The sequence below is a fragment of the Amborella trichopoda genome, chromosome 1, assembly GCF_054954075.1.
Source record: "Amborella trichopoda isolate Santa Cruz 75 chromosome 1, AtrichopodaSantaCruz75HAP2 v2.0, whole genome shotgun sequence".
Lineage (NCBI taxonomy): Eukaryota > Viridiplantae > Streptophyta > Magnoliopsida > Amborellales > Amborellaceae > Amborella > Amborella trichopoda.
This window is the reverse complement of record NC_142336.1, coordinates 20,352,065-20,496,243: the sequence shown is the minus strand read 5'-3', so window position 1 is coordinate 20,496,243 and position 144,179 is coordinate 20,352,065. Positions and strand designations below refer to the sequence as shown.

At 35.0% G+C, this 144,179-nt stretch overlaps 2 protein-coding genes and 1 non-coding gene across 8 annotated transcripts; 1 reads left to right on the top strand and 2 right to left on the bottom strand.

Annotated features, from left to right (window-relative positions):
* Positions 1–54,300: 54,300 nt before the first annotated feature.
* On the bottom strand, positions 54,301–54,403 carry LOC148783738 (U6 spliceosomal RNA). The gene has a single exon (XR_016047807.1). It is a non-coding gene; the product is annotated as a U6 spliceosomal RNA (small nuclear RNA).
* A 4,474-nt stretch (positions 54,404–58,877) lies between these two features.
* LOC18429850 (uncharacterized) lies at positions 58,878–64,286 on the top strand. The gene is made up of 2 exons (XM_020664663.2): positions 58,878–61,233; positions 63,565–64,286. The coding sequence occupies exons 1-2, from the start codon at positions 59,334–59,336 to the stop codon at positions 63,714–63,716; spliced, it is 2,052 nt and encodes a 683-aa protein (XP_020520322.2). The 5' UTR covers positions 58,878–59,333; the 3' UTR covers positions 63,717–64,286.
* On the bottom strand, positions 62,380–110,057 carry LOC18429848 (protein SPA1-RELATED 2). 6 transcript variants are annotated; one of them, XR_966521.3, is made up of 9 exons: positions 109,536–110,057; positions 105,938–107,616; positions 105,094–105,251; positions 91,728–92,634; positions 71,151–71,297; positions 70,049–70,366; positions 69,862–69,921; positions 67,544–67,944; positions 67,002–67,433 (listed from the first exon to the last, which is right to left on the bottom strand). XR_966521.3 is itself a non-coding variant. In XM_020664662.2 (8 exons), exons 2-8 carry the CDS (start codon positions 107,573–107,575, stop codon positions 62,556–62,558), a joined length of 3,294 nt encoding a protein of 1,097 aa, XP_020520321.2. In that variant the 5' UTR covers positions 107,576–107,616; positions 109,536–110,057; the 3' UTR covers positions 62,380–62,555. The 6 variants fall into 6 exon arrangements, 4 of the variants coding, with proteins under 4 accessions (XP_020520321.2, XP_006839186.2, XP_088709408.1 ...); XR_016045545.1 differs by having other exon boundaries at positions 105,938–107,633; positions 109,536–110,043; XM_020664662.2 differs by lacking the exons at positions 67,002–67,433; positions 67,544–67,944 and adding an exon at positions 62,380–62,621.
* Between the last annotated feature and the right edge of the window lie 34,122 nt (positions 110,058–144,179).

Below are 144,179 nucleotides of genomic sequence, written 5' to 3'. Positions count from 1 at the left end.
ATAATACTAGTCAAATATTACTTGAAAAATCCTAAACAAGATGCAAAATTAAGAAAAAAAATTTAAAAATTTGGGTGCAGGCTTACCTTGTCTGCTTCAATCTCAAAATCGAGCCCCAAATCTCTCCATTTCAAAGAAATCAGGAGTCTTGAAATATATGTATCTCTGTGATCATCAAAATCCCCAACTTTTGATAAAAAAAAACTGAAAAACCAAGCCAAAATCAAAGGAATGGCAGTTTTTTCATAAAAAAATGAAGAACACAAAAAAATGCACCAACAATTCGCCAAAATCGATCTAATCTTGGAGTTTTTGATTCAATATTTATGGATTTATAAAAGATTTGAAGGTGTAGTACAATAATTACGCTAAAAAAAACCAAAAAACGGCAGAAAAAAGCATAAAAAAGGTGCAAAAAATGGCGGATCATGGGTTCTGCCAAAATAATGGGCACTGTTACAAATAACAGTCGTTATTTTCTGCGCCTTTATTTTGTTATGTCACCCGATATAACGCCAAACAGGACTGATTTTTACAAAACCGACCGGTTTGGTAAAAAATTCGCCTGTTCAAGGACAAACCAGTCGGTTGTCTAGCCGATTTTTTTCAGGACACTATTTTTTCACTAGTACACTAAAATCGGAGCTAACCAGAATCGCCACCTCACCGGTAGCGAGCTAACCGGCGGGTTCCGGTTTCGACCGGCCGATTTTTCGAACAATGTCTATAATGTCGCAGTTGTGTCCCCTCGCCTGTCATGAATATTTCCTGTGGTACCCCCTTGGCCAAAGTCTCCTAGACTCGTCCAGCTTTCATGCTCTCCCCCACTCAGTTCTGTGTTACCCACCCAGTTCTGTGTTATGGCCTTCAACATCTTCAATATTATTATCATAATGAATAACTAGGTTATGGTGATGGCTACGGCTTCGTCTCTCCCTTATTGAGTAACTGCTACGCCTAGATGTTTGGACTTCCTCTGGAGCGAATCTCATTAAATCCTCCATTTCATCAAGCACCGTATCATGTTGCGCAATTCCACATTCTTGGATGACTGGATCTTGCCAATTGTTTTCCATTGTCCCATCTGTTTCATCATCCAGTGCCTCATCTTCATCTTGTGTATAATCGTCATCCATGTCCATTGCCATGCCTCCTTCATTGGATGCTGCAACATTCATAGTATCATCCATATCAGCAATTACCCCACTAAGAAAATCTTGATCTAGTAGTGGGGTCCTTAGTGAAACCCACTCATCAGAGAGGTCCCTCGGGAAGATCTAATCAAGGTTGATCGGCGTGTAGTCTGTGGGGGTCCTCTTTATATGTTTCTCTCTCAATTTCAAATTATAATGAATGTACACCAACTTGTGCAACGTCTGTATCTTTAACCTATTCCACCTTGGGGCGTGTATCCACTGAAATGTACTGCAGTTTCTCTCACAACCCGAGGCAGCACAGGTTTGACTCAAAATTCTAACGGCAATCTTTTGCAATTGTTTTGTTCGATTTTAGTGTATCGTCCACCATTGTGCTGACACAAACAAATATAGAAATACTTAACAATATACAATAAATTGATTTTAAAAAAACCACAAATAGTATTGTACTAAACTATTGCAAGTTTTAACTTAAAACTAACCTGGGTACAATTTTGCAGCTGCTTTTTTGGCAATGTTGTGTGCAAATTCCCTATTTTTTTCCATATATATGATAAGCTAGAAATAACAAGATGCATATACAAGAAATTAGTACTACATAGAAATGTAATTCATTATTCTAAAATGAAAATTTATTACATACACGTTTTGATTAAGGTTTACCTGTTGCATACACTCTATCTGAGTTTCAAGATCAGTTTCAAGCCTGTAGATGCAGTTTCTTACCCCCTCCATGATATTGCATCATCTAAAGTGGCAGCGGAGTACAAGTTTTGTAGATTAAGAAAGAACCCTGCACATGGTTTGTTATATTATTAATTACGGTAACTTTTTGTCGGAGTTGAGAAAAAATCATGAGCTGCGACAATGAATCATAAATTACCTGTTGTATGGATAGCCTGGTGCAGTTGGTCTCTCTACCTACAATCAACAGTCTCCAATATCTCTTCAGTCCATATGTTATTCTCAAATTTAGCTTCCCTTGCACGTCTCATTGCATTGAACAGAAAACCCATTGCGGGTTTATCATCAGAGTCACTTAGCCTCAACACTCGTACTAGAGGTTCAATTACAGAAACAACATGGTTACATCGAGCTCAGAACCTCCGATTGAGTTGGATGGTTTCAACCTGCCTTCCAAGTTGACTCATTGCTGCCCTATCAGTGTGCCATTAGAGTGTATCATTGACCTCAATCCTGTCTTGTTTACCAATATCGATTGTATCGTAAGGAACATTGTAGCGAATCTAGTAGTGGACTCCCTGACAATCTCTCGCATGCAATGCTCCCTCATGAAATCATGAAGATACGTGTGATTGTATATAAACCTTCTAATCAACTTGCTATTCAAAATACAAGTTTTAACCCTCTTCAGCTTCCCTATTTCTTTGAGCATCAAATTAATACAATGGGCAGCACAAGGAGTCCAATAAAGATTGGGTCTTTTCTCCATTAGCGACAAGCGTACTTTTTTGTAATTCGCAACATTATTAGTCAGTACTTGGACCATATTTTCAGGCCCAACTTCATCTACAATTTTGTCCAGGTATGCGCATATCTGTATACCAATATGTCTCTTTCTCGATAAATCAATGCTAGAGTGGTAAACAATGCCCCTAGGGCAACCTATTAAAAAATTAACAAGATACGTATGAGACTTGTCCTTCCAACTATCAGTCATGATGGTCACTGATGTACCTAGCCAACAGACATTGAATTGTGCAATATGCTTACCAACATCATGAACAATAGCTTCTAAACATGGCCCTGCAAGCTCCTTCGCAGTTGGATCTCTAACACCCGGCCCTGCTTCATCTATAAAAGTTATCATCTGTGGGTAGAAGTATGAGCTTGCAGGATTAAATGGCAGTGCATTAGCATACCAGAACATGCTAATCATCTTTCTCGCTTGATATCATTCATGATATAAAGAAATACTCTTTCCTTTGCCATAAATATATATTCAAGGAAAAAAGTATTCCTCAAAAGGTTCTAAATGGATGCATCAGAAGGGAAAAATACATCCACTTTCTAAAAGTGGAATTTAATACATTCCTTACTATAAGTTTAAACTATAAAGCATGCATTGCTCCAAGGAGTTCTACAAGCTAGTACAATAGATCAATTCTGTATGTTGATCAAAACTGAAGATCTGATAAGATATGCTGCCATAACTGAAACCTCTATAAAAATGGGCTTTAAGCACAATTAAAGTTGAACAACTAAATATATCCAGTTTTTATAACATTGATGCATACATAAAGATATAAAATCTTAATTGCTGCATACATAAAGATATAAAATCTTAAGGCTTTCTGACACAATTGCATAATGAAGTATAACCAACAAGTAGTCCGATACTAAAATCCCCAAAATCGACCCTCAAAATTTTTTTTTAGTTCTAAAATTTGTTCATTTATTTTATACAAATCAATAATCTCACACAAATATTGTTTGAATAATTATAAAATGAGGAAACACATAAAAAAAACGTGGATTGGAACTGACCTTCTTTGATTCAAACTCGAAATGGAGCCTCAAATCTCTCAGTTTGAATGAAATCAACACTCTAGAAATGTAGATATCTCTTTGATGATTAAAAGTCCCTAATTTGTATTGAAAAAAAATGAAAAACAACGCCAAAATCGTTAGAATGGCGGATTTTTGGTTGAAAAATGAAGAACATACAAAAATGCCAAATAAACGAATTAATCTTCTATTTTTTATTCAATCATATTGATTTATAGAACATTTACATTGTTTACAGGCAATTATTGACAAAAAAAACAAAAAAACGCAGAAAAAGGAATAAAAAAAGTCTGCTTAAAGGGGATCACGGGCTGTGTTTAATATAACGGCCTTTGTTCTATTTAATATAACGGCCTATGTAAAATATAACAACCGTTATATACACAATATCATTATATTGGGTATATATAATGGTTAACCGGACCGATTTTGAAAAACCGGCCTGTTTTTTGGGAAAATCACCGGTTAGGCAATAAACCGGCTAGTTTTGGACCTGATTTTTTTTGGAGAGTATTGTCTCATGATGTGTACCATAAAACCGGACCTAACTGGAATCGCCACCTTACTGGTAGCGAGTTGCGAACACTGGTATGAAGACTTCCGAAACATCAGCAAGGAATTTTGAAATTGATGGCAAACTCTTTCCTAATGTCATGGGGAGCACCAACACTCTAAAATGGATCCACGTGGAGGTATCGACCCATGCACACTTTTGTAAAAAAATTTGCAGATTTTGTAAAAAAATTTGCAGATGAGATAGAGATGTTAGTTTTACTGACACACTAGTCCTGAGAAAAATCATCTGAACCTCCCCTTAAATGGGGTCAGATTCAATACAGGTGTGTCCAGTAAACTCTTAGTCCTAGTTAAATTTTCGTACGAATTAAATCAGGTTTCAAAGCTAATATATGGCAACAAAAAGTACTCTTAGTACTAGTTAAAATCCCCATAGGAATTAAAACAAGTTTTGAAGGTTAAATAAAGTGACAATGGATGTTCGAGATTTGGAGGTACGAGAGGAGCTCACTTTTTTTGATGTGTATAACGCCTTGATAGGGTTAAAAACCAAGATGTAAACGGTACTAGCGAGAACACTCTTAGGATACATCCAGACCAGGAAGTAGTTCCTGAATCTCTAAGTTGCACGCTTAAAGACTCACTCAAAATCATAACAAAATCGTATTGATATGTTTTTAAATATCACCAAAATATGTGATCGTCAATTTCAACGGATTGCTTCTAAAATTATTCAAGCTTTGCAGAGCCCGTATGACCTCTGTGGATTCACATGAAGTCTCCCTTAAGAGTACAAATTAATATAAAAAACTCTATGATGGGTGTATAGATTTCAAGGAGAAGGTGGCATATTCAATATGGTCATAATAAGCTTATATATATATATATATATAATGATCATATAGGACCCTCCCCCACTCGTGTAGGACCCTAAATGATCACCATTAAAGTTGACACAGATCTCTAGAAAAGTTATCACATGGGTGTGGGACTTGACTTTTTTATAGATCCGTGCCAAATTTAATAATGATCTTTTAGGGTTCTACACACATGGGTGGGGGAGGGTCCTATATATATATATATATATATATAAAATACGATCTCTTAATTTTTCGTATATATTCTTCTCTTTCCTCTAGAGCCAAAACTTACTTATAAAGGAGGATTGCATGATGGGTCATAGTGATAATGAACCACATGATCACAAAAAGAATTACTCTCATGTAATGTCAAAACTTCACTAATCATGTGTCAACTAATAAGTGAATTAAATAAGGAGAGAGAAAATATGACGCCACTTGTCGCCCCACACAATATGCGGTTGTTTGGGTACCTTGAAAACTAATATAGGGAAATAAATTACAAGAAAATTTGTTATTTACAGGATTTGGGTACTTCAGAGTAGGCACAAAATGAAATTAATATTACCTAAGACTTCTCCAAAAAGCTTGTAATCCATTTCACGATGGGAGGGTGGGGAAATGGATTACACCGCATGAAGGGTAATCCTACCTCACGCAAGACTTCCGCAAAATATTCTATATATAAAACACGATGAGTTCTTCCTTGATGTGGCAATTAGAATCACACATTCAATAGCTAAGTTGGTGTTGAACTTTACCCTTTTGAGCATCACCAATATGTTCCCTCAAGGTCTATTCTAACATCTAAACCTTGAAATTTAGTATTTTCAATTTGAAATATTATCTCTCGTCTTCTTTTTTTAAATAATCTAGATATTATCAAATGAAACCCAATGTTTAGATAAAAATATTTTTAAAATAAAATTATTTCATAAGAGCGTAAATATACAATATGGTAATGCAGACCATCTCCTCACAAATTCACCCGTCAAATAAAGTGGCTTGGCCTTGGCCTTAATGTCTCACATGTTGCAGCACCATTTACTTTACATTAAATGTTGTAAAGAACTAATTTTATATCATTTTTATTTGAAATTACTTTTATTTCAAAGACAATAAATGTTTTGTAATTTTGAAAGAAGCTTTTTTATCATTTTGTAACTTCCTAAAAGAAACTTCTTGAATAAATTTAAATTTTATAATCAAATAATTATATTTTAGTACCAATTTGGATGTACTCAAAATTGGAATATTTTTGCATTGCAATCCAAAATTCTTGTGAAACCAACTTTGAACCGTTTGGATAACGGCATGATTTTGCTACATTTTTAGATTGAAAGAAAAAATACTGCCGTGTCAAGGTAAAAGTTATCGTCCAAAAAATTCAAGTTAGGCTTGACTTTTTTTGGACGAAAGTGCGGCTTTCTCTCATCCCGTGCAAACCCCACACCCAGCTTTCTCGCTATTTACCCATTACCCAACTCTCTTTCTTTCTCTCTCTCTAATTGCAAACCAAAAACCCAACTCTCTCTAGCACCTTGCTACCCAACTCTCTCGCTCTCTCTATCTCTCTAAGCTACTCTCGCTCTCTCTATCTCCCTAAGCTACTCTGGTGTTGCTAATGGTTTAGTGGCACCAAGCATCTGTATCGATTGGAGTCCATGATTGAGGGTTACCATATCTGATCCCTAGTTGTAGTTCTCTCTCTCTTGTCTCCTGTAAAAGGAAGGAGGGGAAGTTGGTCATGGTGAGGCCTACATGTATCATTGATTTGAGCCCAACACTTTCTCTCTCTAGGATCAACTTTCTCTCTCAAAGTTGTAGTGAGTGAAAATAGGGATTTGGGATGAGATTTGTGGGTCATGACTTCAGAAAGCAAGGGGAATGCTTCATCAAAGGTGAAGCTTATAAATCCAGTAAAAGATAGTTCTTCTTCTTCTGCTAATAGATCGAATAAGGAAACTTTGATTGTGAATAAAAAGAAAATTGAGAGCTCAAATAGATGGGCTGGAGATTTGAAGCAAAACTCTATGGCCACCGTAACAAAACAAGAGGTACCCATTTTGGATTTAGGTTTCTCTCTATTTCTTGCTTGATTTGATGGCTTTTTCGAGAGAGAGAGAGAGAGAGAGAGAGAGAGAGAGAGAGAGAGAGAGAGAGAGAGAGAGAGAGAGAGAGAGAGAGAGAACCCCATGTTCATAAAAAACAACACAAACCCTACATTTATAGAGACGGACAAGTTCTTGCAAAAAAATCTAGGGTTCATCAGAATCAACAGAAACCCTACATTTAGAGCGAGGGTAAGCTTAATACACTGAACCAAAATGTGTAGAGAGAGAAAAGAGATCAAGAGAGGTAAGAGGGAGGAGGGAGAGACCATTTGGTGAGGCGAGGGATTTATGACAAGTAATACAAATCCATAGTGGGGCCTAAAATAAAATCTTTGCGTAACACCCAAACGACTTTGTAAGAATATAAAAAAAGCTTTGTATTTTTTTCAATTGCTTTTTGAAAAATTTGCAATTTTTATGAATAACAAATTCTTTTTATTGGACATCTAAACTGACCATTAAGTAATTTTTTTTATGTAGTATTTCTAACTCAAAATGACAGTAATGCATTTCCCAAATTTCTGCCAAGCATAGCCAAACAGTAGCAAAACATTTCCAGGTTGCATCCAGATGCTACCCAAACAAAAACATTGTTGAAAATGTGGCCTATCAAACCCATTTCTCTTGTAAATATTTTTTTTCAATAATGGTACAAAAGCCATATTGAAGTACATGTGAAATCCCATGTGGTTAACATGAGGCAATGCCATATACTTGGATCCATTTTTTGAACTTTAATAGGATGTTGTACAAGAGGGAAAACTAAGTGATGCGTTTGGATTTCTTGTAAGAATTTGTTTTCATATTATAGATAAACCAAGTTTATTTAATTTCTATATATCATTTATCAAATTGTGGGAATGTAAGGATGACATCTTATTATTTGAGTCATTAGTGGACTAATGACAGGTTTAGCTCATTACATAGGATTAACAGTTTTGTGACAACTTGTTAATCCTAATTAGCTGCACTTAAAGGAATTAAAGCAAGAGTTACACTTGGATTTCAAATCCTATAGACCATGAATGTGAGAATTACAAAATAAATGTGTTCTATACAAAAGAAGGTTAATCCCTCTAGAAAAAATAGAGAAAATGATAAAAAAAGGGAGATAGAAGGTGAATGAGATTCACCAAAGATGACTTTCAAGGTTGTCTATCACCGGATGGCTTGGTCTATAAGTTTTGATATAAAACCTCAAATCCTTTATATTTTTATTTATTTATTTATTAGAACTAACAAAATGGTATCAATGAGGTTATGAGATAGGAGGGCTCGACTTTTTTTTTTCCTGACGCTTCAATCCTCATTCTCGCATCTGGAGATGCACTCTGGGTTCCTATTTCAATTATTTTATGGCTTCATGGGAGAGAGAGATGAATAAGATGGAGGTATTAATGTTGGAAGTGGAGAATTACATATTGTTGCTATGTGTCCTTCGGGCATGCGAGCTGCTACAATTTGTTACATCAATTTGAGGGATAAAAGCATAAGAAACATCAACAACATTCGAATCTTCATATGTATACGAAAACTAAAGTTTGTGATTTAGGGAGAAAATAAAATTAGAAAAATAATAATAAAAAAAAAAAGATTGAAAAAATATACCCTCTTTCAAAAATCTGCGAGATAATCCTCCTTAAAATAATCTCTTCACGATTAACTCATTCACCAATTTATAATGAATAGACATATCTCTTTAAATAGACTAAAAAAATTAAGAAAGAAGATAAATAATAGACTTTCTTAATTTATCTCTCCCACTATTATCTCTCTCTTAACCTACTTTCTCTCATCTCTATCTTTTTTCTCTTTAATTCACGTGCCACCAAGTTTTACAATTCACGTGCCACCCACGTTTTACCCAAAACTATTGTTGAAAAGATAAAACTCCCTTTAGATTTAACCTTATCATAAACTCCCTTTATATTTAACCTTATCATATTTACATTCATAAACTAACTAATCCAATCCATATATATCAACTCCTACCTATCCTGTGCACCTCCTAAACCTATCCCTGTGCACCTCTTAAATTAAAAGATAAACTCAAAAACTAATAATAATAAAATTAATTTTTTTTTTCTCTGCATCAGTTTGCCTCATAGAAAACTATTTTTCTGTTTTTTTCGTGAGATTAATGCAGATGTTGAATGCTAAAAAATAAGAGGCTTATTTGATCAATGCATTTTTCTTATTTTGTGGTTCCATTGTTGAAGAAGATAGTTCACCATACTACTAGGTTAACTTAGGCATCATTAAAGAGGTTCCTTTAAACAATTTGAGATCCAAAAAATTCGAAAAACTTAGGTTTTACACGGGGAGCAAATGGACGGTATGCCCGTGCAAGAGTAGCATATCTTTTGACTTACAATTCAAGCAAGATGTATGTAGTATCTCCCCTTGTATTAAGAATTACATCATTTACCATTGTATTAAGAATTACATCATTTACCATTGAACTTATCACGATCCAATTTTTTTTTGGAAAAGTATTATAAAAAGACTATTCACTTTTGGTACAATATTACAATCATACTTAGCCATTAGATACGAAACTGGGAAGCTATGAGTGATCCATTGACTTCATTTAAAGTCCATATTTCTCAAGTTTTATGACAAACCCTAAGTGTCAGATTTTGCTTTGACCGCTAAAAATGATTGTGACATTCTTATACAAGATGATGGTCGCCTCATGATATACAATTTCTCTCTTTCTTTTTTTGCTTTTTTTTTAACATTCACATTGTGCTATTTCATTCCATCAATAATTGCACTACATCATATGGTTTCCAATAAAGCAACCAAATCATATTATTACGACCTTACCTCATAACCAATTCGACCAGACAAATGCTTCCTTTATTCCACTCTGCATAATAAAAAACTGGCATAGAGCTCCTTGTTTTGCCAAATTAAATGCTTATTAATTAACCTCCCTGATTACATAATAAAATTAATATCCCTTTGTATGCATAAACCATGAATTCATTAACCAATGATCTCAGTTTCCAAGGGATGCACAACACTCTTTGACACAATTTAGTTGTATTATTCACCTTCAATCATTACATTCCAACATTCTTGATCCAATAACTTTATCCCCATGTAGAATTGCTCGCACTTCAGCTTCCTTATGGCAGTTGTACCATTGGGTCTTGAAAATTACTTCCCCATTTTGTCCTAGAAGCAACCCACCTGCCCCTGATAAACCCTAACTTACCCTTCAAAGTTCAAACCATCATCAAAGTTTACTTTCATAACTTATTTGGCAGTAAAACCAAGTTCAAAGTTTAGTTTCATAATTATGTGGCAGTAAAACCAAGTTCACATATTCCTTTTTTCCTTTACAGATTGCATGTGGTTCACTTCCAACAGATTATTAGCATACCATTTCTTGGAAAGCCCCAAAATTGTTTCCTTGCTGACATCCATTCTAACCTTGTGCCCATCATTCCCTCTTTGATTCTTTCAGTATCCAATACATAATTATTCTTCTATTCATTTCTTTGCATCTCCCCCAAAACACAACTACCTTCATTGTGTCCCAAGTGATTCTTCCTGCGATTTGCATCATTGGCACAATTAGCTGATTCAAAATCTATTGAGCACTTTCTCAAAACACTGACTGAATTTCAAGTTTTTGCAATATCCATTCCCACATATGAATAAATAAAAAGACACAAAAGAAAAATGTGATCTATTATCTCTTCATCTTGTTTACAAAGGATGCATAAATTTGTTATTATCGTACCCCTTATCACTAAGTCTACATGCATAAACATATAATCAAATGGTCCTTCTAAATTATCACTTTTTATTGGTGAAAATGTATATAATAATAATAAATTATAAATGGCAAAATCTTAAATAAAAGAATTGGCATTAAGATTATAAAGGGAATAAGGTTTTTTGGTTTCACAAAGCCAAACATTAGTACAAGACACCCATGAGATTCTCAAACTATCTATATGACTATTATTTTTTTAATATTTTATTTTGGTTCGACTTAGTCGCACGTACACACATCCCAAATTTTAGATAAATCTGATTAGTATAATAATTATAAAAATTCAAACACTACTAGACAACTGTGACCGTGTGATGAACTTTAGACAATGCTGAGGTGTAGGTGAAGTACTGTAGAACTTCACCTATAGCGATTTTGTAGATGCTTCTTTATTATCTCAAGAAAAATACTACAAAATGCCCATAAGTGAAGTTTTACAGTACTTCACCTACAACTTTATTACCGTTCAAAGTTTATTACACGGTCATAGATATCTGACAGTGTTTGAATTTTAATATTTGTTTTACAAATCATAATGATATGAAATTTTGTACGTATGTGCGCCTTAGTAAGATTCACATGAATAAAATATAAAACAAATAATTTGAATGATAAAAATTATGCAAAATACTTCTATAAAGTTTCAGGATAATTTTATCATTTTATTTTATGACTATTATTTTTTGTAATATTTTATTTTGGTGAGACTTGGTCACATGTATATACGGCCTAAATTTTAGATAAATCTAAATAGTATAATAATTATAAAAATTTAAATACTACCAGATAACTGTGACTGTGTGATAAACTTTAGACGATAATGAGGTGTAATTAGAATAAAGTAGAACTTGACGTTTTATATATGCTTCCTTACCTCAAATATCAATCTTTAAAAAAACATACAATAAATACATCAAGTTAATGCTATGAATCAATGCCGACTGCAAAATTCTCTAAAATAAAGAGTTCTAAGGGCTCACAAACCGTTTATTCTTTTCTCTTTTCTAAATGATTAGAAGGTGAATATAAGGTGATTTGCAATATTCCAACCTTCCCGTGAGACCAGATTATTGGTTATGGTGGGGGAGAACAGGGGAAAAATTATTAACCGGGAATAAAAAATTTTTGAAATGGTGGATGAGTACTTCTTTTTTGGTGTTCACTAAATGGTGAAGTCCCGCTTCTCAACTTGTGATGAGTTTTGGGTCCCATCGATACTCTGATGTGACGCTTGAAGACCAAGGGTGGACCATGGTGACCAAACTTTCCTCAAAACTTTAAAGCAGTGTTTAAAAAAAACTCCGAGTCGAACCGGACTCGGGAATCGCCATGAACGGATCGGATCGGCAAAAAAACGGGAATCGTCCGGTTCCAGAGAGAACCGGACGATTCTATACAGTGACTCGCCGATTCAGTGTACGGAATCGGCGAGTCACGTACAGTTTTTTTTTTTGTAAGTAATCCATGATAGATTTTTTTGTAATACTTGATCGATTTTTTTGTAATCCATGATCGAATTATTTTTTTTTTTTTTTTGTAATCCATGATCGAAATTTTTGTTTTTTTTTTGTTTTTGTTAACCCATGATAGAATTTTTTGTAATCCATGATCGAATTTTTTGTAATCCATGATCGAAATGTTTGTTTTTTTTTCTTTTAATCCATGATCGAATTTTTTGTTTTTTTTTTTTTTTTTGTAACCCATGATAGAATTTTTTGTAATCCATGATCGAATGTTTTGTAATCCATGATCGAAATGTTTGTTTTTTTTTTGTAATCCATGATCGAAATGTTTGTTTTTTTTTTTGTAATCCATGATCGAATTTTTTGTTTTTTGTTTTTTTTGTAACCCATGATAGAGTTTTTTGTAATCCATGATTGAATTTTTTGTAATCCATGATCGAATTGTTTTTTTCTTTTTTTGTAATCCACGATTGAATTTTTTGTTTTTTTTTGTTTGTTTTGTTTGTAATCCATGATCGAATTTTATGTAATCCATGATCGAATTTTATGTAATCCATGATCGAATTTTTTGTAATCCATGATAGAATTTTTTGAAAATTTGTGATTTTTTTTTTTAATCCATGATTGAATTTTTTTTTGTAATCCATGGTAGAATTTTTTGAAAATTTGTGATTTTTTGTTTTTAATCCATGATCGATTTTTTTGAAAATTTGTTTTTTTTTTTTTAAATCCATATTATTTAAAGAGAAAATGAGAGAGATGATGATTCTGAGGCTACCCTATCCCAGCCATATTATTCACATATCGAGTCCCAACAGCAACAGTGTAGAGATGAGCACGACAGTGCAGGTGAGCATGAAGGATGGACAATCTTCGGGGATTTTAGATTGGGAACACAACAAAACACTAACACTTAGGGATTTGGGAATAGTCAGACGCCTGCTAATATCGATGATTCGTTTTTAGATCGAATTAATGAATTGTTAAACGAATTCAATCAATGGCACCAGCGTGACCAAGAAGAACAATAACGTCGTCTATCATTTTATTTTTAGATCATATGTTACTAATTTTATGCTTTATTGTAGTCCATGTATGTTGATATACTTATTCCATGATAGTTCTATGTTTATCCTTTTGTGTGCTGTAAATTAAATGCTGAATGGCTGTTCATGCAGGGAAAGAACATATCAATATTCGCATATTCATTCAAAAACATGAAAATTCTTAATGGAGTACCCTCATTTCTTATTGAATTCCTAAAAAACAATATTTATAATGAATTTTAATAATTTTTTCGGATTTTTTTTAAGCTTTATTCTGACCGATTCACCCGATTCCCGATCCGGATCGCCGATTCGCCGATCCGGATCGATTTTTTGGGAGCCCGAACCGGGTCACCGATCCATTTTTTAAACCATTGCTTTAAAGCAATGTTTTAAAAAAAAAGGGTCGGCAATTTGGATTGGTCATACCAAAAATTAAATCAGGTAGATCGACGATTCGAATTAGATAATTGGTTGGATCGGCAAGATCCAGAATCAAATAAAAACAAAATAAAAATACCAAAAAATTTTAAATTTTTAGTTTTTTAGGTTTCCCAAAAACATTAGTTGTATTGTATTTTTGTTTCATTTTATTGAAAGTACATAAACACATAAAATCTATGTCATATTTAAGAAGGTTAAAGATTCTTTAGAATAGTCATAGATATAATAGACCTCTTAATGGATTAAGACGTATCCCTTTTAAAAGGTTATGATGTAACCCATATTTTTAACTCGTAGAATTAGTAAATCCCTTAGGGCCAGTTTGGCTCATTGGATACAATTTTCACGCATCATTTTTCCAATAAAAGTTAGGCCAATTGTGTTTGATTCGCTTAGAATTGAGATTTCTGTGGGATTCCTTAATGATTATTTTAGGTATAAATTTTGGAAATCTCAATTCCAACAAAATAGGTGGAATTGACATTTCATAGAAATGATCCATTTTGTAATTGAAGAACAAAAAAATATTAAAATTTTAGAGAGGCAAACTATATCAAATTTTAAAGAGAGAAAATATATAAAATTTTTAGAGAGAAACCAAAATTTAGAGAGAAAAAGTATACCAAATTTTTTAGAGAGAGAAAATATACAAAAAAATTAGAGAGATAAACTATCTCAAAATTTTAGAGAGAAAAACTAACTCAAATTTAAAGTTTTAAGGATACCGTATTAAAATTTTAGAGGGAAAACTATATCAATCTTAGATAGAGAGTGTACCTGAAATATTTAGAGAGATAAGCTATTTAAAAAAACTTAGGTAAAGAAACTATCTCAAATTTCAAGTTTTAAAGAGAGAAAGTATATTAAAATTTTAGAGAGAGAAACTAACTAAAACTTTTCGAGAGAAACTATCTCAAAATTTAAGTTTTAAAGAGAGAAAGTATCTTAAAATATTAGAGAGAGTAATTATATCAAATTTTAGAGTGAGAAAGTACCTAAATATTCTTAGAGAGAGAAACTATCTATTTTGTTTTAGAAAAAAACTATCTCAAATTTTAAGTTTTAGATAGAGAAAGTCCCTTAAAATTTTAGAGACAGAAACAGTATCATATTTTAGAGAGAGAAACTACATGAAATTGTTTATAGAGAAACTATATCAAATTTTAAGTTTTAGAGAGTGAAAGTATCTCAAAATTTTAGAGAGTGAAACTATATCAAATTTTAGAGAGAGAAAGTGTTTAAAATTTATAGAGAGATAAACTATCTCAAAATTTTTAGAGAGAGACTATTTCAAATTTTAAGATAATGAAAGAGAGTGTATTAAAATTTTAGAGAAAAATTTTAGATAGAGAAATTATCTCAAAATTTTAGAGCGAGAGAGAGAAAGGATTTTTATTTCCAAGAAAAGATATTCCAGGCAATCCAAATATAGAATTTAAATTTCTTTGATTTCTACCGAATGCGATCCAAACAGCATACACAATATTTCAAGAAATATCAATTCCAGTAAACCTCAATTTCAAAATTGATTTTTCATTGAAAAATCCAAGGATTAAAACGGGCACTTAAAGGTTTAAAGCATATCCTACACCTTAAAAGATAAGGTCAAGTAGTAACCTTTATCTTTTATCCCATATGAGCAAATCAGGTGTTAAGGATTGATGTCTTATATTATGAAGAAATAGATCTGTCAAGGTGGAATCAAAAAGACAACTCGGGAAGGCTGTTAAAAGCTTGAGACTATATATATTGTTGTATCCGTACATGGGGTATTTTAATAATTTGTGCCATTTGCCTGAGACTATATATATTGTTGCGATGTGCGTTCTTTTAGGGTTAAAGAAAAAATGAGATTTCTTTGTAATACGAAAACAGAGAGATGTGCGAAGAAGAAAGACATTGTAACCCTATTCTCCATTGCCATTAAAGAAGCTCTCATCTCCCGTAGACGTAGGCACATTGTCGAACCACGTATATCTTTTACGTTGTGGTTGGTTGTCTCTTTCTTTTATGTTTGGTTTTTCTTTTTTGTTTCGTGGGTTACTTTTCGTTTCAACAGCAGGTGGGAGAGATTAAGGTGGTACCTTAGGCATCCAATTTGAGTGGTGGGCCACCCTTTTTTATAAGAAAATTTAAAATACAAATTTCAATGAAAGAATACAAAAGACAAATAAGTTAAAGGACCCCGCCCAAATGTTAAAGGGTGTGGGCCTGATAAAAAAAAATTCAATTTTTTTTTTTGAAAGCAACAAAAAGGTGGGAGTTGGGCGGTTTGCCTGATCCGGAAAATAACCGGCAGGCCCAAGATCCCTATTGGCCAATCCGATTCTCAATTTAGATCAATCCGATTCTCAATTTAGATCAATTTAGATCGGCCAGTTCCGATCTAGATCACCAACTTTTACTTTTAAAACACTGCTTTAAAGTGACGTCCAAACCATCTTGGGGCTTATGCGAACCTCTAGGTCCTTTAAATTGGTGCTTGAGAACCAAGGATGCCGAAAGTCGTGTGTTGTGATTGCCGAAATGAGCCCAAGGCGACATTGGAGGCCCTCAAGTTTAAATGAGGGATAGAGGCTTTTTTAGCATAAAGAAATGTCTATTAGAATATATGATACATAACAAGAACATGAAATCTTGTTTTTTTCTAATTTCAATTTTCAATTTTCAATTTTCAAATTTCAATTTTCAATTTTCAAATTTCAATTTTCAATTTTCAATTTTTAATTTTCAATTTTCAATTTTCAATTTTCAATTTTCAATTTTCGATTTTCAATTTTCGATTTTCAATTTTCAATTTTCAATTTTTAATTTTCAATTTTCAATTTTCAATTTTCAATTTTCTATTTTCAATTTTCAATTTTCAATTTTCAATTTTCAATTTTCAATTTTCAATTTTCAATTTTCAATTTTCAATTTTACAGAACGAAAATCTTATCCTGTTGATAGAGGGTTTCTGATTATCAAGGTGAAAAATCTTGAGCCATCCAACTAATTAAGAAATGAGGTCGATGATGGAATGCATGGTTGGGCACCACAACTAGTTAAGGACTATATGTTATCTATCACTGCACACTTTTTAAAGTCTAGATTACTTGTTGAGTGGAAGCTTTTGGTATCATAAATGAAATGAATTGTGACGATTTCACATTATTCATAATGCATGTTTTTAAAATTTATTTAAGAATGAATGCATATTAAGAAGGAGATGTTAGTAGAGGAAAGTGTACGTTAGGGTTCTAGAAAGTAAATCATAGACCAAAAGCCACTTTAATATATTATTTTATGAAAATTCGTTTCATCATGGACGAGCAAGATGCCCTCTGAGTCTAGTGGAATCATTTCGAAAAAAAATAATTAATAAATTTTATCATGTAAGTTATTGAAAATAAATTATGCCAAATGTTTTGGTTTCGATATTGCATGATAAGTGCTCAACGCAAGTTTGGAGTGTATCCTTGCATGTGCTTGCTCAATGGTCCTAAGGACAGCGCGTCCTAATAAAGAGATTTTAAAAATAAAAATTAAATAAATACTTTGGATATGGAGGGTTTTTTTAGATAAATTATTGGAAAAATTGTAGATACCCCCAAGTTTAAACTTTATAGGCAACTTCTCTCCAACAAAGGTTTTTATTGCAACTTTTACCTCAAATCATATTTTTTTAGCAAATACACCTCCAAGTAAAAAAAGACTAAAATACCCTCCTTTAAGTTAAAAGGCCTCTCTCTTTTCCAATCGTGGTCTCGGTCCAGCAACAGGATAAGAGGTCCGACACTAGCTGCACGTGGTCTAGCACATCCAACATTCGGTCCGACAATTATTTATTTGTCTAGGCTGTTGGTCCGGCAAAAATGCGGTCCAACACTAGGTGACCTCGATCCGACAAATTTTTGATGGGGTATGGCAGTTGTTCTACACAGTTCGACAGGTGATGACTTCGGTCCAGTGCGTCTTTACCTCGGTCTCGCACGTCTTTACGTCAGTCTTGCAATTGCTTACTACAGTCCGGCAGTCAATGTTTGGTTGCGTATTTTATGAGGAAGTGACACGAGCTTGTACGACCAAGAGCATTTTGGTCTAAATAAATATAACTTTTTGACTTGGGGGGTATTTGCTAGAAAAGTGTTTTTTAGAGTAAAAGTTGCGAAAATAAAGTTAGTTGGGAGGAGGTTGTATAGAAAGTCCAAGGTTGATGGATATATGCAATTTTTCCTAAATTTTTTCACAAAATTTCTAAGGCTAATTTATTAGACGAACATATAAAACTCACTCTCTCTCTCAAAATTTTGTAAGGGTTTCAGTTTTGTATTTACCTTTTTGAATTTAAGTCTAGATTCATTGAGGAAATGAAAGAGTACAAGTAAGAAACACAACAAAATGAAAGAAAGAGTACATCCAAAGAAACAAATTAAAAAATAAAAAAATAAAACATAAAAGAAAAGAAATAGGCAAAAGACAAGGGTCAACAGCATTGCAAGTTAAAGGAGTGTGGTTGACTTAGCCAAGGAATCTACTTGATGGTTCTGTGCTCTGTTTACGTGGCTAAAAATTACAACCCTCTTATTGAGTAGAAATTGAATCTCATCCATTATGTTGCTCCACATCCAATGGGTTCGATGGGGGGCTTTAGACCATTTTATGGCTTATCCGAGTCTCCTTCAATTATCACTCTATTATGGTCTTGATGTGAGTTAGATACTCTATATTTGAGGGCCCATAGCTCAGCTTTCTATATAGGGCCCATAGCTCAGCTTCATTGTCCCCCCAAGAATGTAAAACACCATGGTAGGACCACAATGTCAAACTAGTACTGCCCTGCAATAGGCCCCCATAACCAGTCCTCTACATTATTCCTCACACTCCCATCGAAGTTAAATTTTACCCAGTCTTCCGGTGGAGGCTGCCATCCAAAATGCCTCATAATCTTCACCCCCTTGAGAAAAGGTTGTTCTTAGTAGTTACCTAAGAAGAACTCCTTAAATATCTCTTTGAATTCTTTCTATGCTTTTGTCCATAATATGGTATAGGTCATGATGGTTGATAGAAGTTGTTGGTTATCTCTGCTTCTTAAATCAATAGTCTTAAGGTTCTTTTCCTTCCAGAGGTGCCAGCATATAGCTGAAAGGGAGATTTTCCATAACATTCTTCCTATCTTACATAGACATGGACACGTGCCTGATTATGGTACAATGCGAGTGTAAAAAACATGAACCCAAAAAAATATCATCTAGACACAACACATCTACACACTACCTGGGTATCTATGTATATGAATACATATATATACATATGTTGAAATTAATATACTTCACATGTGTATTTACTTATACATGAAAGTTTATTCCTTGAAAAATGAAAGCTTATTCCATGATTTTTATTCCCTAAATAATAAAATAATTTCTAAACCACAGTAAATACCATTGCATCCACAAGGAAGAAAATGATGTAAAATTTAAAAGGGTTAGCAATATAAATAATTGTATTCAAATTAAGCTAAGTAATCCCATAGGCCGAACAAACAACAACCACGAGAGATGTAGTACCTAATTGGTTTGTTCACCATAAAGGGAATCAAGAGCATTAGAGAAGAGGAAGATGAATATCCTTGGGTCCAAGACTATGAAGAGGGGGAAATGTAGAAGTTTTGTTGGTACTTGAAAGTTGAAATGAAAGTACGCTTTTATTTATGATAATACTAATTTATGGTAAGGAAATAAAACATGTTTTATTCTAAACTACTTTTTTATTCTAAAATATTTTTATTTTTAAAATAAAATATTATTTACTGAAGAATGGTTTTTCTAAATAAATAAAAATGCCACATTCCAAAATCGAAGCGTGTCCAAAATTTGATATACCATTGGACACCCTATAGAGTATCGTACGTGTTTCTAGAAGTGTTGACCGACTCTTAGTACCTACCAAGTGTCAACACGTGGTCAAACCCTTGGACTCGCATGTCCATATTTTATAGCATTCTACCAAATGCTGAGAAGGGTGGTGTTGTACTGATAGCGGCATCACCCAATTCCATTGAAACTTACCCATAAACCATTCCTAAATTTTTTTGGATAAAGGGAAATGCAAAAATAGGTGGGAGTATGTTTTTCATACAAATAGACAAGTATTCGTCAAAATCATTGACCTTTTCCTTAGTTGTTCAATTGGTAGTGTACAATCTGGCCCAAGAAACCACAAGAAAGATCTAACGTGATGTGGAACCTTAAATGATCAGATTCTAGTAAGATAAGCTTGGTATTGAAGTATATGTCCCTGCTTATATGAGTATAAAATGATCTAACCAAGAACTCCCTATCAAGGTTCAACTCTCACAAATATTTATCTTCCCTTCTAGGCTATTAGGAACGATCATAAAGTATCTGTATAAGAGAAAGATATTGTGCCTCTACCTCAACATCTACCCTTCAATATCATAACCTTTAGTCCTAGATTACATTATTATTGCTCCTCCCGCCCCACCCCTCCCCCCTCGGGCACTATATCGACAATATAGCTTCGCTTATCTATTTCTTGCCTATATAACTAGGGAATTGGAGTATGAGGGGACAGTTTCTAATCTACTTTGAGGTTCATAATTTAGTTGTGACTCTATTTTCAATAGAAATCTTATAAAAAGGGATGAATAGGTTTCTAACATAGTTAGTACCTTTCCACACCATTGGGGTTGATGCTCCATTAGGAATCTTCTTAGGTAGTAGACCTAAATCATCTTTCTCATATTGACTCTAAATCACAGACTTCTAAAATGGTTAGGTCCTCGGCTAATCCTACACCACCATTTAGTTAGTCGAGCCTCACTAAAAAATTTCAATCTAGTAATACTAAGGCCTCCATTTTTTACAAATAGGTAAACTGAATTCCAATTGAGTAAATGGCACTTCTTGGAGGCCATAGAACTACTCTAAAGGAGGTTCCTCATTGGGGACTCAAGTCGCTTCAAAACACCTACAGGTGCACAATATAGGGAGAATGTCACAATCCTAAAATTTCAAAAAAAAAAAAAAAAAAAAAAAAAAGGAGAAAATATGCTTATAAATAGGTGATGTTCTGTTTGAGTATGATGATCCTTGGGGACCATCACTGTTTTCAAAAACTTTTACTTCGTTTAACTTTTGCTTGCCTGTTTTGCTTGCCTGCTTTTGCCTCCTGCTGCTTGCAGCTGGCAACGTCCTTTAGCGGACGTGGTTTTCGTACAATAAAAATCTGCTTTTAACGCGACACCTCAGGTATGAGGTAGAGCGTAAAAAAATAATATAATAATACGTTATAAGAATTTAAATAGGGGATGTGAGCACTCCCACCCTAAAACAAAATTTTGAGATCTCTCTCTCTGGTCGAAACACAGTGAACTTCTCTCTCGAATCGAAATTTTTTATCGGAAGCTCCCTCTCAAATAATTGTGGGTAAGTGACATCGTCTTTCTGAAAAATAATCTATTTTTAATAAATAGTGATATTTCCGTCTAGGATCTTTATTTTATCAGTTTTATGTGTAAGTGACCTCATTGTCTCGAAAAATAATCCATTTTTTTTAAGAATAAAATGAAATAATTATTTCTGCTTAGTATCATGAATTTTAGGCGCGATAAATTTTATGCTCACGTGACCTCATTATCTTGAAAAATAATCTTTTTAATAAAAATTGTGATATTTTATCTATGTTAGAAATTTTGAATGCTGTAAATTAGAAAAATAAATTTATTTATTTTTCTTGTCTATTGTTAGAAATAAATGTGATATTTCTGCTTTTAGTAAAATTGTGATATTTCTTTCTATTGTTTTGAATATTTAGACATTGTAAAATTCATGTGCAAATGACTGCCTTATTATTTAAAAATTGACATTTTTTGCAATTGATTATAGTATTGTTGTGAAATGTTTATTTGTGAATTGATATTCCATAATTTGTGATAATTTCGTATTCTTGAATTTTTATAAGAGTTTTTCTATACATATTAAATTGGCAATTATGCTAGAATGCCTTTACAAACTGCTACCTTTCTAAATTTGAGCCCAAAATATTTGATTGATTATTTTTGAAATGTTATAAAGAGTGACTGTTATTAATGGTTTTGTCCGTCACATCTCAGGAATAATAGTATTGTAAATTCTTGGGGTGTGACAATTATGGTATCAGAGCAATAGGTTTAAGATCCTTAGGAAATTTAAAAAGAATGTACTTAAAATCACATTTATTGTGTGTACAGACCGAGATAAAGTCAAGATCCAGAATGGCTGAAGCCAATATGGAAGGAATTCACAAAGCCTTGGAAAATATGGTTGCTCTAATGCAACATCAGATGGAAAACAACAATCCACCCAGGCAGTCAGTTACAGGAAATGGTGGGAGTAATATCGAACAATTTAAGAAATTAAACCCACCTTCTTTTAAGGGTGCTGTAAACCCACTGGAAGCCGAGGGATGGATTATGCAATTGGAAAAAATAATCGAGGTTATAGAATGCCCTGATGATAGGAAGGTGGCCTTGGCAGTTTTTATGTTAGAAGGTGAGGCACAACACTGATGGCGAATGGCAAAAGGAATATTGGTCAAAGAAAATAAAACCTTGACTTGGGAAGTATTTCTAGAGGCATTTAATGAAAAATATTTCCCAGATTTTATTCGAGACCAAAAAGAAATGGAATTTCTAGAATTAATCCAAGGAAATAGGACAGTAGCACAGTACGAGGCCAAGTTTACTGAATTGGCCAGGTTTGCACCACATATGATTAACAATGAGGCAAGAAAGGTGAAGAAATTTGAAAGGGGTCTCAGGCCAGCTATTAGAAGCAGAATATCAGTCTTGAAGTTAAGAACTTATACTGAAATAGTGGATCGTGCCCAAATTGTCGAAAAAGATTTTGAAGATTACCAAAAGACGAAAAATCAGAATAGTCATGTTAGACCTACATCATCTAATCGACAACAGTTTGAAAGGCCAAACAAGAAGCCAAGGCCCTCGCCATTTCAAAGCCCAATAGAAACATGTAGAAAATGTGGGAAAAATCATGGATCAAGCCCTTGTTATTGGAATACCGGAGCCTGTTTTAAATGTGAAAAATTGGGACACCAGATTAAACAATGTCCTAGCTTACAGACACAACAGCTTCCAAAGCAGGGAGAGATAGCTCCAAAGCCTCAGATGAAGGGAAGAGTATTTGCGATTACCTAGCAAGATGCTCAGGCCTCAAAATCAGTGATCCAAGGTACTCTTACTATCTTCCAAAAAGTAGCTCATGTTTTGATTGATCCTGGATCTACTCATTCATTTGTGTCACAACACTTTGCATGCCACTTAAAGGTATAACCAGAACAATTAGAATACATTCTAGAGGTAGCCACACCGATGGGAGATTCAATTAACACCAATATAGTGTACAAATCATGTGTAATAAAGATAGAAGAAAAAGAACTGTTGGTTGATTTAATACTCCTGGAAATTCAAGATTTTGATGTAATCTTAGGCATGGATTGGCTTTCTGCATACCATGCAAGTATTGATTGTTATAAGAAAATTGTTACCTTTAGTATTCCGAATCAACCAGTATTTTACTTCAATGGTGTCAAAGAAGACTCCCCATCATATTTAATCTCTTGTATTCGAGCTAATCGCCTCCTTCGAAAAGGGTGTCAAGGCTTTCTTGCCTATATCAAAGAAGATAGGAAGGAAGAAATAAATTTGGATACCACTACGGTTATCCGAGAATTTCCCGACGTTTTTCCTGAAGAATTGCCAGGATTACCGCCTGACAGGGAAATTGAATTCTCCATTGAATTATTGCCAGGGGTAGCACCAATTTCTAAGGCACCTTACAGAATGGCTCCTGCAGAACTTAAAGAACTGAAACAACAATTGGAAGAATTATTAGATAAAGGTTTTATCAGGCCCAGTGTGTCACCTTGGGGTGCTCTAGTACTGTTTGTCAAAAAGAGAGATGGGACTATGAGATTGTGTATTGATTATAGACAGTTGAACCAAGTGACAGTGAAAAATAAGTATCCATTACCTAGAATTGATGATTTATTTGATCAATTACAAGGATCACAAGTGTTTTCAAAAATTGATCTTAGATCTGGATACCATCAGCTTAAGATTAAAGGTGAAGATATACTCAAGACAGCTTTCAGAACAAGGTATGGCCATTATGAATTTTTAGTTATGCCTTTTGGATTAACTAATGCACCGGCTGCATTTATGGATTTGATGAATCGAATCTTTAGGCCCTTTTTGGATAAATTTATTGTGGTATTCATCGATGATATTTTAATTTATTCCAAGAATCAGAAGGAACATGAGCAGCATGTAAGAATGGTATTGCAAATATTAAGAGAAAATAAATTGTATGCCAAACTTAGTAAATGTGAATTTTGGCTTGAACAAGTGACATTTTTAAGACATGTCATATCAAAAGAAGGTCTATCAGTTGATCCTTCAAAGGTTGAAGCCGTTGTTAATTGGAAACAACCAAGTAATGTGACTGAAGTTCGAAGCTTTTTGGGATTAGCAGGATATTACAGAAAATTTGTAGAAGGATTTTCTGGAATCGCAATCCCATTGACTCGATTGACACAGAAAAATATCAAATTTGAGTGGACAAGTGAATGTGAGGAGAGTTTTCAAGAACTAAAAGTTCGATTAACTTCAGCACCTATTTTAACTATTCCTGAGGGGAGTGGGGGATTTGTGATTTATAGTGATGCTTCACATAAAGGTTTGGGCTGTGTATTAATGCAATATGGGAAAGTAGTGGCATATGCATCCAGACAGTTGAAAGAATATGAGAAAAAATATCCAACTCATGATTTGGAGCTAGCTGCAATAGTATTCGCTTTGAAAATATGGAGGCATTATCTATATGGTGAGCAATTCGTAATATACACGGATCATAAGAGTTTGAAATACCATTTCTCTCAGAAGGATTTAAATATGCGGCAGATAAGATGGATGGATTTATTAAAAGATTATGATTGTACAATCCATTATCATTCAGGAAAAGCTAACGTTGTGGCCGACGCTCTAAGTAGAAAATCTACGGGAGTCTTAGCTCATCTAATGATCCAAGAAATGCGATTGTTAGAAGAAATAGTGGATTGACATCCAACTCCGTCCATTAATAGTGTGGTAAGTATGATTGCCAATATTAAGGCGGAACCCCAACTAATCCAACAGATTCGATTGGCACAAAAGAAAGACCCTCAGCTTATAACAATTATAGAAGAGGTGAAGCAAGGAAAGAGAGATGAATTCTCTATATGTAGTGAGGATTTGCTAAGATTCAAAAGTCGGGTTTGTGTCCCGAATGATGAGAGTGTAAAGAAAGCTATCTTAGAAGAAGCACATCATTCTCGTTATACGATACATCCCGAAAGTATTAAATGTATCAGGACCTGAAGAAAACCTTTTGGTGGAATAATATGAAAAAAGAGGTAGCACTATTTGTGTCTAAATGCCTAACATGCCAGCAAGTAAAAGCTGAACATCAAAGGCCCGCTGGGTTGTTGCAGCCTTTACCGGTGCCAGAATGGAAATGGGAGCACATCTCTATGGATTTTGTCTCTGGCTTGCCTAGAACAAATTCAGGACATGATAGCATTTGGGTCATTGTGGACCGGTTAACCAAAGCTGCCCACTTTCTACCGATTCGCACTACGTACACTTTGGATCGACTGGCTCAGCTGTACATTAAGAAAATAGTGCGGTTGCATCGAGTTCCTGTCAGTATTGTATCGGACAGAGATACTCGGTTTACTTCTAAATTTTGGGCTAGACTACAGTCAGCCATGGGGACGAGACTCGCCTTTAGTATTGCCTTTCACCCCCAAACTGATGGACAATCGGAGAGGACCATCCAAACCTTGGAAGATATGCTGAGGGCCTGTGTTATTGACCTTACAGGAAGCTGGGATGACCATTTACCCCTGATTGAGTTTGCTTATAATAATAGCTTCCAAGCCAGTATTCAAATGGCACCATATGAAGCCCTGTATGGAAGAAAATGCAGGTCACCCATATGTTGGGACGAGGTTGGTGAAAGAAAGCTTTTGGGGCCCGAAATTGTCCAGGTAACCACAGATAAAATAACATTAATTCGTGAAAGGCTCAAGACAGCTCAGTGTCGGCAAAAGAGTTATGCCGATAATCGAAAGAGAGATCTTGAATTTGAAGAAGGTGATCGAGTTTTCCTAAAAATCTCACCAATAAAGGGTATTATGAGATTCGGCAAGAAAGAAAAGTTGAGCCCACGTTACATCGGACCATTTGAAATCCTGGAAAGAATTGGAGGTGTCGCTTATAGACTTGCCTTACCACCTGAATTGGCAAATGTCCATAATGTCTTTCATGTATCTTCACTACGAAAATATCAGCCCGATCCATCCCATATATTAAAATATGAACCTTTACCGATCAGGAAGGACCTATCCTTCATTGAGCAGCCAATTTTGATACTGGATAGAAGGATGCAAGTGTTGCTTAACAAGGAGATTCCTTTAGTCCGTGTATTATGGCAGTACCATTCAAGAGAAGAGTCGACTTGGGAACGAGAAGATGAAATCAGAGAAAAATACCCCTATCTTTTTCAGTAATCAGATACACAAATTTAGAGGACTAAATTTCTTTAAGGAGGGAAGAATGTAACAATCCTAAAATTTCAAAAAAAAAAAAAAAAAAAAAAGAAGGAGAAAATATGCTTATAAATAGGTGATGTTCTGTTTGAGTATGATGGTCCTTGGGGACCATCACTGTTTTCAAAAACTTTTGCTTCGTTTAACTTTTGCTTGCCTGTTTTGCTTGCCTGCTTTTGCCTCCTGCTGCTTGCAGTTGGCAACGTCCTTTAGCGGACGTGGTTTTCGTATGATAAAAGTCTGCTTTTAACGCGACACCTCTGGTATGAGGCAGAGCGTAAGAAAATAATATATTAATACGTTATAAGGGGATGTGAGCACTCCCACCCTAAAACAAAATTTTGAGATCTCTCTCTCTGGTCGAAACACAGTGAACTTCTCTCTTGAACCGAAATTTTTTATCGAAAGCTCCCTTTCAAATAATTGTGGGTAAGTGACATCGTCTTTCTGAAAAATAGTCTATTTTTAATAAATAGTGATATTTCCGTCTAGGATCTTTATTTTATCAGTTTTATGTGTAAGTGACCTCATTGTCTTGAAAAATAATCCATTCTTTTTAAAAATAAAATGAAATAATTATTTCTGCTTATTATCATGAATTTTAGGCGCGATAAATTTTATGCACACGTGACCTCATTATCTTGAAAAATAATCTTTTTAATAAAAATTGTGATATTTTATCTATGTTAGAAATTTTGAATGCTGTAAATTAAAAAAATAAATTTATTTATTTTTCTTGTCTATTGTTAGAAATAAATGTGATATTTTTGCTTTTAGTAAAATTGTGATATTTCTTTCTACTGTTTTGAATATTTAGACATTGTAAAATTCATGTGCAAATGACTGCCTTATTATTTAAAAATTGACATTTTTGCAATTGATTATAGTATTGTTGTGAAATGTTTATTTGTGAATTGATATTCTATAAATTGTGATAATTCCGTATTCTTGAATTTTTATAAGAGTTTTTCTATACATATTAAATTGGCAATTATGCTAGAATGCCTTTACAAACTGCTACCTTTCTAAATTTGAGCCCAAAATATTTGATTGGTTATTTTTGAAATGTTATAGAGAGTGACTGTTATTAATGGTTTAAGTGAAATTCATATTAATGGTTTCAGTGATATGTTGAGTACATGATATTGCTGCTTTCGAATGTTTAAAGAGATTTAGAAATAATTTAAGTATGAAAGTGGACTCATCCGGTTCGCCGGTGAGGTATAAGTGGACCTATCTGGGACGCCGGTAGGGTTTAAGTGGACTCATCCGGTACGCCGGTGAGGTATAAGTGGACCTGCAGGGATTAAGTGGACCTATCTGGGACGTCGATAGGGATTAAGTGGACCCATTAGGACGCTGATGGGGTATATATGTGACCTACTTGGGACGCCAGTAGGGTATTTTGTGAAATCCTTTGAATTATGTACTACCGTTAAAAGTGTTATAAGCATTTCAATTACTCGGATTAGACTTAATTATGCATTTAATTAAAGTGAAACTGTTGATGCATTTCTGTTAATAGATCTCATTTTGGAAAATATTGATATCTTTCAATCATGATTATTTTTAGGATTATGATGATCACTTACTGAGTAGCCAAACTCATCAAACTATGGTAAACATTTTTTCAGGATAACTGCAGATTCATTTTGAGTGATAGTCAAGATCAACCTTGGAAGATACTGTTGTTGTACTAGCTTTCTTTATTTACTTTGTAAGACCTCGCCACTGTAAATTTGTCCTATCAATAGATGTATATATGTTTTGTCCGTCACATCTCAGGAATAATAGTATTGTAAATTCTTGGGGTGTGACAGAGAAGTAGTTCACAAGAAGGTTGAACATCACCACCTTGATCAAAATAATTCTACCCTCCTGGAGAAAGATATATGCTTTGTCATCCTTCCATTCTATGTGGAACATATTAACTAGTGGCGCCCAAGTAATTCTAGATAAACTTACATCAGCCAAAGGAACCCCTAAGTACATGGTTGGAAGTTTATTAGTGGTACAACCTATCCATGGTGCCCAATCGTGGATTTCCTCATCCCCATAATTAACTCCCATTAGCTTAGTCTTTTCCATGTTAATGTTGGCACTTAAGATAAGAGCATAGCATGTCAAGAATAACTATAATGTTGAACTTGCTACATGCTTATACAAAAAGTAGAGTGTCCTCTGCATATTGTAGGTGTGAGATAGTAGGATTGTGTAATAAAGAGGGCAAACCCATAATCAATATTACACCATCAAGCATTAGAATAAAAGACTAAACTGCTATGGTGTAAAGGAATGGGGATAGATGATCTCATTATCTCATATCGATGCCTCAAAATCGCAATAAGCCTTGCCATTGATCAATATAAAGAAGTGAGCTAGTGACAAGCGTCCTCGGATCTAGTGTCTACACCTTATACCAAAGCCCATGAGCTTCATAATTTCATCTAGATACTATTATTCCTCTCTATCATACGATTTCTCATAATAAATTTTGCATAAGACACTTTTTCTTCCCTCCAATCTGTTAAAATGGATTGCCTCTTGTACTACCAGTATGCCATCCATAATCTATTTATCCTTAATGAAGGCAGTCTAGGGACCACTTACCACCTTCTCAATCACTCTCTTCAATCTATTAGTCAGGACCTTGGTTAATATTTTGTAGGTCGTTGAGAGAAGGATACTGGGTCTAATGTCCTGAAGTGATTTAAGAAGTTGTTTCTTAGGGACCAGAGCTATGAAGTTTGATTTTAAAGCCTTACTAACAACCATATCCTAGAAAAATTCTTTAATGAAATCCATGTAATCCTCTTTAATTGCATCCCAAAACTCCTAGAGGAAAGCAATTGGAAGCCATCCGGCCCCTATAGCCTTATTCTTGGATAGACTAAACACTGCCTCCTTTATTTTTCTAAAGATATTGTTAGACCTCCTCCTTGAGTTAACAATAGTGTAGAAATATTTGGTGTTATTATCCCCTTCTTTAATCCATTGCAAGCGAGATCTCTGAAATCAGAAGATTTCTTCCAGTCCTGAATACAAGTGTTTTGCCACATAAAGAGTACCTCAGTTCTCAAGCTTTTTTCTCTTAGCCACATCAATTTGAATCTAAATGGTCATGGGCCAAAACTATTTCCTTTTGTATCCATGAGTAGAGGCATATGATCTGACGCTGGGGCGAAGCTTTACTTATAAATAACTTTAGCATGTATAGCTTCTCATGTTGCTGGGACCAAGAATCTATCAATTTTTGACATCTAGGTGGTTACTACCAAATTATTTGGCCATGTATAATCTATGCCAATTATGTTTAAGGTCTAATAGTGTATTAGAATGAATGGAATCATTAAACGCAGGCACCTTTGACAATATATGAATAACATAAATAGATTCAAAAGGTGATCTAATTTGATTATAATCACCAGCACCACACCAAGGCAACTTGGACCGGTGTAAAACATTGGCCAGATCAATAAAAAAAAAAAAGACTTTTTCATTGTTATTGTCTAGGCCATAGAGCTTTGATAAGCACCGATAGAGTCAAGCCTATGGCTTGAGAAAACAACAGACAAAATTCTATTAATTTCAAAAATAGACCCTACTAAAACAAAGGAGTCCCAAATAGTCAAGAGGTCCCCAGACAATGCTATAGATTCTAAAACACCAAAATTAAATTGGCCATATTCCCAAAAAGCTCTAATGAAAAAGGCATCAGGTGTGGGTATTTTAGTTCTTTGGAGGAGTAAAATATACTGTTTTAAAATCCTGCCTCAACACCCTTCATTTCCTGATGTCCAGCCGCTCCCTTGATGTTCTAAGAAAGGACTTTCATATGGGACAAAAGTTTTGCCCCCTCTGGTGACCCCACCTGCGCCAGCATGAGGAGGGTCAAAAAGCATATTGGCTGCTAACAACTTCACCTCTCTTAACATCTCCATCTTGCAACATCATTTTCTTGGAGTATCCAACCCCTAGTTCTCCTGTTGAACACTAACCTCTTCAACAATCTTTATAGTGCCCTAGAACCTGACCTTCATAGCCTTGATCATCTTCTCTGATGTGCCTCAAACTTCCAGCAATCTACATACATTTCTGGTTTACAGTTCCAGGACTGTTAGATTCGAAAAAGCGGGTCTGAGTCTTCCTTTCCTCAGCCCCCTCCTCCTTTTTCTTCTTTCTGGGGGAAAGGATGAGACGGACTAGTGTGTCATTTTGGAACCACACGATTGTATGAGCGAAAAAGTCTTGAGAATTGGGCTGAAGACACCTATCTAGTCGAAATCAAAATACTTCTAGAGCTAGTAGTTATTTTTTATTTGATAATATTTATGGGCATATTTCACATTTTTATGACAATCAATCCTACTATTTTAGGTTATGGAGCATTTACACTTGCAAAAAAAAGCATGGTACATTTCGCACAAATAATTGATCCAGTACTGGATGTTAGCGCAATGGCTTTCATGCTAGTTGGTGCTTCTTGCTTTCGAGCCAATGAAGATAAGCAAGAAAACAAATGCGCATTAGCACAACAGCTTTCGCTTTAGCCGTTGCTTGTTGTCTTTTGAGCCAGCGAAGACATGTTATAAAATGGATGCATGTTAGCGCAATGGCTTTCATGCTAGCCTTTGTTTCTTGCTTTCGAGCCAACGCAGACAAGCACGAAAATGGATGCTAACAAGTACGTTCTTTTCCCGTTATAAAAAATTCAATCTTTTAAAATGAAGAGGGGAGTCGGTTTATCAATAGCGAGAAGGTAAGGGGCACATGCAGATAATCAAATCTTTCCTTTGTCATGATTCTCGGATCACTTCACTTACAACGCAGGTCCAAACTGATAGAACTATCACTTTTAGTAGCAAAACCAGAAGAGAAACCAATCGAACACGATAAAAACGAACACATATGAAATCAAAGAACCATCGTCGCAACGGAACCATCAAGGTAAAAAAAAGCTATGGCTATAGAAGGGCTTCACTATAGAAGGCTATAGAATAGAAGTGTTACTCTCACCCATTACGTGTACATCCAGATATGGATAAAATTGCTTCTTACCCTTGTTTTTATGTAAAGGATCTAGTAGGTTGGGTAGCTTCTTCTATCTTTTTTTCCATTTGAAATTTTTATACTCCTAATGTCTAGTAGATTGGAATCCCAGTCCACCAATTTCTATACTATAGTACATTATAGTATAATAGTGGCCCTCCTTTAGTGTAGTTGACCCTATTGACTCAAGGTTAGACCTTCCTTGAGGTTCCTAGGAATTGGGTAGCAGGGATGTAGGTTGAATTAGTGCGTATGAACAAGGACGAGGTAACTTTACTCTCATAACATTTCATTTATTATCAATGTGAAACGCCTTTAGTGGAGTTTCTTAACATGGAGTCTTAGGAACAAAACAACAGAGGAATCAAAGGACTTTGTGACTAGCATTAGTAGGGCATTGGGGAAACTAACCAGGAACAAGGCACTATGAAGGTGGTTCTTAAAAAAGCCACCATATTGGGGACTTCAGTACGAATGTGGCACCAAGAGAAACCCCTCTTCTACTCACTGATGCAAAGTTTAACTACATTATTTGGAACAACCAGAATGTTGGAGGAGTCATCAATCTATATAGTTTTATTAGCAGGTTTTATGATCATGATCCTTTTAGAAGCCATAGGGGATTTGGGCGGCTCCATGAAAGTTTAAGCTCTTGATGAAGAGACAGAGAGCCAGACTGGACAAAAGCTGGAGGATGTCTTTGTCGACATAAGCTATAGGATGTCCTTGTCGATGAATCTGTGTATATTTAAGTTAGGGGCACTTCGATAACATAAAATCTTTCTTCTGGAACGAAATGGAAGGAAAGCAAATACTTACCTTTACCGTGGCCCAACTCTTCAAATCTACGGCTAGCTTATCCAATATCATTACCCTACTTGGTACTTCTTGGGTTGGAAAGGCGGAATGTTTCATATGTTGAGGCTCCTCGGTTGGCACATATATGGCCTGTTTGGCAGCCACCATGGTTTTCTTGATTGTCGTTTCATACCAAGGTCATTGATGGGTTTGGTTGTTCATATGAGGAGAGAACACTTTGGTTGACCACGGGTCTACAATTGTTGTGCCAATGATGCCGTTTCCTTGTTTCAATTGGTCATAGGGTTTGACCCACCATTTGGCTCCCCTAGCCTTATCAGCATCGGGTCAGATGGGGAGTCCTAAGAGGATTTAAATTTTGGTGTAAAGCCGTCAAAGCTTGAGTTAGAGCTCGAACTAAAGCCTGTACTTTGAAGCATGTCTAAGCAAGAGGTTGTCCATCAAATTTCCTTCACCATTCCTTTTTTTGTCTAAAAGAATTTGAAATTATTTTGGCTGGTCTAGGGTGAAGGTTTTTTTAGTTTTTTGGATATCACAGTTTATCAGTGCACATTTGGGAACTTCGGAAGAGAACATAGCAAGGTCTCGTTAGCATAGGGTTTCCAATTGAGGATAAGGATGCATGTTGGGATCCAGTAACCATTGAAGAATGGCCTTTGAAGTAGTCTCCTGCCACCTTTAGAATAATTGAGGCTGGAACCTCTTTCTCTAGAAGTTTTGAACTTTATTTTTTAGTAGACCCGAAGTTGTTCCAAACAAGGTGAACTTGTCCACTTGCACCAATCTTCCACATTCATCAGTTAGGATCTTGAAAACCTATTTGGACCAAGCATGAATAAGAATTACCTCAGTCCTGAGCCATATTTGTGGGAGTGGAAGATAAGATCGACTAGCCTTTGGATTCCACCATTCCAATATCATTAAAGTCCCTTTGAATCTCTAGAATCGTTGTTTATCGGCCCTTCTAGAATCATCTTCCTTATTAAAAATAATGAGTGATATGTCCCCAGCACCCCCCAAACTCCCATGTCTTAAAGAGTTTGGAATTCTTTTGACTGGTCTAAGGTGAAGGCCTTTTTAGTTTTTTGGATATCACAGTTCATGTCTGTACATTTGGGAACTTCGAAAGAAAACATGACAACGTCTCGTTAGCATAGGGATTTCCAACTGAGGATAAGGATGCATGCTAGGATCACATAACCATTGAAAAGCAACGACTTTGAAGTAGTCTCCCACCACCTTTAGAATAATTGACCCTGGGACCTCTTTCTCTAGATGTTTTGAACTTTATTTTTTAGTAGACCTACAGTTGTTCCAAACAAGGTGAACCAGTCCACTTGCACCAATCTTCCACATTCATCAGTTAGGATCTTGAAAACTTGTTTGGACCAAGCATGAATAGGAATTACCTCAATCTTGAGCCATACTTGTGGGAGTGGAAAATAAAATAGACTAGCCTTTGGATTCCACCATTCCAATATCATTAAAGCCTCTTTGAATCTCCAGAATCATTGTTTATCGACCCTTCTAGCATCATCTTCCTTACTAAAAATAATAAGTGATATGTCCCCAGGAATACTTTCGCAAATAAACTCACAGACCAAATCATGCTTAAGAAACTCCTTCCAAGGTTTCATAGCCTTATCATCAAAACTAACCACCTTGATACTATGGGCAAGGTTGGCTTGCGTCAAAGTTGCGACATTGCATCCTTGAAGATCCTCTTGCTACCTGTCAAGAATTCACTATTACCTAACTTTTACTATATTTCATTCTTCCCATTGATTCTCAAAATTCCATAGTGTCCTTTAGAAATTGCTCAGAGGCTCACAGTTACTCACACACTTTTGAACACTCTACAAACTAGCTAACTAGAGAATATATATTGATATTACGATAGTCACCCTTGGGAGAGGCCAAGGTAGCTACAATTATGCTTATACAAATTGAAAAACTTGTACAAAAATAAGAAATGAAAAGGAATAAGCAAAATATATGGTTTTCATTTCAAACAATAAGTTTCAGCCGATAGGAAGTTCCTAAGGGGCCAAATTCATAGCACTTGGTCAGTGATCCAATGCTTATTACTATGAACTCTGAGATTTTCATTAGAAAAAACCCTACTCTATCTTCTTTTGAAAAAACGAATAAATATGAAAAGCTTTTGAATAACTCAATAATAAGTATGAAAATTTTACCTTTTAGGAGACTATACAGAAACTCACATGTTTAAAAAGAAATGGCAAGATATGGGGTAAGCTCTTTTGATTATCGATAGCAAGAAGATATGAGAGGTTGGGACAAAGGAGGGAGATATAGATAAAAAAAGACTGGATGCTCATGTGGCTCTCGAGGCAGAAAGAATAAAAAGCTGATGAAGCAAAATCTAATCTCAGAGTAAAAATAAAAGTAGCAAGAAAACAACTGGACTAATATATTTCCACAAATCGAACTAAAACAAGGGAGATTTTGGCAAATATGATAATATTCTAGTTAAACTTTAGTCATCATGTACTTCCAAGCAATTTCATATCTGAACTCTCAATTGGACCATTCAAGCACAACAAGATGATATAAATTGTTGTGCATAGAAGTTTTAAAACCTAACAAGTTTAATTTTTTTTAAAAGAAAGAAAAACACAAACACAAGCAAGCAACGAGCACAAAAAGAAACACAAATATGAAAAGAGAAAGAACACAAACATTTATGTAGCTCATCATATATCTGATTACATGCATGGCAAAGACAATCGACATTTTTTCTCTAGAGAACACAAATTCAATTTCTTGATAAGCCTCTATCTACAATTTCTCTCTCTGAATCCGAAATCTCTCTACCTTCCACATGTTACCCAAAGGAATCATTCTGCCTTCACCTTTTTCCTCTACATAACACCCCTTCTATAATGAGAAACAAAATAGGAAGAGTCGCTTGGAGCTCTCTCTATGTTTCCATATAAGAGATAAACATAATCCCTCGTATCATACCCTGTAGTTAGCAAGATATCGATGATACTATGGGAAAAAAAAAAGGTCCCTGAAACTAAATATGTATCCTTCAAATAGGAAACTTAATCGCTACAAGACAAGGAATTAAGTCCACAATAAGAAATTAATCCTGGAAACTAGGAAACCAAAAGAAAGGATCCCTCATTATTTTTCTTTCAGATCCAAGACATCCCAACCACAAAAAACACCATTGGAGTGTTGGCAAGTGTTGCCTTGTCTATATTAGTGGGTTTTTTATATTTTTATGAGAGGTATTCCATGTATTTATGCTTATCTAGTTGTAAATGAATTTGTTAAATGTAATATATAAATAATTAATCATTTTCTAAAAGTTTTTTAACATTCATGTGATGTAGATAAGTATCCCTGAGATTAAAAAATCAGTTTTTCAGATGCCCATTGAGAAAAAAAAAAACGTTGGGCCCCATCTTTTTCCTATAAGTATAGAAAGTCAGAGAGAGGAAGATATATATATATATATATATATATATATATATAAAAGGCAAAATTTACAAAGCCTCCATAATGCTTATCTTTCTCTAAAAGGATTCTTAATAAAAAATCCAGACTTTACGATCACCACCCTCACGGTATACCCCTCTATGATCTTGGCTTGGTGGTCATTCTCGCTCCATTAATTTTACTTTCACTGATATCAGAGCGACATCCAGGTTGTATCTTACTCAAATCCTGAGAAATTTTTTTTTAGTATCTACCATCTCCCACTAACGGATATATTTTCACCATCTATGCTTGGATTTTGTTTTTTTGTGCATACACCACGCTTTATTATTTTTTGATACATGCATGACAACTTCTTGTCTTCTGTAAATATACCATTGCCCCTTTTCGCTGTGATTCACCACGTTAATTAAATAATGAGGGTCTACTTTATAAAATTGTCCCTTTTGAATTCTTCTACCAATTGGAGGTGATACATTACCCTTTGAAGTGGTTTTCTCTCCCTCAATCTAATCTTACTTTTGTTTACTTTTTTTTTTTTTTTGTTATAAGCTGTTTTTTACTTCTCTTCCCAAATCAGTATGCAATACTACTCATCTCTTTTCTCTCTCTAACCCGAACAAATAAAAAGGGATCACTTGTAAGTTTTTGAAGATCACCACGTCGATACATCTTTGATGGCAAAATATATTTCTCCATTGTCCCTATTTTTTAGTAGTTCACTTTTAATGATATACGCAAGGAGATAATACAATAGGATCTTTTTTTTTAGTGAGGTATTTTATTGGATGCTTTTAATAAAATTCTATCCGTAGTTTATTTATTCACATAATAGGTTCCAAGTTTATCTACCTTTTCTCTCTCCAAACGTTTCCCTTGATCAAACTAAATACAAAAGGGGTTTCTTATTCCTTTGGAAATTATTTCCTCCGGACTAGAAAACTATATACATAGCAAAATTGATCCACAATAATAAAGGGGGAAACAAAGGGGATTATTCTTTTTTGCTATGCTTATGTTAAGAGTTACTCGTTAGGTTTTTTGTTTTTTTCTTTTTATTTTTTTTGAGATAAAGATATGTGTTAAGCTTTATTTATTGTTCCTAGACGTTGAGTCTAATGGGTTTCCATTTATATTTATTATCTTCTCACTATCTGGTGGTCCCTCATGGTGACTGGTCACTCTCTTGCACATTGTCTCAATAAATGCATTATCTTTGATTATTCATATTATTTCTTTTGCCATGTCCTAAAAAAATTAATTTTGATAGTTCCCAGGCACATGTAAGTTTTTACAATCTTAAATAGCCTTTCATCTTCATGGAGGATGGTAACAATAGCACTTAGATTGAATATCAAATGTCTTATATTAGTGTAGCTACCTATGCAACTAGCATTAGAGCAATAACACATAAACAAAGATAAAAAGAGTGAGCTCGTGCTTGCTTAAGGACCTCCTAAATCTAGCCAACCCAAGCCTAACAACCAGAAATTTTAAAAAAAGTTTAATAAGATGAATAATAGATTCAAAAAACAAAGTATCCAAGCCCTACAACCAAGAAACTAAACAATGACCGCCAAAATACTTCTTATGTGATCAGCTAGATAACTTCAAAAATCGTTGCCCACTGAACAAAAACCTATAAATTTTAAAACATAGTGAAAATAGAAGCAAGACGCATGAAGGTATTAACGTGATCTCTGAGTGTCGGCTTGCAGACCACGAGATCAAAGGATGGTGGTAGATTCAAGTGTCAATCATCATATTGCAAGCTCAAAAATATCTTTTCGAGGATTTCAAAGATATGAAAACTGGGGAGAAGCACATTTACATGGGGAGCAACATTTATTTTGATATATTAGGTGTAGACACAGATAGGTTGTATGTAGGGGAAATCGACTTTGTATTAATTGATGTATATTTTGTTCCTAGTATAAGGCGAAATACTGTATATGCTCCCTTGCAAATTGGAAAGGGCTTTGAAGTTCGCTTTTGATCATTGAAAGTATCAATCGGAAAGCATGGATAAATTTATGCTTGGAGATGCTTAGTTGATGACCACAATTTGTTTTTTCTTCATGTAAATGAGCAAGTTGATAATAAAATTTCTAATTTCTATTTATGTTGATTATGTAATAGTTGTTGATGCTTACACTTGGCATCTTAAGCTTTGTAATAAAGGAAAAGACAAAATAAATAGGTTAATAAAGAAAATTCTTAGTTCAAATATTAATAATATGGAATTTCCAACTTGTCAACACTGCTTTTCAGAAAAAAAGACTAGAAAACCATTGAATAAAGGGAAGAAAGCTAATGAGTTATTGAATCTGGTACTCTCAAACATTTATGGGCATCTCAATGTTAAAACTCATAGAGGGATGTGTTATAGTGCAAAATCAGAGAGATCTTTAAAGGACGATCTCATATCTGAACACGACAAACTGATTTTAAAAAAAGATAATATAGAATGTGGGGAAAATCGAATTCTGATATGAGGCCAGATCTACTGAGAAACGAGTGGATCTATTCTCCTATCAGTGGCAGCGCCAGCATTGATCCGAATATGAAACACAAAATAAAAAACAATAAAAACTAATCTAATCTAATTAAAATGAAATAAAAACAGACAATAAATAATAAAAGAGTAAGAAACGATACCAAACCGAACCAGATGGTTCGAGACTCCCGAGCCTTACGGGGCTTGCCCGTATCAGAACCGATCCTCTTTTGTCTCTCTGAGTCAGATGTTCACCAGAAAGTCTCTGGTTGAAGAAGGGTGGTTGTGCCCTAAGGGTAGATCCTAGGGTGGTTGTTCCCTAGGTCTAGGTTTTCTCAAAGTTAGGTTTTCTCTCAGGAGGCTTGAGTTCCTAAAGCAGTTTCTAGGGTTTTCTCTTCTCTCGTTTAACTATCTCTGGTTTTTTTTCTCTGATCTCTATCTGTTCTCTTCCATAAGGTTTTAGTCTCTCAGATTTTTGATCTCTATCTGCTTTCTCCTAGGGTTTGGTCTCTCTCTTCCCCTTCCAAATAACCACGAAAAGAGGGTTTATAGGGTCAAAATCCGCTGGGGAGGATATATTCAGATAACCTACATGTACTTATCCAAAAATATAGGTTTACTAAGTTAAATGTGATCCTAAGGGTTCAGAAAACTACATAATTTGTCAGATTTAAAATGGGGCGTCTACAGTTGCCCCTCTTTGGCACTCCTTATCCTTCGAGGGACAAGTGAGTAACAAAGAAGTAGACACTCTGGGGTTCCTTATCCTTTGAGGGGTAGGTGAACGTCAAAGATTTCTTCCTGAGGTCACGTGGTCCCCATCCCTCCAAGTCATTGCGTTCATCTAGCTCACCCACCTAGGGCATTTTTCCTCTTAGGGTTTTCGACGTGACATGTCGATGAGTTACACAAGCTTGAAACTCGAGTTGGATTTTCTGACCATGCTACTTAACTTCAGGGGTTTTGCAGTTCAAAATTTTTTAACCCTGACATCTTCTTTGATCTTCTTAGGGTTTCCTAAGGCTATCTATAGAAAAGGCTTTCTATAGGAAGAGACTTGTTTGGCCAAATCCGAAGAGACAGACGAAGCAGCAACATGGTAATCGTGGCAATGCGGTGATCATCATATACGGGTGTCCAAGCTCCTTCGTTTTAAAAGTCTTTTTAGAAATTTTGAAAGTAGGGGGAGATTTGAAATAGAACTTGAAGCAGGGACAGGCTACGATTTTAACAAAGAAATTAAAGTTTTTGAAAACACAAGACATATAGTGAAAATTTTGAAGAGATAAAGATATTTTAAAAAACAAGGTTGGTTAGCAGTTTTAATTCCTGCAACCATAGAGCCCTCTAAGCAGTTTAACGTCATGTAGCGAGGGACGGTGTAGTAGACCGTAAGACTTACCTTAAAAGACTTACCTTAAAAGAAAAACTTACCTTAAAAGAAAAATGTCATATGAGCGTATCAGGTCCTTGCTTGAATCTTCGAGACGAGGAATCATCAAGTATTTCTTTATCTTCCAACCTCAGCTCTTGTGTTGCAATTCAAGGAGAGTTATCTGGAGTTTCGAGCGAAACAGAGTCTTAAAAATATAGGATACTGCTCCCAGGTGTTCAAAATCTCTTTGGATTTCCGATTTCGCTCCTCCACCACCTGCCTTTCGAAGTTTTAGACGATCTAGATCCTTAATAACATTCTGTCAGGCTAATGCTTATTTATTTTCTTTTAACACCACTTTGACTGAGAGGAGGAAAAGAAGATGCTTAGAGAGAAAGACTTTGGAGATTAGAAGGAAGGAGATAACTTCTTCTTTTTTCGTCGCCTCAGGGTCTCTTTCGGGTGTTCATCCCGGTAGCCTTTTATCCAACGCTTGGGGTTCCTTTCGAATTTTTAGCCCAGCAGATTATATATATATATATATATATATATATATATATATATATATATATATTCATTGCTCCGAGGTTCCTAAACGTTTTCAGCCTGGTAGCCTTTTTTCCAACGCTTGCGGTTCCTTTCGGATTTTCAGCCCAGCGAATTTTTTTTTTTTTTTTGAAGAAGAGAACAATGACAAAGGAAGAGGAGGAGGAGGAGGAAGAAGAGTCAAAGGTGTTCCCTTTTTTTTTTTTAGCAATTCGCCTTAAGATCATATAAGAATTCGATCATCTTTCCCTTCTTCAAGTGGCAGGGAAGTTCTAATATCGGTCTTCCTTCGATTTCCCTTGACCCAGGTTGGCATCCAAACTCTCTTTGACAATGGTTGTTGAATTTCTGTTGAACTTTTCTTTTAAACTGCTCTACTTGAACCTTGATTTTGGGACTAAAAAGCACTCTCAGTTTCCAAATCCCTTAGCCTTCTGTATGGACGGATAGGCTTATCAGGGTTTTCCTATTAATGGAGTACTTCATGTTACACATTAGGCATTAATGCCTTTTGAAGTGTAAGGTATGAATGCCTCATTTGGTTATTTGCAAGGGGTGAGTGATCACCCAACTCCTTTTTGATAATCTTTTTCATTGCAAATTTCGAATTGTTTTTCGGATGTCAACTCCATGATAGGCTCCTTCTCAGTGCTCAAGCTTAGGTGAGACTCTCGCATAAGAGGAGTAGTTGAGTTTATACTAGATGGCCTTTCGACATGTTGGGAGTCAACAAAGAAGAGTTCAATCTCATTAGTTGCTCCCGTTGTATTAAACGACCTTATGACATGTTGGGAATCAACAAACAAGGGTTCAATCTCTTTAATTGTCCCTATTGTATCCTCTTCATGAGAGGAGTTTGCCCCTATTGAATATTCTGATGGAGTTGCCCCCTGTAGGGCTTTCTGTTCCGTTGGAAACTTGTTCTTCACAGGATGCATTCTTTTGACATGGTGGTGCTCCGGTTATCGAAGTTGTGCTCATGTCATTAATGACTTTTAAAGAGCCTGCCTCTTGAGGAGGTAACATAGTCGAATTTTCAATATCCAATTCTTGATCCCAGATTCGTGGATCATTCAAGAAATCTTGTAAACTGACCCAAGTGGGCCCCTTAGAATTTTCAAAGGTTCGAGCTCTATCAACTCTAGTAAAGATGCCAAATCTTTGGGAATAGTCAAATTTGGGTTCTTTGTTTTTCCATCATCTATAACTGGGTTCACCTCGAGAGATGACTCGGTTAAATATTCTGAGTTTGGCTCCTTATCCCATATAGGTGGGTTGGTCAAGAAGTCTGGTGAAGGTGGCCCAGGTGGGCCCCTTAGAATTTCTAAAGGTTTATCTTCTTTTGATATTTGAGGTGTTGGCCCTTTATTTGAAAGTGTAATGGGAGACTTTGGGGTGTTGACCCTTTGTTTGGAAGATGATCCCTTCTCGTTAATCACATCAATTTCTAACACGTTGTCCTCATCATATTGATCCTACTTAGGTGGGTCGTCAAGGTTTTGGGGTGAAGAGTTTCCTTTTAGCACTTGCTTATTTGCCCACTCAAGAGTTGTTGTCCAAGAATTAAGGTTTTTCTTGCGATCATGAGCTTCGGAGTCCATTGCTTCAAGACCTTAGTTGAACTTACACTCGAGTTCATATTGCTCTTGCGAGTTTGATTCATTACCACACATGTCTGAACCATTTATTCTATTAACTTGGAAGTAAGGGTTGAAGGGTTCATATGTTGTAGTGTGACTCTTGATGATAGGGATTTCTTGTGCCACTTTTGGGGGTGTATTAGAGTGGAATTCCATATGCGATACCCCTTTCTTTTCCCCTCTCTTTGGTTATGGACTTGTAGCTAAGATCATCCTCACTACTTTGATCTTGAGTATCTCTAGTCATTAACTACTGGGTGAAGTTATGCTCGCTTTGTTCTTCATCTACTAAACTTTCCAACTTATTTCTTCTTGTGCTCCAAGTCCTTTGTGGACGTTCTTTGGGTTTGGGCACAGCTAATAATTTTCCTAAGTTAATCAGGTTGACACCAATATTCTTTGTCGAGACATCTAGAGTTTTTTATTCTTCAGCATCTTCCTTTTCGACACTTATCATGCCGTTATCGATGAGACCCTGAACTCTATGTCTGAAAGCTTGACATTTCTCAGTGCTATGGGCATAGTTTTGATGCCAATCGCACCATCAAGATGTATCGCCTCCATGGAAAGGAGGAATCTTGGCTGTCGTCGGTAATTCTATGAACCTTGGCTTAAGAAACTTCTTCATGACATCGATCATAGGCTCATCAATGGGAATGAATTCCCATTGATGAGATCTTGAACTCTATGTATAAAAGCTCGACATTTCTCAGTGCTATGGGCATAGTTTTGATGCCAATCGCACCGTCAAGATGTATCGCCTCCATGAAAAGGAGGAATCTTGGCTGTCGTCGATAATTCTATGAGCCTTGGCTTAAGAAACTTCGTCATGACATCGATCATAGGCTCATCAATGGGAATGAATTCCCTTGGTGTGGAAGTCTGCATTCTCCATGTGGTAGAATGAATTTTGGTCTTTTCTTGTGAATGGTTTACATAAGGGTTGCTTTTCTTGATCATGTTCACCTCTCCCTCTTGAGAAGGTTTTTCAACTGTGGTTTTATCTTCCTAGGCTCGCTCATATCGCAATACTCTTCCAAGAATAACATCAAATGAGTAATGAACCATCCCCATACTGAAGAACGTGACATATTCTGGAGTTATGTTATCTAATGCCAAGCTTACCCTCGCAGCTTCAGGGAGTGGAGTTTCAATGACGCGCATAGCGGCCTCTCTGAATCTAGTTATAAATAGGGAAGGAGATTCGCCCGATTTCCATTTGATGGAAGTTAACTCACCAAGGGTGGTGGGTCTTAGCCTTCCTCCACTATAGCAGAAGGAAAATTGCCTGAACATTTCGTCAGGAGTTGCTTGAGGGTTGTCGTTCATGAATCTTCGGTGCCACATCAAGAGTTCTTCTGATAAGCTATGCGAGAACATGACCTTAAGTTGGTTGGGTCAGTCTCGCAGTGTGTGGACATCAATAAGTAGGAGTTGATGTGTAGTTGATGTGTGCCTCAAGATTCCCTTTCCTTGAAAATCTGTTTCTGAACTGTAGCATCAAAAACCCCACTGGTAGATCTTCTAAGTATCCAAGAATTTATTGTACATAAGCTTTAGGAGTTGAGAAATCTCATATTCCCATTTTCTATAAAGAGTCTTGGAGGTATTTCATACTAGCGACTTGAGTCGTCGTTATAACTGTGAGCTGGCTCGATTGTATATTCTGTTGAACTTGACTTTGTGGAATGTGGCTCATATAAACTGGCTGTGTAGCGGGTTGACCCAAGGACTGAGCTTGAGGAATGTGTTGAACTTGATGTATCGATTGTCGACTTGTAGACTCACCCGAGTTGAATTGGGTCAGAGTATACCCATTCGGAGGTTACACAACTTGGCCATGCAAGGAGGCCTGCAGGATAGGATCACCACTTAATTGAGATGGACGATTCAAGTTGCTATGATGGCTAGACCTCTGACATTAGGCGATTTGATCTACCTGACCCTGACCTTGATTGGATGATCTATCCCTAGGGTTAGGGTATTCTCTTGCCCTAACACTAGACTGAAAGAGTGAAGGAATGTCATAACTACTGTCAGAGGGAGTCTGCCCTCTAGGTAGTCTTGGGCTCGAGTGATGATTAGAACTAGACCCCTAGCCCGTAGTGGGTTGGATTGGCAAGCTAACAATCCTAGGATTATTCTGGTTTGAGCCAAAATGTTGGACTTGGCCCATGGCTTGAGCTTCCGACCTAACTTTCCCAAATTGACTATATTAGATGGTGTACCCTCTATTCAGCAGATCTTGAAAGTAAGCATGCACCTTAGAATTGTCTTTATATCGAGTTAGTTCAAAACCCTGATCTTTACTGGTGATGGGTTGCTGGGGTAGACTTTCCCTAATTGTATGAGAACCCACTCGCCCACTAACTGGCTGATTGTCAAGACTGGAATGTTGGGCAGCTAATTGACCATCAGAGTACATACAGCTGAGATCAGCTGACTCAGAGATTTGTGTCGGGGCCTTATTCTTGTCGTGCCGACTATATTTGAGGTTAACCCCTATGTCTTGGAGGATTGCACCCAGCCTGACCCATTGACTATTCAAGATGTTACAAACCTTATCAACATATTGGCTTGTGACTTCTAAATGGTAGCCTTGAAGGCGACTTGGATGGCTAAGTTTAGTTCCATGTGGGTCGAGAGTCGGCTTATTGACACGAGTGCTATGTATGATTTGTGAGGGAGCACTGTGACGGTGCATCTTGGATTGACTAGGTTCTCTGGATCTAAACTGAGCTAGGGCCACAGGGTTGGACTTTGCTATATTATGATCATGGGTCATGATTCGTAGACTCAGTGAGATCTAGACTCGACACCTCAAGGTAGACCTAGTCTGACTCTAGGGGCAAAACCCTAAATAAGATATAGGCTAAGACTAGACTGGCTGAAACCTGCTAGACCCAATGGGTTTTAGTTCAAACTCTGAACTAAGGTAAGCCTAGTCTAGCTCTAGAGGCAACTCTAAGCTTAGAACTATACTAGAACCTAGACTAAGATATAGACTAGGTAGGTACGAGTCTCGGCTTGGACCAAGAGTGGGTCTAGGTTCGGGCCTAGGTGTGAGCCTCCTTCGGACCTGGACTGAGCTGGGTGCAAGCCTAGGCTTGGACCTAGAGGGTTTTGAAGATCAGACTTGGTGTGGATCCGAACTGGATCAAGGTTGAGACAGGCACAAGCCCTAGGCTTGGACCAAAAAGGGGCCTAGGTTTAGACCTAGGTGTGAACCTGGTTCGGACCTAAGCTAGGCTAGGCATAAGCCTGAACTTGGACCCAAAGAGTTTGATGATCAAACCAGGTATGGACCCGGACTAGATCAAAGATGAACTGCGAACGTGCCCTCGGCTCGGACCCAAAGGGGCCTAAGTTCGGACCAAGGCGAAACCTGATTCGGACTGGACTTGGACCCAGAGGGTTCAGCTTGGACTAAAAGCGGGCCTGGTTTGAGATCTAAGATTAACCAACAAAAATAAGCAAGCACAACATACAAAAACTTTTGACCTAGATTATAGGTAGGCTTGGCTTGAGAGTGGGTTCCTAACTATTGAAATGAGGCTGGGCTGATATAGGTTCCCACGTAGGTCCTAGCCTCATGTTATAGGATGTTCATCAGGTCTTACTATACGCGGAGTTGCTTTGAGGCAAAGCATTAAGGAGGGGCGCTCACAGTTAAAGTTACGTGAATCCCAACCGCCTCGACTCTCAAAGCTAGATTCCCCTCATGCCGTTAATGAGAATTTTAGGGGTTTTCGAAATATATTTTTTGCTGGTTTCCCGGGCATTCCTGGTCCAGTGTGTGCAAGAGTGTGTAAAGAAGCACGCAAGCAAAAATAAAGTACCAAGAAAGAAGGCACACAATGCAAGAAAAATGTGAGCACTTGGCGCAAATCGTGACAAGTGAGGTGCACTTCAGGTCGTGTTTTTTGTGAAAACGAAATGACTTACAAAAAGAAACTTTTGTAGACAAAGTGATTTTTTTTTTCTTTTTCGCAAAGCAAATTTTTATTTTCCAAAAATGAGAAATGCCTCAAAAAAAATTTTATTTTTTTTTAAAACAAGATTACCTACAAAAGATTTTGATTTTTTTTTTTTTAGACAAAGATGCCTAAAACATTTGCTGATATTCTTTTTTTTAGGAAATTTATTTTTTAAATTTTTTTAAAAAAAGCTAAAGATACCTTTTTTTTTTTTTTTTTAGTGGATAAGAAAGATGGCGTCAAACACCCACTCTTTTTTATTTTTTCTTTTTTCTTTTTTTTTTCTTTTTTTTATTTATTTTTTGAAATAAAATGACCTGAAAAAAGACAAAATATTTTTTCAAAAAAATGATCTTTTTTTTTCTTTTCTTTTTTTTTGAAACAAAGAGACCTTATGAAGTTTTTTTTATTATTAGTGCAAAGGAATTTTTCTTTTTTCTTTTTTTTTTTTTTCAAAAATGGGAAAAGGATTTTTTTTTTTTTTTTTTTTTTGGTAAAAAAAGCAAGATGGCCTTAAAAGAAATTTTATTTTTTTGAAAGACTAGTGGCTTTTTCTTTTTTTTTTTTCTCTCTCCCACCCACTTCCTATTTTCTCTCAATCTCCTTTCCCTGTTTCTTATCCCTATTTTCTCTCAATCTCCCTTCCTTATTTTCTCTCCCTATTTTCTCTCAATCTCCCTTTCCTATCCATCTCTATCTAAATTTCCATAAACTTCTTCTGAATGGATTTGTTGCTATCTAAGTAAATCTCTTCTCAAGGGAATAGTTTCTATCTATTCCCTGAAATCCTCTTAACAACTCACACACCTCATCCCACTTAACTTAAAGTCACGTATTATTGATATGAAAAACTATCCCATAAATACCAATGAAGAAAAAATTATTCCATGTAGATCAAAAATGATTAAGGAAGTAGAGACCAAAGAATGCTTTGAACGTGAATACCAGCAGAGACTACTAACAATTAACCCAAAGTGTTAACTACAGAATAACTCCAAAAAGAAAGCTCTATCTCCAAATCAAAAACTCTACTTCTTTTAACAAGATAGAGGAAAATGAATAAACAACAAGGAAACTTTATAAGAAAAGAAAAGAAGACAACAACGAACTAAATAAAATAAGGAAACTAAAGTCAGAATCCCAACAGAAAATATTTACGCCCTTCTTTCTCTTTCTCTCCATCTAAAACTCACAGAAGTTCAAGGAGATAAAAATAAAATAGAAAACATTGAGACCTGAAAATTTATAGCCATAAACAAAGACATGCAAGTTCCCTGAAACACAAGAAAATTATTTGGAATGGATCCAAGCCCTTAACAAGTTAGAGTACCTGGAGAGAGAAGAAAATAGAAAGTTGAGTAGCCTTTTTGAATAGAGATAAGCACGAACCCAAAACAACCTTTTAGAAGTAGAAAAGAAATAGACATATAAACATAAACATGCTCTTATCATAAAAGTCCAATGAGTGATCATTTTTGTTCTTTTTTTCCTACTTACAAACAAAAATAATAATAAATAAATAAAATGAAAAGAAATACTAAGGGAAAAAGGTAACAAAAAAAAGATTTTCCTACGAAAAATAAATTTTTTTGTTTTTGTTTCTTTTGGAATTTTTATTTTATTTTTAAAAAGACCCTAAAAAGGAGATCGGGGGCTGCTTTTATTTTATTTTTTCCTTCACGGATCTAGCTTGAAATGCCCCACAGTGGGCATCAAACTATTTATAGTGCAAAATCAGAGAGATCTTCAGAGGAAGATCCCTCAGATCTGAATACCACAAACTGATTTTAAAATAAGATGATAGAGAATGTAGGGAAAATCGAATTCTGATCTGAGGCCAGATCTGCCGACAAACGCGCGGATCTGTTCTCAGATCAGTGGCAACGCCAGCATTGATCCGAATATGAAACACGAAATAAAAACAATAAAAACTAATCTAATCTAATTAAAATGAAATAAAAGCAGATAATAAATAATAAAAGAGGAAGAAACGATACAAAACGGGCCATATGGCCCGGGACTCCCGAGCCTTCTAAGGCTCGCTCGTATTAGAATCGGCCATCTTTTGTCTCTCTGAGTCTGATGTTCACCAGAAAATCTCTGGTTGAAGAAGGGTGGTTGTGCCCTAAGGGTAGATCTAGGGTGATTGTGCCCTAGGTCTAGGTTTTCTCAAACTTAGGTTTTCTATCAGGAGGCTTGGGTTCCTGAAGCAGTTTTTAGGGTTTTCTCTTCTCTCGTGTAACTCTCTCTAGTTTTTTCTCTCTGATCTCTATTTGTTCTCTTCCCTAGGGTTCTGGTCTCTCAGATTTTTTATCCCTATTTGCTCTCTCCTAAGGTTTGGTCTCTCTCTTTCCCTTCCAAATGACCACGAAAAGAGGGTTTTTTATAGGGGTCAAATCCGCTAAGGAGGATATACTCAAATAACCTATACGTACTTATCTAAAAAAATGGATTTGCTAGGTTAAGTGTTATCCTAAGGGTTCAGGAAACCACAGAATTTGCCAAATTTAAAATGGGGTATCTATAGGATATCATACTTTCTCACTTTTATTGATGACTTTTCTACGTTTTAATATATTTATTTAATCCGCCATAAATTAGAAGCCTTATAAATATTTAAAATATATAAAAAAGAAGTAGAAAACCAATTGGGTAGGAATATAAAAGTTCTTAGAACTGATAGAGGAGATGAATACATATCTGAAGCTTTTACTACATATTGCCAAGAAAATGGTATTAAAAAATATATCACTACGTCTTATACGCCACAACAAAATGGCATAGCTGAAAGGCATAATAGAACCCTCTTAGAAATGAATTAATTCATGATGATTTATGCTAATCTACCCAAGACCTTTTAGGGAAAAACAATAAGTACATCTATGTATATTCTTAATAGGGTTTCAACTAAGACAATAGATTCTACCCTTTATGAATTATGAACAAGTAGAAGACTTAATCTAAGCAACTTAAAGAAGTAGGGGTCACAAACATATGTTCTAATTTCATATTAACATAGAAATAAGTTAGAAAATAAAATTTTAGTTTGCAATTTTATAGGATACCCCGGAAGCTCAAAGGGCTATAGACTTTATCAGAAAGATAAGGGACTCGTTGAAAGTAAAGATGTTGAGTTCGTAAAAGATGTTAATGAAGAAAACCTACTTGCAATGGCAATGATGATCCACTTAAAATCATAGGTGACTTAGAACGACCACCTACAGTGGATATGGATCACATGATAATGTTGAAGTACCCACACACCCTAATGTTAAGTGGTCAAAAGAGGTCTAAAGCTCATCCATTACACCCCCTAAATCATCTTCAAACCTTGATGATTTCGATGTTTGCATGAGTGAGGAGTACTGTTTGTAAAATTGAACCAGAACGGTTAGCCGAAGGACATGGGGCGAGGAGTGGTTTGAACCGGAACCGGACTAACCGAGCCTATTAACCGGACTAACTAGCCAAATAGATTTTTTTGAAAAAAATGGGTCAAAAACCCTTAAAAAAAAAAAAAATAGAAAAAATTAGATTAAGTGCATAATATCTTATTGCATACGTTTATCTTAGAAAAAACAATTGAAACAACTTTTTATAAATTAATATTTGAATACTATGGTCCTGTATATGATCCCAAGCAGGTCACATAAATCATTTTGTTTCCTAGATCGGGATATTCTTTGAAGATATTTTTGTTATGTAACATCTTCTTCCAAGAATTACATATTCATCCCAAACCTTACATGAAAAACTTTCTAGTTTCTTTTGTACAAAAAGCGCTCACATTAGGTATGAAAGTTTATGCACTTTTTTGCAAGTCACAAAAGTAGCTTGATGTTATTAAATCAAATTAAAATGCCAACTAATTAAGATAGGAAACAGAAATGACATCTTCCATATAATTAGATAAAGCATAATTCATTCAATACTTTTTCGATGAAGTTAAATAAGGCATATTTCACAAAAAGTGCATCTCATGATATGCAACAAAACAAAAAATCAATGCACAACACACTGATATGTTCTACTGTTCTTATATGTATCTACCATATCCATATCAGTGTGTTGCGCATTGATTTTATAAAAAAATAAGAAAAGTAGAACAAATAATTTTATAAAAAAATAATTTTATTAAGCAAAATAAAAAAACACTTCCCATGTTTATCATAAAACATAATTTTATTAAAAATCATAATTTTATTAAAAACTAATTTTATTAAGGAAAAAAGAAAAACACTTTCCATATTCATCGTAAAACATAATTTTATTAAAAAAACCATGATTTTATCAACAATAATAATGTTGTTATGGAAAATAGAAAAACACCTCCTATATTTATCAAAAAACATATTTTTATTAAAAAACATAATTTTATTAAAAAGATAATTTTATTAAGACATATAGAAGAAAACTTCCCATATTGATCAAAAAACATAATTTTATAAAGCAAAATAATTTTTTTTAGAAAAATCAATTTCTCAAAATCTCTAAAATCAAGCAACATTTTGAGCAAGAAACGACCCTCAATGTTCTGATAATCGAACAAATCAATACAAATGCATTATAAAGGCTTTGATCGTCTTTCAAATATACCAAATCTCATAAAAACTTATTCGATATTTTTGATTTGATTGATAAAAATGGCAGAAATTTTAGATCTATGCAATTTTCATGACCTCTTGCAAAAACAATTCATATAAAAAAACTTACTCAATCATAAATAAATGTACCAATTTTATTTGAGATATGAAGCCTCAATGATCGAAATTCATAACTCAATTTGATGAAAAAGAACCAATAAATAGATAAAAAATTTGTGTTTTTGGATCAAACACAAATTCTCTAAGCATTAACGCTTTTCAGGCAAAAATCAATCCTTGATATTTGGTTTTCTGAACAAATTAAAACTTGAATCTAGTAAATACTTCAAGAGTAATGATCGTATAGGACCCTCCCCCACCCATGTGTGTAAAACCCCAAAGGATCACCATTAAAGTTGGCACGGATCTTTATAAAAGTTATCACATGGGTGTAAGAGTTATCACATGGGTGTGAGACTTGACTTTTCTATAGATCCGTGTCAAATTTAATAGTGATCCTTTGGGGTCCTACATACATGGGTGGGAGAGGGTCCTATAGGATCATTTCTCATACTTCAAATAGCAATCAAACCCCTCAAATTTCTTCAAGAGCCATTAGGTATTGAGGAGATTACTTGTTTTGAATTCATTATATAGTGATTTTAAACTTTAAAACATGAAAAAAAAAAACAAAAAATGGCTGCAAAATGAATAAAAAAGGTGAAAATTTGGATTCACAGTTTTCCTGCTACATATAACGGCCCCTATTTCAAAAGAACGCTATTATTTATACATTACCGCTATTTACTAAAAATGTCGTTATATCGATGAGCCGATCTGGTTAGCTGAAAACCGATCAGTTTGATAAAAACATGGCCGGTTCAACCCCTAAATGCCCAGTTTGGGGTCGAAAACTTTTTGAGGTTCTCACCTAGGCTAATAGACACACGAAACCGGCCCTAACTGGAATCAGAACCCTAGTGGTTCCGATCTAACCAGCCGGTTCTGGTTCTAACCGAACGATTTTTCTAGCACTGGTGATGAGATATACAACCTTATTGACCTAGATAAAATCAATGATCCCTTTGACTTTAATGCTGCAATAGAGTCACAAGAATTTCAAGAATTACTTAATGCCATAAGAGAAGAATTATATTCTATTAAAAAAAATAAAGTTTGGGATCTATATGATTTACCATCAGATAGAAGACCTATAGGATCCAAATGGGTACTTAAAAAGAAGCTAAAATCTGATGGATCAATCTAAAGCTAGGTTAGTAACAAAGAGTTTTACTCAAAAAAAGGGATCAACTATGTTGATACTTATTCTTATATTGCAACGTTTATATCAATAAGAATAATTTTGACAATCATTGCATATTATAGCCTAAAATTTTACCAAATGGATTTAAAGATGACATTATTGAATGTTGAATTAAAAGAAATCATCTATATGAAACAACCTGAGGGCTTCATAATGAAAGGCCAAGAAAATAATATATATAAATTAAATAAGTTTTTACATGGTTTAAAACAATTTTCAAGACAGTGGTACTTAACATTTTATGAAGTCCTCCTACCAATGGGATATGAAGTAAATAGATTGGATCATTGTGTATATGTCTTAAAGAGTGAGAGTAAATTCACAATTCTCTCATTATATGTAGATGATATCCTATCCGCTGGAAATGACTTGGAAATAATTGATAAGATTAAGTCATAACTTTCTTCTCGGTTTGAGATAAAAGATATGGGAGAATTATCTTACGTCCTAAGAATAAAAATAACTAGAGATAAGAAAATCTAGAATGCTATGTTTGAGCCAAGAGAGATACCTTAACTCTATTCTTAAAATATTTAATATAGAAAATAGTAAATCATTGTCTACTCTTCTATTAAAAAGGAAGCAAAGCTGTCTAGGAAGGATTGTCCAGTAGAAGGATAAGAAAAAACTAATGTACTCTAAGCACAAACTATTGGAAGCTTAGTATATGCAGTATGATATACAAAATCATATTTGAACTATGTTGTAGGTCTTGTTAGTCGATATCAAAGTAATCCAGGCATAACTCATTGAAAAGCAATTAAAAGAATTCTAAGGTACATTAAGGGAGCAAGGCATTTTAAATTATATTTTCGAGCAGATAAGCTTGAAGTTCTAGGATATTCAAATGCAATTTTACTGCGGATAAGGATGATAGAACGTCCACCTCAGAATATGATTTTATCTTTAGAGGTACAGTTGTTTCTTAATCTAGCCAGAAACAAGGGTGTGGTACTAGGTATCTACAGGAAGCAAAGTACATTGCATCTACTTTTGTCATCTAAATAAAGCACTTCATAGATGACTTGAAGTTGCAAATAATCGACGTACCGATTCAAATGTTTTGTGATAATCAAGCTGCACTTAAATTATTAATTCAAAGTGGAGCAAATAGCTCCAAAGGGAGACAATAGATGTAAATTATCACTACATTCAATGTAGTTGAGAAAAATGAAATAACTATTAGTTACTTGCCCTCATCAGATATAATCGCAGACCCATTGACAAAGGGTCTAAGCATTGAACTATTTTTTAAGCATACTAGCTTAATGGGACTTAAAAATGTCTAAGTCATTGGGTTTCCATGAGTAACAAATCCACATTAGTGTGAAAATCCTCATGATGGATATTATGGACATTTGTTATGAGAAGCATGTATGTCAAAGTGTGAGAAAAACCTCATGGCAAAATATTGTCTTAAAGGTCACACTCAAGAGTGGGAGTGTACCTGTGACTTTTATTATTGTGCTCGGCTATCATGACCAAGTGGGAGATATTGGCACGTGTAGCCATGAAGCCTCACGTTGCCTTGACTATATTAGTGGGCTTCTTCTATTTTTATGGGAGGTACTCCATGTGTTTAAGTTTATCCATTTGTAAATGAATTTGTTAAATATATATATATATATATATATATATATATATATATATATATAACACTAATTATTTTCTAAAAGCTTTCTAACGTTCATGTGATGTGAATAAGTATCCTTTAGATCTAAGAATCAATTTCTCAGAGAGAGGAAGATACAAAAGAAAAAAGGGTAAAAATTACAGAGTCTCCAGAAAATTTCTCTCTAAAGGATTCCTATTAAAAAATTCGGGCTCTGCGATCACCAGCCACGACACACCCCTCTTAGATCTTGGCTTGGTGCTCATCTTCACTCCATTAATTTTGCTTTCATGGAGAAGGGTAATTCCTCATAGAGTATAGCAAATGAACATTTTGCTTTAGATTTATGCTTCTAAAGGGATACATGTAGCATATAAACAGCACAATATGATCCGACTTGGTACCTAAATAAGAGGTTCCAATGACAGAAAACAACTACAATTGACCTTTTTTATCTTGAATAAGAATGAACAATAAAAAGGAAAATATTTTGATAGAGCTGCAACCCTAGTAAAAGTATTTTGATAGAGCAGCTTCAACTCAAAACTCATCGAATATTGTAGTTTCATGTCGAAAAATCTTCAAATCAATCATATCGGCCTTGACCATATTGTAGTGAAAAAAAAAAGGATTTCAAGCTTTAAAAGTAGTGTATAAAATAACACATTTCATTTTTTTTAAAAAATAAGTGTTCACAAATCCACAAAATCTATACCATTTGTTGAGCTGCAAATTTCATAGTTGGTATTGAAAATTGATTTTAGAGCCATCATAAATATTTTTGATGCCTAAGTGCTTTCCAGATGAGGATTTTAGATGAGGCTTCGTTTTTTGAGAAACAAAAATTTGGACAATTTCTCAATTTGTGTGTCATCCTTGTGCAGGGGGGACACTTATCTTCTCTATATCATACCAATTTTATTTGATGCTTAAGTAGATGAGGATTCGAGGTGAGACTTTTCTTTATTTTCTTATACTCTAGGCCTTACATAAAATGACACTACCAGGAAAAACTAATAATTAAGAAATGAAACGTAAATGAGAATCGTAACAAGAATTATTGTACTTGTACTTACAACAGGACTATAAGCCATAAAATTTATTGTCCTGAAATACTCACACTCTTTGGTTTTAATATAACATGTGAGTTCCCACAAAAATAAATAAAATAAATAAATAAATAAATAAAAGAAGAGAAAAGAAAAAGAAAGAAAGAAAGAAGAAGAAGATAAATATTTCTCATGTAATAATAGGGCAATTCATCACTTCAAATCATGGTAGGTGTGTATGTAAGGGTAGTGCAAATGCATTAAACATCTGACCTGAATCCATTGGGCCACATCAACAAACTTAGTTGCCATCGTGCTCCAATTTTAGGGCTAGGGTTTGTTAGTGGAGGGCCCAATCTTTTGCCTAGTCTAGAGACATGTACTCAACTACTAAAATAAAGTAGTGAAATGGTTTGCATGCTCACCGCACGTTGTCTATCAGCTACTTTCTTGCGTGCCATATTTAACCAACATTTTTTTTGAGTAAAAAAAAACGAAATTATGTAAGAATCTTTATTTTTGAATTGAAAGATTTGTCCAAAATTATATTTTTTTTTCATATTGTGGAAGGTCTTTTATTTACTTATTTATTTATTTTTCTTTGCCAATTTTTCTTTGCCTAAGGTACCCCTAAACTAGCACTTGAAGTATCCAACTGCGTCGAAATTTTATTTTTTTTAGAAGTTGGTCTGATACTTAGAAGTACCAATCTGACTTCTCTATAATAATGTTATGATTAATCTCTATTATAATAATGCTACGATTAATCTCTACCAAGAATGCAGTTTCCATAGGGTTGACCAATGTAAAAATATGAAAATCTTTAACTTATTGTTTATTCCAAAATAAAATGATATTTTAACATTAATTCGAGTGTGATTTTTTAGAAAAATGGGCATTACTATACAATGGCCATGCATAGAAGTAATTGTTAAAAGAAAAAAGTTTATATAGACCTGAGGCACTAAACAATCAAATTCGAACCCACCTCAAAAATTTCACTAGAAGAGGTTGTTTTGATGCCCAAATATCCTCAAATTGATCATCTCGACATCAAGATGCATGGATATGAGAAAAAAAATGGATTTTAAGTTTTGAAAATAGTGCATCTTGTAACGCATTTTTGGACTGTCAATTTTCAAGATTTTCATATTTCATAGATCTGTTCGATCTACACTATTTTTTAACCTTTAAATTTTACAATTAAAAGATGAAAATACATTTAAGGCTATCACAAAGATTTTTAGTATTGAAATCATATTTCTCGATGCTATTTGAAGGTAGGCTCTAATTTAATTGTTTTGAGCCTGGGCTCCATACAAACCGCACCCATTGTTAAATACCCCTTCATTCCCTCCAACCCTCCCTGGAGTCTCTTTGCATGGATTTTCTTTGGGGTCGATATTGAACATGGTACGGGCTCCAAACCTCCATTACTAAAAGCGAAAAGTGAACTCAGGCCGACCACTCGTTCGAGTCCAGAGTAACTCGGCCAGAGTAAGGCCGAGTACTATAACAAATGCAGAATTATTACAAATAAATAAAAACAATACAAAATACCAAAAATCGGAAAGTATACTCAAAGTAAATTTTAACAAAATACAACTAATTATGGTTAAAAAATTAGCAAAAAAATAAATTTTAGAACATGAGTTTGTGATTGGGGGTATTTTTGAAACTTTTCAAAAAATGGGAAAAATTTAAAAATATGTATTAATGGCCAAAATACTTTCCAATCTTTGCCAAAATAATAGACAACCTAAATAAATGAGAAATGACACTATGAAACCCTCTCACACTCATGTGAGTAAGACCACCCTAAATGATCATCATTAAATTTGGTACAGATATCTAGAAAAGTTATCACATGGGTGTGGGACTTGATTTTTCTAGATATCTGTGCCAAATTTAATGATGCTTATTTGGAATCCTTACTCACATGAGTGTAGAAAGGTCTCATATGATCATTACTCCAAATAAATATATTCTTATCTTTTGAGATATTTTATATTTTTTAAAAAAAATTAAGATCCCCAAGTTCGACCTTCAACTTGAGACAACTTAGGCTCAGACCTGAGCCTGAGTAACTTGGCCTGGTCGAAAAGACTCAGACGACTTCTCCAACACTGCTAAAAATAAACGCAAGGACCATAGTTACTTTCCACCAGTGTTCACAAAATCGAATCGGAACGGTTAACCGGACATGAGCCCGACAGTGATTTAACCTGCCTAACCAGTCAACCGGCCGATTCAACCACTCCAACAGGGCAAGTCTCAGGCGGTCAAACAAATGTTGAAAAAAATTAAATAAAAAACAAAAAAAATCTACTAAAATATGAAAAACATATAAAGAATGATTAAAACAAACCACAATCAAATGAAGTTGAAAATTAATTAAAAAAATGGATTTTAACCTATTTAATATTTTCCAATGGCTATTTTTTAAAATTTCTAAAAAAGATGGGAAAATATAAAAGTGAGTATTAATGATCAAAACAATTTTTAATCTTTTCCATAATGTAAACAAAATTTAAAAATGCATTACAAATCAAATTCCTTATTTTTGATAATTTATATACATTGTTTTGAATATATTTTTAAAAAAATATCAGTTAATCACCTTAACCGCCCAAAACCAGAATCGGCCACTACCCGGTTTCGATATAACCGGGTGGTTAGCAGTTAGAGTGGGCGACTTTGCAAACAATGCTTTCCACACTTTGATCGATAAACACATATAATATGAGTTACTTTCCACACTTTGATCGATAAGCATGTATAATATGCTCATGCGGGAGCCTACTATACACTTACTCACTCAGGCAAAAGATTAACTTGGAAAACTAATTTGATTCAAAATTTTGGGAACCACATAAAATCACTAAATGATTATAGTTAAAAGAATAAAAACTGAATTTTAAATTTTTAATACTTAGATTAACTGAATTTTAAATTTTTTAATACTTAGATTCACATTTAAAAAATTGAAAAATTTTTATTCAATCTTGAGGTATTATGTCTTTCAAGCCAAAAGAAAATACAATTTAAATTTTTTTTTGTTCGTTATAACACATGGTTTGAAGAGGTCACGTGTGCAAAATTTGAAGTCCTAAAAGTACTCCTAGATTGGGTTTTTCTGACGGAGTAAACGGACAATATGGAGAATGATATCTTTTGGCTTGATCGATTGGATTTGTTTATAGGGGTGTTATGCGTTCATATCTTGTTTACCAAAAAAAGGGGGAAAAATTATTAAGAAGAATGTAGTGCCGTAAAATTATTGAGGGGACTCGCAAATATTATAGCTAGGTAGGGGAAATGGAGAGTCTAGGTTCCTTTGGAGGTTAACATCAATCTTCATGGAGATTAGAGAGCTTTTAGTGTCTAAATCTGTTGTGTTGCGCCACACTTTCATGGAGTCCAACACCGAGGCAAACTCTCTTGCTAATGGTATTCACCAAGATTCGTTAGTGATCACTAACTTTTGCCTAATTGGCATGTACCTCTTTGTTTTCTTCTTCTTCTCTTGTACTATTTCTCGAAAGTTAGTAAAATGTTATCAGGCAACAAAATCATGTCCTTTACTTCCTAGATCTAGATTTTAGACTGAAATTTGCATTAGATGGAATACATCGCATAACTGGCTATGGATTCTAATTTCCAAAATATCGGAGGAAACAAAATTGGAAATTCAAATCAAATATCAATCGAAACTTCAAACTAACATGTTCCAGCTCTAAATGAAAATAAAAGGAAACCTTGTGAAATTATGAGATCAGCAAGCTTGAGATTTGGACATGAAAAGACAATACAAACTTAAAAATCTAGACTCATTAGGACATTGGGAGGCCTTGACAACCCGATAACAAGGAAAACTAGGGCATTTTGGTCATTTCAAAAAAAGGAAAATATCTCATTGGGGAGAAGAGCACATATACCATGCTCCCTCAGGAGCATTGTTTATTTCTACTCCCTCAGGAGCATTGTTTATTTCTACAATTTGTATAAAAAAAACTAAAAAAAAAATACTTTAAGATGTTGGATCTAAGATCAAACAGTGAGTCGCTCGCTTGATCAAAATTAGACGGCTAGATGGTAGGGGAGCATAGATCTTAACCTTTTCCTAAAAAATAAACAGGGTATCTTTGTCAATTTCATGAGATTCCCGTTTGTTGGTAAATGGCAAGGCAAAGCCTGTTTAGAAATTTGAGAGAAAAGACAAGGGTATATATTGGGGAAATGTTTCTGTCAGGACCCAATCAAAGCTTCTTCCCCAAACGTGTCACCCTGTCATTCCGTTAGGAACGGTTTAGCTTTGCTCACCGTTACATTGACAAGCTAAATATGAAAATTCAATTCCCTTATTCTCTCTCTCTCTCCATCAATTGTTCCCTCTCTCTCTGTTTCCAAGAAAAACAACAATTGTTCCCTCTCTCTCTCTCCATGAAAAACAACAATTGTTCTCTCTCTCTCTGATACCGGTTTTCCATCAACCAACCCCACCTCTTGGACTTGTCCAAAAACTTGGTGACAAGTGTTGGGTCATCTCACCCACAGCTGGTTTAAGGAAAGAAAGTACAAAGCATTTTGCACTCGCGGAAGATCCAAATTAAGGCCTCGGCCTCATCGCTTTTTATTTGTTTCTGAACTCTGCCACAGGTGAAGCCTCCTTTAATTTTTAATTAATGGAGCTTTCAGGGCCTTAAGATAACCCCTTCTCTCCTGCAATTCCATCTCTTCCCATGAGAATTTGGTCATCCAGTACATTTGCGTGTTGATTAATTTCAATCGCCATTCCTCCATTGTTCCTCTCCTCTCTTGTCTATGATGGAACAACTCAGACAGATTGGAGAAGTTTTGGGAAGTCTCAAAGTCTTAATGGTTTTCAAGGATGATATTCGGATCAATAGGCACCAGTGCTCTCTCTTATATGAGATTTTCAAGCTTGGGCTCCAAGGAATTGCGGAAGAAATCAGAGACAACCTAAAATTCAATGAGAGATTGAAGAAATGGAAGGCTTTGGAACAGCCACTGAAGGAACTCTTTAGGACTGTAAAAGAAGGCGAAAGCTACATCAAACATTGCTTAGAACCCAAGGATTCATTGGGTAAGGCAATATCTCTGCCTCAAAACAACGACTGCGTCGAATTCCACCTACACAATTTCATATGGTGCGTTTTTGTGGTGTTTGAGTCCATAGAAATTGCAGGAGAGATAGCAGGCTATGATCAAGAGGAAACCCAAAAGAAAAAGCTCCTCTTTTCTAAGAGGTATGAAAGAGAATGGCTTGACAAAAGTCTTTTCCAATGGAATTTTGGAAAGAAATACTTGGTTTCAAGAGAAATATGCAACAGATTGAATACTGTATGGAAAGAAGACAGGAAAATGTTTCTAGAGATATTGGAAGAGAAGCGAAGAACCAAATCAGAAAGTCGAATCCTTGACCTCTTGCATAAGAATTTCGAGGGCTCTGAGGTTTCAAAGGGAGACTTATTCCCTTGCTCCATATTAACGGATCCAAAAGACTATCAGGTGAGGAGGAGACTAGGGAATGGTGGCCAGCACAAAGAGATCCATTGGATGGGAGAAAGTTTTGCAGTGCGCCATTTTCACGCAGAGGTCGAACCCCTGATCCCTGAAATATCTTTATTATCTTCACTCATGCATCCAAACATTATGCATATCCTTTGTGGGTTTGTTGACAAGGAGAGAAAGGAATGCTTCCTTGTAATGGAATTAATGAACAGGGACCTTTCCAACTACTTAAAGGAAACATGTGGTCCTAGAAAGAGGGTCCCTTTCACTCTACCAGTGACTGTTGATGTCATGCTTCAAATAGCCAGAGGAATGGAGTACCTTCACTCTCGAAAGATATATCATGGGAATCTCAATCCTTCAAACATTCTAGTTAGAGTGAGAAACCCATCGTCAGAGGGACATCTGCATGTGAAAATCACCGGTTTTGGGCTCACCTCTGTAAAGAATTCAACCTCTAAGAACTCTGCAAATCAACCCACAACAGATCCAGTTATCTGGTATGCACCTGAAGTTCTTCAGGAGCAAGAACAAGGGAACCCTACGAGTCCATCAAAGTACACAGAGAAAGCAGACGTTTATAGCTTTTCAATGATATGCTTTGAGTTGTTGACTGGTAAGTTGCCTTTTGAAGAGGGGCACTTACAAGGAGACAAGATGAGCCGAAATCTAAGAGCAGGTGAGAGACCATTGTTTCCTTTTCCTTCTCCAAAGTATCTCACTGCCTTAACCAAGAAATGCTGGCAAGACGACCCAAACCAGAGGCCAAACTTCTCATCAATATGCAGGACTCTTCGATACATAAAGAGATTCTTGGTTATGAACCAAGATCATGATCAGCCTGATGCCCCTCTTCCCCTGATCGATTATATGGACTTGGAGGCAAACTTCTCAAAACGCTTATTGGGTTGTGGTGAAGAATTTACAGAGTCAGTTTCTCTCATCCCATTTCAAATGTTCGCTTATCGGGTTATAGAGAGACAGAAAACCATGGTGAATTTGAAGGAAAAGAACTCAGAATCAGGGAGTGATGGAGCATCTGTCGGGGGGGACGAGAACCAGGGGAATGTGGAAGAGACATTCTCCAATCTCAAGCCTACATCTCGGTCCTCTCAGAGTAGTTCAGAGTCCACCAAGAAACCAGCCTTTGCAAAGAAGACCACAAATGGAAAATCAAGAAAATCATCAGGTCATCACTTATCTTTGTGGACGTTTTTTTTCTTTGGTGTGATTGTCACTTCTTTTTTAAACTGGTTGTCTTTAGGTAAATCTCTATATGAAAACTTGATGTGGAATAATCCAAGAGAAATTTCTGCACTAGGGTTTCTTTTAGCTTAATCTTGGTTGTATAGTAATCTTTTGATAAGCAGAGCAGGGCAACTTGCTATGCAAATCTTTTCAGTTAGAGTCGAATCAAATGTTTACAGATTTCTTGTTTCTTTTTCCTGTGATGTCGTCCTGTTTCTTGCATTCAACCAGACAAAAGTACAACCAAGGGGAATGACTTTTTTCTTATAAAGATATTTCGAGAATAATAAAATAAAAGCATGAAAAAACATGAACTAACCAAAAAAGCAATGAAGAAAATAAGGATATAAAAAGGAAAAGCGTTTCAGAGTACTGAATCATATTACGAAACTGAGGATCAACTGAATCTCATTCATCGTTCACAGTAATTGTGAACATTATATTTAACAGATCAAATTGTTCAGTACAATGAAAACAGAGGCCAAGTGTGGTTATAATCACTACAGCATCAGTATATAGATGGTTGCTACTATGATTTTCTCTACCCAAAATTTCTCACAGGACTAAGACTGATGTGAATTAATCTGGAACTATTGTGTAAGCCTGGGTGAAGTTTGCATAAGGTGCCCACCTTATACTATATAAGTAAGGCACACCTCAAAATTCCATAAGAGACAGTTCCGGTGTTGGAAACCTTATGATGGTTTGAAAAATCTATCTTCAACTTAATTATGAAATTTCAAATTCCAAAAACTCTGCAGACCGAACATATCTATAAATACTTAAAAATCTTAAAAATAGACAATCCAAATAACTTGCTACAAGAAGTACAAGTTTTAGGCCTTGAAATTCTTTTTTTTTTAATAAACATACATCTTGAAGTCGAGATGATCAATTGGAAGGTTTTCCAACTTCGGAAGGCTCTTTCCTACTGGAATTTTTTTTTTTTTTTTAATAATGTTAACTATTGTATTGAAAGGGGAAAGGAGGGACTCCAAGAGTCATACAGGGCAACCCACAAGCCGGGTTCCTCAGCAAAAAATGTAGGGGGCGGCCCACAAGCCGAGTCCCTCCACAAAAAAATTGGCTAACATAGAAAGGGCCCTGTACAAAAAATGGTTGGGGCTCATAAGATCTGCCCATTACGGTCATATACAAAAAAGAGACAGAGAAATCTAAAGTAGTACAAAACATCTGCGAGACATGAAGCCCTACTGAGTAATGACTGCTGATATCTTTCATGTGCCCAAGAGTGCTCCCTCCTTAGCCAAATGGTCTACCAAGGAGTTTGATGTCCTCCAAGTATGGATCCATGAGACGACTGTATCCCTGCAAATATACGATATCTTATCAAAAATTAAAGCGAGATACCATGGAGGAGGTGCAATTCCAACAACCCAAGATATAGCATAAGGTTGCAACCTTATATAAACTTTTCCCCATAAAAACTATATGAGGCTAGAATTTCGGATTTAGAGATAATAAGAGATCCCAGTTTGAGATCATCTTGCTTGCAAATGGGCCATGAAGTTTTTCTTATCAGAAGAGCTTGCCCATTCATCTTGTAGACTTCAAATATCTATGCATGAAGAAGTCCAGCTAGAATTTGCCGGCATATGTTTCTCATGGTTTTCCTCTTACATAACGAAGTTGATGCACAAATGCTGCATGAAAGCTAAACATAAACAGGGATTTGGACATAGGCTTGATTGGTTACAGTGCCAATGGTTACAGCCATAAAATTGGAGTGAAAGGGGTGAAGAGGTGAAAAGTTTTGTTGCATAGTATAATAGATATAAATGAAAAGCAAAAAGCAATGCTACCAAGTGAGTTAAATGATGGGAAACAAGAATACCAAAAAATGAGAAAGGTCCATGTGTTTGAGAGGGGGGAATGGATATTCACATAAAAGAACCAAAACTATAAAAGCAGTGGAAATAGAATGAATGAAATATACGAAAATGGGTTGAAAAAATGAAAACTGTAAGAACTAGAAATATGGTGCACCATATTTAAAATAAAAGCCGTGCTGTAAAACTAAAAAATGTAAGACAGTAATGGGATATTCAAATAAAAGCTGAGCTATGTGACTCCTCTCTCACCCCCCACCCCCACAAGAGAAAAAAAAGGAGTTTCCACACAAGGGACATTAAGAATGCACCATTAAGAAAAAAAATAAAATCCATAACATCTCAGTGACTCTCACATAGTGCTTGTGAGATCTTTGAAGGCAATTACTCTGTAATAACATCGTGGTTTTCCAATGTCTCAGGGGAGAGAAATAAAGGTAGAGCATTGAGACCTCCATCTATGACACCATGCGGCCGAAGCATGAGGATGAACTCTGATAACACGTTAGAACCAGTCATGATGAGCCCCAGAAGAAGGGCAACGGGGCATGCCTCAGACTCCGAAATTGCCTGAATTTGAATCATTACACTTCTCCATGGAAATAATCAACAGAGTAGAGCAATGGTTCTCTCTTTTGAATGGTGCATCATTCGTTGTCTTTCTCCTCTTTCCGTCATGGGAAGTTCAAGGGATAAATTGAGCTAGCATGCACCACAGCATCGAAAGCTGCTTTAAGATTACTCAAAAGCAAATACATGTAACATAGTGTCTGTCTTTTGTGTATTTATGTCGCTACACTTAAGTTTCTACATGCCAGTGATCTTTTGGGCTGTAGGAAACTTTGTATTTCTGTTTCTTCTTCTTCTTATTTTTCAGTTGTAGTGTGTTTGCTTGGCCAGATCAAGGAATTAGGATGGATTCTGGTAGCCTAATACAGTGGCTTATTCAAGTGTAGCACCTCAAATCTTGATTAACAGGATGTGAGTGCTGCATTATGAAGGTAAGTTTCTGAATCTGATGTTTCTGATACTGTTGGGATTGTGATGTGCCTTTGTAACACCTTCCATTTGTAGCCAGAACTGTTTCTTGAACTCCTGCAACAGTGCTAGTTCTATCGATATTGAAAGACATATGCCTTGTACAGAATAGCATGGATAAATGAGTCTTTGAGAATCTGCACCAAACAATTGAGAAAGAGAGAGAGAGAGAGAGGAGCCAAACGATAAAGTTCAGGGTTGCATGCGTGTGTTTTGTGTGTATATGTGTAGGTGCGCTTGAGAGAGAGAGAGAGACAGAGAGAGGATCTTTGGTAAGACAAGACCACTGAAAATTTTACTCTTCTAATTTGTGTTCTTCATTGAGGGATCAGAATAATTTCAAAAAAGAAAAGAATGGAGCATCTCATCAGAAATTCAAAATCACACATTCCCATCACAAACTGCTATTCTCAGTATTTCATACTAACCCACCACCTAAAGTTGCAAGACTCCTAATTAACATAGGTTTTACTAACAAAATAATCTAGCAAGTGTGGTCCAAGGCAGACACATCTTTGTCAGTATTCAACCTTAAATGATCCTCCATGCAACTGATAATCTTGTGCATTCTTAACTTATCTAAAATATATCTTTTAAATGATGCATCTCAAATCCAAGACATGACAAAACAAGATGCGAAAAAACATAAAAAAAGTAGACTGATATGAAATGAGGAAATAATTTTTAATAAAAATTCCACTTTTCTCTTTTTGGGGTATGGTGCCACAGAAAGAGCCACCAAGGACATCACTCATCCTAGTATTGTTCTTGCACTATCATCATATTTCGAAAGTGCGAGGTTTGTATAAGGTGCCCACGTCACGTTATACAATATAAGGCGCACATCTAAATGTTGCTAGAAGATATAGTTCCAGTGTCGAAAACTATATGATGGCTTCAAAAATTCATGTTCAGCCTTAATTATGAAATTTAAAATCCTATAAATAGTGCAGATCGAGCAGATCTATAAACACTTGAAAATCTTGAAAATAGACTGTCCAGATAACTTGTAATAAGATGCACTTATTTTGGGACTTGAAATTCTTTTTTTCTTTACATCAATAGATCTCAAGGTCGAGACTATCAACTGGAAGGTTTTTCAACTTCAGAACACTCGTTTCTACTTGAATTTTGAGGTGCACCTTACTTCTATAGTATAAGGTTGCAACTTGATATATACATTTTCCATTTCGGAATCCTTATACGATCTGACGCACCACTGCAGCAAATTAGAATGAAAAACAAAATTCCACTTCAAAAGATAAAGATATATTGGAGCAGTCTCTATAGGATCAAGTCTTACATGCTTTACGTACGACCTCAATCTCCACTCTCCACTATAAGGGAGAGTGGCAATGATCCATAGTTCCGATCAATATCCACCATTGTCCATCAAATGGAGCCAGATATCATCTCCAATGCCTGTAGTTGAGACTTGTCATTGGACATTGGGACCCAACCCACATGATCAGTAATCAATGAAATTACAGCAGGTCGGGATCCTACACATATTCCTGAAGACAGGTCCAATTGGATCAACCACCAACAGAATCATTTCGGGTCACACATTACCATTCAGAAACACTTATATTCATCATCACATTTTGAAATTTTTTGAGAACTGATAAACAGGTAAAACCTATGCGACTCTTGACAATACACAATTGATCCTACACTGAGATATTGAGGCATTTTGCTAATTTGTGAATGGAGACTAACATATTCTGGGTAAATTGAAGAAAGCTGAAGATATTACACAGTAAATTCTCTTGTAATATATATTCTCAGTGGACATGATTTATGAATTAGAGGTTATAAATTACAAGAAATTCTATAATAACTAAGTCTAGGATGGAGTTGTTTTAATAAAATATTAGAGTTTGCGGTACTTGACCCTCATTTTCTACTCTTGTTGTATAGTTTGTTTTATTGAGATAGCCTTACAATTTCTTTTAGGTTAATAATTTTCTTAGTTCTTAGAGATGTGACCCTTGAAAATTTCTTAGGTTACTTTCTTAACATTTTTAGGGTTGTCGAATTTTCATCGAAATTCATTTTAGGAATGCTTCACCGCAAAGTTTGGAAGGAAAAGAAGCAACATATATTATCAAACTTGACCCAAAAGGGCATCATAAGCTACTTAGTGCAGACTTCTTAAGCTATAACTTTCTTTACAATTCTTGGATCCAAAGCATGTAGAATGTCACTAGTATGGAACATTTTTTTGTCCCCTCTAATATGATATAAATGATATTTTTTCCTTCCCAACCCCAAAAATAAGAACAAAATCATATATCCCTTTTAATATAAACACAATGGATTTCCTTTTCTTCTAATTCTCTTTATACGTGTATTTCTTACACCATATAGTTTAAGAAGAATACCGAAATAAAACAATTAACATTTAGAAAACATTCTAATAATTTATCTCCATTGATCTTTCACATTTTTGTATAAATTAGAAATAAGAGGTTATATTGATTAGGCGACATTGACACACACTACTCTTACTAAAGTAACAGAGGTTATTAAGGATTAAAGCATAATTATGAGTCTATATTTAATAACATAAATTATGAGAGTCTCCTATATGTCCAAAGAAATGAAAGAACTCGAGACATTTCAACAGTGCAGTAAAGGTCCAATATGGAGCTGAGAAATTGGGTCATCTCTAGTAAAAGGAATGAAGCATGTACTAGAAACACTCAACGAGGATAATATATGAATTCAATATAGAAATTACAGGTATATGTGCATGTGTGTGCATGATGTTGCATACCCAAGCAACCCAACAAATGAACAAAGAAAGGCCAAAGGTGCATGAGAACAAACAGAAGACCCATTTTCCATTTACTGAATATTAAACAGAGAGTACAAGCTCTTGATATTATCTCACCGAAAATACATCATGAAACCTCAAATCCTCTGCATAACAATTTGGGTCCTTCAATTGCAGCTTCTTCGCACTTCTTTTTGGAGAGCTCTCATGCTTCAACCAATCCTACAATCATATCACTCCTTCATTTGCAAGTGTTTATCTAAAATGAACAAACTGGCCATATGAGATACGCAGAGACTCCAACGACGACACCCCACTCATTCATCTCCCATGGGGGCATCAAGTTTTGAGGATGCCTCTTCCAGCACTCGCATGGTGTCTCCTTTGTCAGAATCAAATGCTTGTGCCGCTCATCTCTTTTGTATTTTATTCTTCATTGGAGCCTTCTCATCTAATCCCATCTCAAGCTATCAGCTTTTCAAGAAAAATTAATTGGGAAATCATCAGCAAAAATTAAGCAACTCAGATATAAGACAAACGAGTTTCTTCGAAAGCACAAAGGTAATCATATATTCAGGCCTCACTTTTATATACATTTGGCCACATATCCGAATCTTTTTGTCATATGGATTGCATAACATCAAGCTTCCAAGATAAATCAAAGCAGAATGGTCAGCCAAGCAATCTTCAACAGCTTTAAACCATCCACAGTTGTCATCTGAAAGGAATTTCCAGAGCTAGCAGGCTAGTTCTTATTGAAACTTGTAGGCATGATTGCTTTTCTCTGTTTTGCTCACACCATCTGCAAAAGTTTAATGTTTCCATTTGAATTTGCAGCGACAACCATGCTTGATTTTCCTCTCCAGCAAACACTGGAAACAAACTGTCCACTCTCGTCATGTGTTTCTTGCCCCGATACAGGATCAATGGAGCCAAACTTGTGAGAAGTGACCGGCATAGGAAGGGACTTATAATAAGCAAAAACCTACACATGTGGACACAAAAGCTCTAAACGTCAGACATACTGCTATAGACATCACATACACACACACACACACAACGAAAAAAAAATAGAAGCATGACTTTGGAACTCAAAGTCATGATTACTGTTCTCACCTATTTCCTAAAATTTCTCTCATCTATTAGATGGACTTTTTCTGAACTCTTATAGATGGACTTCTTTCTTTCAAATGCTCTCATTCATAACAAATAGGAGTTCCTAAAAAATATTAAGTCTATTCCCAACTCTTATAGATGGACTTCTTTCGTTCAAATACTCTCATTCATAACAAATAGGAGTTCCTGAAAAAGATTAAGTCTATTCCCCTTTACAAATTTGTATGATTTCTTATATAAATCAGGTTTGGTGGACATAAACTAAAGAGAAAGAATATGAGTCAAAAAAAAAAACAAAAAAAAACAAAAAAACAAAAAAAAACGGGGTTGGGCGGTAACCCGGTTCTGGTTCAGCCAATGCAGGGTTCCGGGAGGGGTGGGTTGGAAACGGTCCTAACCTTTGGCTTTTTATGCACAAAGTGACCACTCTCAGGACTCGAACCCACGCTCTTGCGCTGGCTACCCAAGCCTTTTACCATCACACCAAGTGACAGCCTCTTAGAATATAAGCCAAAAAATAAAATAAAAATCATAAAAGCTAAATCATTATAGTTACAATATGAAATGACTTAAAATAATATAAAAACAGAAGACAACTGACATAGCATAGCGCAAGGCCCGTGCTATTAGATAGTAATCACCAAAACAGGGAACCCAAATTAATGAATGCGTTAAAGTATTCTTCACTTGAAACCCAATGTTCCAATGTGTTTAAAGTTAACAGAAAAGGAATAATGTCTTTTCTGTTTGGCTCCATCATTCTTTATACAAAGCATTGCCAAATGCAGTGAAATACCTCCTGGAATAAGTGAATAAATCACCTTACTGGATGATGAAACAGTATCCACGGTGGTGGGGACTCGAGAAGGGATCAAATGAAAAGGAGAGGAGCATAGGTGTTCTATTGTGGAGAAGATCCATCCTTTCCAATCATGAAGTCACAAGTGAAAAGGGAAAAAAATGAAATTAGACATCAAAAGATTGAACAGTGACAACTGATGTCAATGGAGATGTGAGAGATCATTTTATTGAACCCTCTGATATTTTCCATTTAGCATGCAGATGGGAGAGGTTCATCACTGAGAGTGGACTAGTAACAATCCAATTCAGGGAAAGACAGCCTTTCCAATTCATGAGTGCATAGAGCGGGGAATTAGAAACGTGTCCAGCAAGAGATGGAGGGCTAAAGAGAAATCGCAACAGAGAAACCACCATTATGAGGGACAAGGATGTAAATGGGCGGAGAAAGGAGATTGCCACAATGACAAAATGTAAATGGGTGAAAAAGGAGATTGTCGCAATGGAAGAGATTGATTGTAACCATTACTAAGGGCATTAAAGAAATTCCATCAGAAGAGGGACAAAACTGATCCAATAACTCGGATCAGGACAACTAGGTAAGCAATAAAGGACTCTTGTTTCATTGGACTGAGACCTCAAGTCAACACACACATAATGCATGGGAGTAAATCAGACAAAATCAAGAAGTAAAGAAGGCAAACAAGCAAAACCAACAGAAGAAGCACAGGAAGAACAGAGTGCTCCAAGGTGTCAGAGAACAAGCTTCAAATCTAAATAGATGGGGGAATTGTAGGTGCATTGTAGATAGAAGACGTAGCTCCTGACATTTGGTGGCCTTTAAGACCTTACTCTTTCAATTGTTGTGTCAATGAACTGCATTCAGTAATATGAACAGAGAATAGCATGTATATCAACTCATGAATTACAAAGGTTATAAGCCTGAACCACAATAACATGCACTGAAACAATAAGGGACTTAACCAACCTCATTTGTCTCCGATCCACATGCTATATATCCATCCGAAACAGAGAGGCCCACAAAGTTCTGAGAAAACAGCAGTGAATAGACAGAACAATACAGTGACAGATAAACACACAAGACAGAAAAGCGCTCAATGGAAATGACACAAGTATTCAATGCACAAAAGACAGAAAATATAACAATTCCTCACCTTCTCATTAGTATGACCACTAAAGGTTAGGCTGCAAGCATTGTTGGAAAATCCACTAGCACTTGTTCTGTTAAGATCCCAAAGCTTAAGCGTATTATCAGTAGAAGATGACACAAGTGTAACCGAGTCCACAAACTTCACATAACTAACAGCTTTTCCATGTCCAGCCAATGTGCACCAAGGTGTTCTTGTGCTACGAAGATCATAACAGTAGACCTTGTAATCAGCAGACCCAAAGGCCAAAAGATGGGGGGAATAAGGAGAGAACTGAACGCAGCACACATTAGCCACATTCCTGATTGTGCTTGTACTGCTATCCTGATAACAAATAGATACGAAATTTAAATTCGACGCATAAAATAATTAGAAATTGGATCAATCCCAACAAGTGCATGTTTTCACAAATTTTCAATTGCACAAATAGAAAACAAGAATGCAATCTTCTTTTCGCCCTACTGTGGCTGTATTGCTACGTGAGGAGTTTCATACTTTTTTCCATGGTGTAGTTAAATAGCCTTATAAACCTTTCAATTATCCAAAAATTAAACAAATATTTCTCTTAGTCTTGAAACACCACTTCCGGAAATTGCTGGAATTTGAGACCAAGTATCAAAACTTCAGAATTTAGACTGAACTTATCAGTTAAAATTGAGATTAATAATTATGAGTGGAGGTTTGGAAGTTCAGGTAAACTCCGGATTCATAATTCCAAAGGGTAAACAAAATAATCTACTGCATTCTAAAAAGAATGACGATAATTTCATTGTTAATTTCAAACCATTAAAGTCGAAATCGAAGTGTGATGGAATAGATGTTGCAGGACCCCATCATATGTAGTATTTTTGCCAAAGGCCCAAAAGCATTTCAATCAAAATCTCAAATAAATGTCTGAAAATGGGTGTTTTGATTACTTGCAGGAAGAAAAGGTATCACAAATGTTATATACTGAAACTTTTCCTTAAAACTACAGGGCATAATATCATGAATATAAGTCAAAAGGAATTTGATTCATATACATAGAAAAGGTCCTCTTATTTCAAGTTAATTCCTGCATATCTGGTTTCCTTAAAAAATAGTTAACATACGGCTGGAAAAAACTTGCCTCATTAATGCTCCAAAGCTTCACAGAATAGTCATCACTTCCACTGGCTAACTTAGTAGGATCTGCTTGAGAGAAATCAGCAGACCATGCTCTTTTTAAGTGTTCTTTGAACTGTAAGAAACCTTTTCCAGTGCTTGCATCCCATAACTGTACTCAAAACATGTCAACCAAATTAAAAGATAATCTGAGACAATTTTAATGTCAGAACAGCTAAGAAATAAATGAAGAATATCAATAAAATGGTCAAACCATCTAAAACACTTAATTACCAACAAAGTGGTGGCTTTAAAAAACTCATTTCATTTGGGTACCTCAACTTTTTTGTTATAAAGACTCAATTTTCCCCTATTCTAGGTTTGAAACACCGAACAAGTCAATACAACTCTGTACTTTAGCCACTGTAAGTTGCTCAAGTCAAATGACCTAGATATATATTTTCTTCATTAGAAAAAAACTTTTTCTGGGATTGGAACCTGGAACAAGCAGGATTCACTTTTGGCTCAAGTGACTTAAGGGGAACCAAATTACCAAAATGCCCCCACTTGTTTCGGGTTCTAATCCAAGAACATTTTTTTTTTTTTTTATTAAAAAGCATGTTATGGATTTCTAACCCGGAACAGGTAAAGGGTATTTAGGTCATTTGGCTCAAGTGACATAAGCTAGTACAAATTACCAAAAAGTCCTTGTTTCTTCAAGGTTTCATACCAGGAACAATGCAATTTAGGTATTTTTTTACAAATTCTTCAGAAGGCACCTAAATGAAAGGAATTCTAAAAAGCAATCACTTTATTGGTAAAATTATTGATTTAATCACCTTATAGGTCTTTCAAGGTGGCTGGACTATTTTATAATAGTTTTCCCTTAAGGAAAAAAAGAAATGTAGTAACAAAGAAAAAACAAGAAACATTGTGTTTTTGTCTATAAAGTTTGCTAGAAGATCAACGATAGGAAGTATGCCAAAACAGAACACCGGGGAACCAAATATTATTCATTAGATAACACCCATTGTTCTTAACTGCATTTTACTGGTTCAAACAAATAAACAAATCAAGAGCAAGATTCACAAAAAGAAAATTCTTGTTGTATCATAAAATGGTTTAATATGAAAGGAAACAGACCCTCACAGTCATAAATTAGAAGCTAGAAAAAGTTCAATGTGTGTGTGTGTATAGCCTCTGATAAATTTGGCTGCTTATGCGATTTTCATTAGGACCATTTTCCTTCTCTCTTTTTTTTTTAGTGCTGACAAGAAAGTTTGGTACGACTACTAAGGGGATTAAACTAGCATTTTTCTGTTCACTGGAAATAAGGAAAACAATCCTCAGTGCAAAAGCTCAAAGTCAGATCAAGATAGGCAGGCTCATTTTCTATGCCTTTCCTATCATCAAATACCGTAATAAGGCAATCAGGAGAAGCCATCACTCTTGGCCCAACATGATTCATCTACACCTGCCTATATGGAAGTGACTAATCTGACATAGGCTGCATGGGGTGACGAAAGGAACCACTGGAAAGACACTAGAAAACACACCAGTCCATAATAGAGCACAAGCTTACTCTCCTAAGACTGCATACCAATCTCATCAAGCTCAGATATCATCTCCATCCACTGGACTGATCATTCTTTCGCAGCAGTCACCTAAAACAAAGGCAATTGTAATATGAACAATCAATTTATTGTACCAACAGCTTCCATACAATCTTGTCAGGCCCGGACAGTGACCAAACCAGTGAGGGCACCGGTCTAAATTTAAAACTTTAAGGAACAATAAGCAAAATCAAAAAACAATAGGTAAAAAAATCTAAAAGAATAGGTAAACACATCTAAAAAAACGATTCCGAACTTAGGAGGAAAAAAAAAACAAAAAGCTTAAAAATGAAAATTCAAATTCAATACCAAAATTATGAACAAAGTGCACAAAAGCCACACAGTAAAAAAATACAAGCTTTGAGTTCTTTTGCATTCTTTTCAGTTTTTTTAAATTTTAAGGACTCTTACAAATTGAAAAAGCCTTTACAAACAGAAAATAAAATAAAAAAAAAGCAAAAAACATCAAAATAACTTTTGTTTTTTGGTTTTAAATTTAAAGGCTTTTAAAATTTGTAAAATCCATTCTAATTCAGACCTGGAAAAAAAAAAAAAAACAAACAAACAAACTTTGGTTTTTAGTTTTATTAAAACCAAACCACAAACAATTTTTTTAAGGGATTTTATAGATTGTAAAAGCCCTTAAATTTTGAAAACTGAAAATCCATTAAGAAAATAAAATTTCTTTCCTTTTGCAGTTTTTTAAAGGATTTTACAAATTGTATAAGCCCTTCTAAAGAATCAGAATCCAAAACCACAAATGGAAAAAAAAACTGAACAAAACAAAGTTATTTTTGTAAGACCTCTAATTTCCTAAACCCAAAGACCTATAATTTATTCAAACTTTTTTGCCTTTTCAATAAGCAAATAAAAAGTATAACATAATAACACAAATGTACTTGTGGGTTGAATGTTGGCCAGATTTTGATCAGAATATCACTGCAAAGTCCTTCAATTGAGAGAGGGAGAGAGAAATCACAAATGCGTCTCTCTCACCCTCTAAAACATTCGTTTATACATCCCATAAAGATCTAATGTTGAAAATTACCCCACAAGAAACCCATGACGCCGAACGCTTATCCCTGGAATGCTTCATTTGAATAAAAAGCAAAAAAGGGTCAAAATGGTATTTTTTCACCCCTTATCAAGATTTGTTGGTTAGATCCTGAACTGGTGGACCGGTCAGTCCACTAGTTCAACACTGGTTTGACAGACCAGCAAGTCCAAGGGAGCCGATCGAACACGACAAGCACCAGTTCACATGTTCCCGGTTCGAACAATCTGGTCCAGTCCTGTCATCAATGCTTTCATCCTAGCTGACTACTACGAGCTTACAAAAGAGAACCTCAAAGAAGAGCCCTATTTCACTACCCTACCTGATGTCACTTCCCTGCCAAGAACTTCACCACCTCAAAAAATAAGGTGACCCCACCTAGAATCCATTTCCTTTAAAAAAACCAAAAAAAAAAAAAAAGGAGAGAGGCAGCCCCTCCCCATCTCTAGCCAAAACCCTAAACTTCAACCACCTCAAAAAATAAAGGTGACCCCATATGGAATCCTTTTCCTTAAAATAAAAATAAAAAATAAAATAAAAAAAAGGAGAGAGGTGGCCCCTCCACATCTCTAGCCAAAACCCTAAGAAACTACCCATCCTAGGCCACCTTTGCCACCAAAAATTGATTCCCCCGATCTAAAAATAATACAACAAAGAAGAAAAGGGTAGAATTTGTTTTTGTTAGAATTAGAGGATCAAATTTTGCATTATTGAAAATACGGGATTAATACCATCTATATACAACTTACTGGGGTATACAAAGTACATTAATACTCTTGTATAAAACCATAGCTGTTGAGATAGGGAACAAAGCCGAGATTGGTGTGGGGTCTTGAAATGTTACAAGATCCCCATATTATTGGGAGCACAAATGTTATGTTTTGACCCCAACCTTTTGGAGATCTCAATCCCGACCAATTGGGATCGCAACCAAACTTTTGGGGATTTTGATCCCAACCTTAATGAATATAAATAGTCTAGGACTTTATATACTCTTCAAAGTATGGATGTCTTTATTTATAAGAACCAACAATGCAATTGTATTAAAAGTATAGTCCCATTGCTAATTGGTGATAAATAAAGAATATCATCAGTTTGGTCGTTATCTTGGTCATTAAGGCGGGGATTGAGATCCCTAAAAACGGTGATCGAGATCTCAAAATTTAAAAATTTAAATCTCTTGAATAATCGTTTCCTAGAGTGGTAGAATGAGACCACCACCTATAGTAGAAGACCCAAGCAACTAAGATATAAACAACATAACAAAACTACCATTCAATTAATACACTAATCCATATTTACCTAAATCTCTCACCAAAGGTCGCGATTCTGATTTGCAATCTCGATTCAGCAATTCCAACTAGGAATCTTCACATAACCCGTTTCATGAAATCTGGAATCTCGATTCCAACATTTATAGAATCTCATTTCTAATATTTACTGATTATTGGTTATACAATTGGTGAAACTCAATTTTACACTTGTTGAAACTGGTTTCCACATTTATCGGAATTCTACCACTTCCCCTTTTTTTTCTTTTCTTCTTTTCGTGTTTTTTTGAGAAGTAATGTTGAGAAGTTTTCCAGGCATCAAACTACTCGAGCTAGACACTCAATATCAAGCTACAAGGTGTAGTCAGCCTTTTTGGCATGAAATGATCAAATGACCAATAGAAACAAAAATGGTGGTCAAAGTTCTCTACTTAATTATTTGAGTATGCATTGTATTGATCTGATGGAGAGATTGCAACTCCACGATGTTAGAAATAATGTATTAACTCCACGATGTTAGAAATAATTTAGTACAAATAATGTAAACGTACATGCATGGCATGTTGGTCAATGAATGGCATCGCAACATACATTGTTTCTCTCTCAGTTCCCTCACGATTCCAAAGATATTGGAATCTCAATTCCATAAATGAAGGAATCTCGATTCTATATTCGTCTATTCCAACTACGTTGGAAGCTCGATTCCATCTATATAGGGATCTCGATTCTATTTTGGTCAAATCTCGATCCCTAAAAATAGGAATCTCGTCCCCCACGATTCTTGTATAGAAGTTGATTTCGGAAACAAGAATCTTCCAACCAGCGGCAATTCTGGGCTTTCGATTCCTAAATCGATTCCGTTTCCGAATCGCTTTGAGTAACTATGCACTAATCACACAAACCAAAAAAATTACATGAATATACATTTTAGAGTTCTCACTCAAACTAGTCATCAATATAAATGAGCAACAGTTCGATCATAAGATACTCATTTTGCTTTTTAGTAAGTGCTTCCATAATCAGTAAGTCGGTCCTCAAAGGAATGTAAAACACAGGTAATTCACTGCCAAATGGAATGGTAGACGGTCAATATGTCTAGTCCAATCATGGAATACAAGATTAGTAGCAATGTTGCTAGTACTAACATTATCACCATGGAGCAGCATATGAAGCCAAAAAAGAAGGAACATCTAAATCGTAGAGACCCAAATAATCATACCAAAAGCAAAAAATAACATGATAATCAACTTCAGCACTTGATTTGGAAACCACATATTGTTTCTTGCACCACCACGAAATAAGTGAATCACCAAGAAAAATATGATACGCTGTAGTTGATATGCACGTGTCTAGACCCACTACGTGCTGAAGATTAGAGGATGCTGAAGAAAGATACCACAATGAAGTGCAGACCTATTACACTGAATTATATGATGAACAACAATGATATTCGCGGGAGGAATTGAACAAACTAACAAAATTAAATGCATAACTACCATCTGGCTTTGTAATAGTGAGTATAGCAACCCTCCAACCAACTATTTGGTATGAAACTGGATTAAATAGTAGGTTCCCATCAATGCAGATAACTGAACATTAAATTCTACTAGGGTAGCTACAATCTTGGAATCAGTGAGGTTGGCTCAGAGACATGATCATAAGCATACATATGCTGAGTAACAATGATCAATCAAGTAGACCAAGCAAACTGTAAAGCAATAAAATATATTGGCGCAGACCAAGTAGCTCAGAGAAAGATGCAAACTTAAAAGAACAAGCACTAATTGCTCTAAGGTTTGGATAAAATCCATAACAAGATGCCTCATTATGCTTGTCTATATGAGAAAACCCTAAACAAGACTTAATCCTCCTAGCCATCCATCTAATCTAATCATGGCCACTCATTATAAAAGATTTTAAATGAATAGAGAGACATAAAAAACTCTAGAAATTATATGCCCCTTAGTGAATAAAATGACTCAAGAAATAAATAAAGGGTGCGGTTTGTAGCCAAGGCTCTAAACAATCAAATTAGAGCCTACTTTCAAATAGTGTCGAGAAATGTGCTTTCATTACTAAAAATCTTTGTGATAGCCTTAAAATATATTTTTATATTTATTTATAAAATTTAAAGATTAAAAAACAATATAGATCAACAGATCAATGAACACTTGAAAATCTTGAACATTGACGGTCCAAAAATGCATTACAAAATACATTATTTCCAAAACTTGAAAGCCATTTTCTTCTCATGTCCATGCATCTTGATGACGAGATGATCAATTTGAAGATATTTGAGCATCAAAACAACCTCTTCTAATGAAATTTTGGAGGTAGGCTCAAATTTGATTGTTTAAAGCCTCGGCTCTATATAAACTTTTCCCATAAATAAAATATATAAAAGGATAGATTTAATGACTATTTTGCCCTTTGCAATTCCTCTTATAAAATTTAAGCTTGTCTCTCTTATCTAGATACTCGAGAGCAGTATCCTAAGCTGCATCAGTAGTGCCTCACAAGAATTTTCCGTCAAGTTGGGCAGCTCATTATCGGAAGAATCACAATGATATGGAATGAGATGCTTGACATTAAAAACATTGAAAGTTCCAATATGGCTGGGAAGCTTTTGTAGGCATTGTCATTAATCTTCTACACAACTTCACACAAACCAGGCTTGCGCAGGCTCAACTTGTGATATTCCCCCGCTGGAAGTCCATCCTTAGTCAAGACTACCAAAGAAAATCTCCAACATCAAAAATCATATGCCGGCAATGCTTGTCAACAGCCGCCTTATATTTTGCATTTAACTCTTCTAGCGATTGCCAAACCTTGCCATGAACAAATTTGATGTGTTCGATCAATTCCTCTGCCTTGCCACTAACTCGGCCCAGCCACTAACTCGGCCCATATGTGGAACTGGTGCCAAATCAAGAGCACTCCTTGGGTTCTGTCCATAAAAAATCTCAAAAGGACTAAAACCTGTGGACTGATTTTGGGACCTATTAAAAGCAAACTCAACCTGAGATAAGGTCTAATCCCACTGCTTAAGATTGTTGCCAACGAATCATACCAAGCTCTGACTCACCACTTCAGTCAAATCATTTGTTTGTGCCTCAAAGAACAATTAGGAACACACAAGTGATTCCTTCGAAAAGAAACCCATCATGCTCAACATAATCATCACGCTGGCCTAAATCAACCTCTTGAATTTTCCTAGGTGTGTGTCTGCTGGGCAAAGGTCTTGGAAAGTGTCAAATCCCAACACTTCAGCCTGCAGAGTAGTAAGCAAAAAGGCTCTCGCTGGAATTGTGCTTCAGAATAAAAGTAAACTCTTGGACGCCTGCCACCCACTTGGCCTGTCGATGATTCAACTTATACTGACCATAATTAATGTGTTTTTACGCTTCATGATCAGAATAAAGAATGAATTCCAATTGGATCAAGTAGGGTCTCCAATGGCGTAAAGTTTGCATGATAGCATAGAAGTCGGCATCATAAGTAGAATAACTCAGCTTGACGCCATTCAAATTCTCGCTGAAATAAGCTACGAGCCTGCCATCTTGACTTAGCATTGCACCAATACCGATCTAAGAAGCATCACAATCTACTTCGAAGACTTTGTCAAAGTTTGGAAGCACTAAGACTGGTGCTGCCAATGTAGTGTCTATTTGAAGACTTAGTCTTCATACAATCAATGAGAGATGCCATAATAGTGCTAAAATGATGTATAAAGTACCGATGGAATGAGGCTAAACCGTGAAAACTATGCACATCATGGATTGACTTCGGCACGGGCCACTCTACAATTGCTCTAACCTTGGATTCATCAGCTCTAACACCTTCTCCAGAAACTTCGTAACCCAGGAAAACCACACAGCCAACCATCAAAGTGCAGTTATTTGTGTAGGCATACTATTTTCCCTGAGAAAGTAAGCAAAACCTCATGCAAATGCCGCGAGTGCAAGTTAGTGCAAGTGCTGCAAATTAAAATATTATCAAAATACAATACAATAAATCTACCAATAAACGGCTTGAGCACATGATTCATGACTTGCATGAATGTGCTCGAGGCATTAGATAACCCAAAAGGCATGACCATCCACTCGTACAGTCCTTTTCAAGTCTTGAAGGCTGTCTTCCACTTATCTCCGGGTCTAATCCGAAGTTGACGATAACCACTTTTTAAGTCTATCTTCGCACCTGAGCAACCGCAAGCAAGTCCAACATATCATCAAGCCGGGGTATGGAAAACCTCTATTTCACAATAATTTTGTTTATGGCCTTGCTGTCTACACACATCCTCCAGCTGCCATCCTTTTTAGGAGTAAAAAGCACTGGGTCAGCACAAGACTCAAGCTCTCCCTGATATAACCCCTAGTCAATAACTCTTCTACCTGTCTGCAAAGCTTTGATTGCTCTTGCAGGTCTCATTCGATAGTGTGGCTTGCTAGGGAAAGATAGCACCTGGCACCAAATCAATATGGTGTTGCATATCACGCATGGGGGGCAATCCTAGGGGTAGCTCCTTGGGGAGAACATCACAAAACGCGTCCAAAAGTGGTCGAACCACCTCAACGACAGAATTACTCTCAGGCTCCTTCCTCACAAGTGCAACACAACCCCAAGTTCCTTCATTTCGTTTGTAAATCTGGCCAAAGAAGGAAAATCGGTACCCTCCCTGTGTTTAGGTTTAGGTCCAATCTCCTTAGAGGGGGCTATAACAATTTTCAGGTGATCCTTCCAAAATGTATAAATAGTCTTGCGCCAATCAGGTATACTATGCCTATTATACTGCCAACGCCTCCCCAACATGATATGACATGCATACATTGTCACGACATCACACCACACAATCATTATAGTGCTAGTTCATGAAAAAAGAAACTACGCAACATTTAGAGACTTGCCTCATTGCCCCTTTTGAACCAAGACAATTTGTAGGGATGTGGATGGTCTTTCACACTCAAATGAAGCTTTGTCACGACATCCTCTAACACGACATTTTTGCAATTGCTGCTATCAATCAACATGGTACAAACCCTTCCTCCAATTGTGCATGAGGTACGAAATATAGTGGTTCATAGCCAATTTCTTGTGTGTCCTCTTTTGGGGCCAAGAAGTCCTTTTGGCCACTAATGCTGCACCAACCTCTCCATGAATATCAGTGACCTCTTCATCACCACAATCATCGAAATAAGATCAACACCGGCATCTATATCAACTGAATCATCCTCTTTAATCAATAGCTGTTTTCCCTCTCGACTAGAGTTCTTCCTACAGCTATTCGATCTGTGGCCTGGCTCTCCACACTTAAAACACTTCATTGCCAAACCACCAACCTGATTTCTCAAGTTCTGACCCTGAACAATAGCACGCCCTATCTATGGGGCTGCGCCACCACTCTAGACTCCAGATTGTTGTTGCCGAACTCTGCCAACCTGCTCCTGTGCCCGTCCAATCCTCAACCTAGATCTAGCCCCTACCATTGACATATTTCCAAATCTGAATTGACCTCAGTTTTGTTGTTTCTCCACCACCAAGGTATGCTGATATGCCCCAGAAATGGTCCAAAAGGTGTGAAGATTCAACTCATCTTGCAGAGACTGCCTAAGACCTCCAATATATCGCGCCACAAGCTGACCATCACTCTCAGAAAGCTTGTTATGTGAAACCAGCAGATAAAGGGCAGAAAAGCCTCTCTCATCTTACACTTCATCTTCTCCAATTTATGATTTTGGGTTGTCATCTTCTTGTATGCGTCACCTTCAATTGTTCCCACCAGGCCAAAGCTCCCCTAAGCTTTATGGTGACTAAAGGTACTTTCGTTTTCTAAGAAACCTCCTCAAACTCCAATGTCTCCTCCACTGTATTCTGCCAATCAATGAATTCCTAAACCTCCATAAAACTTCGTGATCTCAACCTTGAGACCAGTTCCCTAGCTCCTACAATCCCTATCCATACGATCAGCTACCTCTCTCTTTGGAGCTTTATCCTGGAAGGGATTTATGGATTCCTTATTTGACTCGATCTCACCCCCTTGAGAGGGGCCTTTCATCTGCACCAAACATAGTGCGAGGGACCAATCTCCTCATATATGAAAACCCTTCTTGCAAACTAGCACCAAAGACTTCTACAATTGCCACTTTTCCTCTTCCTTTGCATGGAGGCATGATTGTTGTCCTAGGGCACAAAAATCAATTGCATAGTATCATCGGTACGGTGCTACACTACTATCCTTACAAATCGTTGGGCTCTAATACCATCCTAGCACAAACCTAGTGACTTGGAACTACGGTTTAGCAAGGAAGAAGATAGGATAGATCTAAAATTAGAGAAAGACGTAAAAACTAGAGTCAAAAGACGAAGCAATGATTGCTTCAAGGTTCAAATAAAGTAAATAACAAGATGCCTCATTATGCTTGAGTACATCCCTTATATAAAAAAATCCTAAACAAGACTTCCTGACCATCCATCTAATCTAATCATGGCAATTCATTATAAAGGACTTTAAGTGAATAGCAAGACATAAAATATTCTATAAATTACTACTTATGCCCTTAAGGGAATAAAATGATTCAAGAAATAAATAAAGGATATAAAAGGACAGATTCAATGACTATTTTGCCCTTCTACAATTCTTGTAAACTTTAAGCTTGTCTTTCTTTATTAGATACTCGAGAGCAGTATCCTGGGCTGCATCATATATGAATCCATGTCTATCATCTGAAATTATCATCATAAAATACACCTTATATGAGAATTGAGAAATAATATTTGTCTCATCACCTGTGAGAACAATACCATCAACACATACAAGTAATATTCACACCTTACAATCAAAGTGATGTAAGAATAAGGTCAATAAAACACTGACCCCCACCCTGGGGCCCCTGGGACGCATGTGGGGGGAAGCGATGACCATTGCAAAATGATTAAACCAAGCTTAAGGAGCTTGCATGAGGCCACAAATGGCTCTTTTAGGAGTCACATATTCAGGAGGGCTGAAAATAAATTCCTTATTGAAGAATTCCATTATGAACGGAATTCTTCATATGCATCTTATGCAAATCCCAACGTCTGGCAGTTGAACATCATAAAATAACATGAATTGTAGTTTGGCAACTGCAGCATGTTTCTTCATAGTCCCGACCATACTCCTGCATGTAGCCTTTAGCTACAAGCTGCACGTCCTACCAATCGATGCTATTATTTTTTAACTTTATAAAACCATTTACAGCCAATGAGATTCTTCTCAGGAGGAAGAGAGACCAAGTCCCAAGTATCATCTCGTTCCAAATGCTGAATTTCCTTATCCATAGCAACCTTCCAACAACCAAGTTTCATGGTCTCTTTATAATTACTAGGTTCAGAAAATAACAAGAACAGGAACAGCAAAGAGATATGGACTCGGAACCATAATGAACAAGAGGAACATAAATTCTACTAGACTTGGAAATAATAAAGTTGGGAGCAGAAACAATTAGCTGATGTTGTTTCTCAATAGTCTCAACAAGATCAAATGCTGAGAGAGTTATTGGCCTATATCACCTTTTTCATTCTGATGGTCAACTGGAGACTTATTGTGTCTAGTATAGGCTTTGAGGAGTATAGATGAAGAACCAGACTCTGAAGGTATTGGGGACTTAGAAAACTAAGTCAAATAGGTGAACTGAGAACTAGAAACCTTTGGATTATTGAAAAGAGACCCCTTCAAAGAAGAAACATGCTTGGAAAATGTATCTAAGATTTTGGATCGTAGCAGTGATAACCTTTTCGAGTAGTGCCAAGCTCATATTTTGGATCATAGCAATGCTAACCTTTTAAGTACACTCCTTTCAAAACTACTAAACATGACAAAGCACGTACATCCAAAAACATGGAATACAGATTGGTCTGGTCTCTAACTTCAGTCAGTCAATAGGAGAAACATCACCAAGACCTCTAGCAGGAACTCTATTGATAAAATAAATAAGTATAACTGCTTATGCCCACAAGCCACCAAGAACATCGGATTGTGGAAATGATATCGGTGGTCTATATAATATGTCAACTCTTGCATACCATAACCCCATTTCACTCAGGGGTATGTGAAAGTACCATTATGGCTCAAATAAACTTGAAAAAAAAATTGAATAAGTATTCAACCACTAGAGTAAGCCCTGAGAATCCTAATGAACATTTCATACGGGGTCTGAATCATTTTGCAAAAGGTAACAAATGCCCAACAAACATCAAATTTCTTTTTCAGGAAATATAGCCAAGTATGATGAGAAAAACTATCCACAATGACAATACCGTGAAAAAGCTTTGGACACGACAAGATAAAGGCCTCAGACATCAGAATGAACAAGATCAAATATAATCTTTCACATCGAAGAAAATGCAATGTGAATAGATTCGCCAGTTTACAACAATCACAGGCTAATCTATTATTGAAATCCTCAAAATTACATTAATAAAAAGAACTATTTGTGGACTTGAACAATTTATTGAGCCTTTTAGAACCGATATGGCCTAGTCCCTATGCTTGAGATTTAAAGTACAAAGATAGCAAAATGACACAACAACAACTGATTAACTCCTACCAGCAGGCTCCACATAATCTTAGATAAAAGCGTTGTCAGCTTCCTTAGATTTCTTGTATCAAGCAACCATCATGAACGAATGGAATCAAGCAATTTTGATCAACTAGCTATTAACACCTTAAACAAATGACTATTAATTGATCTACTTCATTAATACTGAGTTTAGAACCATTATACAAGTGAAGGAGGATTGATTACCTTCTAAATGAACTTCAGAGCATTTTATTTTGAGATTCCCAATATTATGAATGGTGTCACCAGAGTCAAGGAGTTAGACAGACTTAAAGAAGTGGATAATATACAAGGTATACCTCACAATGAAGGACCTGAAAGCGCTTGAAGAGCCTATTAAAGTGCCTTCTCTAATAGAGGCCAAGGGATGATAGATCTCAAATAATCTCAAGATCTTCCCTTTTGATTTAGCGGAATGAATTTCAGATGATTCTATGCATCGCAAGGAAGATGACAAAAATGCAAAACCAACATAATCGGTGCCTTGAACCAGAAAAAGAATCATATAATTGTAGAACTGGGAGTCTGAATTAGTTCACTAAACCCTAGATTTTTTTTTGAAAACTTTTCAAATCTCCTTCAAATACCATGAAAAAATATATAACCACTGCTACAGTGCTGCTACAATTCTGCTGGTGCCACTACAGTTCTGCTACTGTGTGACTATGATGCCGTTACAGTTCTCTACAGTAACCACAGTGCTGATATAAAAACAACCCCCCTGATGTTGATCACATATCAGGGTTTTGAAATGAGAATACAGATGTTTGTGATGAACTAGCAAAGAGTGATAGAGCATATTTAACTAATATTTGCTAGAGATTCACTGATAATAGGCCAGTCTGAGTTTTTGATCCAAGCCAAGCTCTGAAAACAAGTTAGAAACATAGAAACTTATGCATAATTCTCATTGATGAAAATGAGGGATTAACCTCTCCATATACAAATGCATTAAATGGGGTATACAAAGTACATAAATGCGCCTACACAAACAGTATAACAAGACTACCACAAATAGATCTATTACATAAACTAAAAATTCATGAACATATAACTGGGCAGTTTTTTGATATAGCGTCAAGGTACGGACCCTTGACTTCCACATGAAAACCAGATGTCCGCTACTAGGCCAAGGCTTAAGGGACACATTAATAATATCAACAAACAAAGACATATTAATAATAGCAACAATCAAACAAAAGATAAACACACTACTGGACCAAAGCCTATGGGATACATCAACAACAAAAACAAATCAGAAAAATAAAATAACTATAAATAAATAAATAAAAGGAAAAGCTAAAAATGCCCCTAAAAAAAAAAAAGTCAAGCCCCCAGAATCTTCAACAAATTGAAGTCAAAAGAAGCCAGAATTACCTCGTATAACCTCGGCATCCAGGAACCTCCAAACAGTAGTTACTAAATGGGGAAATGAGTATGTAAAAGGATTTGAGAACTACGTAAAAGAACAATAACGTCATAATGAACATGATAAATCTACAGAATTAGAAAAGAAATCTGTTGGAGAAATACGATCGCATTCTACTGGATAACACATAAAATATCTGCCCCAAAACGTCTTCGTAAATCAAGAAACTCCCATTGCAAATGTGTGCAAAAATTAAAGGAAGACCAATAGAAACATTGGAGCTCCCCAAGGGATGTATCAACATGGGAAAAACATTGAAAAAATGTAAGCGAACAGGCAGAGAAATATAGCTCAAACGGTCAAAATGTGTTTCATTATATCTGGAACTGCAATCATACTAAAATCATACCCTTTCATAATTATTATGCTCAGTAGAACATCTTTGCATCAGTTATGGAAGGATATTAGTTAGGAGCAATGTGCCAAAAACCGCCCGCATTGGGTGACGAGGTGGCACCTCAAGGCAGACCAGGGGCCAAGGTGCCTACTATAGGGCGCAGGCACCTAGGTGCCCGAGAAGGCGCCTAACACCTCGACCGAAGCATCTGCCTTAGGCTTCTGACGGCCCAAGAGCAGAAAATGCCCTCAGGCCATGGGTATTTTCATCTTTCCCCCACATATTTAGTGGGGGAAGACTTTTTGTTTTTTGAAAGGGGTGGGTGGAGGTGGTGCAGGGGCGAATTCCAAACTCCGTTTCTGCCTGAACTTGTTTTAAAAAAAAAAGGAAAAAAAAGACAAAAAAAAAGTTAAATTTCATTTTCTTTTAATTTTTTAAGATCGAAAAGAGGAAGAATCTTTTAGAAATCATGTTCAAAAAAAAAAAAGAATCTTTGAGAAATCAAATCAAAAGCAAATTTTTGGATTGGGTTTATTGTCAAATATCAAGAGTTGTACAAGAGGAGGTTTGGATGATCTGAAATTCAAGATTCATCTAAAACATTAAGGATCGGAAATCAAGTAACAAAGGTTAGTCATTTTTTGTTAGATCTTTTTATATTTGAGAACTTTCAATATCATCTTCTAGATCTTATAGCAGTAGCGATTAGGATCAGAAATATAGTTATTACACAGATAAATCATCAAAACAAAGTTTAATGAAATTATTATGATCATGACATATATGGAAGTATTAATAGATTCAAAAAACACATGGCCAGTATTGGGGTGGATGTTGCCCCAACGAAGAAAGTTTCACCGGATGTCAGGAAGATAAATGAATATCTAGATGCTGAAAAAAAAAAAATTCCAGCAAATGGGGCAAACATGATAGTTGATCATAGAGGTCGATGTCTTGGTTGATGAGGAATATGATTAAGGGCGATGATGTGGGTTCCTCTCAAGATAGTAAGAGAGGATCAACAGGGTTTAGTAAGCCTCATTGAAGGGGCTCTAGATGTCTTTTTTACAGCAAACACTGAGGCCACAACAAATGAAAGGGAGAAAGGAAGGAATCAAACTACTAATAATTTGGCTGGACATTGCTTTTACAACTGCTTGCCTTAAAAGCTAGGATAAAATTTTGAAAGCTCTTGCCCAATAAGGGTCAAGGTAGAAAAGCCCAACCCCATGTGAGCTTAGGCCACTGCTTAAAAGGGAAACAACTCACAATTGAAGTACCTCATAACCCACGGGGATGTGCATACATAATATAAGGTTCAATCATGACATGCCTGTGCAGTTATAGAAGTATATGTGGAATGAATTTGATAGTCAATTGTCCTTTAGGACAATTTTTCTCAGGTCTATTGATGCTGCTGTTGATGTAGACCTGATGCTGCAGTTGATGTTCACAATGCACTCTACATCTTTACTTCAGTCAATAAGGGTATTGAGGAGCTTGAAGAGGAGAATGATATATGAGTGGTCAAACACACAGTTGCAACCAATATGTCCACTACAAATTTATTGCGTCAAAATTGGCCTTGCAATTTTTAGACCCCATGTGCAGCACACTGCATCGACCTTATGCTTAATATATTATGTATAATTCCAGTATACATTTTTCATACGTTATATACTTGAGTCATAATTTTAAACAATGCTAGCCAATGGAAAAGGCAACATGGGGGTAGTGAACAAAAGATAGCCATCCACATTGTACTTACAAGAAGTGCATCTGGTTGCAAGGACCATTGGAGTTCATTTAAGATGATAACTTGCAAAGATTAAATATTTCATAGTAATAAAATTCACTAAATTTTAATTTTTCAATATACAGGATACAAGTATATAATCACAAGTTATGATCATTTTCAAAAAAAAAAAAAGATTATAACTTCATGCATTTATTATAAGTCTATTGAATAACCCTAATTCTCTAAATTATAGCTCATGCATTTTCCTAAAGGTGCAAGCAAGAAAAAGGAATATACTTGAGCAAAAGAACTTAATGATAGTGTTCTTCCAATATAGTCAAAGGCTAAAGGAGCATTTCAATGAGCTTAACAAAAATCATCTCATCGCTGGACATAGATGAAGCCATCCAGTGGTAGGTTGATCCTGGAGCAAAAAACATCTTGCCTTATAGAGGGTTCGGACTAGTATATCAATAAGGGGGCTTTGGGGCCTGCTTCTATCCTAGGAGGACCACTATTTCAGCTACTATGCCAGGTACAAAAATGAGGAGCAATCAAAGAAAACTGGGTAACAAGAAGCAATCAAAAAATAAAATCAAGATGCGAGTTCCTGACTGTTTGTTTATTTATTTATTTTGCTGTTAATATTTATTTTCATCTGATTTAGGTTTTTTCTTTCTCCAGGGTTCCATGTTTTCCCATCTAGCTTTTGTCTTCTTCTTGTTTAATTTCTAATTCCTACTAATGTTTTGGTTTTCTCATCTTAGACATTTCTCTTTAGGTTTTTTTATTAGGGTTTACACTTTTCATTGATTTGCAGGAAATTGGATTCACAGTCGTGGGCGATGGTGGAGCCATATTGAGGTCCTTCAAATGGCTGAGTCTAAAATGCGAGATCAATTAAAGGCAAAAGTATATAAAAATAAAAAAAAAGGAGTGAAAAACTAGATGGCGGGCACACATCCACACACGAGGCAGAGATGCTTCAAGACTGAGGTGTCTGCCTAGACAGCTACACCATGCCTCGGCGGTGATTCCCCTTAAGGCCGCCTACCACCCTTTTAAACATTGCTTAGGAGAAACTTGGGTAAGAAGAATCAATCAAGGAATAAAATCAAGATGTCATTTCCTAACTGTTGTTATTTATTTTGCTTTTGATATTTCTCTTCATCTGATTTTTTTCTTTCTACAGGGTTCCAGACATTTCTCTTTAGGGTATTGGTTTCAATCATTAGGGTTTTCTCTTCGTATTGATCTGTAGAAAATCAGATTACAGTTGTGGCCAATGGTGGACCCCTTCAAATGGTTCAGTCTAAGATGTGAGACGAACTAAAGACAGATATATTGGCTTCACGCATTTAATTTATTGTTTTCTGATACCCTACTACTGCAGTGGGTTTTTTTTTTGTTTTATTTTGCTATTTTTAGATTTTGGGTAGGGTTATTTTTGTCTTTTCTTCCTTGTTGAGATTTTAGAGGTAGAACAGAAAATTTCAATAGGAGTTACTTAGGACACTTATTTTAGATTTTTATGTAGGATATAATTTCTATTTAGATTTTTATGCCGGATATAATTTCTATTTAGATTTTTATGCAAGATATAATTTCTATTTTTGTGGGGGTTGAGGTTGTTATCTCTTAATGGGTTGATAAACATTAAGATAGAGAAAGATATTAACGTGGAATATAGGATAACCTAGGATTGAGGTGACAAGAAAATGGAAGATAGAGAAAGAGGCGTGGGACAGAGAGATACGTGGGCAGTGAGAGAGAGAGAGAGAGAGCGAGAGAGAGTTTTATGGCTTTTTAATTTATTTTTGTGATTTAATATCCCTTTTAGTTTGTATGTGAATGGAAGAGGTCCCTTCTTCGTAAAGAGATGGTGAATTGAGTAAAGAAAGAGTTTTTTTTTATTTTGTGAAGAGATGTTTGGGTGGACTCCCTTGTAGGGCTTGACAGACAATATTCTCTCACCTTTGATTTTTAGTTTTATTTTATTTATTTATTTTCATCTTTCCCCTGCATCAGTTGGTATCAAAGCCCTGAGATCAAAGACCCATACACCATATGAAGCATTTTGATCAATTTGATCAAATATTTGAGCTATTAGATCAAAAATTTGAGAGACAAATAAACTACCTTGACAAAATAATTCAACAATATCTACAAGATCGACTTAGTAGATTACAAAAAGGGGAAAAAGAAGGCGAAAAGGTTGATCTAGACGCGAAAGATGATAACAATAACCCAAATCTACAAGACATTTCGAAAATCAATTATGAGGAAGAAGATGAGCTGGTTGCAGTATGAGAAATCCAACCCTGTGAACTTGAAGGAGAAATCAAGATTCAGTTTGGTATTCCAAAGCTTGGGATCTCAAAGTTCCACTATAAATTATGTTGAATCAATCATTTCTTTGAAAAAATAAAAGTACCCAAAAGAATTTTGGGACTGCATCATCAACTTTTGAGAAGATCTCTAAAGGATTTTGAGTTCAACAAGCTCGAGGTTGAGCTTCTTCCAACCTTGAGAGAATAATGCAGATGGTGTTTTTATTTTTTTATTTTCTATTTTTAGATTTTATGTGTAGGGTTATTTTTGTCTTTTCTTCCATGTAGAGATTTAAGGGGTGGAATAAGAAACTTTGTATGGAAGTTAGTTGAGATATTCATTTTACATTTTTATGCAGGGTATAGTTTTTCTTTTTGTGGGGGTTGAGGTTGTTCTCTTAATGGGTTGATGAGCATTAAGAGATAGAAAAATATTAATGTGAGATAAGATAACCTAGGATAGAGGTGAGAAAAAAGAGGAAGACAGAGAGAGGTGTGGAGAGAGAGACATGGGAGGGAGAGAGAGTGAGAGAGGGTGACTGTTATGGTTTTTCTAAATTTTTTTTTGTTATTTATTATTCCTTTTAGTTTGTATTTAAAGGGAATAGGTCCTTTCCTTGTAAAGAGAGGATGAATTGAGTGAAGAAAGAGTTCTTTTTTATCTTGTGAAGAGTTCTTTGGGGTGGAATCCTTGTAGACCCTGAGTGAGAGTATATTCTCTCACCTCTTATGCTTATTTTCATTTTACTTATTTCTTTTTCATTTTTCCCCTGCATCACCTACCTTTCCTTTCTAAGTGTTTGTTTTACAATCTACATATGATTTTGAAAAATTTTCAATAGTTAAGGTGCACTGATCATGATTATATAATACGAAAAGATTCTTACTTGCAGACACATGCATGCCTGCATGTATGCACAGTTATATACTAACTTAGTAGATTTCAACATGTCATTTTTTAACCATACATCATTAATCTATGCAACATTTTTTTTCATTTTCCAATCAAAGAAAGAGGTTACAATGATAGAAAAGTTAGATACATTATGACAGCAAAAATCAACAATTCAAGCGCCTCCTTGCACCTCATAAGCCAAGCAATTTGCCACCAAAATTGTCTTCCTATAACAGTAACTTAGATCCTTAACAACACTGGTTAAATATCTATTTTGCAAAACCCCACTATTCACTCAACAAAGGAAGCAAACTCACAAAGCCCCAACATCACAATTATGTGCCTATTATATCACTTTGAGTCTTATATCATGTAACACATCACGAGCTTTTCCTCTTAAATTATAGAATGCTAAAATAGTAAATGCAATTTTTCTCTTCTTATTCTTCTAATGATCTTCATTAATTTCACACAATTTTCTGCTTTTTCAGCTTCCTATCCTACATGAACCAAAAAAAGTATATGCTCCCATGTAACACACTACATTCACATTTCCTGCGATTTATTTATTTGTGTTCTTGTTCCCTTTGCTTTAATTGCACTACAATACAGATAACACCACTCATGACCATGCCCCGTACATCCAACTTCTCACAAATTCCAAACCTCAAATTTTTACAAACTCAAAAGTATAGATATATGGATGAACTCAATTATGTAATTTTTAAGCCTCTCAAGGTTCATTAGGGAAACATAGGAACGTTACATGAGAAAATTAACACATGGAATGGTTGCTCCTTCTTCCACCAATCAAATTGCACAATATATTTCTCTAAAGTCTATTATTTTAAATTGAAAGCATACTCTTAAAAAAAACTTGACCACTATTTCTACCATAAAGACACCCAAATGTCAGTAGAACCTCTCTCTCTCCATGCCCATGCATCACATGGGCTTCTTCCTAGTTTCTTGTAATCCTCCAGGATTCTAATGTTCAGCAACAAAGAAATTATGATGGTAATTTTCTTTTGAAGGTTCCCATACTCCAGAACATTCAGCTGTCCATGCTTAGGGTGCTCATAGAGGGATATGATTGATTTGATTGAGCATAACATGGAAGTGGATTCCTATTGTCGTTCTACTACCAAAATATATGCATAAAAATGGCAAAAAAAACAGCATCGCACCATCTCGAACTTATCAAAAATAAATAAACAAAGAGAAATTGCACCCATTAAAAGTTCATTAGTCAGCAAAGAAGCTAGAAGGAGATACTTGATGATCAATCGTGGAATGGCAACAAGAAAATGAATAGTACTCCGAACAGACAATACCAACCTGGACCACACCCTCATAATCAGTTGATGCCAAGTAGTTGTTGATGTAGTTGTTCCAACAGACACAACTGAGCTTTGACTCGCTTGACATTTCAATTGCAGGGTAGTGGAAATCTACAGTGTCATTCAACAGTGACCCGAATTCAAAGATCTTTATTTTTTTAGACACGCCGGCAGATGCAAAGTATTCTTCATCCCGGTCAAAACTCAATGAACAAATGACATTTGCAGAATTGAGGAGGTCTCCATTCCTAAGAGTAGCACGCACTTTGAATTTACTGAAGAGGGCATACTTGCACAAACCATCAAAAAAGACACCAATACGATCATCAGGCTTATAATTCTCGCAGGATTCATCACTGTCAGTTTGTCTTGAGCAGCGCTCATTATGATTCTTGAGGACATCTCTATCAGAGCGTGCTGCTGCATTAGCTTCAGGCAACTTGATTTTGGATCGCATAGAGAAGTAAGCTTTTTCAATCTGATCAATATTTTTCATTATTCTCTCTTCATTGGGGTGTAGTATGGGGGCCCAACTGGAACCCTCTGAACAATTCACCAGCGGAAAAGATTCTCTATGATGGAACTTTTCAGAGAGCAAGCCTCCTTGTATTCCTTCCTCAAATATATCAGGGACACCTACCCTGTTTGATTCTTGGTACATATGAGGAAGTAACTCATGGCTTCTCAACAATGAATGCCGTCTTTCAACTTCCTCAATATCTTCTTCTAAGCAATGAATTTGGTCAACAAGATTAGCAGCATGCTCCTGTCTCCGTTCTTGCAATGTTACAACGAAATGCAACAACTCCTCAGAAATGGCATCTTCTTCAGCAATAGATGATGAAGATTCCTTTCTGCAGAGGATATCCTGAGCTTCGGAAATTAGTTCAGACTGCAAAATTTCCCTGTTGAGACACCAAGTAATAAAAGTGAATAAGGAGCTCAAAAAGACAGAAGTTTGATATGTTCTGGATTGTTGTTTCATTATATAGATGCATTTTCGAATTGGTATTCTCTATTAGTCATCCAGAACCCCAAATAATTTGATCAATCATAATACGACCAGCTAAGATTGGTCCAATTAGAAAATTACATAAAAAAATAAAATATCAGAAAAAGAAATATATGAAAACACCAGGGATAGTGAAAACCTGATAACTGGTTCAAGATTGCAATAGCAAAAATTGCAGTAAATTGGAAGAATTATGCACAGTCCAAAGTCAACATACTCTGAAGCTACTTATAACCAAAAAAAAAAACACTATATACATATAATATATACATATATATATGCATTTCATTACCATGTAAGATGTTCTAAAAAGAAGCACGATTGACCCAACCATTCAAAATATGTACAAATGTGAATTATATTGTTTGACCATAACTACTGGATGTTTTGGTTTCATTTTTCTTTTCCTTTCCAATAGATAATATGTAGCATTAAGGAAAGGGTGTGGTTTGTGTAAAGCTGAGGCTCTAAACAGTCAAAGTAGAGCGCACATTCAAATATTGTCGTGAAATGTGGTTTCAATACTGAAAATCTTTGTGATAGCCTTAAAATATATTTTCATCTCTAATTATAAAATTTAAAGCTTCAAAAATAGTGTAGACCAAGCAGACCTATGAAAACTTGAAAATCTTGAAAATTGACGGTCGGCACTATTTCCAAAACTTGAAATCCATTTTTTTCTCATGTCCATGCATCTTGAGGTCGAGATGATCAATTTGAGGACATTTGGGCATCCAAACAACCTCTTCTAGTGAAATTTTTGAGGTGCGATCTAATTTGATTGTTTAGAGCCTCAGCTCTATACAAACTTTTTCCTTAAGGAAATGGCAAGACATTCATAGGGGAACCGGAAAGTTAGAATTTGATAGTCAAGAACAAAGATGGTTACAACAACCATTTTATAGCAAGCTAATAGTAAGCCATCATTGGTCTAAACTATTTGATCAACCAAGATGTAGTGGACGCAAGACAAGTGTAGAAGGAATAAGACTAAGACTAGCAAAGGGTCGATATTCACTGTGTTCTAGCAAAGGGTCGGTCTACCTTTTTGCATTCGCCTTAGAAGAAGTGGGAGCAACCAGCTGAAATATATCTCAAATAACACCTATACAGCTTACCAATATAGGCTGTCCTTGTACATGGTGAGAAGCATATGAAATCCATCTCCTTGGCTAGCGAACGAGTGTAGTGTCCATCTCTTTTCGATGTACATCCACCACACACCACCAAGCTAAATTTTGTAAAATGATCCTGATTACACTCACTTACTCATTGGCCAATTTTGGAAAAATATTTATAATACCATTATTTATTTACAAGAACAAAGGAGACATACAGAATTGTGTAAAGTTGCAAACCATCGAGAGATCAAGCTTATGAGCCATACTATGAAGCTCTGGGAGATAGTCATTGAGCAACGGGTAAGGCATGAAACGAGTGTATCTGAAAATCAATTTGATTTTATACCAAGAAGGTCAACAACTGAGGTTATTTTCCTACTTAGGCAATTGATTGAGAAGTTTAAGGCGAAGAGAAAAGACCTCCACATGGTCTTTATTTATCTAGAGAAAGCTTATGATTGAGTGGCAGGTATTAGAAAAGAAAGGCATCTCTAGATACTACATCGACTTGGTGAAAGATATGTACGATGGAGCAGTTACTCGTGTACGAACAACTAGTGAAGAGACGAGTGAGTTTTCAGTGACAATAGGTCTACATCAAGGGTTCATCATTGAGCCCGTACCTCTTTGTTTTTATTATGGACGACTTAACTAGGCACAAAATGGCATCAACACAAAACGGCATCAACACAAAGTTAGAACTTTGGAGGGATGCTCTAGAATCCAAAGGTTTTAACATTAGTCGGACTAAGACAAAGTATATGGAATGCAAATTTAATAATAATAGGAGTAGAGACAAAGAAACAGTTAAGATAGACGGCCAGAAAGTACCAAAAAGACTGCACTTTCAATATCTTAGGTCGATAATCCAAGAAAATTAAGAGATCGAGAAAGATGTCATACACAAAATTAGAGCTGGGTGGGCGAAGTGGAGATGTGCAACTAGAATTTTATGTGATCGCCGCATATCAATGAGGCTGAAGGACAAGTTCTATAACACAGTGGTGACCAGCTTTGCTCTACGGGGTGGAATGTTGGACGGACAAAAAACAATACCCATTGAATGAGTGTAGCGGAGATGAGGATGTTGAGATGGATGAGTGGTGAGACAAGAAGGGATACAATTCGCAATGAATCTATTTGAGAGAATTTAGGCGTGGCACCAATAGGCGATAAAATGAGAGAAAATAGACTTAGGTGGGCTGGCCATGTATGACGCTGATTATCTCTCACTCTAGAAACCCCAATTTCATACCCCAAAGGAATGGAAACTCCATGGAAATCAGAGGAGATGCTCCCCTTACAAAAGTGGGCATATAGAGTGAGAGCTTGAAAAGTATTTGCAGAGTCTTAAAGCTCTGGTTCTCTTGGGGGTGGCAATTGAGGGCTAAGAAGAATCGAACGAGGAGGTGGAGCAAGCCAGAGAAGAAGAAAACCACTACTAAAATGACAATAATGAAGAGAACAACATGGCTTATTTTGCTGGTTAATTGTTCTTTTTGGAAGTTATAAGGAGGTGGGTTCACCTAGTTTTGGTGGAAGAAACCATGAAATACCTCTGGCTGAGGAGGTGGGCTAGGAGGGATGACACTTGAGATTAAGCTTCGATTGCTTTCTGAGAAAACCCAATTTATTTCTCTGCTAAATCTTTACCACTATTTCAGATATTTCTCGGATAATCAGCCATTAATGGAGCTACCCAAGCTGTTGTATAAAAACCAAGTTGGTTTTTCTCCACAAAAATTCGATATTTTCGCTACTATGCTCAGAGATTCCTCTGCAAATCTGCTATTAGTGAAGCTCCAAGCTGTTCTTACAAAACCCAATTCACTTCTCGACAAAAAAGGTGAGACTGGTCCCTTCTATTCAAAGCTGCCCATGCAAATCCGCCATAGTGGAGCTCCGAGTTGTTCTAACAAAACACAACGCATTTCTCCGCAAAAGAACGAGATTGGTTCCCTCTGTTCAGAGATTCCTCGGCAAATCTGCCATTATTGGAGCTCAGCTTCTCTACAATGCAGTCCTTGCCTATGTTTCAGTCCTGCCAGCTCATCATTGAAGTGTATAGAGACGGGGGATTTATCCCACATCGAAGAAGAGGATAGAGTCATGGGGGTGTAAACATTATAAAACGAGGGGGAGGGGGGGGGATGCTTACAATCAAATACCTACCAAAGGCTAAGAGAACCACCAGGTCTCGGTCCCAGGTCTTTAGTCTACTCTCGGGTATGGGTACGGGTACAATGTTTTTGGACCCGTCGGGTACAGATCCACAAGTAATATTTCGGGTACGAGTCCGGGTACTAGCAGACCCGACCCATACCCTACCCGTTGCCAACCCTAAGTGGAAGGACTGAAAAGAGCAAGGGGTAGGCCCAAAAGGACATAGTTGGAAGTATTTTGAAAAGATATGGGGACTTATGGCCTCACTGAGGATATGGCATTTAATAGAGCAGAATGGAGAACCAAGATTCATATAGCCGATCCCAATTAGTTGGGAAAAGGCTAAAATTATTTTTGTAACAAGGGTTCATCTCTATATGTCATTTCTTATTATACAATCAATGAATTACAATTACCCAATAAAAAACAAAAAACAAACTATAAGATGCTCTTGACAACTACCCTAAACTTCAAAATGAAGGGTCTTCCAAGAAATTAATGGGACGTTTGGCTCCTTGAGTAAATAATCCTAGGTTTTGAATCATGACCTTATTATGCCAAACCTTAATAATGTTAAAATATGGTAATTGAAACATGACTGTTTGGATGTCTTTGAATGGTACCCGGGTTATGCAAATCCTATGTTTGGCTCAGCTGTTTGTATAATCTGGGTTTATTATTTATTGAATACATTATCATATGTTACTGATATAGGAAGGAAAGGTGGGAATTGCATCCACCATTTTCCTGAACCTCAAACAAGTAGAAAAACAAATCAAGCCACGAGAAGAACTTTCTCTTTCATAAAATAAAATTCATTCCAATAACATAAGCATCCCAAAATTTGATATTCAATCTTTTATAAGCCTATGAAACCATAAAATTTACTTGAGACCTTAGTAAACATTTAAGACTATAATACCCCTAATCAGTAGTAAATTTTCAGAAATACCCCTATGAATAGTAATGTGAACAATAACATGAATAGTACCTATGACAATGTATAATAAATTAAAAATATAAAAATAAATCCTAGAATCAATAAAAAAACCCTACAAATAGACCCCAAAACTAAAATTGAAATATCTTTTGAAATTGAATAAAAATTAGAAATAAGAATAATTTGACCTACATCATTCTCCCATGATTGGAGAAAACTCGTCCTCGCTGAGAAAGAGATGGCTTTTCTCAGATGAAATGAAACATTTGATTCACGTAACAGGAGAAAGATTTCCCATTCCTTGGCCGAAAAAATATATATGTGGCCATGAAATAGGGATTAACTGGAATTGACTGGGTGGTAGAATCGTGGAAACACGATAAAATCCCATTCTTCAGGTTAATCCTGATTTTGAAGTGTGTTAAGAAAAAATTTGCTTTAGTCCCACAACCTTCTTCAATCCTAATATTGTGAACACGATCCTCGAACTTGCAGATTATTGCACTAATCAAAACACAAAGATTGTGCATTGAAACTTAGTCTTTGCCAGTGTTTCAAAAAGTGCTAGGCGGCAGGGCGGTCATGGCCGCCCAATGCTTAGGCGAGCGCTTAGAACCTAGACGGCCCAATAGAATGAAAATTTAATTGGGGCTTTTCTCTCTCTAAAATAGGCTCTAATGGGTTTTAGGTTTCAAATAAACCTAAAACCCACAATTTTTCTCCTTTAATATTAAAAAAATGACCAAAAAATGCCTCAACGAGGGGCATTTCCGCCCCTGGGCGAGGCGCAGGCCCTGGGTGGGACTCAAGCCCTGAGCAACCAAACGGGGTGTAAGCCCCGGGTGGGACGCAAGCCCCGGGCGGCCAAACGGGGTGCAAGCCCTGGGATATCCGCCTAATTTGGCCGCCTAGGCCTGGGCAATACGCCCAAGCTCTGGGCGATCCGCTTTTTAAATCACTGGTCTTTGCAATCAGTTGATATATCTATAATCACTTTTAAGAACTCATGGAAAAGGTCACTTTGTCACTAAAGTCTATTTAGCCACATGAACTTGTTGAAATTACATCAATTCAACCATACAACCTTGTTGAAATTGCCTAGGCTCAACTGCAGAACACACCACGGGTGCATCTTCGAGATGAGCGCTAGATTCGATAAATGAACCAACAACTTCACCTATCGATTCTCCTTGGAGTCCTATATCCTTTTTCATCAAAGATCGGTTTAACAACGAAATCTTGATCATCAACGTAGATCGGAGCTCCTAAAAGATCTTGTTCTTCATCTAAGTATGCATGAAAGATTGGTAGTAGATCCGAATCTCCAACCCACTTATTTTTTATAGAAACTGGGTCAAAATCAAGAATGTCCTTCAAATAAAAAATGCTAGAGTGATGTTCCCCACATCTAGGTCTTCTATCACTTTCCTCTTCACTCGACTGTTTATGCAAAGCATGAAGATATTCGACATCTTTTTGGGCAGAAAGATCACCATCTTACCCATAATGATGCTTGGAAACTGCAGAGTCAGATGCTGGACTTGCCTTTTAAGTTTCTCAATTTCTTCATCTCTAGGTCACAAAGTGGATATGCAAAGAACCCCTTTCCACGGACCCTTCATGTTGCCATAGGTTCACTGAAATCACAAACCCTAGATAGATAATCAACAAAACCTTGCTGAAGAATAACAAAATCTAGATTGATTTGGCAAAACTTGACCCAAAATCGGTAAATCCTAAGCTTGGTTGTAGTTTCTCAGCTTTGTTGTTGTAAAAAACTGTGCTCTGATACTACTTGATGCAAGAATGAAAGGTGATAAATTGAATCCACCTTTTTCCTAAACCTCAAACAAGTAAAAATCAACATTTATAAAGAAAATTCATGGCTGTAAATCAAGCCAAGAGAAGAACTTTCATAAAATACAATATATACTATGACCCCTAGGGAAGATACTGCACATCTCCTCCCCTGCTCAAAACACCAACTTAGGAGAAGTTTCTTAGTATAAAATTTTGAGAAACACAATAATTACTAGACTATTTTTACAAGAAAAAATTTAAATTCTAAATTTTGTGACAATTAGATCTAGTCCTTCAAAATTTGGATGGTCACTAGTCAAACTTGACGCAACAGTTTTTTCTAATACCTAGAAAGTTCATTTTAGAAGTCTTTTCTGCCGACTGGTAAAGATTACATCCCCAAAATTTGGGATCCAAAAAGTATCCATAACATGTGTTTTGCCCGAGGGAGAAAACAAATAGTGTCCTCCATAGGGAGGAAATCTTTTCACTAAAATAAAATCCATTCCAATAACATAAGCACCCCAAAATTTGACATCCAACATTTTATGAGCCTATGAAACCCTAAAATTAATATAAGACCCAAGTAAACATTTAAGAATCTAAAATACCCCTAAACAATACTAAAATACCAAAAATACCCCTGTAAATAGTGAAGTGAACAATATCCATGAACAATGACGTAAACAGTACCTGAGCAGTATCTATGAATAGTAGCTAGTGAATAATAAATAAAAATATAAAAAAACCTTAGAATCAATAAAAAACTTAAAAACCCTAGAAATAAACCCTAAAACTAAAATTAAAATATACATCTTTTAAAGTTGAATAAAAATTAAAAATATGAATAATTTTGTCATACATCAGTTACTTTGAAAACAATAAATATAATAAAAATATAATAATATTAATAATAATAATAATAATAACAACAATATTACTATTAATATTATTATTATATTTCATAAAATTATTTTTATACAATATTATGATATTTTATTATTATAAAAATTGTTATAACAATGTGATAACATTATTATATCACATTATGAAGGAGATGATAATAGTCATAATAGTAGTAATAGTGATACTAATAATAATAATAATAAGGGGAATGATCATCTGTATTTACAATACACAGCTTTATAGAGATTTTAGATCTTGACCGTTGGATGAAAACCACATCTCGAGATGAAACCTCACATCCACAAGGTAAACCGTATCAACAGGTAACCTCCGTATTTTTCAAAAAATGCCCCTAAATCTTTACAGCCAAATCAGATTTCGTACTTCTCTCTTTCTTTTATCTCACGCTTTCTATTTTGGGTAACTCTCTCATGCTCTCTCTCTAGGAACGCCTCCCTGTCTCTCACGCATTATGTTTTGGGTAACTCTCTCGAAACACCTCCATCTCTCTGGGAATGCCTCCACCAAAAATGGGGAAGCAGGAAAATAGCGGAAGTAGAAAAACAGTGACCATCTCTATTAATTATTTCTTCCTCATGGCCCTTATTCACTGGAATAAACTCAAAATAGGCCATGCTGGGTATAAGAATATAGGAGACATCATATGGTTTGCTCAAAGGCTTGAGGTTGAGCCCAAAATAGCACTCTAATGAGGCATACATAGTCAAAACCAGAGAAAGACTCCCACCAGGAAAATCCAAGACCTAAAATCACTATGAAAAAGACCTAAAAATCCAAGACCCAACGATCAAGACCTAAAATCACTATAAAACTGTGTATTGTAAATACATATGATCATTCCCCTAATAATAATAATAATACTATTATTATTATTTTATTTAAAAATATAATAATATTAATAATAACAGTAATAACAACAGTATTATTATTAACATTACTATTATAAGCAGTGGTTTAAAAAACGGGTAGGTGACCCTGATCGGGCATCCCAAAAACCGATCCGGATCGGCGAATCGGCGATCCGGATCGAGAATCAGGCCGAATCACTGAGATTAAGCCTTAAAAAAATTCAAAAAAATTATTAAAATTCATTATAAATGTTGTTTTTTAGGAATCCAATAAGAAATGGGGGAACTATATTATTAACTTTCATTGTTTTCATCAATTTATGAATATTGAGATGTTCTTTCCCTATATGAACTTATGTTGACCATTAAATTTACATCACACAAAAGAAATCATAGAATTATCATGGATTAATTATATAATCATATAAGGACTACAATAAAGAGTTGACTAAATCGATGAAAATTTGGCCACTAAAATCTCGAATTGGCGGAAAACCCTAATCCGGTAAAACAACCCAAATTATTACAACCTAACTAACTATAATATTATATACCAACAATATTTTATAATTATTTTATTATATAAATAATAACAAATCCAAAATATTTTATAATATCATCTAATTTAAAATGTATTATTGACAACTGTAAGAAAAATAGTACACTACATGATTTATAATACAAAAATTAATAAATAAAATAAAAGATTTGGTTATCAATGTAGAAATTATTAGAATGCGTACCAATTTTCTTTAATTTTTTAGGTTTCTAGAATAAATTAGTAGAAAAGATTGTTAGCAGAAAAAGAGATTTCAAATGGCCTATTGTATGAATCCTATCTTTAAATTAATATTACTAAATTTATGTTAAAGACCATCATGTTATAAAAATAAAAAATATAATTAGACCATTTATTCCTAGGTTGTATTAAGAAATACCTTTTATTTCTTTGACAAGAAATACTTATTGTGTTATCTTTTATTTTTTTTTACAAGAAAAATATGATACTTGTTGATTATCTTCTTTTTTCTTTTTTGACAAAAGAAGAAGACGTTGTACTACATTTTTTTTTGCTTGTTGTATTACTTTTTTTTTTTTTTTACAAGAAAAAAAAAAAAATGACGCTGCCAAAGTACATTTTATTTTTTTATGCCTTTTGTTTTATTTTTTTGCAAGAAATACTTGTTATATTACCTTGTATTTTTTTTTCAAGCAAAATAAAAAAATGTTGTATTATATTTTTTATTTTTTCTAATTTTTTACAACAGTATTTTCTTCCTTTGTTTATTTTTATTGTCAAAAAAAAATTTATGCCTTTTGTTTTATTTTTTTGCAAGAAATATTTTTTATATTACCTTGTATTTTTTTTACAAGAAAACTAAAAAAATGTTGTATTATATTTTTTATCTTTATCTTGAAAAGCTTTTTATTTTTTATTTTTTAAGCTTTTTTTACAACAAGAAAAGCTTTTTATTTTTTCTATTTTATTTCAAGTTTTTTATTCATTATCTTGAAAAGCTTTTTATTTTTTATCTTTATCTCTATTTTTTATCTTTATCTTAAAAAAAATGTTGTATTATAAACGACGACACTCGGGGTTCGAACTCAAAATGCCCGCCCGAAAATTCAAGGTTGTCAACCAACACCACCACATCGCTTGATGTGTTTCATTAGCAACTACAATATAATACATATTGAATCATCTTGCTTGAATGGCTTTTTGTGGGAATTATCCCACATCGAAGGATGAGAGACCCTTTGTTCTCTATAATGTGCTGTGTACTAGTCATTCAGTCATGCGTAGAAAAGCGAGGGGGGCATACGAGCGAGGTGAATTGCCACGCGTGGAGGGTTTATAGGTGCCACGTGTCACTCTAGTGAGGCGGTCACGTGTGAACCCAAAAATTTTCGGTAAGACTCGCAATTTTACTATTGGGAATCGCCAAGAATCGCCCGGTTCTCTCTAGACACGGGCGAATCCCGATTTTTTCGTGGAACCGGCTCAGTAGCCGACGATTCCCAAGTCGAACCGGGCGATTCCGGCTCGACTCGGCGAGCTAGCGAGCTTTCAAACACTGATTATAAGTATTATTATTATATTTAAAAATATAACAATATTAATAATAACAATAACAACAACAATATTATTATTAATATTACTATTATATTTATTATTATATTTCATAAATTTATTTTTATATAATATTACGATATTTTATTATAAATATTAATATTACTATTATTATACAAATTGTTATAACAATGTGATAACATTCTTATATCACATGATGAAGGTCATGATAATAGTAATAATAGTAGTAATAGTAGTAGTAATAATAATTATTATTATTATTAAAATCATTATTATTAATATTATAGTTTATAATATTTAACAATATATTACTATGATACTCATTATTAATATATTCTATTATTTATATTGTTAATGATATTACTAGCACTTTGCTATTAATAATATTGTATTACTAATATTATTATAATCAAATAATATTAATATTTATCATTCTTATAGTATAATAAATTGTATTACTAATATTATTATAATAAAATAATATTAATATTTATTATTCATATAGTACTATAAAATATTTCAATCTTAATATGATTATTTGATTATTATATATCACATTAATTTATCAATAAATTATTATTGGTAATTTAAAATGGTGACTTTCATCATTTGTTGGATTGTTTGTTGTATTTATATATATATATATATATATATATATATATATATATATAAAATGGAAGGTATTTTCATCATCGTTATTATGTGTTATATAGAATAAATATACATTGCATATATTCATAAGTAAAAAACAATTAAATTTGTATTATATTATCATCAATTTTATTATATTGTATCATCAGTTTTATTATATTATATTGAGTCGATAATCGAGAAAATTTGAGAGAACGAGGAAGATGTCGCACATAGAATTAGAGCTGAGTGGGAAAGTGGAGATGTGCAACTGGAATTTTATATGATCGGCGTATACCAATGAGGCGGAAGAGCAAGTTCTATAGGACAGCGGTGAAACCAGCTGTGCTCTATGGGACGAAATGTTGGGCAGACAAAAAATAATATACCCATAGAATGAGTGTAGCGGAGATGAGGATGTTGAGATGGATGAGTGGCAAGACAAGAAGGGATAGAATTCAAAATGAATCTATTCGAGAGAATTTAGGTGTGGCACCAATAGGCGATAAAATGAGAGAGAGAGCAAACTTAGGTGGGCTGGCCATGAGTGGCGCCGACCAAGTACAGCACCTGTTAAGAAGTACGAGTTTGTTCAAGTGGAATGACTGAAAAGGGCAAGGGATAGACCCAAAAGAACGTGGTTAGAAGTAGTCTGAAAAGATATAGGGAATTGTGGCCTCACTGAGGATATGATAAAGAAGAATGGAGAACCAAGATTCATGTAGCCGACCCCAATTAATTGGAAAAAAGCTCAAATAATGATGATGATGCTGCTCATACAAAGTCACATTTTGGACAAGCCAACCTTTTTTTTTACTTTTGAGTACCCGTGTTTTGCCCTCTTTTTTGCTTACTTAAAGCATTTTGATTATGGGTCCGAAAAAATTGCCAAAAATGTTCTTGTACGAATTACCATGGCTATGCAAAAGATAATTTTGCATACCCTAGGATCCAAATGACCCATTAGCCATGTAATTGTCTTCACTTACGAGTACAAGCTCGGATAATACTAGAAAGACATTGTTAATACACATTCTGCACTTACCCCTAGCAGAAGTGGGAATGACTTAATGAAAAATACATACTTTCCAAGAAATGTGGCAAAAGAGCACATAAGTCCTTCACATAAAAGTGGAAATTCCAGTTTTGCCTACTTTCAAGATCTACAAAAAGTAGCCAAAGCATAAAGGGCACAAATGAACCATGGCAGTTCTACTTCATTGCACTTCAAGAGATTACTGAAGTCCTGCTAATGAAAGACCATCCGCAAAAGGGAGAGGATGCCTTCTCTATAACTGAGATGAACTCTTGATCATTGAACTACTTCATATATACAAATTCAACCACCATACTATATCTATCCAATTCCACCAAAACTGGCAGGTTAGCAGTTTCACTTCAACGGCCATGGTTCCAAAACATAGCAATCCCAGCCCCGTGCTACAATTATGGACTCACAATCATTCCCAATAATGTATAAGATCCATGTGTTCATCCCAATTACCACAAAAACTAAGCTCACCAAGGATGAGCCCCATTTTCCAGCACCAGGTCCCCTTTCCAGTTGCACAAGAAAGCCATCCCCTAAAATGTTCCAAAAGAGATGAAAACAAACACATACTACAGTGGCACATATGGAAATATACTTACATTTATCAATGTAATTAAAGAAACACAAAAGGATTTCCAGAAAATAGAACTTAAGAGGGGAACAGTACCCAATATTACTCGCAAACTTATTAGGTTAAAATTGCACGTAGCTCCTACAATAATTTCCACTAATTATATGACTAAATTAACATACTCAAGCCATAAAGAGGATCAAAATTACCTTGCCCTTGGACGTGAACATGGCTCTGGGTGAAGCAGCCAGAGACAAAAACCCGCCTCCTTGAGATTTTCTGATAGAAAACTAGGAGGGAGAATTCGGTGTCGCAGATCTGACATTGCTGCTACAAGAGCTTCCCATGACTCAAACAAGGAAAAAAGCTGATAGAAAACACTCAATGTTAATAAATTGTTATAATACTATTACATAGAAGATTAACAAAGCCAGTGTATTTTTCTTATGATAGGTGTACTAATGCACCTCTATTACTCACATATCTATTTGTTGTTAGTGTTTATAGTCACACTCGAAGGGGTATTTGATTGGACTACTAATCAAGAGGAAGGGTACTTTCTAATATACTAGGCCTGGAACTAATTTGCAACAAATTTGGTATATTCCAACTCTGGGGCCCATTTATTTGGAAACCGGCACCAAACACCACAAAATGGCACTAAACTCGACAAGAATACCCAGTTTAGCTTCAGTTCTCGAATTACAGTAAACAAAACTACACTTATTGGATGCCCAAAATTGCCTAAATTCTAACGTACAAGTCAGAAAATATCCATAAGAACATTTACATTAAAAAAAAAAAAAAAATGGCAATATGTGAACAAAAACTATTGGAATTACAGAGCACTGCATAAACAGCACCAAATGAATGAGTTCCAATTACGCCTATGGGAATTTACCAAAGTATGCTAAACTGGTCATAACACCAAAGCCTAGCATTCATTTTCCATGATGCATTTTGAAATATAGTGTCTGTACATTTCTTGATGTCTTATCCAGAATATCTTTTAAGCAATCCAAGGAATACCAGTCCAAAATAAGATAAGCTTACCTCAAATAGAAGAACACCCAAACGGTAGATGTCTGATGAGAATGTAAATGTTCTCTCATACAACTCCTCTGGGCTTGAGTACCACCTTTCCTCCAGAAGCAACCTTTCCTTGTCCAAGTCCTGGTGATCTCTGTTAGACCCACATGAGATATCAATTCCTTTATGAATTTTGTATTCTTCAGAAACTTTGTGTTCTTCCCTGAAATCGCACCCAGAATTCTGAGCTTTAAACCTATTGATGGCTATTTGCCTGATGCTTTTGATGTGCTCACTGAGCTTCTGATGTTTCACAGAAGAACCATTGTAATCATGTCTGCTCTTAGTATCCAAGGAACCTTGGTACCCTAACTCATGACCATGATGAGCAGTAGGAGGAGACTGTCTTTGCTTTTTCTTTCTAGTATAGGGATCCAAATGGGAATTATCATGGTCCACATGTTTTGAAAACTCCATAGGAACTTGGGGTACATAAGAACCCACATAGTTGACCCGATTCAATGATGAGACCATGAAAAAAGAGGGTCGTAAATCTCGTAGCACAACTCCTCTGGAATGAGCCGCATCCACCATCACCAGTATTTGTTGAAACACATGCAAGCTCTCAAGCTTGTTCATCTTGCGTTGGCCTGGCTTGAGCCGTTCTCTCAAACTGATGCTATTATGGTCATTATTATTAGGAGAGGGAATATCAACTTCAACTCCAGAATCACTGTGTTTAGAGAATCTATCAGCTTCCGAGGCAAAACTGTGAGATGTATCCGAATTGATTTTGATGGCATTGGCATCATTTCTTGAATTAGGTTTTCCCCCATTCATATTATGTGTTCCATTCCTTGATTCAAAATGTCTATAAGAAATCCCTTTTTCCTTCAATGAATTCTTCACAAGAAAACGAGCAAACCCAGATGAAGAGAGCATTTTGGTCCTAATCTCGCATCCTGGTAATCTTACCCCTGACATGTCGCTCGAAGTTGAGCACATTTCATTGCTGACCGAAATGCCTGCAGTATTAATATGATCTTGCTTTTGGTAGTTTTGGGTCATTAGAGACTCATGAACCCCAAACTCAGGTGAAATAGTACTCTTTCTTAGATCTTTCCCTCCATTTGTGTTCTGTTCCATTGAGTTGTTTACAGCAGGAGGCCCCACCTTACATGAATTGTCCTTCCCCAAACCACCAGCAATCAAGTAGAGATTTTCCCATTGACCAACTTTCCTACTATGTAAAGGCCCAAGTTGGGAACCCTTGTAGTTTGTAAGAGTCAGCTCTTCAACAGTTGCACCATCATCATTCATGGAACATGGGCTGACACATGGCGATCCTGACCCACCAGTCAAGGGATTTATGAAAGCAACAGGAGGCTTGGATGTCGTTGAATTGATTGTCTTTTCATCCAAAACCTCTGAGAAGACATTGGGGAAGCCAGGCAAACAAACTGGTGCTCTATGGCCTGCATCTGACCTTGAGAGAGAAAGTGATTCAGGCCAATCATTTCCAGGGGCAATAAAAACTGCAGTTGGTTCTAAAGGATTACAGTTATCTTCTTGAATGGAATGATTGGTTAGTTTTCTCTTAGAGTTTGGAGCAGCTTCAGCAGCTTTTCTCACTGTTTCATTAACCTCGCCTGGCCCTTCCATGGGATCAATATGGGACTCACAGGATCGTGTGGATGGGCAAACTACAAAAATTCACCAGCTTTGTGAAAACAGAATTATGAGTTTTGCAACCAATAGATTAGTGTATTCATCATAGGTCTCATACTGAAGCTAATTAAGCAGTGGGTTAAAAGGTATAAAACTTTAATTGTTGGGACCCGTATTGCTCAAAATGGTGACATAGAACTGATAATTAATTCTTCGTTTGTATTTAGAAGAAGGAAGAATAAACCTCAAGGCATTGGATTTATGAAAACTAAAGAGGGAGCAAAACAAGAAATTAATGATGGTATGTGAAATTTAGAGGTCCAATCTTCCACACAAAAATCTTGTGTATTTCTTTCAGTGTCACTTTGAAAGACACAAGAACTTCTCTGAATAGAGGAAATAGTCAACTTCACAAAATTGTGAAGTCTTCTCAAGAAATATCTTTGTATTATGAAGCATTAGGTTCTTGAGCCATTTCTATAATAAATGGAGTGGATGAATAGGAGACAGAATGCCTAGGGCTCCGGAACAAGGGAGGTTACAGCTAGTGAAAAAATATGCAATATGACTTGGGTGTGGTGGTCTTTTGCACTATTGAAAATAGTTGTGAGTCGAAAAGGCTAGGAACTAGAATATTTTTTTAATAAAACCATTGGAGAGGATGTAAGATTATTGGATGAATTACATTCGACATTATCAGAAATTACACTTCCCAGCAACTACAGCAAATGAGAAATATTAAACTGGAAATTCAAAAAAACAGATGGCAGGGAGTCCAGAGTTATAATATATTTGTGTTAATTTGAATTGGTTTTCTTGAGCAAACCCCTTTTCGAATCAATTTTGAGATCCCAGATAAAACCACAAATGAATCATTTGGGGAGATATATATATATATATACGATTGCCAGACAAATTCAGAAAGTGATTGCTATTTGCACCTATGTTTTAGCTATCTGCACCAACAAACATGTATGGAAATTCTAGGCAGTTAGTGTTTTTGCTATAACCAGCTCTTGCTTTGGATGAAAAGTAAAGCACGGTGCAGATGTAGATATACGAAAAACAGCAATCCCCACTCATAAAATTAATAAGTGGGCATAATTGAACCTTCATAAAGTTCATAGAATACTCATTGATATCTCAAATGTATCCTTTTCCATAGGTTCCAAGAAGACACTATTCAAAGAAGGAGATAAAAATCAATTCGATTTTGTGGGGGAAACAAGCCCGGGTAGTAAATAACCATATTCATGAAAGAGTAACACAAGCATAAGCATCATCACCATCATCTTCAAAGCCTTTTCCCAACTAATTGGTGTCGGTACATGAATCCCAATCCACCATTCTGCTCTATGATCGAAAGTTCTGTTTATAAAACACGATTTTCTTAAACTTTGGTTCAACTGCTTCTAACCCAAGCGTAAGAAGCACGTCGAACAAAAGTTTAAAAAAATAGTCACATATAAAGAAAAAACTGTGTGCAAAATCAGATTAGACCCAAACTTAACTGCATTATTGGGTTCAACCATGAAACAAGCCAACCAACAACCAGTTGCCTCTTCAGCATTTGAATTCCTCATCTCTCAGTTGTTTCATCAAGTGATTAAAATCGCAACGTCACAGAGAATTGGGGAAATAATTTCATATTTCTAAGAAAACAGTAATAATTAGGTACTCAAGAAATAACTCAAAATTTTCAATTTACAGTTACAAGAAAAGCATATTCACCCATAACCGTTTTATAAGCACAACCCCATGGGTGACTTAAAATAGGATCCGAAGAGTAAGAGCCACATAAATTAGCTTTCAAAAAATTGTCAAAGGAAAACACTGAACACTAAGAAATTCCAACATTTCGCCACAACAAACTAAACTGTGGCCATTTCTACCTTAAAATAGAAGATGACACATCAAATAACGAGAAATTAATTTGAAAGAAGAGAACCAGTACCTTTCTGTTAAGCCCCAGCCATGAGAATCAAGGACCAGAAATGCAGCAACAACCATGGTAATCTTCTTCAGCATTTGTTCAAATAGATGGGAAGATGAGTTCAGAGAGGGAAAAAGAAAATAGGAGGGGATTTTTTGGTTCTGGTTGATAATACCTCATGAATTTTTTTGGTGTTCATGAGCGACGGGAGGACTAATCAGTACAAACAAAGCCCTGAAGTGGTGGTGGTGGTGGTGGTGGTGGTGGTGAAGAGATATTTGTGGGAACCTCATACGTGTTTAATAACCCTTCTTGTTCTGAATTGACGGGAATAGGACCAGATATGCCCCCATCTTAGTCATTAAAAGACCTGAGCGCCCCATCTTCGCCGAAACGACGTCGGGATGGAGGGGTGGCAGTCCGCTCGGGTTGGTTCGGATTGACCTACGAATGGACCAGGAAAGCGTTTAGAGCTTTCCAGGCCGGGACGGTCCAACCCCGAATTGGTCTATCGAGGATCATATTCGTCACATGCAATCAACCGTATGTATAATGGAAACTCTAAATTTGAGCCTACTTTCAAATACTGTTGAGAAATATGGTTTTAATATTAGACAACCGTATGTATAATGGAAACTCTAAATTTGAGCCTACTTTCAAATAGTGTTGAGAAATATGGTTTTAATATTAGAAATCTTTGTGATAGTCTTAAAATATATTTTTATATTTATTTATAAAATTTAAATTTTTTAAAATAATGTAGATTGACATATTTATGAAAACTTGAAAATATTGAAAATTAACGGTCTAAAATGTATTATAAAATATATTATTTTAAAAACTTGAAATTCATTTTTTTTCATGTCCATGCATCTTGATGATTGATTTGAGATATTTGGGCATCAAAACAACCTCTTCTAGTGAAATTTTTTAGATAAGCTCAAATTTGATCGTTTAGAGCCTTGACTCTATATAAATTTGATTGTTTAGAGCTCAAATTTGGAAGTATTTGGGGAGCGTCATTGTCCTTTAGTTAAAATTTCAACTTTACCTCTTATGGAAATAACAAAAATACCTTTTGTGACGCAGTAATATTTACAAATTTGTCCCAAAAATATAACATTTTTTAAAAAACATAGACAACAAAATTAATAAATCCACCCTTCAACTCTCTATATCTTGAACCTTTATAATTTGAATATATATATATATATATATAGGCAAAAATAAACAGTGATTTCGCCTATCCTCATCACCGTCCAAAATTTATTGCATGGTCACGACTGTTTGGTAGTATTCTTTTTTTTTTTTTTTTTTACAAATCGGAATAGCTTGAAATTTGGAGCATGTGTTCATTAAAAATATTAGAATTTAGAAAAAATATAAAAAATATATTTTACATGAAAATAATTGACCAAAATGCCCCTAAAAATTTTCAGGGCTATTTGGTCAAATTATTTTCACGAATTATTTTTTTTCATATTTTTATTAGGTGAGCCTCACTAAGATTTACACACGCTTTAAATTTTAGATCATTTCAATTTGTAAAAAAAAATGAAAAAATGAAAAATGAAACACTACCAAACAATCAGACCGTACGTTGAACTTTGGACGGTGATGAGGGTAGGCGAATCATTGTTCATTTTTGCCTATAAGCGTTGGGAATAACTCTTAAAACATTCATAGGCGATTTAGATGAGTGTTTTGCTTCGCCGCGGATATGCTATGTCCATGGCGGTTTATTGAACGAAGCCGCAACAGACGGCGCGTGGTCTGTGGCGATTTCCACATGTTTTTTGACATGCAACGGAAATAGTAGGTCCATTGCAGTCTTTTAATCCACGCCATCCAAAAAAATCGGACAGCGTTGAGCCTATAGGTGAAAACATTGTCCATTGTCACATATAGGGGTTACGTAGTGGCTTCATTATATTAGGGTGTTCATATTATATAGCATTTTTATAATTATGCTAAATAAATTTTGAACACTTATACACCATTGTTTGTATATGGGTTATTTTTTGTCAATAGCATTTTTGGTCATTAGGAGGTGTGTGATGTCATCCACATGGGGTGTGACATCACTCATATGAAGTATTAAATGCCAATAGTGTACTTCATACGGGTGATGTCACACCCCATGTGGATGTCATCACACATTTCCTAATGACAAAAAATACTCTTGATAAAAAAATACTTCATGTACAAAATAAGAGTATATAAGTGTCCAAAATTAATACCACTAGTGTATTTCATATGGGTGATGTCACATATCATGTGGATAGCATCACACCCCTCCTAATGACCAAAACTATCATTGCTTAAAAAATACTTCATGTACAAAACAAGAGATATAAGTATAAAAACTTTGTCGAGTATTATTATAAAATACGTTATAGTGTGAGCATCCTACCATAACCCCATATATATGTATATAAGGTTACAACCTTAAACAATCCAATTAAGACGCACCTTCAAATTTGATCATAATATATACTTTTGATGCAAAATATTCTTAGGATTATCTCAAAATGTATTTTTATATTATTTAATTATAAAATTTTAAACTCCAAAACTGGTTAAAATCAAGTAGATCTAAAAACATATTACACTGTTGAAAAGGACGGTCTAGATAATATGATGTAAGATGCACTATTTCTAGGCGTCAAAATCCATCTTTCTTTCATAATCATACATCTCGATGTTGAGATGCTCAATTAGAAGGTTTTACCACATTAAAACAACTAATTTTGAAGTGCATCCATAGTTCTACATTTTAAGGTTGCAACCTTATTTAAACTTTATATATATATATATATATTCCTGTTTGATCTATTGATAAAGGATATAGAAGTGTAAGAAATAGGACTCCAAGTATAACTGCTTGGCTTAGTCCTTTGACCATAATAAATGGTGTATTAATACATTGGTGATTATTACAGACAGAAGCATTGGATAATTTATAATTTATAAAGAGTCTACTACCATCTGCAGTATTTAGGATTTGAGTTGTTTTGTCAAGATATTTTGATGGTACTAATCCTTTATTGATGCAATTAAAGTCAGCACCTGAGTATATTAGGGCTGAGGTTTGGAACTGATAATCTTTTGCGACGATTATAGTGACTTGAACAAACCATTTTTGAATCATAATTTTATCTATCAAACTGACAGAGGAAATTGTTACCAGATGATGTTTGACTTCAGAAGTTTCTGGTATATCTTCTGGTGAATCAGGACTATATGTTGTAATAAGCTGATCGAATTCTAGTTCATCTGTATCTGACTCTTGTTGAGATAGATTTTGTAAGTCTAAAGTCTTAGTTCTATTTTTTAATTGATGTACTTCTCTTTTGACTTCTTTGATTTCTTGTTTTAAATCTGAAATAGAAGGTTCTTTATGTTGAGAGGTATGTTGTTCACTTACTCTTTTCATAATAGAGGCAAAATTGTATTCATCAGGTGTTTTACTTATTGGAGGTGTTTTTGCTTTTGTTTTAGTTAATGTAATAAATTTGGTGATTACAGATCTTTTTTCTTCTGGATCTGTAATTTTCTCAATAATATCTAATATTAGATTATCTTCTTGAGTAAGTATATGAGATTATGTGTAGGTATAGGACAAGTACAATTAGTGTCTTTCATTGGATTGGATGATTCTGTGTCTGTAGAAGAATCTGAAGAATCAGATGATTCTGTCCATAAAAGGTCATCATCTTAAATATGTTCTATATGTGATTCAGTAGAATCTGAGAATTCAGAATCATAATTAATTATATTATATAATTTTGATTTGATTGATTCATCTAAGTGTAATGATTCTATTTTCTTTTTTAATTTACATTGGTGTTTGTAATGACTAACTTTTCCTCATTTATAACATACTGGAAGTTTCTTTTTATTTTTTGTATTTGGAGAGAATTTGTTTATAAATTTTTGTTTAGACTTTTTATATTGTTTATGTACTTTATTGGATTTGGATTTATACTTGTCTTTTTTGTATTTTTTCTTTTTCTTATATAACTTTTCAGGGTTATTTTTTCTATCTATATGGTATCCAAATTGTTCACATAAATCACCAAGTTCTTTACGCTTCGTAATTTGTTGTTTATCTAACTGTCTTTTGAGTTTAAGGTCAGTACATAAAGTTAATCCTTCAGCACATATTTCTGCTGAAAGTTCTCCAAGTGTATATGCTGAGTATACTATAATTCCATTATGTTTCTTTTTAAGTCTGTCTTTGACTTTTTCTGCAAATAAATAGAGTAGACCAGCAATAAATTTTTCTTGCCAATGGTCTAATCGACAATCTTCTCGTATTAGTAATATTAAGAAAAAGACATCCTTGTACCATTTATAATGGGATAATGTAGGACAACGAAGATTAGATAGCAGATCCTCTGATCTTGCTGCCAATAAGGTCGTACTTCCTACAAAATGGAGTGTAATGGTATATATTAAGGTGTTTACTGCATCGCTTTTAGTATAAATTATTTCTTGATTTTGCTCAAATCTGACGGTCCATTGTCTTGTATTGGTAAGGATTCTATTTTTAGTTTCATCATCTACATAGAAATCCCACCATCCTCTTAACCAGCCAACGAATCCATCTCGCAATGAGAAACGCCCACTGAATATAATACCATTTGAAGGTGAATTCCCGCCTTTGGCAACCCTTTCACCTTCCAATTCTCCTATCCACCAAATCACTTACCCAGAAGCTAATACATCTACTCTTGCTTATTCTCAAGCACAATCCAAATCAAACCAGAAGCTTAATTTTCCTCGGTCTTCATACAATGAAAGAGCCTACCTTATGGACATTACCATTGATGATCACCATACGAATATGGACCCTATCAAACTTGCTCCATTATACCTGATAAACCATTTGAATCCAACCAATGGAGTCAAAACTAGAGAATATTATGAAGCAATCCTCATGGAAATATGATCCATATCTATTGTCCATTACTACCAATAAAATACTAGAGTAATTGCATACTCCAAAATCCAGATTAAGAAATTACTTTCTTATGATGAGTGGGGCTGCAATCTTGCTCAAGGGAAGAAATTACATAATCCTGACTTTTCATATAAATATTATAAGTATGTCGAATATATAGAAGCATGGCATAAAATGTTTTATTATCAAAATCCAAACAATACCCATAGTTGGTATATTCAGTTCCGATTGCTTATTTTCGAACGATTCTCTAACTAGTTTAAAAATTGGTTTTTAGTTTGGGGATCAACTACTGCAATTTTACCTCCTGCTTTCCAAAAAGTGCACGAACAATTTGTGAGATTCAATAATAGTGATAATAATACAAACAATCACCTATACTTTGTTGCACTATACCAACTCCCATGGATTACGAAATGGAAATACTCAATCTCTGTTAATAATACAGCCGACCATACTTATATTCTAAGATTGGGAAAAACCATCTCAGTTAAGTGGTGGGATATCTTTAATATGGATCCCACAACCATAATTTCCAAAAGAATACCTCCACAAAAACCCATATATAACCCAAGTCCAAGTGACCATAATACAGCCAATGCTTCATTTGACTTCCCTACATATTTACGAAATATGCTTCAAATAAACCCAAATGCTTCCAAAGAAGCCCTGGAACAACAGATGAAAGAAATCTTTGCAGAAGCAGGAAGAAAATCGGTCTTATCGGATGAGACCGTACAATCCTCACCAACACACAACAATAGGTATCTCCCACTGGAAGAAGCAGACCCAGAAGAAGAAGAAGGCCCCAATGAATTCAGTCAAAGACCATAAAGATGCTACACTGTACCATATCACCTCAGATACCATACCAAGATGCCCTCCATACCAATTGCCGACGCATACGACAAAGCTACTATGGCCACCGACACATACGACAAATCAGGCACTATACTGCCGACAAAAAGCACTGTGCTGCCAACACAAGACGATAAATAAATACTGTTTAAGATGCTCTTTTAAGCATCTTCCTTTTTCTTTTTGTCTCTTCCTTTTTCGCTTTATGCCACTTTTGTCTTTCCCTTTTTTGCTTTAAGTCTCTTCTCCCCCCTTTTGGTCACATCAAGTCATGTTGCTGCCTTTACTTCCTCGCTAAGCTATCCCAACCATCGCCTATAAAAGAAAGGTCCCTTCCTCATTCTAAGCAGGTCTCCGAAGGTCTCAGAGCTTCCCTCTTCTCACACTCTGCTCTGCTCTGCTCTCTCTACTCCCTTTCTACTATCTCTGCTCTCTTCATCCCTCTGTTCTCTCATCTCTTTGCTCTCTACGCAAGACCACAACTGCTATCTCGACCTCACAGCCAGAACCTGTCTCATGCTATCCAGGTTTTTCCTATCTTTTTTATACATCAAAACCAGGTTCTCTCTTATCTTCTTATCTCAGTTTCATATCTTAGTTTTTTTTGTTTAAACATGTGTGACTGTAACTTTCATACACTCCCATCATACTGTCCTCACAACTGGAAGTTATTCTCCAGTTATGGTATCTGTAAGCTGTAAGTGTTTGTTTATGTTTTCACTGTAAGATTTGTTTGATATGCTTTACAGTTGGTTTTTTTCAGTCAGTTTGATTATGTTTCAGTTGGTTTGATTATAGTTTGTAACAGTTTGTAATCTGTGATACATATATAAGATCTAATGATCTAATGCAGTTTAAACTTGTCTTCAGTATTAAAATAGATGATCACACACACACGTCATGGTTTGTTATTGACATTTCAGTTATCCCTTTTATTATAATAATCTTATTTTGCCTTAATTATATTCGTATATTACAAGAATTAATCAAATATAATGGTATGCTATTTGCTTACTTGTTATAAAATAGTTGGTTCAAAATCAGTGTAGATCTGGGCACGTTTTTGGTATCAGAGCCAACAGTAAACTGTTAAGAGTAAAAGTTACAATATTACTGTAGAAACCTACTTAAATTTACATCTAAGAAAGTTGGTCCGAGAGTTAAGACAAGAGACGAAAGGACAAGTCTAGGCAAAGTACCCGCCAAGGCCAGGAAGAGCTGCTGAGGGGAACACGCTGGACCCTTGATCGTTCTGATTGTCATTATCCGCAACCTACAGAAGGCAAATTTAATTAGGAATCTTAAAGGTAATACTGCAACTCAATCTCAGACATTAAGAGTTAAAAATAAAAAAGAGATTATTATCAATGATATTGAAAATCATATCCAAAATTGGAATATTCCTAAGGTACCAATAAAAGATATTTATCACAAAGGATCATTTAAATTCAAATTAGGTTATGCTATAAAAACGGTAGAAGAAAGTCTATCTGTAACTCAAAACCAGGAAGACTTCCAACTAGTATCAAGAAAAATTATTGAAAAACATAAAGAAAATAATTATAAATGTTTGCACATTAGATTAATCCAAATAGCCATTAAACCTTTAATCCGTCTAGGGTTAAACACTTCAGTGCTTGTATTCCTAAGAGATACAAGACACAATAACTTCTCAGATTCACTCCTAGGCATGGTAGAATCTAGCCTATGTAGTGGATCGATATATTTTAATTGCTTTCCAAAATTTTCTGTTTCTTTAACAGACCCAAACATATTAGATATATTATCTATAAATTTGAAAACTCATGGATTTAATATGATACATGGTTCTCAGAATTTAGCAATAGTATACAGAATTTATTATAAGGTGATGAATACTCTTTGTCCTAATATTATGCAGGCTGATAAAAAAGATCAAACTATATTATTTCAAACAAATATAGAAAAATCAAATACAATTATACCCAAAACAATTACTTGGTCTGATATTATTCTACCTCAATCATGGGCATTACAACATGCAAACCAACCCCAAGAAGCACCTAGAAATAATATTCCAAACCAAATAATAGAACATCCAGATGGAAATATTGAAATAAAATTCCAACAGTCTATAGTCAAAGATGATATAGATATTAATAGGAAAAGAAATAAAAAACCACTAATACATACTCGAAAATCTTGTCATACTACTCCTGATGTTATCATACTTCCTTCTACTTCACAACTTACACCATCTTCAGACTTCCAATTACAAGGAGTGAGAAGAACGGATGATCATGTAGTTCTTCCAACATATATTTCTGAACCTGATATAGAGGAATTTCAAATACTTACATTACAAATAGAAGACGATACAGAAGAAGAAATAAATAATAATATATATGATACATATATAACATAGAAGTTAGCAAGAAAAAAGAAGAAAATTAATGTAGATTATCTTAAAAAAGATTATCTTTCTCTAGAAAATCAAGGTATTAGGGAATTATATCTTCAAACCTTCCAACCTAGGTTAATAGATTTATTCCATAAAAAATATAATAAATTTCTCAAAAAAGAAAGAGAAACAAAGGGATTTTTTATATGGTTACAAGAAATATGCATTCAACATAAAATAAACATTCCTCCATTTGATAATCTTCAAACCTTAGACGAAAAAACATACATTAGTACGGATGGTACTATTACTGCTAGTACACACCCTCTTGAAAAAAGTATAATATTCAAAGGAATAACCCCATCAAGTAAAGGAGAACCACCACAATCTCTATATGATATAATTGCCACACCATATAAAGTCCTACCTAAAGATATAAGTAAAAAACAAGAACTTATTCCCCATATTGTGGAACAAAACAATTATACTAATTTATATATGCGGTCTTTAGGAAAACAAGCAGAACGTATAGAAAGATTAGTTTCTAAGGAAGTAACTCCTTCTCTTCCTAAAGCAGTTCTGTTCAAACCACCTCCAGAACTTAATAAAAATAAATTTCATATTGGTGAAAATAATAAAACCTTCATGGATCAGTTAATAGCCAAATTAGCTCAATTAGATATTAAAGGAATTCTTTCTCCCAAACTCAGTATTCCTATACCAAATATATCTGTTCCATTACCAGAATCTTCAGAAAAAGGAAAATAAAAAATACCAGAGCATGAAACAATGAAGCTCCAAGAAGTGGAACCAATTATAGAAGACACCATACAAAACCAAGAAAATGCTTTTATGGATACTACACCTATTGATATAAATAGAATAGCCTATGGTAAAACATGGAAACCAATTACAGCTTTACCATATTATAAACGACCTACACTGTTGATGTCCAGCTTGAAGAAGATGCCATACAACTAGTTGTTTCCTATTCAGGAAGATCACTAGTTAATTGGACAATAGACGGTTTATTTAAATTAAAAATATTAGATGTCATGAGACATATGACCATGTTTGCCTCTGCAAACAAAATGGAAGGCAATCCAGACCAAGAAGTTGCCAAAGCAATAGTTAATAGAATCACCACTATCCCTTGCACTACAGCTCTTTGCAGCTAATAAAAATAATACTACTCTATCACATCCACCTACTCTCATGGGTTCTCGAAGCAATTCTCGCAATGAGAAACGCCCACTGAATATAATACCATTTGAAGGTGAATTCCCGCCTTTGGCAACCCTATCACCTTCCAATTCTCCTATCCACCAAATCACTTACCTAGAAGCTAACACAACTACTCCTACTTATTCTCGAGCACAATCCAAATCAAACCAGAAGCCTAATTTTCTTCGGTCTTCATACATTGAAAGAGCCTACCTTATGGACATTACCATTGATGATCACCATACGAATATGGACCCTATCAAACTTGCTCCATTATACCTGATAAACCATTTGAATCCAACCAATGGAGTCAAAACTAGAGAATATTATGAAGCAATCCTCATGGAAATAGGATCCATATATGTTGTCCATTACTACCAACAAAATACTAGAGTAATTGCATACTCCAAAATCAAGATTAAGAAATTACTTTCTTATGATGAGTGGGGTTGCAATTCTGCTCAAGGGAAGAAATTACATAATCCTGACTTTTCATATAAATATTATAAGTATGCCGAATATATAGAAGCATATCATAAAATGTTTTATTATCAAAATCCAAACAATACCCATAGTTGGTATATTCAATTCCGATTGCCTATTTTTGAACGATTCCCTAACTGGTTTAAAAATTGGTTTTTAGTTTGGGGATCAACTACTGCAATTTTACCTCCTGCTTTCCAAAAAGTGCACGAACAATTTGTGAGATTCAATAATAGTGATAATAATACAGACAATCACCTATACTTTGTTGCATTATACCAACTCCCATGGATTATGAAATGGGAATACTCAATCTCTGTTAATAATACAGCCGACCATACTTATATTCTAAGATTGGGAAAAACCATCTCAGTTAAGTGGTGGGATATCTTTAATATGGATCACACAACCATAATTCATAAAAGAATACCTCCACAAAAACCCATATATAACCCAAGTCCAAGTGACCATAATACAGCGAATGCTTCATTTGACTTCCCTACATATTTACGAAATATGCTTCAAACAAACCCAAATGATTCCAATGAAGCCCTGGAACAACAGATGAAAGAAATCTTTGCAGAAGCAGGAAGAAAACCGATCTCATCGGATGAGACCGTACAATCCTCACCAACACTCAACAATAGGTATCTCCCACTGGAAGAAGCAGACCCAGAAGAAGAAACGGACCCAGAAGAAGAAGAAGACCCCAATGAATTCAGTCAAAGACCATAAAGATGCTACACCGTACCATATCACCTCAGATACCATACCAAGATGCCCTCCGTACCAATTGCCGACGCATACGACAAAGCTACTGTGGCCACCGACACATACAACAAATCAGGCACTATACTGCCGACAAAAAGCACTGTGCTGCCGACACAAGACGACAAATAAATACTGTTTAAGATGCTCCTTTAAGTATCTTCCTTTTTCTTATTATCTTTTCCTTTTTCGCTTTATGCCACTTTTGTCTTTTCCTTTTTTGCTTTAAGTCTCTTTTTCCCCCTTTTGGTCACATCAAGTCATGTCGCTGCCTTTACTTCCTCGCTAAGCTATCCCAACCTTCGCTTATAAAAGAAAGGTCCCTTCCTCATTCTAAGCAGGTCTCCGAAGGTCTCAGAGCTTCCTCCTTCTCACACTCTGCTTTGCTCTACTCTCTCTACTCCCTTTATACTAGGCTTCTGGTCTGATTTGGATTGTGCTTGAGAATAAGCAGGAGTAGATGTATTAGCTTCTGGGTAAGTGATTTGGTGGATAGGAAAATTGAAAGGTGAAAGGGTTGACAAAGGCGGGATTTCACCTTCAAATGATATTATATTCAGTGGGCGTTTCTCATTGCGAGAATTGCTTCGAGAACCCATGAGAGTAGGTGGATGTGATAGAGTAGTATTATTTTTATTAGCTGTAAAGAGCTGTAGTGCAAGTGATAGTGGTGATTCTTCGTCGTTGGCGTCAGTGTTGCCCCCCTGCAAAAATTCACGGGTGAGAAAATCAGGAAGAGAATTGGAAGACCCGGGAAGATGTTCAATAGTGAAATCAAAAGCAGACAGGATAGCCTGCCAGCGAGCAAATATTTGTTTAGCAACAAGATTTTGGACATCTTTTTGCATAATATCTTTAGCTGCTTTGCAATCAGTTCTAATGAGAAATTGTTGATTGAGAATATCACTTTGAAATTTCGTAACACAATGGACTATGGCAAGTAATTCTTTTTTGACCATAGAGTAGTTTTGCTGGGTTGGGTTCCAGGCTTTAGAGGTATACCTGAGTAGTTGTTCCTGATTATCAATGCGTTGCTTGAGAATACCACCCAAGCCCAATTCGGATGCATCACATTCTATTATCTTGAAAGCAGTGGGATGAGGAAGAGAAAGGCAAACAAGGGTTTTTACCTTTTGTTTGATTAGTTGAACTGCTTTAGTATGAATGTTTGTCCATGGTAAAGGATGTTTTTTTAATCTATCATGTAAAGGTTTAGCATCTATAGCAAGATTCTGATAGAAATCACTAACATAATTTAAACATCCTAAGAACCTTTGAAGTTCTTTCTTATCGAGTATTTGATCAGGGAATTTATCAGCAAATTCTATGGATCGATCTATTGGAATAATGGTGCCGTGATGAATATTATGTCCTAAAAACCGAATATTGGTTTTAAATAAAGTTATCTTTTTTGCCGATACAACTAATCCAGCATTCTGGACTGCATGAATAAAAGTATTAATATGTTTAATATGTTGATCTATAGATTCAGAAAAGATCAAGACATCATCAATATAAACTATCATAAATTGATAATAAGTGTTAAAGACATCATTCATTATTTTCTGAAATTCTGATGGAGCATTTTTTAAGCCAAATGGCATTACGTTCCATTCATATTGTCCAAATGGTATATTAAAAGCTGTTTTATATTTATCTTGTTGTTGAATTTGTATTTGCCAATATCCAGATTTCATATCAAATTTGGTAAAGATACAAGCATTGGCTACTCTATCTAATAAATCTTTTTTATTGGGGATATGATATCTAATCCATCTTACAACTTTATTGAGAGGTTTATAGTTAATAACTAATCGAGGTAGTCCTCGTTCTTTTTAAGCATTTTTATTGACATAGAAAGCTGCACAACTCCAAGGTGATGAGCTTGGTCGTATTAACTTTTTTGTTTGGAGGTCATCAATTTCTTTTCTACATATGTCTAATAAAGTAGTGTTCATTTGTATTGGTCTAGCTTTTATAGGCATTTGTTTTTCATCAAATCCTTTTTCATATGGTAGCCTAATATTGTGCTTTTTCCTTTCCCAAAAAGCATTGGGATGCTCACTACATATAGATGTTTCTATTTGTTGTTGAATTGATTGAATCTTTTGTTGGATCAAAGGATCCTGTATTTGTTCTTCTATATACTTATATTTAATTTCTTGTTTTAACGTACAAAGAAATTTTTCTTTATTCTATAACTGACTTTTGACATTATTGATTTCCTTAAATTTCAGTTTATGAATAAAGTCAAAGTGTATTGGTATATTTTGATAATTCGAAGATATTCCTGTTTGATCTATTGATAAAGGATATAGAAGTGTAAGAAATGGGACTCCAGGTATAACTGCTTGGCTTAGTCCTTTGACCATAATAAATGGTGTATTAATACATTGGTGATTATTACAGACAGAAGCATTGGATAATTTATAATTTATAAAGAGTCTACTACCATCTGCAGTATTTAGGATTTGAGTTGTTTGTCAAAATATTTTGATGGTACTAATCCTTCATTGATGCAATTAAGGTCAGCACCTGAGTCTATTAGGGCTGAGGTTTGGAACTGATAATCTTTTGCGACGATTATAATGACTTGAACAAACCATTTTTGAATCATAATTTTATCTATCAAATTGACAGAGGGAATTGTTACCAGATGAGGTTTGGCTTCTGAAGTTTCTGGTATATCTTCTGGTGGATCAGGACTATATGTTGTAATAAGCTGATCGAATTCTAGTTCATCTGTATCTGACTCTTGTTGAGATAGATTTTGTAATTCTAAAGTCTTAATTCTATTTTTTAATTGATGTACTTCTCTTTTGACTTCTTTGATTTCTTGTTTTAAATCTGAAATAGAAGGTTCTTTATGTTGAGAGGTATGTTGTTCACTTACTCTTTTCATAATAGAGGCAAAATTGTATTCATCAGGTGTTTTACTTATTGGAGGTGTTTTTGCTTTTGTTTTAGTTAATGTAATAAATTTGGTGATTACAGATCTTTTTTCTTCTGGATCTGTAATTTTCTCAATAATATCTAATATTAGATTATCTTCTTGAGTAAGCATATGAAGATTATGTGTAGGTATAGGACAAGTACAATTAGTGTCTTTCATTGGATTGGATGATTCTGTGTCTGTAGAAGAATCTGAAGAATCAGATGATTCTGTCCATAAAAGGTCATCATCTTGAATATGTTCTATATGTGATTCAGTAGAATCTGAGAATTCAGAATCATAATTAATTATATTATATAATTTTGATTTGATTGATTCATCTAAGTGTAATGATTCTATTTTCTTTTTTAATTTACATTGGTGTTTGTAATGACAAACTTTTCCACATTTATACCAAACTGAAAGTTTCTTTTTATTTTTTGTATTTGGAGAGAATTTGCTTATAAATTTTTGTTTAGACTTTTTATATTGTTTATGTACTTTATTGGATTTGGATTTATACTTGTCTTTGTTGTATTTTTTCTTTTTCTTATATAACTTTTTAGGGTTATTTTTTTATCTATATGGTATCCAAATTGTTCACAGAAATCACCAAGTTCTTTAAGCTTGGTAATTTGTTGTTTATCTAACTGTCTTTTGAGTTTAAGATCAGTACATAAAGCTAATCCTTCAACACATATTTTTGCTTAAAATTCTCCAAGTGTATATGTTGAGTATATTATAATTCCATTATGTTTCTTTCTAAGTCTGTCTTTGACTTTTTCTGCAAATAAATAGGGTAGACCAGCAATAAATTTTTCTTTCCAATGGTCTAATTGACAATCTTCTCGTATTAGTAATCTTGAGAAAAAGACATCCTTATACCATTTATAATGGGATAATGTAGGACAACGAAGATTAGATAGCAGATCCTCTGATCTTGCTGCCAATAAGGCCGTACTTCCTACAAAATGGAGTGTAATGGTATATATTAAGGTGTTTACTGCAACGCTTTCAGTATAAATTATTTCTTGATTTTGCTCATTTCTGGCGGTCCATTGTCTTGTATTGGTAAGGATTCTATTTTTAGTTTTATCATCTACATAGAAATCCCACCATCCTCTTAACCAGCCAGTGAATCCATTAACTATTGCTTTGGCAACTTCTTGGTCTGGATTGTCTGCCATTTTGTTTGCAGAGGCAAACATGGTCATATGTCTCATGACATCTAATATTTTTAATTCAGATAAACCGTCTATTGTCCAATTAACTATTGATCTTCTTGAATAAGAAACAACTTGTTGTATTGCATCTTCTTCAAGCTGGACATCAACAGGTGTAGGTCGTTTATAATATGGTAAAGCAGTAATTGGTTTCCATGTTTTACCATAGGCTATTCTGTTTATATCAATAGGTATAGTATCAATAAAAGCATTTTCTTGGTTTTGTATGGTGTCTTTTATAATTGGTTCCACTTCTTGGAGCTTCATTGTTTCATGCTCTGGTATTTTTTATTTTCCTTTTTCTGAAGATTCTGGTAATGGAACAGATATATTTGGTATAGGAATACTGAGTTTGGGAGAAAGAATTCCTTTAATATCTAATTGAGCTAATTTGGCTATTAACTGATCCATTAAGGTTTTATTATTTTCACCAATATGAAATTTATTTTTATTAAGTTCTGGAGGTAGTTTGAACAGAACTGCTTTAGGACGAGAAGGAGTTACTTCCATAGAAACCAATCTTTCTATACGTTCTGCTTGTTTTCCTAAAGACTGCATATATAAATTAGTATAATTGTTTTGTTTTACAATATGGGGAATAAGTTTTTGTTTTTTACTTATTTCTTTAGGTAGGACTTTATATGGTGTGGCAATTATATCATGTAGAGATTGTGGTGGTTCTCCTTTACTTAATGGGGTTACTCCTTTAAGTATGATACTTTTTTCAGGGGGGTGTGTACTAGCAGCAGTAGTACCATCCGTACTAATGTATGTTTTTTCTTCTAAGGTTTGAAGATTATCAAATGGAGGAATGTTTATTTTATGTTGAATGCATATTTCTTGTAACCATATAAAAAATCCCTTTGTTTCTCTTTCTTTTTTGAGAAATTTATTATATTTTTTATGGAATAAATCTATTAGCCTAGGTTGGAATGTTTGAAGATACCATTCCCTAATACCTTGATTTTCTAGAGAAAGATAATCTTTTTTAAGATAATTTACATTAATTTTCTTCTTTTTTCTTGCTAACTTCTCTATGTATCATATATATTATTATTTATTTCTTCTTCTGTATCATCTTCTATTTATAATGTAAGTATTTGAAATTCCTCTATATCAGGTTCAGAAGTATATGTTGGAAGAACTACATGATCAGCCGTTCTTCTCACTCCTTGTAATTGGAAGGCTTAAGATGGTGTAGGTTGTGAAGTAGAAGGAAGTATGATAACATCAGGAGTACTATGACAAGATTTTCGAGTATGTATTGGTGGCTTTTTATTTCTTTTTCTATTAATATCTATATCATCTTTGACTATAGACTGTTGGAATTTTATTTCAATATTTCCATCTGGATGTTCTATTATTTGATTTGGAATATTATTTCTAGGTGCTTCTTGGGGTTGGTTTTCATGTTGTAATGCCCATGATTGAGGTAGAATAATATCAGACCAAGTAATTGTTTTGGGTACAATTGTATTTGATTTTTCTATATTTGTTTGAAATAATATAGTTTGATCTTTTTTATCAGCCTGGATAATATTAGGACAAAGAGTATTCATCACCTTATAATAAATTCTGTATACTATTGCTAAATTCTGAGAACCATGTATCATATTGAATCCATGAGTTTTCAAATTTATAGATAATATATCTAATATGTTTGGGTCTGTTAAAGAAATAGAAAATTTTGGAAAGCAATTAAAATATATCGGTCCACTACATAGGCTAGATTCTACCATGCCTAGGAGTGAATCTGAGAAGTTATTGTGTCTTGTATCTCTTAGGCTTACAAGCACTGAAGTGTTTAACCCTAGACGGGTTAAAGGTTTAATGGCTATTTGGATTAATTCAATGTGCAAATATTTATAATTATTTTATTTAATTTTTTCAATAATTTTTCTTGATAGTAGTTAGAAGTCTTCCTGGTTTTGAGTTACAGATAGACTTTCTTCTACCGTTTTTATAGCATAACCTAATTTGAATTTAAATGATCCTTTGTGATAAATATCTTTATTGGTACCTTAGGAATATTTCAATTTTGGATATGATTTTCAATATCATTAATAATAATCTCTTCTTTATTTTTAACTCTTAATGTCTGAGATTGAGTTGCAGTATTACCTTTAAGATTCCTAATTAAATTTGCCATCTGTAGGTTGCGGATAATGACAATCTGGACAATCAAGGGTCCAGCGTGTTCCCCTAAGCGGCTCTTCCTGGCCTTGGCGGGTACTTTGCCTAGACTTGTCCTTTCGTCTCTTGTCTTAACTCTCGGATCAACTTTCGTAGATGTAAATTTAAGTAGGTTTCTATAGTAATATTGTAACTTTTACTTTTAACAGTTTACTGTTGGCTCTGATACCAAAAACGAGCGCAGATCTACAGTGATTTTGAACCAACTATTTTATAACAAGTAAGCAAATAACATACCATTATATTTGATTAATTCTTGTAATATACGAATATAATTAAGGCAAAATAAGATTATTATAATAAAAGGGATAACTGAAATGTCAATAACAAACCACGACGTGTGTGTGTGATCACCTATTTTAATACTGAAGACAAGTTTAAACTGCATTAGATCATTAGATCTTATATATGTATCACAGATTACAAACTGTTACAAACTACAATCAAACCAACTGAAACATAATCAAACTGACTGAAACAAACCAACTGTAAAGCATATCAAACAAATCTTACAGTGAAAACATAAACAAACACTTACAGCTTACAGATACAATAACTGGAGAATAACTTCCAATTGTGAGGACAGTATGATGGGAGTGTATTGAAGTTTCAGTCACACATGTTTAAACAAAGAAAACTAAGATATGAAACTGAGATAAGAAGTTAAGAGAGAACCTGGTTTTGATGTATCAAAAAGATAAGAAAAACCTGGATAGCATGAGACAGGTTCTGACTGTGAGGTCGGGACAGCAGTTGTGGTCTTGCGTAGAGAGCAAAGAGATGAGAGAACAGAGGGATGAAGAGAGCAGAGATAGTAGAAAGGGAGTAGAGAGAGCAGAGCAGAGCAGAGTGTGAGAAGGAGGAAGCTCTGAGACACCTGCTTAGAATGAGGAAGGGACCTTTCTTTTATAAGCGAAGGTTGGGATAGCTTAGCGAGGAAGTGCAGGCAGCGACATGACTTGATGTGACCAAAAGGGGGGAGAAGAGACTTAACGCAAAAAAGGAAAAGACAAAAGTGGCATAAAGCGAAAAAGGAAAAGACAAAAAGAACAAGGAAGATGCTTAAAGGAGCATCTTAAACAGTATTTATTTGTCGTCTTGTGTCGGCATCACAATGCTTTATGTCGACAGTATAGTGCCTGATTTGTCGTATTTGTCGGTGGCCACCGTAGCTTTGTCGTATGCGTCGACAATTGGTACGGAGGGCTTCTTGGTATGGTATCTGAGGTGATATGGTACGGTGTAGCATCTTTATGGTCTTTGACTGAATTCATTGGGGTCTTCTTCTTCTTTTGGGTTTGTTTCTTCTTCTGGGTCTGCTTCTTCCAGTGGGAGATACCTATTGTTGTGTGTTGGTGAAGATTGTACGGTCTCATCCGATGAGACCGGTTTTCTTTTTGCTTCTGCAAAGATTTCTTTCATCTGTTGTTTCAAGGCTTCTTTGGAAGCATTTGGGTTTATTTGAAGCATATTTCGTAAATATGTAGGGAAGTCAAATGAAGCATTGGCTGTATTATGGTCACTTGGACTTGGGTTATATATGGGTTTTTGTGGAGGTATTCTTTTCAAAATTATGGTTGTGGGATCCATATTAAAGATATCCCACCACTTAACTGAGATGGTTTTTTCCAATCTTGGAATATAAGTATGGTCGGCTGTATTATTAACAGAGATTGAGTATTCCCATTTCATAATCCATGGGAGTTGATATAGTGCAACAAAGTATAGGTGATTGTCTGCATTATTATCACTATTATTGAATCTCACAAATTGTTCTTGCATTTTTTGGAAAGCAGGAGGTAAAATTGCAGTAGTTGATCCCCAAACTAAAAACCAAATTTTAAACCAGTTAGGGAATCGTTTGAAAATAAGCAATGGGAACTGAATGTACCAACTATGGGTATTGTTTGGATTTTGATAATAAAACATTTTATGCCATGCTTCTATATATTCGACATACTTATAATATTTATATGAAAAGTCAGGATTATGTAATTTCTTCCCTTGAGCAGGATTGCAGCCCCACTCATCATATGAAAGTAATTTCTTAATCTGGATTTTGGAGTATGCAATTACTCTAGTATTTTGTTGGTAGTAATGGACAACAGATATGAATCCTGTTTCCATGAGGATTGCTTCATAATATTCTCTAGTTTTGACTCCATTGGTTGGATTCAAATGGTTTATCAGGTATAATGGAGCAAGTTTGATAGGGTCCATATTCGTATGGTGATCATCAATCCAACGATTCCCTAACTGGTTTAAAAATTGGTTTTTAGTTTGGGGATCAACTACTGCAATTTTACCTCCTGCTTTCCAAAGAGTGCAGGAACAATTTGTGAGATTCAATAATAGTGATAATAATACAGACAATCATCTATACTTTGTTGCACTATACCAACTCCCATGGATTATGAAATGGGAATACTCAATCTCTGTTAATAATACAGCCGACCATACTTATATTCCAAGATTGGGAAAAACCATCATGGATTATGAAATGGGAATACTCAATCTCTGTTAATAATACAGCCGACCATACTTATATTCCAAGATTGGGAAAAACCATCTCAGTTAAGTGGTGGGATATCTTTAATATGGATCCTACAACCATAATTCCCAAAAGAATACCTCCACAAAAACCCATATATAACCCAAGTCCAAGTGACCATAATACAGCCAATGCTTCATTTGACTTCCCTACATATTTACGAAATATGCTTCAAACAAACCCAAATGCTTCCAAAGAAGCCCTGGAACAACAGATGAAAGAAATCTTTGCAGAAGCAGGAAGAAAACCGGTTTCATCGGATGAGACCGTACAATTCTCACCAACACACAACAATAGGTATCTCCCACTAGAAGAAGCAGACCCAGAAGAAGAAACAGACCCAGAAGAAGAAGAAGACCCCAATGAATTCAGTCAAAGACCATAAAGATGCTACACCATACCATAGCACCTCAGATACCATACCAAGATGCCCTCCGTACCAATTGCCGACGCATACTACAAAGCTACTGTGGCCACCGACACATACGACAAATCAGGCACTATACTGCCGACAAAAAGCACTGTGCTACCGACACAAGACGACAAATAAATACCGTTTAAGATGCTCCTTTAAGCATCTTCCTTTTTCTTTTTGTCTTTTCCTTTTTCGCTTTATGCCACTTTTGCCTTTTCCTTTTTTGCTTTAAGTCGCTTCTCCCCTCTTTTGGTCACATCAAGTCATGTCATTGCCTTTACTTCCTCGCTAAGCTATCCCAACTTTCGCCTATAAATGAAAGGTCCCTTCCTCATTCTAAGTAGGTGTCTCAGAGCTTCCTCCTTCTCACACTCTGCTCTGCTCTGCTCTCTCTACTTCCTTTCTACTATCTCTGCTATCTGCATCCCTCTGTTCTCTCATCTCTTTGCTCTCTACGCAAGACCACAACTGCTGTCCCGACCTCACAGCCAGAACTTGTCTCATGCTATCCAGGTCTTTCCTATCTTTTTGATACATCAAAACCAGGTTCTCTCTTATCTTCTTATCTCAGTTTCATATCTTAGTTTTCTTTGTTTAAACTTGTGTGACTGTAACTTCCATACACTCCCATCATACTGTCCTCACAACTGGAAGTTATTCTCCAGTTAGTGTATCTGTAAGCTATAAGTGTTTGTTTATGTTTTCACTGTAAGATTTGTTTGATATGCTTTACAGTTGGTTTGTTTCAGTCAGTTTGATTATGTTTCAGTTGGTTTGATTATAGTTTGTAATAGTTTGTAATCTGTGATTCATATATAAGATCTAATGATCTAATGCAGTTTAAACTTGTCTTTAGTATTAAAATAGGTGATCACACACACACGTCGTGGTTTGTTATTGACATTTCAGTTATCCCTTTTATTATAATAATCTTATTTTGCCTTAATTATATTCGTATATTACAAGAATTAATCAAATATAATGGTATGCTATTTGCTTACTTGTTATAAAATAGTTGGTTCAAAATCACTGTAGATCTGGGCGCGTTTTTTGTATCAGAGCCAACAGTAAACTGTTAAGAGTAAAAGTTACAATATTATTGTAGAAACCTACTTAAATTTACATCTAAGAAAGTTGGTCCGAGAGTTAAGACAAGAGACGAAAGGACAAGTCTAGGCAAAGTACCCGCCAAGGCAAGGAAGAGTCGCTTAAGAGAACACGCTAGACCCTTGATCGTCCAGATTGTCATTCTCCGCAACCTACAGATGGCAAATTTAATTAGGAATCTTAAAGGTAATACTGCAACTCAATCTCAGACATTAAGAGTTAAAAATAAAGAAGAGATTATTATTAATGATATTGAAAATCATATCCAAAATTGGAATATTCCTAAGGTACCAATAAAAGATATTTATCACAAAGGATCATTTAAATTCAAATTAGGTTATGCTATAAAAACGGTAGAAGAAAGTCTATCTGTAACTCAAAACCAGGAAGACTTCCAACTAGTATCAAGAAAAATTATTGAAAAACATAAAGAAAATAATTAGAAATGTTTGCACATTAGATTAATCCAAATAGCCATTAAACCTTTAATCCGTCTAGGGTTAAACACTTCAGTGCTTGTATTCCTAAGAGATACAAGACACAATAACTTCTCAGATTCACTCCTAGGCATGGTAGAATCTAGCCTATGTAGTGGATCGATATATTTTAATTGCTTTCCAAAATTTTCTGTTTCTTTAACAGACCCAAACATATTAGATATATTATCTATAAATTTGAAAACTCATGGATTTAATATGATACATGGTTCTCAGAATTTAGCAATAGTATACAGAATTTATTATAAGGTGATGAATACTATTTGTCCTAATATTATGCAGGCTGATAAAAAAGATCAAACTATATTATTTCAAACAAATATAGAAAAATCAAATACAATTGTACCCAAAACAATTACTTGGTCTGATATTATTCTACCTCAATCATGGGCATTACAACATGCAAACCAACCCCAAGAAGCACTTAGAAATAATATTCCAAACCAAATAATAGAACATCCAGATGGAAATATTGAAATAAAATTCCGACAGTCTATAGTCAAAGATGATATAGATATTAATAGGAAAAGAAATAAAAAACCACTAATACATACTCGAAAATCTTGTCATACTACTCCTGATGTTATCATACTTCCTTCTACTTCACAACTTACACCATCTTCAGACTTCCAATTACAAGGAGTGAGAAGAACGGATGATCATGTAGTTCTTCCAACATATATTTCTGAACCTGATATAGAGGAATTTCAAATACTTACATTACAAATAGAAGACGATACAGAAGAAGAAATAAATAATAATATATATGATACATATATAACATAGAAGTTAGCAAGAAAAAAGAAGAAAATTAATGTAGATTATCTTAAAAAAGATTATCTTTCTCTAGAAAATCAAGGTATTAGGGAATTATATCTTCAAACCTTCCAACCTAGGTTAATAGATTTATTCCATAAAAAATATAATAAATTTCTCAAAAAAGAAAGAGAAACAAAGGGATTTTTTATATGGTTACAAGAAATATGCATTCAACATAAAATAAACATTCTTCCATTTGATAATCTTCAAACCTTAGAAGAAAAAACATACATTAGTACAGATGGTACTATTACTGCTAGTACACACCCTCTTGAAAAAAGTATAATATTCAAAGGAGTAACCCCATCAAGTAAAGGAGAACCACCACAATCTCTATATGATATAATTGCCACACCATATAAAGTCCTACCTAAAGATATAAGTAAAAAACAAGAACTTATTCCCCATATTGTGGAACAAAACAATTATACTAATTTATATATGCGGTCTTTAGGAAAACAAGCAGAACGTATAGAAAGATTAGTTTCTAAGGAAGTAACTCCTTCTCTTCCTAAAGCAGTTCTGTTCAAACCACCTCCAGAACTTAATAAAAATAAATTTCATATTGGTGAAAATAATAAAACCTTCATGGATCAGTTAATAGCCAAATTAGCTCAATTAGATATTAAAGGAATTCTTTCTCCCAAACTCAGTATTCCTATACCAAATATATCTGTTCCATTACCAGAATCTTCAGAAAAAGGAAAATAAAAAATACCAGAGCATGAAACAATGAAGCTCCAAGAAGTGGAACCAATTATAGAAGACACCATACAAAACCAAGAAAATGCTTTTATGGATACTACACCTATTGATATAAACAGAATAGCCTATGGTAAAACATGGAAACCAATTACAGCTTTACCATATTATAAACGACCTACACCTGTTGATGTCCAGCTTGAAGAAGATGCCATACAACAAGTTGTTTCCTATTCAGGAAGATCAATAGTTAATTGGACAATAGACGGTTTATCTGAATTAAAAATATTAGATGTCATGAGACATATGACCATGTTTGCCTCTGCAAACAAAATGACAGGCAATCCAGACCAAGAAGTTGCCAAAGCAATAGTTAATGGATTCACTGGCTGGCTAAGAGGATGGTGGGATTTCTATGTAAATGATGAAACTAAAAATATAATCCTTACTAATACAAGACAATGGATCGCCAGAAATGAGCAAAATCAAGAAATAATTTATACTGAAAGCGATGCAGTAAACACCTTCATATATACCATTACACTCCATTTTGTAGGAAGTACGGCCTTATTGGCAGCAAGATCAGAGGATCTGCTATCTAATCTTCGTTGTCCTGCATTATCCCATTATAAATGGTACAAGGATGTCTTTTTCTCAAGATTACTAATACGAGAAGATTGTCAATTAGACCATTGGAAAGAAAAATTTATTGCTGGTCTACCCTATTTATTTGCAGAAAAAGTCAAAGACAGACTTAGAAAGAAACATAATGGAATTATAGTATACTCAGCATATACACTTGGAGAACTTTCAGCAGAAATATGTGCTGAAGGATTAGTTTTATGTACTGATCTTAAACTCAAAAGGCAGTTAGATAAACAACAAATTACGAAGCATAAAGAACTTGATGATTTTTGTGAACAATTTGGATACCATATAGATAGAAAAAATAATTCTGAAAAGTTATATAAGAAAAAGAAAAAATACAAAAAAGACAAGTATAAATCCAAATCCAATAAAGTACATAAACAATATAAAAAGTCTAAACAAAAATTTATGAACAAATTCTCTCCAAATACAAAAAATAAAAAGAAACTTCCAATATGTTATAAATATGGAAAAGTTGGTCATTACAAACACCAATGTAATTAAAAAAGAAAATAGAATCATTACACTTTGATGAATCAATCAAATCAAAATTATATAATATAATTAATTATGATTCTGAATTCTCAGATTCTATTGAATCACATATAGAACATATTCAAGATGATGATATTTTATGGACAGAATCATCTGATTCTTCAGATTCTTTTACAGACACAGAATCATCCAATCCATATATAAATCTTTTTCAAACAAAAATTAGATTTTTAGGACATAATATAAATCAAGGGACCATTATCCCAATTGATAGATCTATTCTCTTTGCTGATAAATTTTCTGACAAAATTTTAGACAAAACTGAATTACAAAGATTTTTAGGGTGTCTCAATTATATAAGTGATTTTTACCAAAATCTAGCTCTTGATGCCAAACCGTTATATGACCGATTAAAGAAGAATCCTCCACCTTGGACTGAGGTTCATACTTTGGTTGTACAGCGACTTAAACTTAAGGCCAAAGAACTTCCATGTTTAACTTTATCTGATCCAACAGCTTCTAAAATCATTGAATGCGATGCTTCTGAATTAGGATTGGTGGTATATTAAAACAATCTATTAATTCTAAAGAACAATTAATACGATTTACTTCCAAAGCCTGAATCCAACCCAAAAAAATTATTCTACCGTCAAAAAAGAATTACTTGCCATTATTCACTGTGTTTGTAAATTTCAAACTGACATTTTAAATCAACATTTTCTTATTCGTACTGATTGTAAAGCCGCCAAAGACATTCTGCAAAAAGATGTTCAAAACCTTGTATCCAAACAAATATTTGCCCGATGGCAAGCTATTTTATCTGCTTTTGATTTCTCTATTGAGCATGTTCACGGTTCTACTAATTCTTTACCTGACTTTTTAACCCGTGAATTTTTGCAGGGGGGACCGCACATACACATATCCATCACACCCTAAAGACGATACGGTTTCATCCTACGGATTTCCATCCTACGGTTTGCAATTCTTTCTTAATAATAAGTATACCAATATGAATAATCCTCAGTCTTCAAATACCAACAAAGGAAAACAACCAATGGACTTAGTACCAAGCAACAGGTATGGGCCCCTTATGCCCATCCATTCCTCTCTAAGTCTGACACCTATGTCACCTCTCAGATCCTCAAATGTACCTGAAAGCTTGCTACATACTCCTCCGCAAAGTCCAATACAAACCCCAAGTCCGTCGTTTTCCCCGGCAACATACCCAAATAAACAAACCTCGACCTCTGCCAAATCAGTCTATATAGACACAGCCTTCTTATCAGATATACCCATTTCTGATACTCATGCACAACTTGACCCAAATAAAATAGCTCCCCTTTATCTTGTAAACCATTTGAATCCATCATACGGAGTCAAAACCCGTGAATGGTATGAAGCTATTCTTATGGAAACCGGTTCGGTTTCAATTGTTCATTTTTATCAAGGTACAACTAAAGTATTTGCTTATTCCAAATTTCAAATCAAAAAATTACTTTCTTATGATGATTAGGGATGCAATCCTCTTCAAGGGAAAAAATTATTGAATCCAGAATTCCAATATAAATATTATAAATATTCTGAGTACATTGACGCATGGCACAAAGTATTCTCCTACCAAAATCCAAATAATACTCATTCCTGGTATTTGCAATTCAAACTCCCTATTCTTGAACGATTCCCAAGTTGGTTCCGCCATTGGTTCTTATTATGGGGATCACAGACCCAAATTTTACCCGATGCTTTCCAAGCCTTACAAACAAAATTTGCACAATATAATACTTGTACTGACCTAGATGATTTCCATCTCTACTTCATGGCCATATACCAAATACCTTGATGGAATTACTCTATTTCTGAAAATAATACGAATAATTATGAGTATATTCCAAAGCTTGACAAAACCCTTAAAATCAAATGGTGGGATATTTTCAGTACTAATCTTGCCTCCTTACCCCTTAAACGAATACCTCCTCAAACCAATGTCTTCAACCCACCAGCATATAATACAGTCAGTTTACCTACATTTTCGGCCTATCTGAAGAAAATGAAACAAGCACATCCTAATGCCACCTTAGAAGAATTAGAGCAAAATCTTCTTCATATATTTGCTTCCGATACTACTGCACCAACGACATCAGAATCAGGCAATCCCTTACTTGACGACTTCAGCCAAAGACCCGATGCTTAACACGGCCTGACAGACTGGCCCGATATGATCCAAAATAGATACTCCACTATTCGCTGATATGACCTCACCATCATAAAGCAAGATGCCTCGACAAGAAAGATTCCCTTCTTCATAAAGTGACAAGACATCTCAATAGTAAAGGTTCCTTCTTCATAAAGTGCCAAGATATCTCAATAGTAAAGATTCCTTCTTTACAACGTAACAAGACATCTCCAAATAGTAAAGATGCTCTTTTTGATCGATGTGACTAATTTTGGGTCAAATCATAGTCACGTTTCTACCGACGTGGCCTCTTCTCCTTCTTCGTTGCTCACACGTACCGCCATTATTACGACAACAAAAGATTCGCCATCGCATCCATCATCATCCTTAACGTCTGGCTACTCCTTGCACCTGCCACGTATCCCTCTTCATACGACAACCTTATCCCCAGGTTCCTTTCGTCGCTACGTTAACGAACCTCAGCCACAAGCTTCCCTTCACCTTATCCCCAGGTTCCTTCGTCGTTACGTTATCATCCACAGCCACAAGTTTTCCTGGGTCATTCCTCTATAGATACCCACTCGATCAGTTGAAGAAAGCAGACTGCATCAAGGACGCAACGTAGCAGCAACAAATGTTCTCATAATCTCTCGCATATTCTCTTCTCTCTTCATCTTCTCTCTTCTCTCTTCTTCCCTCTTTCTGTAGACAGTAGGTTAGTCATAGTTACTGCATTCAGTCACCTGTACATCGACAAAGTCGGTAACTTCCATATGACTTCTTTATTTTAGAATGTGTGATTGTAATCTATCTTCCTTACCTTCTTACTATCCTTCTGAGTGGAAAAGTTTGCAAGTCTCTGTATCTGTAATCAGTAAGTTATGCAATTTAAATTTGTTTTTACATTCAAAATCTGTGACTATACTCATACTTCTTGGATTATATTTGATATATCTTTACTTCCTGTTTTAATTATTTTATTTGTGTTCCTATATTATGTTACTATTCTGCAACAATTAATAACTTATAACTCTGTAATCTTTTCATATTTAAGATAAATAGTGGTAACTAAACCGGATTTTAAATCGAATTTGGAGAAGATTACAACAAGTAAGAGTCTATCGAGTAAATCTTTTTTATTTGGAATGGGATTTCTAATCCATTGTAAGACTTTATTGAGGGGTTTATAATTAATGACTAATCGTGGAACTCCTCGTTCTTGCTTAGCATTTGTTGTGTATGAAACAGTAGCTACACCATATAAACTCAATAATGCAAATATAGCCCGTATAGAATTACTTCCACATATAATTGAACAAAATAATTATACAAATCTCTGCCTCCATACACTTGGACAACAAACTAATATAATAGAAAACTTATTACATCCTCCCATTTATAAGGAGAAAAAACAATTATTTTTTAAACCTCCTCCTGACCTGAATAAAGAAAAATTTCATATAGGCGATGATAATAAAACACTTATGGATCAATTAATCTCCAAATTATCCAAATTAGAAATAAAAGATCCCAAACAAACAATTGTTGTACCAGACAATGATAAAGGAAAAGCAAAAATCCTTGAACACAATAATATGACTCTACAAGAAAAAATACTTTTCCAAACCAATGAAACCATGGAACCACCAATTGCCAACACAATAAAAAATATGCAAACAGCGTTTTCTGAAATTCAAATTACTCCAGATACTATAAATCGAATCAATTACAGTAAAAATTGGCAACCAATAAATGCTCAACCATATTATAAAAGACCAACCCCAGTTGATATCCAATTAGAAGAAGACCTAACAAGTCATACTTCTACATATACAGGTCGAACAATTATAGATTGGAATATTGATGGAATCTCTGATCATCGAGTATTAGATACAATGAAACACATGACTATGTACGCTTCAGCATGTAAAATGGTTGGTAGCCATGACCAAGAAATAGCAAAAGCTATAATCTCAGGATTCACCGGATGGTTAAGAGGATGATGGGAATGAACAAACAAAACAACAAATATTAACTAATACTCGACAATGGACAGCAAAAAATGAACACAACCAGGATATGGTATATTCTGAAAGTGATGCTGTCAATTCCTTAATCTATACAATTGCCCTTCATTTTATAGGGAATACTTCAATACTTGCAGCACGAACTGCTGATCTTTTATCAAATCCACGATGTCCTACACTATCACACTACAAATGGTATAAAGACGTATTTTTCTCTCTATTACTCATACGCGTAGATAGTCATCTTGACCACTGGAAAGAAAAATTCGTAGCAGGATTACCTTATCTATTTGCTGAAAAAGTTAAAGAACGTCCAAAAAATAAAAATAGTGGTGTAATCAATTACTCTCAATATACTTTAGGAGAATTATCTTCAGAAATCTGTGCTGAAGGCTTAGCCCTATGTACGGATCTGAAACTCAAAAAGCAACTTGATAAACAAAATTTAAGTGGTAAAAAAGAGTTAGGAGATTTCTGCCAACAATTTGACTATTATATGGATCAAACTCATATAGATAAAACTAAACCACATAAAAATACATAAAGTATATAAAAAGAAAAAACATCGTAATAAACCCAAAAAAACACATAAGTCTTTTCCAACCAAACAGAAAAAATATAGAAAATTTACAAAACGTTTTGCTTCCAAATCATCCCAACAGAATAAAAAGAAATTACCCGTTTGTTATAAATGTGGCAAAGTCGACCATTATAAAAGCCAATGCAAAGTCAAACAAAAACTAGACTCCATTACATTAGATGAGTCTATCAGAAATAAAATCTATGATATTATTCAAATATATGATTCGTCTGATAGTTCCGATACAGACACTACTTCCTCAAGTAGTGATACTTTTTATTGGTCAGATATTAGTTCTAATACAAAAGATGAAATATGCGAATGTCCTATTACAACTTCTGATATTCATACATTAACAAAAGAAGAAAATCTTATTTTAGATTTAATGGAGAAAATATCTGATCCTGATGAAAAAAGAGAAATAATTACTTAGTTTATCAATTTAACTAAAACAAAAACAAAACATATGCCATTAGTTAAACCTCCTGATAATTATAATTTTTTTGATATCATGAAACGTATCAGTCAGCATGAAGCCACCCAAAAAGAACCTACTATTGCTGAACTCAAAGCCGAAGTCAATATAGTTAAGGTAGAATTATCCCAATTAAAAAATAGAATTCAAATCCTTGAACTCCATGACAATACCTCCGAAATAGATACTGATACAGATGTCATAGAATTTAACCATTTACTCAAATCATATCATCCCAATGATTATCTAACTAAATGCGAATCATCCACCAGACAATCAGTAAATGTTTTAAACCGAGTAATCACACAAAAATGGTTTGTGCTAATAACCATTGTCATAAATGATGAATATGAATTCCAATCTCTAGCCTTGGTAGATTCAGGTGCTGATCTGAATTGCCTCAATGAAGGATTAGTCCCTACAAAATACTTTGATAAAACTACCCAAATCCTTAATACTGCAGATGACAGTAGACTATTCATAAAATACAAGTTATCTAATGCCAAAATTTATACTAAAGGATATTGTTTTCCTACTCCGTTTATTATGGTTAAAGGACTCAGCCAAGCTGTAATCCTTGACGTACCTTTCCTCACACTATTATATCCAGTTACTATTTCCCATACAAATATTGAAACAAATACTCATGGTACCCCTATAAAATTTGAATTTCTTGATAAACCTAAAATTAAAGAAATCAATACTGTCAAACAAAATATCAAACAAAAAGAAAATTTTATAGGATCATTACAACTTGAAATCAAACATAAAATTATCAGCGAAAAACTCCAAACTAATGATATGATACAAAAGATACAACAACTCAGAAGTTTTATTGTAAGCGAAATATGTAATGAATTACCAAACGCCTTTTGGCATAGAAAACAACATATTGTTGGACTACCATATGAACTAAATTTTAGTGAAACAAAGATACCGACAAAAGCTAGACTTATCCAAATGAACACATAATTATTACAAACGTGTCATCAGGAAATAAAAGATTTACTCCATAAGAAACTTATACGTCCTAGTTCATCTCCCTGGAGCTGCTCTGCTTTCTATGTCAATAAAAATGCTGAGCAAGAACGAGGAGTTCCACGATTAGTCATTAATTTTAAACCCCTCAATAAAGTCTTACAATGGATTAGATATCCCATTCCAAATAAAAAAAGATTTACTCGATAGACTCTTACATGCTGTAATCTTCTCCAAATTCGATTTAAAATCCGGTTTTGGCAAATACAGATAAAAGAAGAAGATAAATATAAAACAACATTTAATGTCCCTTTTGGACAATATGAATGGAATGTTATGCCTTTTGGTCTTAAAAATGCTCCATCTGAATTCCAAAAAATAATAAATGATATATTTAATCCCTTTTATAAATTCATGATCGTTTATATTGATGACGTCCTCGTATTTTCAGAATCTCTTGAACAACATTTTAAACATCTTCATACTTTCATCCATACAGTTAAAAATACTGGATTAGTAGTTTCAGTTAAAAAGCTAAATCTTTTTCAAACAAAAATTAGATTTTTAGGACATAATATAAATCAAGGGACCATTATCCCAATTGATAGATCTATTCTCTTTGCTGATAAATTTCCTGACAAAATTTTAGACAAAACTGAATTACAAAATTTTTTAAGGTGTCTCAATTATATAAGTGATTTTTACCAAAATCTAGCTCTTGATGCCAAACCGTTATATGACCGATTAAAGAAGAATCCTCCACCTTGGACTGAGGTTCATACTTTGGCTGTACAGCAACTTAAACTTAAGGCCAAAGAACTTCCATGTTTAACTTTATCTGATCCAACAGCTTTTAAAATCATTGAATGCGATGCTTCTGAATTAGGATTAGGCGGTATATTAAAACAATCTATTAATTCTAAAGAACAATTAATACGATTTACTTCCAAAGCCTGGAATCCAACCCAAAAAAATTATTCTACCGTCAAAAAAGAATTACTTGCCATTATTCACTGTGTTTGTAAATTTTAAACTAACATTTTAAATCAACATTTTCTTATTCGTACTGATTGTAAAGCCGCCAAAGACATTCTGCAAAAAGATGTTCAAAACCTTGTATCCAAACAAATATTTGCCCGATGGCAAGCTATTTTATCTGATATATATGTATATATATATATATATATATATATATATATATATATATATATATATATATATATATATATATATATAGGTTTGTCTAGAGTTAACAACCCCTCAAAATACAAAGTTTCAAGTTAGAAGGAGTTGTAATACGTGTATTTATTAAAACAATGATTATTTTTTTATTAAAAAATTATTTAAATAGGTAACTTTATCATTAAGCAAGGGAAAATTTGAAATTTTCACAAATATACAATGGCATTTTGGAAGTTAGTGTCATGAAACTTTATTTGTAGAGTGCCCTTGCCATTTAGTTAAAATTTCAATTTTACCCCTTATGGATAAAACAAAAATACCCATTGTCTTGTAGTAATATTTACAAAAGTAACTTTTTAAAAAAGTAGACTAAAAAATTAATAAATTCACCATTCACAACTCTCTACATCTTGAACCTTTGTAATTTGAAGGATTATGAAGTTTAGATTGTCCTTATATATATATATATATATATATATATATATATAACCATATGAGACCCTCCCACACGCATTTGTGTAGGACCTTAAAATATTATCATTAAATATGGCACAGATCTCTAGAAAAGTTATCACCTGAGTGTGGGATTTGGCTTTACTAGAGATCTGTGCTAAATTTAATGGTGATCCTTTGGGGTCCTACATATATGGGTGTGGGAGGGTCTCATAGGATCATTACTTATATATATATATATATATATATATATATATATATATATCAAATGTACTACAGAGCGCTTATAGGTGAAAACGAACAGTAATTTCGTCTACCCTCATCACCGTCCAAAGTTCATCGTATGGTCACGATCCGTCCCATGTCTTGAAGTATGAACCAATCCCAAACCGAGAAGATTTGACTTATGTTGAACAACCAATTGAGATACTGGACAGGAGGGTTCAGGTATTGCGCAATAAAGAGATTCCCTTGGTCCAGGCTCTATGCCAGTATCATTCGAGAGAAGAGTCGACATGGGAACGACATGATGAAATACAGGATAAGTACACATATCTATTTGATTGACTGACGATTTTGGGGACAAAATCCTTTTTATGGAGGGGATGATATAAGGACCAAGATTTCCGATCATGGAAACACACACGGCGGTAGGAGATGGATAGAGAAGAAGTACGCGTGATAGTAAGGGGAAGCTTACCTCCGTGCGTGTCAGAGGGTAACGCCACGTGTGAAGAGAGAGAAAGAGCAGCGTCGCGAAGGGTAACACCGTGCATGAAAGAGGAGAGAGAGAAAGCAGTGTTGCGTGGGGGTAACGTCGTGCATGAAAGAGAGAGAGGCAGTGCCGTGAGTGTAAGAAGAAGATGAAATTTTCACCAACGGCAGTATGATAGAGCAAATGGACTACCATCGTGCTTGCAACGCCATGCGTGTCACCGTTGAGCGTGCAACACCGTGCGTATCAGAGGGTACCGTCGTGCATGAATTAGACTGCTACGTGCCAGATGCATGATGTCACACATGCCACTTGTCCTTGTGCATGTGTGGCACTTGTCACTTGTCCACCTCGGGACTGCCGCCTCAGCCAGCAGGGTACTTAAGCCCTCTCTCTCTCACGTCATTCATCTTCCCACTCTCTTTCTCTAGAGCACACTTAGAGCCTTTCGCCTTGAGCTCACTGTTACCCCACTGTTAGAAGTTGGAAAAGGGGACTATAAGAAGGAGTTTTGTTGGAAGAAAGCACTATTGAACCAGGTAAGTGGATCTATTCACCATTACTTCGACAGTTTTGTTGAAGTATGAAACTAAAAAGGAATGATAAGAGTGAATTGGAAGTAGGAAGTGACTGTATGTATATTGTTTTCACACTTTTAATGCCTCATTTCATGATGAACCTTAGTATTAAAAATGAACTGTAATAATGATAATGTGATACTGGAAGTGTCATATCGTGAAACTGATACTGGCATACTATGATACTGATACTGTCATACAGTGATACTGAAACTGTGACACTGATACACTGACCATTATGCAATGAAACATCCATTGATGGTGGGTACTATTATACTGCTTTACACTATGATACTGATACTGTAAGCCATACTGATACTGACCACTATGCAATGGGCTACCCATTGGTAGTGGGTATTGTTATACTATGACTATGAAACTGATATTATATTGACCACTACACAATGGGCCACTCATTGGTAGTGGATATTGTGATACTGCTTTATACTGTGATACTAACTACTACGCAATGGGATACCTATTGGTAGTTGGATACTGTTATGCCGACAATTGTTGACTGTACCTTGACCTCAATGATAGAACTGGGATAGGGAGGTGAAACTGGATAACAAAGTGCGTTATTTCCCCCCAAATGTTATGGGCACTGCACATTAAGACACCTAATGGTAGTGTAACGCCCTCTTGCCAGAAGGGCATAAGGAGAGGGTCGTGTCTTGCAAGGCTGTAGCCTATCAAATACCCCAAAGTGCATTGGGGATGTGTGTGTGTGTGTGTGAACACTACGAAGTCGGACACCCACTTATCATTGTCTTCCATCCTGAACGAGGGTAGAGGTTCCAAGCTACAGGATTGGCTTGGCCAGATCAATGGAACTTCTATTTTAGGAGTAGGCTCTTCTAGCTTCTATTGTGTGTTAGTTGTGAACTGTTGGCCTTATTGTTCTGCTAAAGATGAAATGATTGATAACTTATGCACTGCATGTTTCTAATAATTGAACTGTATTTATTCTTAAACTGCTTGCAAAGGTATTTTGGAGCATGATTATTAATAAAAAAAGACTTTGCTTTTTGAATTAATATATGTTTAATGAATGGATTTTAGTTGTATTTCGTGGTTTGCTCTTAATTCCACCTGTTGTATACGTTGAGCCACTCCCACCTGAGTGACGTTCATGACCTTCGGTCATAATCCCGCATTCCATCCACCTTCGGTATGGTACGGTAGGGTCAGGGGGCGAGATCGTGACAGTTGGCCATATGTGGTGTAGACCTAGTACAACACC

What these genes read in the sequence shown, in the direction of transcription:
- LOC18429850 (XM_020664663.2), top strand. Translation starts at nt 59,334, where the DNA reads ATGATGGAACAACTCAGACAGATTGGAGAAGTTTTGGGAAGTCTCAAA. An exon ending in AAAATCAAGAAAATCATCAG is followed by an intron (nt 61,234 to 63,564) that starts GTCATCACTTAT and finishes CCAATGTCTCAG; the next exon opens with GGGAGAGAAATAAAGGTAGA.
- LOC18429848 (XM_006839123.4), bottom strand. Translation starts at nt 107,575, where the DNA reads ATGGAAGGGCCAGGCGAGGTTAATGAAACAGTGAGAAAAGCTGCTGAA. An exon ending in ATTATGAGGGTGTGGTCCAG is followed by an intron (nt 71,298 to 91,727) that starts GTTGGTATTGTC and finishes TTTTGAGTACAG; the next exon opens with TTATGGGATGCAAGCACTGG. An exon ending in GTGGTCATACTAATGAGAAG is followed by an intron (nt 69,922 to 70,048) that starts GTGAGGAATTGT and finishes CTGTTTTCTCAG; the next exon opens with AACTTTGTGGGCCTCTCTGT.